General features: G+C 47.1%; 6 protein-coding genes, 2 long non-coding RNA genes and 2 pseudogenes across 9 annotated transcripts; 4 read left to right on the top strand and 6 right to left on the bottom strand.

Moving 5' to 3' along the window:
- The first annotated feature begins 39,072 nt into the window (after positions 1-39,072).
- LOC120675790 (protein NRT1/ PTR FAMILY 6.2-like) lies at positions 39,073-41,476 on the top strand. Its single transcript, XM_039957001.1, is given in 4 exon segments — positions 39,073-39,195; positions 39,401-39,766; positions 39,874-41,157; positions 41,160-41,476. Coding segments are annotated over 4 exon segments (1,788 nt in total). The 5' UTR covers positions 39,073-39,192; the 3' UTR covers positions 41,295-41,476.
- Positions 41,477-41,558: 82 nt separating this feature from the next.
- Positions 41,559-47,376, bottom strand: LOC120675789. Of its 2 annotated transcripts, none has more exons than XM_039956999.1 (10): positions 46,571-47,376; positions 45,367-45,798; positions 44,668-45,148; positions 43,831-44,387; positions 43,723-43,756; positions 43,501-43,610; positions 43,244-43,324; positions 42,910-43,050; positions 42,639-42,714; positions 41,559-42,562 (listed from the first exon to the last, which is right to left on the bottom strand). In XM_039956999.1, the coding sequence occupies exons 1-10, from the start codon at positions 47,066-47,068 to the stop codon at positions 41,784-41,786; spliced, it is 3,189 nt and encodes a 1,062-aa protein (XP_039812933.1). In that variant the 5' UTR covers positions 47,069-47,376; the 3' UTR covers positions 41,559-41,783. The 2 variants fall into 2 exon arrangements, with proteins under 2 accessions (XP_039812933.1, XP_039812934.1); XM_039957000.1 differs by having other exon boundaries at positions 42,648-42,714.
- Positions 47,377-55,408: 8,032 nt separating this feature from the next.
- LOC120672139 lies at positions 55,409-56,869 on the bottom strand (annotated as a pseudogene).
- Positions 56,870-73,115: 16,246 nt separating this feature from the next.
- Positions 73,116-80,351, bottom strand: LOC120672604 (vacuolar cation/proton exchanger 1a-like). Its single transcript, XM_039953099.1, has 11 exons — positions 79,520-80,351; positions 76,374-76,441; positions 76,206-76,234; positions 75,888-76,084; positions 75,459-75,803; positions 75,230-75,346; positions 75,053-75,106; positions 74,827-74,943; positions 74,537-74,627; positions 74,346-74,416; positions 73,116-73,522 (listed from the first exon to the last, which is right to left on the bottom strand). The coding sequence occupies exons 1-10, from the start codon at positions 79,808-79,810 to the stop codon at positions 74,349-74,351; spliced, it is 1,377 nt and encodes a 458-aa protein (XP_039809033.1). The 5' UTR covers positions 79,811-80,351; the 3' UTR covers positions 73,116-73,522; positions 74,346-74,348.
- On the bottom strand, positions 76,448-79,513 carry LOC120672605. Its single transcript, XM_039953100.1, has one exon. It carries the CDS (start codon positions 78,231-78,233, stop codon positions 77,850-77,852), a length of 384 nt encoding a protein of 127 aa, XP_039809034.1. The 5' UTR covers positions 78,234-79,513; the 3' UTR covers positions 76,448-77,849.
- A 7,937-nt stretch (positions 80,352-88,288) lies between the features above and the next one.
- LOC120674407 lies at positions 88,289-89,164 on the top strand. Its single transcript, XR_005675103.1, has 2 exons — positions 88,289-88,323; positions 88,428-89,164. It is a non-coding gene; the product is annotated as an uncharacterized LOC120674407 (long non-coding RNA).
- A 3,007-nt stretch (positions 89,165-92,171) lies between these two features.
- On the bottom strand, positions 92,172-102,307 carry LOC120675886 (annotated as a pseudogene).
- A 7,916-nt stretch (positions 102,308-110,223) lies between these two features.
- Positions 110,224-111,162, top strand: LOC120675550. The gene is made up of 2 exons (XR_005675389.1): positions 110,224-110,666; positions 110,808-111,162. It is a non-coding gene; the product is annotated as an uncharacterized LOC120675550 (long non-coding RNA).
- A 4,797-nt stretch (positions 111,163-115,959) lies between these two features.
- LOC120672216 (probable glutathione S-transferase GSTU6) lies at positions 115,960-117,068 on the bottom strand. Its single transcript, XM_039952538.1, has 2 exons — positions 116,609-117,068; positions 115,960-116,523 (listed from the first exon to the last, which is right to left on the bottom strand). The coding sequence occupies exons 1-2, from the start codon at positions 116,936-116,938 to the stop codon at positions 116,125-116,127; spliced, it is 729 nt and encodes a 242-aa protein (XP_039808472.1). The 5' UTR covers positions 116,939-117,068; the 3' UTR covers positions 115,960-116,124.
- Positions 117,069-138,118: 21,050 nt separating this feature from the next.
- Positions 138,119-140,907, top strand: LOC120676364 (WRKY transcription factor 22-like). The gene is made up of 3 exons (XM_039957623.1): positions 138,119-138,878; positions 139,769-139,882; positions 139,979-140,907. The coding sequence occupies exons 1-3, from the start codon at positions 138,406-138,408 to the stop codon at positions 140,529-140,531; spliced, it is 1,140 nt and encodes a 379-aa protein (XP_039813557.1). The 5' UTR covers positions 138,119-138,405; the 3' UTR covers positions 140,532-140,907.
- The last annotated feature ends 2,551 nt before the right edge of the window (positions 140,908-143,458 follow it).

The raw sequence follows: 143,458 nt of genomic DNA, 5'->3' as shown, positions 1-143,458 counted from the left end.
TCAGCTTCTAGTTCGACTTTCTGTAATCGAATCCAAATTCTGAATAGTACTTAAGATCCTCTATTTTCGACTATCTAATAAATCTTTTAATGAAAGTAGATTATCTTGTTACTAAGTTTACAATTTTTATGATCTCTTCCCGAACCAAACATGAATCTTTCGATTCATTTGGCTCTCCCGCTCCTTTTTTCTCTCTTTTGCTATGTATTATGGCTATTTCCATATCTTTTTTATGCTATGAGCCTATCCTCTATCCTCTCTTTTCTATTTGTATTTCTATATACCCAAACTTATACAAGATTAGATGAATATTAAGAGGACTCTTCCAACTAGATAAAATTCTAGCATGGTCAGCAAAGTTGTTTCTTTATTTGTGTTGGCTCTGTTAGTTAATAATTTCAATTTCATTAAGAAAAACAAACTAAATAAATTGAAAATCAAAATTGATGCAATTCCATTTATTTTTTCTTCAAATAAAAAAAATCTCTTTTTTTATACATATGTCGACGATTCGGCTTTGGAAAAGGGTTGCAAGTACATAAATCTCTAAACACTTCTTTTTAGAAAAGGGTTAAAATCTCTTGTTATTTTCTTTCTGGTTCTTTTCTTTTTCTTTCTGGTTATTTTCTTTCTAGTTCTTTTCTTTTTCTTTCTTGTTCTTTTCTTTATGGTATAGAAAGAGGGGGGATTAGGTGCCCTTTTCTTTATTTTTGCATTTCTTATTAATTTTTTGCTATTTCAAAGAATTTATTTATTCTTGCTTATCCTACTTTCCCGGTTGTTCTAAGTAATCTGCGCGGTACAAAGTTTGTGGTAGGAACTTCTTTGAGTCATTGTATTTTTATGTTCATACGAAGGAAACGACTATGTGATTTTCCAAATTGGAAAATCGAAATGAAGCCCTTTTTGTTCAGTCTATCTGGATCTTTTTGTATAATATAATAGGAATTAATTAGAATATAATAAGTATTTCGTTTTGTCTAGGAACAGAACGTAAAAAAATTCTTTGACTTGAATAAAATTTGGAGTTGTGTTGTATAAGTGAACATGAAGCCAAGCCGTCAAAAGGAAAGGTGAGCAGCCCTTATTGCAATAACAAACGGCCTACTTATAGCCCTATTATCATCACAATCCGAAATAACTAATCAAATAGTAACTTGGAACGATGTCTATATAAATCCATCTCTGATTCCATGGAAAGTAAAAAGTAATCTCTGTTTTCAATTTATTAAGATAAAAAGAATAAGGGATTCTTTAGGGGTGGTGTGTTTAAAATAAATATCAATATAGATGAATTTCTTCATTCATTTAGGAGATAGTATTAAATCTTTGATAGATAAATCATACAATTCTATTTTAGTGCAAGTTTTAACTCTTACATATGATAGAAATTTCAGAAAATTAGTCTACGGTGTGTTTAATATCCTTGTTTTTATGGGAGTACACGCAGGCGAGCTACGCATCAATGTATTAAGAAGAGAAGGGGAAAAGATAGCTAAAATGTTACAGATATAAAGGGTCTGCAACCCACCCTAAAACAAATTTAGGAGAGACTTACAAAAAAGGCATTCATATTGAAAATTGACTTTAAGAAAGCTTATGATAAATTGTGTTAGAAATGTGTTGAATATTTTTGTACTAAATGGGTTGCATGGACTTGATGTTGTATTAGTGGTAGAGGGTTGAGTTAGTGGTAAACTTATACCCGGCCTCTCTTTAAATAGAGAGGGCCACTATCTAATCAAATGAGTGCTGAGTAGAGGCACCCTAACCATCACAAGGGAAGCCACCGAGTGATAAGCTCGCTGGGGGCGCTGGCCGAGTTGGGCCGGTGCCCGGAGTAGCCGGTGTTGCTGTGGTTGCCGGAGATGTTGGCCACGGCCGAACTCATTATCAAATTTCTCGTGTCTCTGGTGTGGCGTGTGACCTCTAGTGAGCATCACTTAGGTAGACCTCAAATCAAATCTCTTCCACTGTGTGACGGTATCTCAACAAATTTTCATATGGACATTCTTAATGCAAACTCTACAATGAAAGGCCTTTTACCCCAGTGAATCTCTTCGGTTGGATCTTTCATTCTGCGCCGGGGTGGGGGGGGGGTTGAGGATGATGGGTCTATCACCCTTACTCTTTAATATTGTGGCTGATATGTTAGCCATTCTAATAAACGAAGTCAAACAGGATTGTTGAATTAGTGGAGTGGTACCACACCTAGTGTATGACGAAATATCTATACTGCAGTATACCGTGGTACAATCCTATTTATGGAACACAACCTTGAGAAAACATGTAACATGAAGCTACTACTTTGTGCAATCAAGCAACTATCAAGTTTTAAAATTAATTTTCATAAAAGTGGAATATTCTTCTTTGCAAGGCACAAGAATCAATTGATCAGTACACTGAATTATTTGATTGTAACCTACATAAGTTTCCCCTGAAGTATTTGGGTATTCCGATACATTATAGGAAACTATCAAGTAGGAATGCTTTGAGAAAAGACTCTGGAAAGGTAAGCATCTTTCCATAGGGGGATGACATCTAACACCAATTAATTGCCCATCAGTTTGCTTTTGTATGTGATGTCTTTCTTCGCGATCCCTATAGGGGTACTTAAGAAATTGGACTATTTTTGCTCAAGATTCTTTTGGCAAAATGATGACGACAAACAGAAGTATCGCATGGCCAAATCCCAACCTTGCAAGAACAATATCCCTATTTGTACAACATAGCCCGCCACAAACATGATAAGGTTGCAAATATCTTCAGAACCTCGCCTCTAAACATATCTTGGCCAAGGGATCTAATTGGACACAACTTAACTGCTTGAAACGATTTGTATCCACATATTGCTAACATTGTGATAAGTTAGGAACTAGAGAGATTTCATGGGAACCTACACCCAAGCGGTCAGTTCTCACTGAAATCTCATTACATGTCAATGATCCATAGTGATGTCCCCAACTTTAATATGCGCTTTTGGAAGTTAAAAGACTCTTTTAAAAATAAATATGTTTATGTGGTACCTACAGAGGGGAGTAATTTTAATGAAAGATAACTTAGCAAACACCTTTTATTTGAATGTTGCTTTGCTCGCTTTGTGTGGTCCACTATTTACGCCGCATCATGCCTTTCTTAACCTCGCAGTGTGCCAAATATGTTTGGAAGCTGGCTAAGGGGTATTGAGAAGGAGCTAAAACTGGTAGTTCTATTAGGTGCGGCGGCTACATATTGGTCCTTATGGTTGTACCGAAATGATGTAATCTTTGGGAAAACAAAATGATTCTCCAGTGCATGTTAATTTTTCAATTATACATTAGCTCCATACGTGCACTATCTTACAAAAGCTGGTTTCACATGGCTTGGTTGCTGCGGCATCACAACGATTGGCGCAGGTGGCCAAGAAGTTTTTTACATAGGTACATTGGTGGCGGTATAGTCTACGGATTGATCGTTATTAGTATGTTGGGATTTTTTTTTCTATATTTAGGTTGTGTGCATCCCGCTATGCAGATATCGGGAGTGTTTATTCAAAACTTTGTATAAACTCTATGTAATGCTCTTGAAATTTTATAAAGCTTCCTTATAAAAAAATGTAAATTAGAAAATTAGTTTTCAAATAATTTGCATTTTTGAGGGAGATTCACTGGTATGGAGTTCTTATGTGTACAAAGACGTAATAAGTAATGACTTTGTCTCAATGGCTGAAATTCTTTACACAAAAAAAGAATGAAAGAATCTAGGAAACATAGCATGCTCCACCAGATCAGCCCTCTCTCAATAACGACCACTAATATAATACCACATAATCATATTATCTGGAAACTAAAATTGCCTCTTAAGATTAAGATCTTTATGTGGTACTTGATTAAAGGGGTTACTCTTACTAAGGATAATTTAGCTAGATGGCGATGGAAAGGGAGTTTAAAATGTTGTTACTGTAATCTTAACGTAACAATACAATACTTTTTTTATTGCCACAACGCTAAATTCTTATAGACTGATAAGTGTTGTTTTAAATTTGCCTATACCGTCAAATGTGAACCATATGTTTACTCACTGGTTAAATGGGCTGAGGAGACAACTAGTGGGAGCATGTGCAATCTTATGGGCGATCTGGCTAACTCGAAATGATGTTGCTTTTAATTGTGCACGAGTTTCTTCGTCTCTGCTACATGTGCTGTTCAGAAGAACATATTGGATCCGGTTTTGGGCGCTGCTGCAAAAAGAAGAGGAAATGCCGCTGGTGTTAGAGGGGTGTCGCGCACTTGAGTGTTCTGCCATGGAAATCTTCGTGTCGAATGGATGGCCTTTCATTAATCGGATTGCTTATGTCTAAGCACATTTTAGTCTCTTTTATTTCTGCTACTCTATTTCGTTTCGCTCGGACGCTTGTTGTAGTGTGGATTGTGTTTTTGAATTGCTATATGTATCAATCCATACAAATGCTAGAATATGTTTAATATATTCCCTATTCTAAAAAAAAGATCAGCCCTCTCTTCTCTAGAAAGAAAAAGGTGTCGCAAAGAATTTTAGTATAATAATGTTTACAAAGGAAACAGTATATACAGAGAACACAAATTTGCAACCATGTACAAGAGGTGTGTCAACAGTTACATTATTCCTCTCCAATGCTCTCTCTTCTCCCCCCATGCTTTAGGAACGACATGTTCTTTCTCTCCCGGTCTCTCCCTTTCTTAGCTATAGGTTAGGTCGAAATGCAATAGCTGACCATAACCCTTTTCATAGAAATTGGAAGGTAAGCAAATACTGGTCGATGGAGCTGTAAGCTGTTCGTGGGTCTCTCTGCACCTGCAGACCATCCACGCGGAACTACCAGCAACTGTCCTTATAAGCACCAATAATGTAATACAAGTGGCACCTGGTGGCCTGCTTCTGCTTTGTGCTTGTTCATGTACGACTGATGATATCGGCATTTAGCCTGGCAAATACAAATGTGAAATGTGGGACGAACAAGTCGCTGATTACTTGTCCCAATCTATCAGTAAGCTATATATGACTGTTATATTCATGGAGAGATATATTTACTTACATTGATTATAAAAAAGTTAAAAATGCACAAGGTCGGACGAACAAGTCGCTGATTACTTGTCACAATCTATCAGTAAGCTATGATTATTAGCTAGCATAAAATATATGGTGGTGCACAACAGTCACAGCCATGTAGAAAGATATCAAACTTCCAATAAATATTTTCTCTTACCTAGTACCCGTGCACACGTGGCGTCGCTTGTGCACCATCCTAAATACAGGGTGCCCGGACTTACATTGTTTATAAAATAGTTAAAAATGCACAAGAACGAGACTATATTTTGACCGAAGTCACAGTAGGGGAAGCCCCAACCTATTTTTTTAATTTTCTTTATTCCAAATCCGTTTAATTTGCTTCTACGAGAATCCGAACCCAGGCCTGTTGGATGTGCTACCGAGGTACTATAACCCCCTTTTGCCATATTGACCATATACTAAATATGGTTAACCATACTAAACTTTACATACACATATTCTTGTCATTCTATTCTACTGGATTCTCCGATACTTGCCTGTAATGCATGAAACTAATACGTTTGAAATTTTAATTGCAATGTATTTATTTTTCCAATAACACATATAAAAACGTATTTTATTAGTCACTTGTATAAAATATTTATCAAAATTCCATTACATTCTATTTTTTTAATCTTTTTTACCGAGGTATACTCACACAACGTAGTGCTCAAGGCCTGTATTGCAACCAGTAACCAAAACAGAATCTATGGCGTGATGTCAACGTTACACGCCTAATATTTGGAATCTATACCGCTACTTTTGACACTATACACTTGTAGGGGGTTAGAGTCTAGATCGGAAGGTTTGCATTTGACAAGTTGTCAGCATCGATCAGCAGGCCGGATGTAGATACCCTTCTTTTTCTGAATTTGGACAGAGAGATGCAGCTCCCATCCATCCTTTTCCTGCGTGAGGTCGGAACAGAAAGATAGGAACAGCACTGCCCAGGTGTGAGGAGGAAAATAGGAGAATGTGCAAAAAGTGGGCGGTGCATGGATGGAACATGAGGAGATGCAACGGGAGGCTGCTTTTTTCTGTAGCTCGAGCAAAAAGATGTGGATGACTGGCAGGCAGATGAAGAAGATCGATCAAGCATTGGTCCAGGACCAGGAGCATCACATGTCATGAATTGATGTGTCCACAGCCCAACCAAAACAAACACGTACATTGTGTATTCAAATGTGTGTCGTGCACAAACTGATCGATCAAGAATATCGATGCACGACACACATGTACTGTGATGCAATGCGTGGTGCATATGAGTGGATAGTCAAATGCTTTCAAAAGATAAAAAGCTTTCCCCTGCAAGTTTTTTAGTCCCAACTCACCTTGTATTTGTCCGGAAACAAATTTGCAACTACATCAATGAAAGAAAATCCAACCAAGAGTAGCGTGTTGAGATGTGAAGTGACACTACTACAGAAAGCATTTGTATGGACGGATAAAAACCAATTTTTAGAGTCGGGTAGCCCACCCGCTCCTGCTTTTCACAGTTAAAAAGCTGTTTGCAGGGCGGGTAACGTGCTTGCCCCTAAAAATCCATTTACAAGGGCGGGTCACCCCCTCAACCCCCCCGAAATCGATTTATAGGGGGCGGGTCTGTGACACCCTAGGTGTCTGCACATTAGTGTTGCATACCTTTTATACATCATGTGCTTGTTTTGCTTGAAAAAGGATCTTTTTGTAATTATAAAAGGTTATATGTGTAATATTGATTTTATGCAAGGATCTTTCTTTAGTTTAATTTGAATTGAATGTGTAATTATAGCTTTTGTGGAGGGTGTTTTTGCAAAATTCAGTGAATTTATTGCATGGCAGCAAAATTTGCTTTTAAGTCTATGTTTAAAGTGAAATTGCATTGAATTTGACAAAATTCCTGGAATTCAAATTCCCTTCTTTGTTTTCAAAATTAGCTCTCTATCCTTTGATCAAATAAATTTTTGGACAACATCAAAGTTGTAGATCTTGAAAAGTTGAACAACTTTCATGTTGGGCACTTTTCCATCTGAGCACTATATTAAAAGTTATCTTTGATTTACATCTAGGTACCTGAAATTTTCTGAATTTGCGAACCAGTCCTTTTCTTCTTCCTCCTGTCTGCTCCTCCGTTTCCCGCTGCCAGTGCCGTGCGCCGCCCGCCCGCCGTGGAGAGCCGCCTCCCCGCGCCACCTCCTGCTTGCCTGGTAGCTTCCACGCGTCGCGCTGCACCTCCACCGCCCTCCTTTGCCTTGCCCTGGAGCCATCCCGCTCTGCCACGCCGCCCAGAACCGCCCCCGCGGCTGCCACCGCAATGCCGCCGTGGAGGGCTCTCAGCAGTGCCTTGGGCTCCCATCTTGCGCGCGTCTCAGCACCCCTGGAGACCCAGCATCGCAATCCACTCGCCCTCTCTCTCGCTCTCTACCCCGAACCCGCAGAACATCGCCGCCGCCCCGCGTGAACTCCGACGAGCTCACCCCCACCGCGGAGCCGCCATTCCAGAGCAGCTCCACCCCTACAGCCCCCACCAATAGCTTTGCCTCGTCCTAGCGCCGCTCCTCGACCGCTTCTCCTCGCCCAAACCCCACGGGAACCACCCCGCCGCCGTGCTACGAGCCCCGCAAGCCGCCGCTCACCGTCGACACCCCATCTCCGACCACCCTAGCCTCGATTCCAAGCACCAAGAGGTGCGCATCGACTTCTACTCCATTTCCCCCAACCCAGCCCTCGCCGCCGGTGAGCCTAGGCGCCGGTAAAGGCCGGTCAAACCCCGTGCTCCTCTCTGACCATATCCAAGGACCCCGTGTTTGAATTTGAAAAACCCCAGGGGGCTATCTGCGTTGTCAGTGACTCAGTTGAATAGTGCTCTAAGGACTTCTTTGTAATTTCTAGCAGTGAACTTTGAAATTCAATAGAAATTCGTAGGAAATTCGTAAAATAGCAAATCTTGATATTCTGGGATCCTTGAGTGTAGCTCTATGCAATAGAATCATAATATTCTAGGTGTTAGTTGAAACTTTTTGCTGGAAAATTAGATTTAGGTTACTAGGTGCATAAATACTAGATGTTTTATCTTTTTCTTAACTGATGATTGAAGCCATGTTTTGCAGTGAAATTTTTGTGGTGATTTAATCATGTGGCACTGGTGTTGCTATAAAATTTCATGATCAGTTCTCATGTGTAGCTATTTTTTTTGATTTAATCCTTGTTTAGTAAACTTTAAATATGATAAATAGTTTATGCTAATGATAAATCATGAAAATATTTTTGAGTGATCTTTTTGGATATTTTTGCTTGTACATGAAGTTCGAACCCTAGTTCATGACTAGAACAGGAGCTAAAAAATGAATCTTGCTAATATGATGTCTGTTTTGTTTATTTTCTCATAATTAATTCTGTGCAGATAAAATCATGAAAAATTCACAGTAGCTAACTCATCCCTGTATAGGTCTTTTGTTAAATTTTGAGCTTCTGTTTTTCTTTATTTTAACCTGTGTAATTTAATCTTGTTCTAGGTGTGGTCTGAATGATTGATTTGTTATGAATATTTGGCTACATGTTTTGGCATGAATTTTACAGGGTAGCCTACTCTGTTCATGTTCTATTTAGGGTAATTTTTGCTAAATTTATTACTATTCTTTCTCTGAGTTTTTTATTTATTAGTAAATCTTGATTTAATTGCCATTGGAAACAACCACCACTCACTTGATGAAGTTAGTGTAGCTTTCTTGTGCTGTTGATCATGATGCCTTGTGTAGTTAGAATTGTTATTTAACTACTCTATAAATGATTGCCCATGTGTGTTTATAATTCTGTTCTTGCATCACATATAGATACGGCTGCCTTATCGGACGGGACGTACGAGCTGATCTCGGAGTCTGACGGAGGTGATCCAGAAGTCCAGGTGAACGCCGCTGAACTAACTGAAGCCCCGAACCAAAGTTCGGAAGAGCTTAGAGCTGAAATAGTTAGCGACTACCGAGAAGGCAAGCCCCGGACATAACCTATATTTCAAATTATTATCATTATTTACCTGTGCATTTACAGTTCTTAGGATTTGAATTGAAACCCTAGATGCATGATCCTAGGAACCTATGTATTGAACACTAGACCTGAGTTCGACTACTTGCTAAGCTTATAGGACCGGTAAAGTCGAGTGATTGCCTGTCACTCGCGAGCTTTATAGGAATTGTTTGTTTACTTTCTGTTATCAATATAAGGACGACGGACGGGGTCGTGTTCGATATCATGACCTTTGGTGAGACCCCGTCTGTGTTGATGAACTTGCTAAGATCGCGGTGTGTGGTAGTGCTGGTTAAGTTTTTGAACATACTAACCACATGCCGTAAATATGGTACGCGGTAAGCCTAGTAACCGATTGGACCGGGGAGTGGATATACCTTTCACTCTCTCTTAGGGATAGGTTTTATTTTATGTTGCGCAACACCACGACTATGAGGGACGAGGTATACAGTGCCCTATGGGACGAGAGAAGTTCCCTGTGGGACGAGTTGGTGCCCTATAGTCGGGGAGAGTGACCCTATCTACAAGCCGGAAAGAAAGGCAAACAGTTGTTTGGAAACAACCCGACGGTGTTCCAGACGTGTGTGTTAGGTTTGCCTGGCCAGGTTAAGAAATTCGATTCGAATCGTCTGCTTACCACAGTTTGGGACTGCTTGATCTCTTTGCCACACAGAGTAATAAGAGCAACACTATGATATTCAATTTTGATGTTTGCTTAAAGATCTACCATGGTTGATTAGTAGTTGCTTACATAGAATGGTTAATCTACTAGAATCTTGAAAGCTAAAATTTGAAAGTAAGGATCTACTCTTTATTGCTTTTCAGCAAAAGGAAACCAGAGCCTCACAAACCCTGCATAGTCTAGCTAAAGTGGGTTTAGTATACCCGTTGACGGTTAAGTCTTGTTGAGTATTATAATACTCAGCCTTGCTGTTGAAACCCTTTTTCAGGTATGAGTTTTGAGGAGCAAATTGCCAGCTTGACCTACCCATGCTCTTTGCCTCCTGGCTGGTCCATAGAGTGGGATACGTCTTCGGCTGGCAATGACCATGACAAGTGATACCATGCTTGGGCTAGCCTGGTATATCTTTGTGACGTGTTGTAGCCGTCGTGTTTTATCTTCCGCTGTTTAAACTCTGAACTTATAGTTATGGTTTGTATAACTGCTTTACTAAGTTTGGTTTTGTAATAATGGTTTGAACTGGTTTATAATCTCTACTTTGCCTATGTTTTAAACTTGTGGTTGTAATATCTCTGGACTCGCCATTGTGCGGGGTATGCTTGTTCGATCCGAGAACCGGTGGTTGTATCGGGACATTACCCGACAGACCAAGAATTATTCCGTTTGAAGTGCGTTTGAGCTGGTGTTGCCTTTACGGTGATGGCCTGCGCACTTGAGCCGGGATAATTCATGTGGTTCTGCCACAGCTGGTATCAGAGCTACAAGCGTACACCAGAGGTGTTGGAACCTTAAAAATCACTTTCCGTATAAAATTGGACCAACAAAGAATTTCGGAAAACTACGTTGGAATCGTTAAGGGTTGTGCATAGAACGTAAAGTCCTAGGGAATTTATGGGAATTACTAGGTGGTTATTTATGTATGGTTTATGTTATCTGACTTTCAGCACTTTACATTTTGTTAAACCATACTCACAAGCAACTCTTAATTCTTGTAACGACGCACCTACGTTGAGGTAAGAAGGTAAGGATCCTCAGTCAGCTGAGGGAGTCTGACCTTCCCGTCGGTGATGCGAGCCGAACGCTGCCCTCAAGCAGTGGCTTAGTTGAGGTGCTTCCAATATACCGACTATTAGTTGACTATATTGGAAGTAAAGTGTGCTCAGTCAGCTGAGGGAGTCTGACCTTCCCGTCGGCGATGCGAACCGAACGCTGCGCTCAAGCAGTGGCCTACTTGAGCTGCTGCCAATATATTGATCTCGGTTGACTATATTGGGAGTAAAGGAACTTGTGAATACGCCCCCAAGTAGCATATGTTAACGTTGGCCATACGGCGGAAATTGTATGGCTGCCGCTTCTATAGTGAGCGGTAATGTTTGGGGACGCTTTCATGTGTGCTGGCATGAAAGGTTCAATGGATATATATGTGTTCTGTCAATCTTCTGCAGGTACACTAACCCCGATTCGATAGGTTAAGAACGGTTAGAATGTATCGACTAGCTATATAGGGAGAGCCGTATTTATGTATGCCACCGTGCTGACCATGTAAGCCCAACGATAGTTGGCAATTGTTTATCTTGTGAGGACAGTTAGGACGTGCATGCATATTTGATTGATGTTTGAATTGCTTCCTAGCATTTGAAATTAGTACATGAGCTTTTTAAGGAATTTCTAGTATGAATCCTCATAGATAAGTGTTAGTGTGCTTAAATCATGCGTGAGTTAAATTTTGGTTCTAGGAGCATGCTTGTTCAAATGCTTAGACTTTCTTGGATGAAAAAGATGGTTTTGAGTCGTGCCTTCATCCTAAGCCCCATCTTGTTGTTATAAGGATCTTTTCATTCCTTAGAATCTCAAATGATGAACCAGTACCAATTGTGGTTTATTATTTTCTGAGTTTGGAACCATATCATCTTTGGAATCAGAATCATATTTTTCCACTTTCTTCTTAAAAAGCTTTATTTGAGAAGGTCTTTTGTAGTTAGTGGCTTTGGATCTTATATGAACCTTACCATTGATCTTAGCTTGTTAATCAATCCAACCCTTGATCAATGCCTTGAATCTATTCCTATCAAAATCATTATCATGGTTTCGAGAATTTGCACTTGGAGTTGAAAGATTTTGTCATTACCCCTTGATGGCATTGGCATACATAAGCATATTTTGCCACTAGCATCTTGCAACTCAGTCCGATAATAAAATCCTGAGCAAGGATATTCCAAAAATCTTCTCCTAAACCATTCTTTGTGTATCCTCACTTGTTCTCACAAATCTTGTGCTGAATCTCACCGACATCCGTTTTCTTCATGTGGTGATCTCAGCATTGTGAGAACTGGCCACCTTGCATTATTGTCATTCCTCATTCCTTCTGACGTTCTCTTTTTGGATCTGAAAATCTTACATGGCTTATCTATCCGATCGCGTTGAAAAGCCGTGCAAGAATTAAGTTCGGGCGTTTGCTTAAATGCATCATCGTCATCGGGAGGCGTCCCTAGCTGCATACAAAGAGGAAGTTCCTTTCACATTAGTAGGAAATTCTGGTTTTGGACTGCATGTGTAACCTTGAGTTCCCTAAACCACCTTGCTTATTTTGGGCTAGAAACTCTTGTATGCAATGCTGTTTACAGCTATTTGTGTGTATGAGGTTTATGTGGGTCCTCCTGAAATAGAAGTTGTCATACTGCTAAAGATGTCTCCACTTTATTCTGTTTCTTAGGTGAATAATGGAGTATGCAGTGGGGAGTAGTAGGAAGGACCCTGGTCAGGGGCACATCAACCTTCTACCCTCCGACGTCGTGATAACTGAAGCACCAATGAAGCAATTTGAGCCTTGCCACTGTTGTAAGACGTACGACTGCCCTTGTCTACGAAGCAGCTCCAGCAAAAAGAACAGTGATCACAGCAAAGTATCCAAAGGATATGCTAACCCCAGACCGGAAATAAATGGGAAGAAAGAGAAGGCACCGACTGGACCCTCCGGTGTGCAGCCACCGAGATATCGTTTGATGCCAAACGCAGCTCCTAAGGCCCCACCGAGAAATGCTCCATCAGGCAAATGAATTCTTAGGCCACCCCAGCAGCAAGGAGCAACTAGATTCTCAACACCACAGCAATAGCAACATTCTGGTCCAAGGACAAATGATCGACCGTTCAGTCGCAGGAATAGTTACAACTGTTGTTTCAATTGCGGGAGTACCTTCCACTTTGCTAAAAATTGTCCAGAACCCAAGAAATCTTATTCGAGTCAGAACTTCAACCAGAACACTAACCAGAACAATCAAGGCAAGGGCAAGAAGCAAGACATGCAAGGAAAGATCAACTTTATTACTCTTGCTAAACTTTCGGAGCAACAAAATTCTCCCGACTTCCTGAATCCAGGTACTTAGCATCCCGGTCCTTTCCTATTCTCGAATCTCGGGGCGAGATTCCTTTTTAGGGGGGAAGGCTGTGACACCCTAGGTGTCTGCACATTAGTGTTGCATACCTTTTATACATCATGTGCTTGTTTTGCTTGAAAAAATATCTTTTTGTAATTATAAAAGGTTATATGTGTAATATTGATTTTATGCAAGGGTCTTTCTTTAGTTTAATTTGAATTGAATGTGTAATTATAGCTTTTGTGGAGGGTGTTTTTTGCAAAATTCAGTGAATTTATTGCATGGCAGCAAAATTTGCTTTAAAGTCCATGTTTAAAGTAAAATTGCATTGAATTTGACAAAATTCCTGGAATTCAAATTCCCTTCTTTGTTTTCAAAATTAGCTCTCTATCCTTCAATCAAATAAATTTTTGCACAACATCAAAGTTGTAGATCTTGAAAAGTTGAACAACTTTCATGTTGGGCACTTTTCCATCTGAGCACTATATTAAAAGTTATCTTTGATTTACATCTGGGTACCTGAAATTTTCTGAATTTGCAAACCAGTCCTTTTCTTCTTCCTCCTGTCTGCTCCTCTGTTTCCCGCCACCAGTGCCGTGCGCCGCCCGCCCGCCGTGGAGAGCCGCCTCCCCGCGCCACCTCCTGCTTGCCTGGTAGCTTCCACGCGTCGCGCTGCACCTCCACCGCCCTCCTTTGCCTTGCGCTGGAGCCACCCCGCTCTACCACGCCGCCCAGAAACGCACCCGCGGCTGCCACTGCAACGCCGCCGTGGAGGGCTCTCAGCAGTGCCTTGGGCTCCCATCTTGCGCGCGTCTCAGCACCCCTGGAGACCCAGCATCGCAATCCACTCGCCCTCTCTCTCGCTCTCTACCCCGAACCCGCAGAACATCGCCGCTGCCCCGCGTGAACTCCGACGAGCTCACCCCCACCGCGGAGCCGCCATTCCAGAGCAGCTCCACCCCTACAGCCCCCACCAATAGCTTTGCCTCGTCCTAGCGCCGCTCGTCGACCGCTTCTCCTCACCCAAACCCCATGGGAACCACCCCGCCGCCGTGCTCCGAGCCCCGCAAGCCGCTGCTCACCGTCGACACCCCATCTCCGACCACCCTAGCCTCGATTCCAAGCACCAAGAGGTGCGCATCGACTTCTACTCCATTTCCCCCAACCCAGCCCTCGCCGCCGGTGAGCCTAGGCGCCGGTAAAGGTCGGTCAAACCCCGCGCTCCTCTCTGACCATATCCAAGGACCCCGTGTTTGAATTTGAAAAACCCCAGGGGGCTATCTGCGTTGTCAAAATAGCAAATCTTGATATTTTGGGATCCTTGAGTGTAGCTCTATGCAATAGAATCATAATATTCTGGGTGTTAGTTGAAACTTTTTGCTGGAAAATTAGATTTAGGTTACTAGGCGCAAAAATACTAGATGTTTTATCTTTTTCTTAACTGATGATTGAAGCCATGTCTTGCAGTGAAATTTTTGTGGTGATTTAATCATGTGGCACTGGTGTTGCTATAAAATTTCATGATCAGTTCTCATGTGTAGCTATTTCTTTGATTTAATCCTTGTTTAGTAGACTTTAATTATGATAAATAGTTTATGCTAATGATAAATCATGAAAATATTTCTGAGTGATCTTTTTGGATATTTTAGCTCGTACATGAAGTTTGAACCCTAGTTCATGACTAGAACAGGAGCTAAAAAATGAATCTTGCTAATATGATGTCTGTTTTGTTTATTTTCTCATAATTAATTCTTTGTAGATAAAATCATGAAAAATTCACAGTAGCTAATTCATCCCTGTGTAGGTCTGTTGTTAAATTTTAAGCTTCTGTTTTTCTTTATTTTAACCTGTGTAATTCAATCTTATTCTAGGTGTGGTCTGAATGATTGATTTGTTATGAATATTTGGCTACAAGTTTTGGCATGAATTTTACAGGGTATCCTACTCTGTTCATGTTCTGTTTAGGGTAATTTTTGCTAAATTTATTACTATTCTTTCTTGGAGTTGTTTATTTATTAGTAAACCTTGATTTAATTGCCATTGGAAACAACCACCACTCACTTGATGAAGTTAGTGTAGCTTTCTTGTGCTGTTGATCATGATGCCTTGTGTAGTTAGAATTGTTATTTAACTACTCTATAAACGATTGCCATGTGTGTTTATAATTCTGTTCTTGCATCACATATAGATACGACTACTTATCGGACGGGACGTACGAGCTGATCCCGGAGTCTGACGGAGGTGATCCAGAAGTCCAGGTGAATGCCGCTGAACTAACTGAAGCCCCGAACCAAAGTTCGGAAGAGCTTAGAGCTGAAATAGTTAGCGACTACCGAGAAGGCAAGCCCCGGACATAACCTATATTTCAAATTATTATCATTATTTACCTGTGCATTTACAGTTCTTAGGATTTGAATTGAAACCCTAGATGCATGATCCTAGGAACCTATGTACTGAACACTAGACCTGAGTTCGACTACTTGCTAAGCTTATAGGACCGGTAAAAGTTGAGTGATTGCCTGTCACTCGCGAGCTTTATAGGAATTGTTTGTTTACTTTCTGTTATCAATATAAGGACGACGGACGGGGTCGTGTTCGATATCATGACCTTTGGTGAGACCCGTCTGTGTTGATGAACTTGCTAAGGTCGCGGTGTGTGGTAGTGCTGGTTAAGTTTTTGAACGTACTAGCCACATGCCGTAAATATGGTACGCGGTAAGCCTAGTAACCGATTGGACCGGGGAGTGGATATACCTTTCACTCTCTCTTAGGGATAGGTTTTATTTTATGTTGCGCAACACCACGACTATGAGGGACGAGGTATAGAGTGCCCTATGGGACGAGAGAAGTGTCCTGTGGGACGAGTTGGTGCCCTATAGTTGGGGAGAGTGACCCTATCCACAAGCCGGAAAGAAAGGCAAACAGTTGTTTGGAAACGACCCAACGGTGTTCCAGACGTGTGTGTTAGGTTTGCCTGGCCAGGTTAAGAAATTCGATTCAAATCGTCTGCTTCCCATAGTTTGGGACTGCTTGATCTCTTTGCCACAGAGAGTAATAAGAGCAACATTATGATATTCAATTTTGATGTTTGCTTAAAGATCTATCATTGTTGATTAGTAGTTGCTTACATAGAATGGTTAATCTACTAGAATCTTGAAATCTAAAATTTGAAAGTAAGGATCTACTCTTTATTGCTTTTCAGCAAAAGGAAACCAGAGCCTCACAAACCCTGCATAGTCTAGCTAAAGTGGGTCTAGTATACCCGTTGACGGTTAAGTCTTGCTGAGTATTAGAATACTCAGCCTTACTGTTGAAACCCTTTTTCAGGTATGAGTTTTGAGAAGCAGATTGCTAGCTTGACCTACCCATGCTCTTTGCCTCCTGGCTGGTCCGTAGAGTGGGATACGTCTTCGGCCGGCAATGACCATGACAAGTGATACCATGCTTGGGCTAGCCTGGTATACCTTTGCGACGTGTTGTGGCCGTCGTGTTTTATCTTCCGCTGTTTAAACTCTGAACTTATAGTTATGGTTTGTATAACTGCTTTACTAAGTTTGGTTTTGTAATAATGATTTGAACTGGTTTATAATCTCTACTTTGCCTATGTTGTAAACTTGTGGTTGTAATATCTCTGGACTCGCCATCGTGCGTGGTATGCTTGTTCGATCCGAGAACCGGTGGTTGTATCGGGACATTACCCGACAGACCAAGAATTGTTCCGTTTGAAGTGCGTTTGAGCCGGTGTTGCCTTTACGGTGATGGCATGCGCGCTTGAGCCGGGATAATTCAGGTGGTTCTGCCACAGGGTCATGCCCACACCCGCCCCTACAAATTGATTTGCATGGGTGGGTTGGGGGTGACCCGCCCCTGGAAATTGATTCCCGCGAAAAATTTGTACCATTTTCACGCCAAGATTTTAAAATAGGGTTCTCAATTAACCCATTCAGATCCAACACTCAAATGACAATATATATTCAATTAAATTATATAACTACTCTTGTACATCAACACTCTAGGTCTTAAGTTTATACATCGATCAATACTTCAGTTCGTACAAGATGTTCAAATCCATAAGAAAAGGGTAGGTACATCCATGTATATTACAAATTTTATACTACTCCTGCCCGCTTCTGTAGATATGGAAGATAGTTAAGGTCTCCAATTATCCAGTCTAGAACTTCACCAAAATAAGATAGAGCACGGACAAGTGCACTCTCCTCCGCTTCCCAATGATACTCACATTCAGAACTATAAATATTGAACAATGGACTGTTAAGTTGATTTACCCTGTAGAAGGTGAGTTTTGCTTGGAACTTGAAACTTCTGGTGAAGAATGGCCCATGTTGGTTAAATACAATTTTTCCAAGACTTGATCCAAAATATTTTAAAAGCTCACTGCCGCAATGCTAGTAATACCATACATGAGATCATCCTTAAAGGTGATAATAACATTATGAAAATTGAAAGATGTAACATAATTAGATGATAACAAAGATAAAAAGAATATCTCATACTCTATTTTGTTGATTAAGCCGATAAAGCCTCTCAACAATCAGAATAATATTGCCTTTCTCCGGCCTTGAACTGCTTAATTCGAAAACATGAAAAGTTAGGCACAAAATACCTATGATCCTGAAGCTGCTATAGGCAGGCCTCGACGGCTAGCCTCTCACAAACAAGTTACCCAAATTGGTGCTACTCCACCCATTGCAGCATTGAAACCATTAGGGTGACCTCTTCTAGTGCCATCGAGGCGAAATCTATGTGTCGAACAGGTACTTGAAAATAATTATGTACTTTTTTGAAATCAAGTTCACGAACAACCACAGTTTGCGCCACAGGAGTAATACCACCCAAAACTTTGATAAACATTTTTTAGCCATCTAATAAGGTTGATATACCACATTGTATGTGAGTAAATTTAGAAAGTATTCATATTTAGTAAAAAAAAATATTAAAGGAATGAATGAATATTACAGTGTTAGGAATTGATTCACGTGTTCGATCGCCCAACTGCAAGGCAATGGTTTCATAGAAGTGTAATCCTAGACGCTCAGGCAACACGTCCTCGAACATGCACCACGACGGCCGCCACCACTATGGGTGGGCAAAATATCCGAAACACGAAGACCGAACCCGAAATGCCCGAGCCCGAAAAACCCGAACCATAATTCGGGTTCTAACCCACGGTACCCGAAATTATTATAGGTAATTCGGGTATCAGGCCACGGTACCCGAACTACCCGAATAACCCGAAAAACAGCCCAGCCCAACTAATTTAGAGTCGGCCCAGCCCACCAAACGCCAGCATTTCCTTCCCACTAACCCTAGCCCCCACGCGCTACCATGCCCCCACCCCCACCCCCGAGTCCCCGAGCGAGACCCAACGGGCCAACCGCCGCCCGCCGCCTCCCCCACCGTCGCAGGTCTCCCCTTCGGTACGTCGCCTCCTCGCCCCCGCCCCCGCCACCACCTAGGCACCTACCGCCGCGCCACCGCCCGCCACCCCAAGCTCCTCCGCACGAGCAGCGGCTCCCCGCCGCCGTCCATCGCGCCGACGAGGCGAGGCGCGGCCGGCAGCCCGGCTCCGAGGCTCGCAGTGGGGTCACGGGAGGCCGGGAGGGCGAGCATGGAGGCGGAGGATGGGGAGGGGAGGAGGCGAGATCTGGGTGGGGACCGGGGAGAGGAGGAGGCCACTGCCCACCGCCCCCTCGCCATGGAGCTCGACACCGGCGACGCCCTCTACGCGCTCCTCTCCACGCGCCTCGCCCTCCTCCCATGCCTCGCCTTCCTCAGCGCGCTCCCGCCTGCATCCCGCCTCTTCCTCTTCTCTGCGATTCAGGTTGGTCGGGTAAACCCGAACCCGAATTTTCGGGTTTTGATTATTTTTAGCAAATTTTGGGTTGCAGTTTTGAGAACCCGAAATTTTGAAAACCCGAAAAGCCCGACCCGAAATTTTCGAATAACCCGAACGCCCAGCCATAGCCACCACGACGGCCGCCACCATGGAGCATCTACTTGTCAAACATAATTACGGAATGAAAGGTTATAATTCATGAAATGCTCAAAATAAAAGATTGTCGAAAATCTTTATGCAATAACTGATATTTTCACTAATTCACCAATTTTTTACATTCAAATGATAAAAAGAACTACTTCATCCGTCCCAAAATAAATGCAATTCTAAAACTAGACACGTAAACTAATGGATAGTGTGAAATTACTAAAATACCCCTTGTCTTTTATGAGAAGGATCTAGATAATGTCTTGTCTCTTTTGTAAGAAGTCTCCGGATACTCTTGTCTTTTGTAGTAGTTGGGTCAAAGTATCACTTTTTTGTGGGACAATTTTTAAACTCTAGACGTGCAATTATTTTGGGACGGAGGGAGTTGAAGTATTCAAATTTCACATGGAATTACATTTACTTGCTAATTCACTAACTAATTTATTGACTAATTGACTAACTAATTCTAATGAAACAAAATAAAATTAAGAAGCAAACATGTGGGAGGAAGGGGAGGAGGGGCCATGCGGAGAGGGAGGATGCGGTCGCATGAGGTCGCCCAGCGACCCCGATAGGGAGGAGGGCCAGCGGCTCGGGGAGCTCCCCTGGTCCCTGGGGTTGTAGCTTCGGGGCGGGCAGGAGCAGTGGTAGCCCGGAGGGGAGGGCTCGGCGAGGGGATGCACCGTGGGGAGGTGAGGTGGCGCAAATCTGGCAAAGGGGAGGAAGGGACGACTGGATCAGCATGGATGAGCAACGACGAAGGAGTAGGCACATAGGAGGGCGGGTGGGGGAGGAGAAGGAGTAGGAGTAGGATGGCCCACACGTGGTGCAGATCCGGCGGGCCAGCGGGGAGCGGGGCGGGCGCGAGTGGCACCAGCGCCGGTGGGGAGTGGAGCGGCGGCGCGGGGGAGGTTAGGGGTTTGGGGCGGGCAAAAATTTGGGCATCCTAAGACTGAGTCCAACAAGGTAGTGCAAAATGGGGAGGCAAAGTACCCTTTGCCTCGCGTGAACAGTAAAGGTTCGAGAGGCAAAAATAGGTTTACTCCAACAACGAAAGCATTCGCCGCGAGGCAAAAACTGCGGGGAGGGGCGCCGGCCAGCCCATCCGCTGGCGGAGTTCGATTCGGTGGTGGCGGAGCTCGAATCGGCTGCTCCACCCCTGCTCCTCCACCTCCTCCACTGACGCCAAGCTCCTCGTCGCCCTCGTCCCCAAACCCAAATCCCACGCCGCTTCCCCCTCCGCGCTCCCGGCCTCCACCGACGCTCGGCCACGGAGCTCGGTGGAGAGGAGCTCGGTGCAGAGGAGCTCGGCCACGGGGCTCGGTGCAGAGGAGGGAGAGGCGGTGGAGCTCGGTGCAGAGGAGCTCGGCCGCGGGGCTCGGTGCAGAGGAGGGAGAGGAGGGTTAGCCGTGACGCCGCCCCCGTCGAGCGCCGCGCTGCCGCCGCCATGGAGCGCCGTGACGCCGCCACCGTGGAGTGCCGTGGAGATCCTCTCTGCTCCCCGTCGAGCGCCGTGACGCCGCCGCCATGGAGGGGCCCCTGTCGAGTGCCGCGACGCCATCCCCGTCGAGAGCCGCAACGCCGCCGCCGTGGAGGAGCTCTGTAACACCCCGGGTGTTTACGCAGTATTTTAATTAGGTGCCTGCACAGTAATGGTGTAGGTTTGCTATGCATCTTGTGCTTGATTTACTTAAAAAGGATCTTTTTGTAATTATGAAAGGTTATATGTGTAATTATGATTTTATGCAAGGTCCTTTATATAGTTATTTCTGAATATAGCTTTTGTGGAGGGTGTTTGTGCAAAATTTCAGTGCATTTATTGCATGGCATCAATTTTTGCTTGAAGGTCTACATTTGAAATGAAATTGCTTTGAAAAAGACAAATTTCCTGGAATTCAAAATCCCTTCAACAGTTTTAATTTTAGCTCTTGAAGCTTTGGCCAAATAAATTTTTGCACAACATCAAAGTTGTAGATCTTGAAATTTTGAACAACTTTCATGTTGGGCACTTTTCCATTTGAGCTTTGATTTTAAAAGTTATTGCTTGTTTACAGAAAGGTCCCTGGAACTTTTGGAAATTTCAAAATCGCCCTTATGACCATCTCCCTCTCTCTGCTCTGCTTCTCGCCGCCGGCCACCGACAGCGCCGCCCGCCGACGATTTCCCGGCCTTCCCGGCCATCAATTCACCGTGCGCTGGCGCCCACGCGTCGCGGACGAGCTCCTCCCCCGCCTGTTGCCTCGCGCTGGCGCCTCCACCCCTCGCCACGCCGCCCCGCCGCGCCCAGAACCTCCCCGGCGGCCGCCACCGCGACGCCGCCGTGGAGAGCCCAAACCCGAGGCCCAGCTCTCGATCTTTCGCGCGCCTGAGCACTACAAGAAGCCCCGCGCTCTATTCCCCTCCTCTTTTCGCCAGTTCCCTAACCCCACGCCCCAGAACGCCGCCGCCGCTCACCCCGAACGCCGGCGAGCTTCACCCCGCCGCGGAGCCGCCACCCCAGACCCGCTCCACCCCTACAGCCCCCACCTTTAGCACCGCCTCGACCTCGCGCAGCTCCCAGGCCACTTCCCCTCGCCTGAACCTCACCGGAGCACCCTCGCCGTCGCTTGCCTCCGCCGCCGACCCGCCCTGCTCCGCCGAGCCGCCGATTCCGAGCCCCTCCGCGCAACCCTAGGCCACCCAGAGGTGCGCCTTGCACCCGTGAAGCTCACGCACCCCTCCCCTCTCGCCGCCGGTGAGCCCCTCGCCGGGAAACGACCGGTCAACCGCCGCCTCCCCTCTCTGACCCGGCCCAGGGACCTTGGGTTGAAAGGAAAGAAAACCCAGGGGGTTATTTGCATAGGCCTAGACTCAGATGAATAGTGCCAGTAGGGGCTGCTTTGTAATATTTTCAGTGAACTTTGAAATTCTAGATCAATTCGTAGAAAATTCGTAAATTAGAAAATCTTGATGTTTTGGAATCCTCTTGAAGAGCTCTATGCAGTAGAACCATAATATGTTAGGCTTTAGTTGCAAGTTTTTGCCGTATAAATGGTTTTGTGTCACTAGGTAAATAAATACTAGATGTTTAGTCTTTTTCTTATCTAATGCTTGAAAGCTGGTCTTGATCTGAAATTTTTGTGGTAGTTTACTCATGTTACACTAGCTTTGCTATAAAAATTTCATGATCAGTTCTCTTGTGTAGCTATTTATTTGATTTAATCCTTGCTTAGTATACTTTATTTATGATAAATAGTTTCTGTTCTTGTTAAATCCTGAAAATATTCCTGAGTGTTCTTCTGGAGTATATTAGCTTGTCCAGGAAGTTTGAGCCTTAGTTCATGGCTAGATTAGGGGCTAAAAATAAATCTTGCTAATCTGTTGTTTGTTTTAGTTATTTTCTCAGAGTTAATTCTGTGTAGATAAAATCATGAAAAATTCACTGTAGCTAGATCTTACCTTTGTAAATCTCCTGTTAAATTTTTAGCTTCTACTTTGCAATATTTTAGTCTGTATAATTCAAGCTTGTACTAGGTGTTGCCTGCATAAATGTTTTATTGTGATTAAATGATTACATGTCTTGATATGATTTTTGAAGGGTAGATTACTTTGTTCATGTTCTGTTTAGTGTAATTTTGGTATAATTTATTACTTTTTGTACTCTGATTTGATGATTTATTTACAAACCATGACTTAGTGGTATGATAAATCACCACCACTCATTTTATGAAGTTAGTTAACTTCTTTTGTGCTGTTAATCATGATGCCTTGTGTAGTTAAATTTGTCATTTAACTACTCTATAAACGATTGCCCATGTTTGTTTATAATGTTGTTCTTGCATTACATATAGATACGACTACTTTGTCAGACGGGACGTACGAGTTGATTCCGGAGTCTGACGGAGGTGATCTCGAAGCTCAAGTGAACACTGCGGAACTAACTGAAGCCCCGAACCAAAGTTCGGAAGAGCCTAGCGCTGAAATAGTTAGCAATTACCGAGAAGGCAAGCCCCGGACATAACCTATACTTCAAAATTAATTTCATTTACTGTATTATTTTACTTGTGCATTTACAGTTCATAGGAGTTGAATTGAAACTCTAGATGCATGATCCTAGGAACCTATGTACTGAACACTAGACTTGAGTTCGAATAATTGCTAAGCTTATAGGACCGGTAAAAGTCGAGTGATTGCCTGTCACTCGCGAGCTTTATAGGAATTGCTTGTTTACTTTCTGTTATCAATATAAGGACGACGGACGGGGTTGTGTTCGATATTATGTCCTATGTGAGACCCCGTCTGTGTTGATGAACTTGCTAAGGTCGCGGTGTGTGGTAGTGCTGGTTAAGTTTTTGAAAGTACTAGTCACATGCCGTAAATATGGTACGCGGCAAGCCTAGTAGCCGATTGGACCGGGGAGTGGATATACCTCCCACTCTCTCAGTAGGGATAGGTTTTATTTTATGTTGCGCAACACTACGACTTCTAGGGACAAGGTTCGGCCTTGGAGCCCTGTAGTCGGGGAGAGTGGCACTATCCACAAGCCGGAAAGAAAGGTTAACGGTTGTTTGGGAATGACCCGACGGTATTCCAGACGTGTGTGCTAGGTTACCCTTGCAAGGTTGAATTTTGATTCAGAATCGTCCGCCTCTCACGATGAAATGAGACTGCTTGATCTCTTTGCCACACAGAGTAATAAGAGCAACAATATTCTTATTAATCTTGATGCTTGCTTAGAAGTTCCACCATGTTTGGTTAGTAGATGCTTACATAGAATGGTTAATCAACTAGAATCTTGAAGCTAAAACTTGAAAGTAAGGACCTACTCTTTATTGCTTTTCAGCAAAGGAAAACCAGAGCCTTACAAATGCCTTGCATAGTCTAGCTAAGGTGGGCTACTTATACCCGTTGTCGGTTAAGTCTTGCTGAGTATTAGAATACTCAGCCTTGCTGTTGAAATCCTTTTTCAGGTATGAGTTTTGAGGATCAGATCGCTAGCTTGACCTATCCTTGCGCTTTGCCTCCTGGCTGGTCCGTAGAATGGGATACGTCTTCGGCCGGCAATGACTATGACGAGTGATACCCGGCTTGGGCTAGCTTGGTATACTTTTGGCGACGTGTTGTAGAAATCGTGTTTCATCTTCCGCTGTTTAGACTCTGAACTTATAATTATGTTTTGTAGAACTGTTTTACTTAAGTTGGTTTTGTAATAATGGTTTGAACTATTTTGTAATCACTACTGAACTTGCCTGTGTTGTAAAATTTGTGGTTGTAATATCTCTGGACTCGCCTTCGTGCGAGGTATGCTTGTTCGATCCGAGAATCGGTGGTTGTATCGGGACGTTACCCGACAGACCAAAAATTGTTCCGTTTGAAGTGCGTTTAAGCTAATGTTGCCTTTATGGTGATGGTTTACGCACTTGAGCCGGGATAATTTAGGCGGTTCTGCCACAGCTGGCATCAGAGCTACAAGCATATACCAGAGGTGTTGGAACCTTAAAAATCGATTTCCATATAAAATTGGAACCATAAAGAATTTCGGAAAACTACGTTGGATTCGTTAAGAGTTGTGCTTAGAACGTAAAGTCCTAGGGAATTTATGGGAATTACTAGGTGGTTATTTTTGTATGGTTTATGTTATCTGACTTCCAGCACTTTGCATTTTGTCAAACCATACTCACAAGCAACTCTTATTATTGTAACGACGCACCTACGTGAGGTAAGATGGTAAGGATCCTCAGTCAGCTGAGAGAGTCTGACCTTCCCGTCGGTGATGCGAGCCGAACGCTGCCCTCAAGCAGTGGCTTACTTGAGGTGCTCCCAATATACCAACGATTAGTTGACTATATTGGAAGTAAAGTGTGCTCAGTCAGCTGAGGGAGTCTGACCTTCCCGTCGGTGATGCGAACCGAACGCTGCGCTCAAGCAGTGACCTACTTGAGCTGCTGCCAATATACCGACCTCGGTCGACTATATTGGGAGTAAAGAAATTTGTGAATACGCCTCTGAGTAGCGTATGCTAACGTTGGCCATACGGCGGAAATTGTATGGCTGCCGCTTCTATAGTGAGCGGTAATGTTTGGGAACGCTTTCATGATTGCTGGCATGAAAGGTTCATTGGATATATATATATGTTCTGTCAATCTTATGCAGGTACACTAACCGCGATTCGATAAGCTAAGAACGGTTAGAATGTATCGACTAGCTATATAGGGAGAGCCGTATTTATGTATGCCACCATGCTAACCACGTAAGCCCAACGATAGTTGGCAATTGTTTATCTTGTGAGGAACGAACAGGACGTGCATGCATATCTAGTTGATGTTTGATTTGTTCCTAGTACTTGAAGTTGCTACAGGAGCTTGTTAAGGAATTTCTAGTATGAATCCTTATAAGATAAGTGTTAGTGTGCTTAAAACATGAGTAAGTGAAACTCTGATGTTAGTAGCATATTAGTAAAATGCTTAGGTTTCCTTAGATGAAAAATATGGTTTCGAGTCATGCCTTCCTCCTAAGCCCCATCTTGTTGTTATAAGGATCTTTTCATTCCTTAGAATCTCAAATGATGAACCAGTACCAATTGTGGTTTATTATTCTTTGAGTTGGAATCATATCATCTTGTGAATTAGAATCACATTTGTTTTACCGCAGTCTTCTTAAAGCTTTATTTGAGAAGTCTTGAGATAATTGCATTACTCACATTTGAATCCTTTTTGATTCAGATGGCGACTTGTTCCCAGATCTTTTGGGATGAGGAGGGAAATGCTCATACCGATTGTCTGTACTGGGAGGGTTTTCCGAGGATTCTTTGGGATTCACTTCGTACCTTCCACTACCCAGATCCACCCCAGTACACGGGACGCCAGTTTTCGGAGGATGGAATTAAGAAGAACAGAGTTAAGATGATCATTCCTCAGCACCCCACCTTGGAGTGGCCACCGATTGAGATTGAGGTGATTGGGTATCGTCTTGTGGATGCGTTTGAGAAAGCAGCTCTCAACGCTATCACCACTTTTTGTGAGCACCACCCCGAGGAGGTAGCAGCATATCCTATTGGTTTGTTTCCAGCAGTCCGTACTGGCGATGCAGAGTGGCTGTTCAGGGTCACACACTTTGGGCACTTGATTGGAGATGTAGCGGATGAGACTATCGAGGCAGTAGTCAGATATATGAATGCCCAGTCTCACTACCAGATACTTCAGCAGCGACACATGGACCAGGTGATAGACTTGGCCCAGAGTTTTCAGCGAGGTCTTCGTCTGAAGGATATTCAGATTGGGGGACTTCAGGATGCCGTTGCTGGGAGGGACACTGCTATTGCACAGTTTGAGCATCAGGCTATGGAGTATGGTGCTGAGATAGAGCAGCGCAACACAGTTATCGGATTTCTTCAGGCACAGGTGAATGAGCTGCAAGCAGATTGGGCTGATGCTTTAGCACATGTTGGTATGCTCCAGGAGCAACTAGATGCCCCAGCTGAGCCGGCAGCAGCAGAGGAGGACCCAGAGGAGATCGAGGGAGTATCTGACTTAGATTCAGAGCACGCACTTGCTGAGCCTAACCCTCAGCCGGACGACTCTTCTTCCGGCAGCGCCTCTTCTGTGGGCAACCTCGACGACTTCTAGGCGACTTAGACTTGTCCTAGCTAGTTGTGTTCTCTTGTTGTAACATATGTATATAGGGAAGTAAAATAGCCTTAGGGAGGAGTACCACTTGTTGTATTATATGTGGTAAGGTTAAGCGATGTTAGGTTGTAAGAACAAGGCTGCTTTGGATGTAATATAAGTAGCGACTACCAGTTTGGAAATAATAATCTTCTACTTAGCAAATCTCTTTATTTGTGCATTTTCACGCCGTTTGATGAATACAAGAGGTTGCAAATTTTTGTGGCATATGTGCTCATCAAATGTTAGCATGTTGAATCTGTGAGACTAAATTTTAGTCCAACCCCTTCTATGATCTCTGTTGTTTAGCAACATAGCACATGGCGCTGAAGAGTAAATTGCTAGATTATTTCCTTTACCCTTTGCTCTCAGCATTGAGTCTTTATACGATGGAGCCTGAAGCTATCTAGCAGCTGACCAGTTTTGATTTTTGTGGGTTGCACATTTATGTGTTGTGCATATTGTGCTACACCGCATCTAGTTACATTTTTGCTGATTTTGTTTTATCCAAATGTATGATCATTGCATGTACCATTGATTTTGGAAGCGAGAAATATGTATCTAATGGATGTCTTCCATGATTACAGATGGTTGGTCATACACGCGGAACGCCTGATGGCTTTGGTTGTGAAACTGGCAGTGGATCTCAGCAACCACCGCCACCCCCGTCAAATCTGGCCGAGTTAATGGCCATGCAAACAGAACTGCTTCGCCAGCTAGTCCATGGGCAACAAAATCAGCCACGCCAACAGTATGGAGGAAGGGAGGCGCAACCAGCGGGTTACCAGGAATTCTTTGGTACCCAACCTCCACTTTTCAGCAAAGCTGATGACCCATTGGATGCCGATGCTTGGCTTCGTACAATCAATTCCAAGTTTGCTTTGTTAGCGGTACCATGTATTGATGCAAACAAGGCCCCCTTTGCCGCCCAACAGCTTCGCGGTCCTGCCCGTATATGGTGGGATAATTATTGTGAAATGCAGCCTGCTGAACATATCATATCTTGGGAGGAATTCAGAACTGCATTCAGATCACATCATATTCCGGATGGACTGATGGAGAGAAAGTTGAATGAATTCTTGGCTCTAGATCAGGGAACCCGCACTGTTCTTCAATATGCACAGACCTTCAATCATCTGTGCCAATATGCGGGCCATCATGCTGATACTGATGCCAAGAAACGTGATCGTTTCCGTCGTGGCCTCAATACTAAGCTCAAGGAACGTTTAAACTTGGTTCAGCCCCATACCTATAATGAGCTGGTGAATATGGCCATTACACAGGAAGATTGTATTGCTGCACATCGTGCTGAGAAAAAGCGGAAGGCACCAACGGGACCCTCGAGTGCTCAGCCACCGAGGTATCGCCTGGTGCAAAATACTCCACCTAGGCCTCCACAAAGAAATGCCCCAGTGGGTAGGTTTGTCTTTAGGCCGCCCCAGCAACAGGGAGGATTCAGACCTCCAGTGCCTCAGCAACAGCAACAACAGCAGTTTAGCCCAAGGCCGAATGCCCCACAGTTCAATAGTGGGAATAGTAATAATCGATGTTTCAACTGTGGCAGTGCTTCTCATTTTGCCAAGAATTGTCCACAACCCAGAAGAAACAATCCAGGGCAAAACTCTAATCAGAACAACAACAACAACAACAACAACAACAACAACAACAACAACAACAAGGGCAAGGGCAAGAGGTAAATAGTGCAAGTCCGGCAAGGGCGAGTTAATTTCACTACTCTTGCAGACCTTCCAGCAGGAGCACCAGTAATGACGGGTACTTTCTCTATCCACAATAAACCCGCAGTCATATTATTTGATTCTGGTGCAACGCATAGTTTTATAAGTGCCAAATTTGGAGCAAGATTAGGATTGGATTTTTGTCATACTAAGGGATCGTTTATGATAACAACCCCTGGTGGGAAGATAGCTTCCAATCAAATCACTAGATGTGTGCCAATTAAGCTGGGTAGCAAATTGATAAAGACAGACTTGATCTTGCTGAATTTAGAAGGCATGGATGTTATTCTAGGCGTGAATTGGATGACTACACATAAAGTGCTATTAGATATCTCTTCCCGGGCTGTCGAGATAGATTCACCACATCAAGGAGCCACCATACTCTATCTACCCCAACGAGAGTATATTAACTCTTGTGCTTATGCCGCAAAAGGAATTAAACTTGAAGATATCCCTATTGTGTGGGAGTATGCGGATGTATTTCCAGATGATTTACCTGGAATGCCTCCTGATAGAGACATCGAGTTTGTTATCGAACTTCAACCCGGTACCGCCCCTATTTCTAAGAGATCGTACCGAATGCCTCCAAATGAATTAGCAGAATTGAAAGTCCAACTCCAAGACCTTCTTGACAAAGGTTTTATACGTCCCAGTTCTTCACCCTGGGGATGTCCAGCCCTGTTTGTGAAGAAGAAAGACAATAGTTTGAGGCTATGTGTTGATTATCGACCACTCAATGCGGTCACTATTAAAAACAAGTATCCTCTTCCCCGCATTGATATTCTGTTTGATCAGTTAGCTGGAGCTAAGGTTTTCTCTAAGATTGATCTTCGTTCTGGCTACCATCAATAAAGATCAAGCCTTGTGATATTCCAAAGACTGCTTTCTCTACCAGATATGGACTATATGAATATTTGGTTATGTCTTTTGGTCTTACCAACGCCCCAGCATATTTTATGTACTTGATGAATTCAGTCTTCATGCCGGAGCTGGATAAATTCATCGTGGTTTTCATTGACGATATCTTGATCTACTCCAAGAATGAAGAAGATCATGCTGAACATTTGCGTATCGTTCTCCAACGATTACGAGATCATCATCTTTATGCCAAATTCTCCAAGTGTGAATTTTGGTTGGACAGTGTGAAATTCTTAGGTCACACTATCTCCAGTGACGGTATATCTGTTGATCCAACTAAAGTACAAGAAGTGATGGATTGGGAATCTCCTATTTCAGTTCATCAAATTCGCAGTTTTCTTGGTTTAGCTGGATATTATCGTCGATTCATTACTGATTTCTCCAGAATAGCCAAGCCTATGACGGAGTTATTGAAGAAGGGAGTGAAGTTTGTTTGGAATGATAAGTGTGAAGAAGCTTTCCAAACTCTCAAAGCAAGATTAACTACCGCTCCAGTATTGTCTACACCGGACAGTACTAAACCTTTTGATGTCTATTGTGATGCGTCGGGTACGGGACTTGGTTGTGTGCTTATGCAGGACAACCGGGTTATCTCTTATGCATCAAGAGCTCTCCGAGATCATGAGAAGAATTATCCAACCCATGATCTGGAGTTAGCAGCTGTCATTCACGCTCTTAAGATGTGGAGACATCATCTTATGGGAACTCACTGTAATATTTACACTGACCATAAGAGTCTCAAATATATCTTCACTCAAGCGGATCTCAACATGAGACAGAGACGCTGGCTGGAGTTGATAAAGGATTATGATCTAGAAGTGCATTATCATCCAGGAAAGGCTAATGTGGTTGCGGATGCACTCAGCCGCAAGTCACAATGCCATTGTCTATCTGTAGAACCATTCAATGAAACTCTATGCCAGGAAATGATGAAGTTAAACCTAGAAATGGTACCTCAAGGAAGTTTGAACCATATATCCCTTGAGCCTACACTTCATGATAGCATCATCATGGGACAATTACATGATGAGGGTATCAAGGTTATCAAGGAAAAGTTATCACAGGGAGAAGCAAAGTATAAATGTTTCAGAGTGGATCATAGGGGAGTTCTATGGTTCGAATCCCGACTGGTGGTACCTAAGGATCATCAGCTTAGAAAGCAAATCCTTGATGAAGCACATCTATCAAAGTTTTCGATTCATCCCGGTGGTACCAAGATGTACCATGATCTCAAACAAAATTTCTGGTGGACTCGAATGAAAAGAGAGATCGCCAGATATGTTTCTGAGTGTGATGTCTGTCAAAGAGTTAAAGCTAGTCATTTGAAAGTAGCTGGTACTCTCCAACCTTTATCTATTCCATCCTGGAAATGGGAGGACATCAGTATGGATTTTATCGTTGGTTTACCCACTACTCCTCATAAGCATGATTCTGTTTGGGTAATAGTTGATAGACTCACCAAGACCGCTCATTTTATTCCAGTACACACCACTTATTCTGCCAAGAAGTACGCAGAGATTTATCTCGATCAGATTGTTCGTTTACATGGTATTCCAAAGACGATTATTTCTGATCGTGGGCCTCAGTTTATAGCACGTTTCTGGGAGCAAATGCAGGAATCCCTTGGAACAAAATTGATTCGTAGTTCGGCTTATCATCCACAAACAGATGGGCAAACTGAACGAATCAATCAAATCCTTGAAGACATGTTGAGGGCATGTGTTATTCAATATGGCAAGAATTGGGTTAAGTGCTTAGCACTGGCAGAGTTTTCATACAATAACAGTTATCAATCTAGCTTGCAAATGGCCCCATTTGAAGCATTATACGGTCGAAGGTGTCGAACTCCTTTGAATTGGTCACAAGCTGGGGAACGCAAAATTTTTGGGCCAGATTTAGTTTCGGAGGCAGAGGAGCAAGTCAGAATTATCCAGGTTAATCTTAAAGCAGCTCAATCAAGACAGAAAAGTTATGCAGACAAAAGGAGAGATCCTTTACAATTCGAGGTAGGAGACTTTGTATATTTGCGAGTATCTCCTACTAAAGGTGTTCAACGCTTTGGCTTAAAAGGGAAATTAGCACCCCGATACATCGGACCATTTGAAATTATCGAAACTTGTGGACCCGTTGCCTACCGACTTCGTCTTTCATCTCAGTTGGCCGCCGTTCATGATGTCTTCCATGTATCACAACTTCGGAAGTGCACCAGGGTACCTACTGAGATCCTTGAACCACAGGATATTGAGATCGAATCCGATCTATCTTATAAGGAGTATCCGATCAAGATTCTTGACACCAAAGAAAGAAGTACTAGAAGGGAGAAAGTTAAAATGTACAAGATCCAGTGGAATCAGCATACTGTAGAAGAAGCTACTTGGGAGACTGAAAATTTTCTCCAAAGAAACTTTCCCGACTTTCTTAGAACCAATCCAGGTACCAAATCGTTGCACCCTTTTCTTTCTGTAATCTCGGGACGAGATTCCTTTTAGGGGGGAAGGCTGTAACACCCCGGGTGTTTACGCAGTATTTTAATTAGGTGCCTGCACAGTAATGGTGTAGGTTTGCTATGCATCTTGTGCTTGATTTACTTAAAAAGGATCTTTTTGTAATTATGAAAGGTTATATGTGTAATTATGATTTTATGCAAGGTCCTTTATATAGTTATTTCTGAATATAGCTTTTGTGGAGGGTGTTTGTGCAAAATTTCAGTGCATTTATTGCATGGCATCAATTTTTGCTTGAAGGTCTACATTTGAAATGAAATTGCTTTGAAAAAGACAAATTTCCTGGAATTCAAAATCCCTTCAACAGTTTTAATTTTAGCTCTTGAAGCTTTGGCCAAATAAATTTTTGCACAACATCAAAGTTGTAGATCTTGAAATTTTGAACAACTTTCATGTTGGGCACTTTTCCATTTGAGCTTTGATTTTAAAAGTTATTGCTTGTTTACAGAAAGGTCCCTGGAACTTTTGGAAATTTCAAAATCGCCCTTATGACCATCTCCCCCTCTCTGCTCTGCTTCTCGCCGCCGGCCACCGACAGCGCCGCCCGCCGACGATTTCCCGGCCTTCCCGGCCATCAATTCACCGTGCGCTGGCGCCCACGCGTCGCGGACGAGCTCCTCCCCCGCCTGTTGCCTCGCGCTGGCGCCTCCACCCCTCGCCACGCCGCCCCGCCGCGCCCAGAACCTCCCCGGCGGCCGCCACCGCGACGCCGCCGTGGAGAGCCCAAACCCGAGGCCCAGCTCTCGATCTTTCGCGCGCCTGAGCACTACAAGAAGCCCCGCGCTCTATTCCCCTCCTCTTTTCGCCAGTTCCCTAACCCCACGCCCCAGAACGCCGCCGCCGCTCACCCCGAACGCCGGCGAGCTTCACCCCGCCGCGGAGCCGCCACCCCAGACCCGCTCCACCCCTACAGCCCCCACCTTTAGCACCGCCTCGACCTCGCGCAGCTCCCAGGCCACTTCCCCTCGCCTGAACCTCACCGGAGCACCCTCGCCGTCGCTTGCCTCCGCCGCCGACCCGCCCTGCTCCGCCGAGCCGCCGATTCCGAGCCCCTCCGCGCAACCCTAGGCCACCCAGAGGTGCGCCTTGCACCCGTGAAGCTCACGCACCCCTCCCCTCTCGCCGCCGGTGAGCCCCTCGCCGGGAAACGACCGGTCAACCGCCGCCTCCCCTCTCTGACCCGGCCCAGGGACCTCGGGTTGAAAGGAAAGAAAACCCAGGGGGTTATTTGCATAGGCCTAGACTCAGATGAATAGTGCCAGTAGGGGCTGCTTTGTAATATTTTCAGTGAACTTTGAAATTCTAGATCAATTCGTAGAAAATTCGTAAATTAGAAAATCTTGATGTTTTGGAATCCTCTTGAAGAGCTCTATGCAGTAGAACCATAATATGTTAGGCTTTAGTTGCAAGTTTTTGCCGTATAAATGGTTTTGTGTCACTAGGTAAATAAATACTAGATGTTTAGTCTTTTTCTTATCTAATGCTTGAAAGCTGGTCTTGATCTGAAATTTTTGTGGTAGTTTACTCATGTTACACTAGCTTTGCTATAAAAATTTCATGATCAGTTCTCTTGTGTAGCTATTTATTTGATTTAATCCTTGCTTAGTATACTTTATTTATGATAAATAGTTTCTGTTCTTGTTAAATCCTGAAAATATTCCTGAGTGTTCTTCTGGAGTATATTAGCTTGTCCAGGAAGTTTGAGCCTTAGTTCATGGCTAGATTAGGGGCTAAAAATAAATCTTGCTAATCTGTTGTTTGTTTTAGTTATTTTCTCAGAGTTAATTCTGTGTAGATAAAATCATGAAAAATTCACTGTAGCTAGATCTTACCTTTGTAAATCTCCTGTTAAATTTTGAGCTTCTACTTTGCAATATTTTAGTCTGTATAATTCAAGCTTGTACTAGGTGTTGCCTGCATAAATGTTTTATTGTGATTAAATGATTACATGTCTTGATATGATTTTTGAAGGGTAGATTACTTTGTTCATGTTCTGTTTAGTGTAATTTTGGTATAATTTATTACTTTTTGTACTCTGATTTGATGATTTATTTACAAACCATGACTTAGTGGTATGATAAATCACCACCACTCATTTTATGAAGTTAGTTAACTTCTTTTGTGCTGTTAATCATGATGCCTTGTGTAGTTAAATTTGTCATTTAACTACTCTATAAACGATTGCCCATGTTTGTTTATAATGTTGTTCTTGCATTACATATAGATACGACTACTTTGTCAGACGGGACGTACGAGTTGATTCCGGAGTCTGACGGAGGTGATCTCGAAGCTCAAGTGAACACTGCGGAACTAACTGAAGCCCCGAACCAAAGTTCGGAAGAGCCTAGCGCTGAAATAGTTAGCAATTACCGAGAAGGCAAGCCCCGGACATAACCTATACTTCAAAATTAATTTCATTTACTGTATTATTTTACTTGTGCATTTACAGTTCATAGGAGTTGAATTGAAACTCTAGATGCATGATCCTAGGAACCTATGTACTGAACACTAGACTTGAGTTCGAATAATTGCTAAGCTTATAGGACCGGTAAAAGTCGAGTGATTGCCTGTCACTCGCGAGCTTTATAGGAATTGCTTGTTTACTTTCTGTTATCAATATAAGGACGACGGACGGGGTTGTGTTCGATATTATGTCCTATGTGAGACCCCGTCTGTGTTGATGAACTTGCTAAGGTCGCGGTGTGTGGTAGTGCTGGTTAAGTTTTTGAAAGTACTAGTCACATGCCGTAAATATGGTACGCGGCAAGCCTAGTAGCCGATTGGACCGGGGAGTGGATATACCTCCCACTCTCTCAGTAGGGATAGGTTTTATTTTATGTTGCGCAACACTACGACTTCTAGGGACAAGGTTCGGCCTTGGAGCCCTGTAGTCGGGGAGAGTGGCACTATCCACAAGCCGGAAAGAAAGGTTAACGGTTGTTTGGGAATGACCCGACGGTATTCCAGACGTGTGTGCTAGGTTACCCTTGCAAGGTTGAATTTCGATTCAGAATCGTCCGCCTCTCACGATGAAATGAGACTGCTTGATCTCTTTGCCACACAGAGTAATAAGAGCAACAATATTCTTATTAATCTTGATGCTTGCTTAGAAGTTCCACCATGTTTGGTTAGTAGATGCTTACATAGAATGGTTAATCAACTAGAATCTTGAAGCTAAAACTTGAAAGTAAGGACCTACTCTTTATTGCTTTTCAGCAAAGGAAAACCAGAGCCTTACAAATGCCTTGCATAGTCTAGCTAAGGTGGGCTACTTATACCCGTTGTCGGTTAAGTCTTGCTGAGTATTAGAATACTCAGCCTTGCTGTTGAAATCCTTTTTCAGGTATGAGTTTTGAGGATCAGATCGCTAGCTTGACCTATCCTTGCGCTTTGCCTCCTGGCTGGTCCGTAGAATGGGATACGTCTTCGGCCGGCAATGACTATGACGAGTGATACCCGGCTTGGGCTAGCTTGGTATACTTTTGGCGACGTGTTGTAGAAATCGTGTTTCATCTTCCGCTGTTTAGACTCTGAACTTATAATTATGTTTTGTAGAACTGTTTTACTTAAGTTGGTTTTGTAATAATGGTTTGAACTATTTTGTAATCACTACTGAACTTGCCTGTGTTGTAAAATTTGTGGTTGTAATATCTCTGGACTCGCCTTCGTGCGAGGTATGCTTGTTCGATCCGAGAATCGGTGGTTGTATCGGGACGTTACCCGACAGACCAAAAATTGTTCCGTTTGAAGTGCGTTTAAGCTAATGTTGCCTTTATGGTGATGGTTTACGCACTTGAGCCGGGATAATTTAGGCGGTTCTGCCACAAGCTCGAATCGGAGAAGGAGGAGGGCGTCGCGACGCCGCCGCCGTGGAGGGGCCCCCGTCCAGCGCCGCGACGCCGCCGCCGTGGAGGAGCTCGAATCGGAGGAGGAGGAGGAGGGCGCCGCGGCCGGTGGAGTAGCGCGAGCTCCAACGCCGGGACTGCTCGATCCGGGGCCGGAGATGGAGGAAGCCGGTGGAGGGCGTAGGGGGGGGGCGCCGACGGACCCGCCTGGCCCCGCTGGCCGCTCCGCGATTTGCCGCGAGCTGGAGGAGAGGGAGGAGGAGGCCTCGCGGCGCGAGGTGAGGGAGGAGGAGGTGCTCCCTCGGACGGCGGCGGAGGCGATGCCTCAGAGGAGAGAGGGAGAGCATTTTTAGCTCGCCTCTCTCCTCCGATGCAAAATGTATCCGGTGGATGCCTGCTCTGTTGGAGACCTGTATCATGATGCACAGTGTTACCGAAGAGGAATAAATGGCAATGCCTCCTCTTGTTGAAGTTAGCCTAATGGTGCCCAAATATGGCGTAGAAACATAGCTAAGTCCCACCTCCTCCATGTCATATATGGGCGTCGATTTGTAAGGGCAAGTGAAAGCGTCACCCTCCCGTACAAATAGCATTTTAGGGACGGTTGGCGCCGCCACCTGACCCTACACATAATTTTTTATATTTATTCAAATTCATTGAATTTAAAAAAAATAGCAAACTACATCCAGAAAATATGAAACTTTTACCCTAAGCATATTGTGACATGTACAACTTAAAGAAAAAAAATCAAAATCACATTTTTGTGTATATGATGGACAAAAGTATCAGAACCACAATATGTACTTAAACCACACTACAATCTCATACCACTAAAGGCTCTCCTTGTGTTTTCAACGCTCTTAAACATTAGATGTATTGAAATATGTTTGTCGTATTTTTTCCTAGTTCTACAGATCACAACATGCTTATGGTAAAATTTTCACTTTTCTTTGATGTGTTTTGCTATTTTACTTGAATTAAATGAATTTCAGAATGAATTTGAAAATGATTTCTAGGGTTGGGTGATGGGGTGACCCGCCCATACGAGTGGCATTTTTAAGGGTCGAATAGCCCCCACCCACCCCTATAAATAATTTTCAATTTATTCAAAAAATTTATTTAATTCAAGAAAATAGCAAACCACATCAAAGAAAAGCGAAATTACCATAAACTTGTTGTGACATGTACAATTAAAAAAATATCAAAACCATATTTCTGTGTATATAATGGATAAAGTGTCAAAACCACAATATGTACCTAAACCACACTACAATCTCATAGCACTCAAGGCTCTCTTTGTGTTTTTCAAACACTCTTAAACATTAGATGTATTGAAATATGTTTATTGTATTTTTTTCCTAGTTCTCATGTCACAATATGCTTATGGTAAAATTTTCAGTTTTCTTTGATTTGTTTTGCTATTATTCTTCAATTAAATAAATTTTCAAAATGAATTTAAAAATGATTTGTAGAGGCATTACAAATAATTTTCAAATTATTCAAAAAATTCATTTAATTTTAAAGAAAAGCAAACCACATCCCAAAAATGTGAAACTTGCACCCTAAGCCTATTGTGACATGTACAACTTAAAAAATATAGAAAGCACATTTCTGTGTATATAATGGATAAAAGTGTCGAAACCATAATATGTACCTGAACCATAGTACAATCTCATACCACTCAAGGCTCTCTTTGTGTTTTTCAACACTATTAAACATTAGATGTTTTGAAATATGTTTGTCGTATTTTTCCATACTTGTCACAACATGCTTATGGTAAAAAGTTCACTTTTCTTTGATTCGTTTTGCTATTTTTCTTCAATTAAATGAATTTTCAGAATGAAGTTGAAAATCATTTGTAGGTCTGGTCATACCTCCCCTCCCCACCTGCCCCTATCCATTTGCAGGGGCGGATGAGGGGTGACCCGCCCCCTAAAGAACTATTTTTAGGGGTGGGTGCATTTGGTCCGCTTCCAGAAAAAAAGGAGGTGTTGCTATGAATGTTTTTGTAGTAGTGTGATGTACATATACAAGCCCCGAAATCTTGTGTCAATCTGCAATAGAAATTGAAAACACGGGATATCAAACAAGCAGTAAACACGATTGGTTATGCGCAAGGTGTGAGAGAAAAATAAAATAGGTACAACAGAAGCAGCTATACATAATCTTCTCATTCGTCAAATAATGGAGTATCCATTCTTATTTGCAACAACATCAATTTTTTTACGAACGTAGAATTATTGATGGTACGTAATAAATGGGCAAACACGTCATTATACAAAACTTTCTCCATTCCTTGTATCTCGCAATTCACAGAACGCACAAGCATGTCATACATTTCACCACTATTCTGCAACCAAATAATATTCCTATCTTGCTGCTTCTAATTGTAGACCCTGTAATTGCAATAATATTTTCATTCAGGTATTTTAAATCAAGAACTCGATGAACAATGTAAGCGTCAACGTGTGTCGGTCTTTCATTAGATAACTCAATGCACCATCATTTGAAAAATAATGGCCCTTTTATAAAGAAGAGAAATGCTATTATTGAATCTGCTACAAATAGTGCATGTGAAAAAACTTGCATTGATAAACAAATCGAAGGTGCACGGATCACTAAGATCAGCCCCGTGATCCTTCGCCTCCCCCCCCCCCCCCCCCCCCCTCCGCTTCACACACACACACATGCATGCATGTTATTAGTATCGCAGTAGTTAGCTTTGTAAAGCTTATCATCTCCCCTTCCTCCTCCACTGGTAGCTAGCCTCAGCTGCATTATTGTGATCACTAGTGGGCTTGAAGGGCCCCATGCAGAGAGGCATCAGATGGCAGCAGATCAGATGCTGTTTGAAGCTCCCAGAACATTCCCATGGGCCAAGGGCAGGGAACAACACCCCTGATGCTGCTGAACTCCCCACTTGGTGGTGGCCTGGCCTCAGCTAGCCAGCTCCACGATCTGCTCACTTTTCTTAGTTTCCACGTCTCAGGAGCAGCACATCTTCTGACCTCCTTCATCCAATCAGATCAGCTGCTGGAAACTTTGTTGAACCTTATCAAATATATAGTATATATAATAACATTATTGTACTACAGGATGCCCGGCCCCCACCGTATGTGAGAGACGAAAGATCCAGGCACACTGCCACCTGGTGCAGGTCCCTTTCCCTCCATGATCATATCGGCCGGCCGATCAGTCGGTGGTCGACGACCTCGAGTGCGTGTCTCCTGGTGATCTCCGATCCGTGCCTATAAAAGGAGGCATCAATTTGCAGCTCGTCCAGCAAGCAAGCGCAGCGTTCGATCGCTCGAGCTACTAGCTAGCTGAGCCACACGCCTTGTGGTGTCTCTTGTGTTCTTCTGCTCGGCAGTTAGCTGCAAACTGTTGCTGTCCAAAAATAATCAGCCCAACAAGCTCATGGTTCTGAGGATTGTTGATTTCTAACCACGGTTGACGGTTGCCTCGCGGTAACAAGCTCATGGTTCGTATCTAGTTAGTTTTGCATCTTAATAAGAAGAACTAAGTGATAAATTTAGTAGTAAACATTGTGCATGCAATGCTGAAATTGTTGCTGATTTCACTGACACGCCATGTCGTTGCTGTATGTGTGGTCGCGTTTGGACAGGACGGGAAGAAGGTGCAGGAGCGGGCGGCGTGGGGCGCCGGCGACGGCGGCGGCAACCTGGTGCAGGACGCGGTGGACTACAGGGGCTGCCGGGCGGACAAGTCCAGCACGGGAGGCTGGGTGGCGGCTGCGCTGGCCCTCGGGATCGAGCTCTGCGAGCGCCTCTCCACCATGGGCATCGCCGTGAACCTCGTCACCTACCTCACGGGCACGGGCACCATGCACCTGCCCAGCGCCGCGGCCGCCAACGTCGTCACCGACTTCATGGGCACCTCCTTCCTCCTCTGCCTCCTCGGCGGCTTCCTCGCTGACTCCTTCCTCGGCCGGTACCTCACCATCGCCATCTTCGCCCTCGTGAAAGCTATCGTAAGTGTCTGTCCATGCATGACAACAGGATTGCTGCTGTAGACATGGCAAGGCAAGCATGCCATGACCTCATCATATGATCAATGCTTCCACTCGCACGCACACAGGGAACGGGGCTCCTGGCCGTGTCGACGGAGGTGCGGCAGCTGCGGCCGCCGCCGTGCGGACCCGGCGCGGCTGGGCCGTGCGAGCAGGCCACGGGGCTCCAGATGGGCGTGCTCTACGTGTGCCTCTACCTCATCGCGCTCGGCACCGGCGGTCTCAAGTCCAGCGTCTCGGGCTTCGGCACCGACCAGTTCGACGAGCGCGACCCCCGCGAGCGCGCCGCCATGGGCCTCTTCTTCAACCGCTTCTTCTTCTTCATCAGCGTCGGCACGCTCCTCGCCGTCACCGTCCTCGTCTACGTCCAGGACCACGTCGGCCGGAGCTGGGCGTACGGCATCTGCGCCGGAGCCATGCTCGTCGCCATCGGCGTCTTCCTCTCCGGCACCAGGCGCTACCGCTACAAGCGCAGCTCCGGGAGCCCCATCGTGCACATCCTCCAGGTCCTCGTTGCCGCCGCACGGAAGCGGAACATCAAGCAGCCGCTCACCGTCTCCGCGCTCTACGAGGACCGCCCCGACCACGCGCGCATCCCCCACACCGCCCAGTTCGCGTGCCTGGACAGGGCGGCCGTGATGGCCGGCGACGACGACAACGAGGTGGGAAGCGACGGCCGGCCGATGCCGAACCCGTGGAAGCTGTGCTCCGTGTCCCGCGTCGAGGAGATGAAGATGGTGGCGCGGCTGATGCCGGTGTGGGCGACGACGATCCTGTTCTGGACCATCTACGCGCAGATGATCACCTTCTCCGTGGAGCAGGCGACCACCATGGACCGGCGCATGGGCGGGTTCGAGATCCCGGCCGCCTCGCTCACCGTCTTCTTCGTCGGCGCCATCATGCTCACCCTCGCCGTCTACGACCGCGTGTTCGTCCCGCTCTGCCGGAGCCTCACGACGGGCCGGCAGGGGCTCACCAACCTGGAGAAGATCGGCATCGGCCTGGTCCTCTCCATCGCCGGCATGGCCGCCGCCGCCCTCTGCGAGAAGAAGCGCCTCGCCGTCGCAGCCTCGCGCGCGGTGGCGGGGCAGCACGAGTCGCTGCCCATCAGCGTGTTCATGCTGACGCCGCAGTTCCTGCTGGTGGGCGCCGGCGAGGCGTTCATCTACACGGGGCAGCTGGACTTCTTCATCACGCGGTCGCCCAAGGGCATGAAGACCATGAGCACCGGCCTCTTCCTCACCACGCTCTCGCTCGGCTTCTTCCTCAGCAGCGCGCTCGTCTCGCTCGTCAAGGGCTGCACGCGGTGGCTTGGGGACACCATCAACCACAGCCGCCTCGACTACTTCTACAGTTCTACTGGCTGCTCGCCGTGCTCAGCGTCGTCAACCTCGTCGCCTACCTCGTCTGCGCCATGTGGGCCACGCCGCCAGCCAGCAGCCAGACGGAGCAGCCACAGATCACGATGACAGCCGACGAGAAATGCTAGCAAGGTCTCTGCTACAGACCTCTACTGGACCAATCCCTATTAGTTATCAACATCAACGTCACACATTTACTAAGAGGGTTCTATAGATTTGAGTGTGGATGCAGTTTCGATGTGATTCATATGCTAATTAAAACCAAATTCACCTCTGTTTACTGAAAAATAAGAGAAAGGCTTTAGATTGATACAGGGCTTTCTGATTGCTGAAAATATTAGGACACAGGAAGGGTGCTTTCAACAGCCAGATAACTAGCTGACCCTGGGTGCTGGACCTCGCAAACCGCAACATTGCCATTGAGATACTCCTTTCAACCCAAAAGGGCAACAAGCTTTTAGACTCAAATGCACATGACTGAAGGTCATTTTAGGTGGGGCACACTGACAGACAGAGCATGTCTCTCAGATTCATGCAGAAAGCATGTATATACATAATCAGTTAAAGTGTGGGGAGCAGGGTTTACCTCCCCTGATAGCTGAACAAGGTTCCAGTATTCAAGATCCAACATCTGATTGCCACGGTGCAGCAGCAATGCTGCAGAAATCAGCTTCAACAGACGCAAGTGATTCCTCAACTTGGTGCAGTTCGAGTTGGAGCTTTGAAATGGATGAGCATGTGGCTTCTTTCTGCATGGAAACAGAAGCTTTCATCTCTTTGTATTTATGCTCCTCCATCCCCAAGATACACATGTCAAGGAATTTGACTTGTTGCTCTAATCCACAATTGACTGCTTCCATCTCAAGGATCTCTTTCTCCAAATTTGCTTTCCTGTTCTTGAGGTTAATCTGGCGATTCCTCGAACAAAGCAGGTTATGGAGACGGACCTTGAGGGGGCCAACTTCAAACCCATCCTCTTCCAGAGCTAAGAGGCTGTTCATCTTCTCTTGATAAAGCCGTGCTTCGTCCTGAATTCGCATGTTCTTTATGCTTTCAGCCATATTTGCAAATGCGATCATAAGTCCTAGAGCTTTTCCTTCGCGAAATTCTGGAGGACATTTCTGCACCTCACAGAAATGCGGTATTTGTGGCAGCCTCTCGAAAATCTCCAATTTGTGAACCGGCATCAGTAGCAAGGAACTTGTAGAGAATACAGTACCAATACTTCTGCTGCTAGACACTGGCAGTGGCATGAATTTGGATAGATCCATCATCATACAAGGATGCACTGACGATGGTCCGGCTGATTTCTCAGAAATAGAAACTTGAAGTTCATTGAAAGAATTCTGTGATAATGCATTACATTGAGGGTGTGATTCATCCGCAATCATCACGGCTGGTGTAAACGAATACTGTCAGTCAGGGTATTAGTGCACCACAAAAATTTGCCTTTGTGATTTTGCAAAACTTACAGTTCGTACAAGTTTCCAGGTGAAAACCTTCTGCTGCCTCAAGAGACATGCCTGTTCTTTCGTTTTTTATCTCCATCTGCACATAGAATCAGCAATTGATTCTCAGAAAGATTGAAATTTGACAAGTAATCTAAAGAAAATCAAAATGCGTTACAAGAAAATGGCCTCACAGCTGCAGGCTCCTTTTAATCCATCTACCACACTTCCATTTGGTTTGGTGGGTGAAATTGCATTAAGGTGTGTGAACTGTGAACAAAGAAAGAATGTTTACTTTGTTATCTTTAGGGGCTTGAATGCACAAGTGATCAGCCTTGACACCATGCTGTCCAGTCAAAGATGACTCTAGTACCCCAGTTGGTAAGGCTGCATCCTTCTTTGGATAAATGTCTGTTCTTTTATTGTTTATCTCCATCTGGACAAAAAAAAACATCAATAGATGATCAGAAAGGATGAAAAATCACATGTGTTCAATATAATAGAATATCATCAAAAGGCGCTACAAGAAGCTTTGCTGCTGCAGGTACTATTTCAAGCCTCTCTGGCCCAACTATTTGCTTTGGTGAAAGATGCAACAGCGAACTAGTGGGAAAAGAAATAGTATTTACTTTATTATCATTAGGGGCTTCAATGCACAAGAGATTGACTTCCTTGGAAGGCATGAATGACTGTTCGGTTCTTATCTCCATCTGTGCACATAGACATCAATAGATGATCAGAAAGATCAAACGAATGACATGGTGTTTAATAAACTATCAAAACACGCTACAAAGAAGGTGCATTTTCATGCATGTCTGTCACAGCTATTTGGTTTGGAAGAAGAAATTTCAGATAGGTGGGTTGTGACAAAAGAAAGAGTATTTACTTTGGGGTCGTTAGGGGCTTCTTTGACTTCCTGTTGTACAGATGAACATGGTTCTAGTTTCCCAATTGGGAAGGCTCCACCACATGATTGATTATCAGTCTTCTGATTGGCTGATGAAATTTTAATCTGATTAGATAGGATTATCTAGTGTAACTCAAGTCTATGCAGGTAACAACTAACAAGCACTTAAAATTCTAGAGTTAATCAAACTAATATCTGCACCTTCTTCGGAAGCCCCAGCCATCCAGCTCTTCACCTGTAGGCACTGAGATGAGTTAGCAATAATATAGCATCAAGATAATATCTGCAAAATATGCTAGAAGCTGCTACCGCTGCAACTTTATGGCATGTCTCATGGGATTCACCATCAGAAGTAGCATCACCAATTGACATCATCGCAGTTTCTAAATGAAGATTGTCTAAGCCATCCAGCTCTGGTTCTTTTGTTTCGTTTATTCTGAGAAGCCCTTGGACCAGGCAGCCTGACAAGGGAATTAGTTGCCTACCATCTTCGTGGGAAGGATCTTGTGACGATTCCTGTGGGAACAAAGAGTCTGACAATATACAGCTACGTGCTTGTTCCTCAGAATATCGTGTCACTTCTAGGGACAAATCATGGTGATGATTCTGCACTTGCATTAAGTTTGACGCAGAATGTGATGCTTGATACTGATGTACCGGATGATTGGAATGGAGTTCTTTATATGGGAGATTTATTCGCCTTTTCTTTCTATTTGGATTTGAACTTGAAGTGTCGCTGATTTCAACAGAATTTCCATAGCCAGAGTCATCGCTAATCATGATAACGTCAACACAGTTGGACTTGCTTCCAGTTTTAACAATATCATCAAATGGAGAGGCAGAATGAAGTTCCTTTCTTTTAGTATGTAGTTATGTACCTAGAAATATATGACCAAATGACAACACAGTCGAGGACAAAATATCAATCAGTGGTGTCAGGGAGGAAAAAAACCTGACAGAAAAAGTGCATGATAATAGTTGAGAGGTAATCAGAAGAAAAAAAATGAGTGGTGCTCATAAAAAAGGTGCCTGAGAAATGCACTAAATTTTGCTAAAATAAGCGCCCACACTTTTTAATACTGATAAACTGAGCAAATCTATCAAGTTACAGTGATAGGAAAATAAGAATTCAAAACAAGGCAGGATGTACCTTTGGCAAGAAGCACCTTCCTTTTTCATCGCATTGTGTATACATTAACTTCTTCATTACACTTGTTGCCAATTTTTTATCCTCCCCCTTTGCAACACGAAACCCAAAACCGATGCTTTCGCTCTCTAGTTGCTTCACCCGAGTAGCCTCCTTTTCAGGAATTGTTTCCATATGCATAGTATCCATTGATGATGATTTGGATGTATGTTGCCTGAGATTTAAAGAGTGTGTCAAGGGCAGTTCTTCCTTGACCACATTTTCTTTCCGCACCCTTTTGTTAGGGACATAACTATACTGATCAATATCCCAGTCAGATGTGAAGAACTCCGGCGAATAGTCAGAACTACACTGATCACTAAATTCAGAACACGTGGAGAATTCTGGTGAATAGTCAGAATTATACCGATCACTATCCCCGCCAGATTCTGAGAACTCTGAATAGTCAGCAACTGAGTCATTTCTTTTCCTAGCATGTTTCTAGTAAACAAATAGTGCTATTAGTTCCGAGAAATGGAATAAATATAACCAACATTTCAACCAACACAACTCATTGCGAGCGAGGAATCTAAACAAAAATAGTAGCATATGTTAAACTTACATTCATCTAAAATCATAGTGGAAAAAGGAGCAACTTATAAGTAGACAGAAGAAGTGCTTAGGATCATGTGTGACAAATTGGCTAGTTGGTAAAATACCTTGGATGAGCAAAGCCTCCATTCCAGACTGTCCCATTTGGAGTAGGGTCTCAAGGACATACTTGACACAAGAAAGTAGTCATCTTCATCTTTGTTGCCATGATGTTTTACCCTTACTTTGTATCTTCTAGGTTCATAGCTGCAGATATCTTCAATGACACCTACTGACCAGATACCATCCTGATATACTTCCACCTCTGCTGAGGTCACCAATTCATACTCAAACTTTGTTTTGTCAAACACGGGTTGTGGCCGAATGAAGCATGAATTGAGGACTTCCATGGAGTCTTCCTTATTCCCATAGCTAACAGCATAGCTGATACCACCAACTATCTTGATGATAGTAGCTGGCATCCAAGCTCTGCCCTTCTTTTCTTCATCACACATAACTTCTACACTGCTTCCCTCTGCGTACAGTGGTATCCCTCGCAGCTGCACTCGAATTAGTAGCACAAAAGCATTTGATCAATAATCACAAACTAATACTGTGTTGTTTCAAACTAGTTAAAAGAATTGCAACATGAACTAGTTGGTAGACTAACTACATCATGGAGCTAGTAGAGCTTCATTAGGATTTAGGAATGCTCTCTTAGCTCTTGACTTGGATGGCTTATCTGGTGAGTCTAAACTAGGCTACATGGCTATTGTGTAGGGTGTGGTTCTAAGCATGATCACCTAGCTATACATGACATGATTTAGTGAACAAAGCTTCAAGAGACTCAGAACAAAGAATATATGTATGGATGTAAAAATAATATCAACTGATTCTCAACTCAATTAGCATTCGATGAACAAACTTATGATGAATCTAGCCGTTAGTTTTCAAAAAAAAAAGAATCTAGCCGTTCATTTACAGATACATTTTAGATTGCACTGGAGGGTCCTGATCCTCACAAAAACTAGTGTGGCAGAACTTATTTGCAACGTCAACGTTTGGGACCAAATTGTACAGTTTTTGCGGATTAGCGTTTTCCGTACTGATTAAAATTAATCATAAAAACTTAAAAGTTATGTTTCTTAATATAGCCCATATTAATGGAACTCAAAGTTCTATTTCCCTGTTCGGGATGCAGCAATTTCCCCGAAATTACGTTGGGAATCAAACCGTGCGAAATCCATGCAAAATTTGTGTAACTGGAGAGCCAAATCAAAAGAGGAATATATAAGACGGTGCAAACTGGAAAGGATTCCCGAATTTGCTCGCCTCATCTTGCGCGTCCACCCAGTTTCCGCACACGAACTCCCGCCGCGGACGGACGTAAGACGCCCGGAGCTTGAGCACCTCGCGGAACAGCGGCAACGACACGGCGTACCGCGCCTCCCCCCTCCATTTCCGAAGGAGGCCGGAGACGACGCCGGGCCACCACCCGTCATCGTGGTACGCCTCGACGAGGTCGAACAGCTTGAACTCGCGCTCGGGCGGCGGCGGCGGCCTGGGCCGCACGTCGGCGGCTGCCATGACCTCCCGGAGCAGGGGCCCGCGGTGGTGGGCGACGAGGGTGGAGAAGACGACCTCGTAGCCGCCGGATCCGGGACGGCGCGCGTCGACGGTGGCCTCGAATCGGGCGCCGCGGAAGTCTTCTTCGTTGAGGAGGACCTCCACCTTCTCCCCCACGGCGTGGCGGGGTCTGCCGCGGCAGCCCGCGCCGGCCTCCTCTCGGTCCTCCTCCTCCGCCGCCGGCGGCGCAGGCGACCGAGCCATGTGTGCAGCTTCCGCCCGGCACCGCTGGTGACGGTGATCTCCCGCGAGCAGCGCGAGCGTGAGCGAGGGTTTGGGGAAGAACCTGTTGAGTTTGAAATTTGAAGTTTGAACCGCGCTCGGGGGAAGGGGAGGAGGCAGTAGGCACCGTCGATGGAAAGAGGGGAGCCTAGGCAACGGTTATTCGGTCGCGCCGAAGCTCCACCCCGGACGGATGCAGATGTCAGGGGCAGGTCTGCTGCGAGCGGTGGAGGCAATACGTGACCAAGAGATAAGGATGAGAGAGGAGGAAAGAGTAGGAAAAAAGTAAAGATTTATTAAGTAGGAAGAGAAGAAATATGTAGGGACCCATTACGTTGATCTACAAAACATTCAAGTGTTTGTCTATCTTTTAATAAAGATTTAACTTTAATGTATATTTGATATTATTTGTAATATAATTATCTAGTTAAGATACATAAAAAAATATAAGAATTATTAACTTCTACTCGTATAAAGTGAAAAATGAGATGTCATTAGTCACAAGAGCACTTCAGACATTTTACAGCTTATTCCAGAGAATCGAGTCAAAATAATTAGAATTGCCAAACATCCTGCTTATCTAGGCAGTCGAATCTCCAGACAGCTAGCTTATCTTAGAATCTTGCTTCTCAGAAAAGCGAGATCCAGATAAGCGGAAACAAACAGGACCTTAACCGTGCCTATTTAAGTCAAGTTTTTTTTCTCGAATACGCAAGAGAACTACGCATCATTGTATTAAGAAGAGAATAAAAATTTGTTTACAATCCGCAGAACTCACGAAACATATTAGGCACTAATTTAGCGCTAAGAGGCAGACAATACTCTATAGGGCCAACCCTAGATAGACTACTCGCACTTAAAACAACCCAAGCGACACGCGCTCAATGGGCAGCAGCACGGGCGCATCACTCAGCAGTGAAGCCCATGACCGAGGAGCTGTGAAGCGCTGATAGGAGGTCTCTTATAGCCTCGAAATGGCCGGCGTCGAGCTTCTCCTTGTACAACTGTGTGTAGGCCTTCTTGGAGTCTGAGTTCGGCGCGGCCACCTCTGGGATGACACTAAAGCGGCGCATCAGCATCACCTCCGCATGCTTGGAGGAAGCGACGCTGGCCAAAGGATGGTTTGCCAAGCACTTGCTGCGCTTTGGCAGCCCGAGTTGGCCTTGGTGAGGAGGGATGGGAGCCCTCTTGGTCTTGACCAGTCGCGGTACCAAAGGTGAGGGGATAGGACGACTGAGCTCCTCGACGAATGTCTTGAGCCGACGCTCATGGCTCGCAGCATCCTCCGCCACGATGTAGCTAGACGCAATGGGCGTTCGCGGTTCCTCGGAACATGAAGTGATCTCCGTCTGAAGATCAGCACACGGTTGGGCAGTATCCTCCAGTGTTGGATTCACTGCCACTGTAGTTTCGGCCTCCAAGTCGTAGACAGGGCGAGGCTCCAGCGTTGGCGGCCCAACTGGCCGCCTCAGCGGGAGGCACAGACATAGGCCCGTGTCAGGTTGGGGAACGGCCCAGGAGAAACTTGGCGGAGACAAGCTGGCTTCCAGCAGCATCGGATCCTGCAGCCTGGTGGCCCGCTCCTTCCTGCACCACAACAACTCGAAGCAGATAGCCTTGGCCGTGGAGGCAGCACCCACCAACACACATCTGCTTGAAGCCACTCTGGGAGAGTGCTTTTGCAGTGCATGATCGTTGGCGGGACGCGAAGAATTCCCGTGACATCAAAGCTTCACTCCGACAGTAGTACAGTACTACTATGGAACCATGGGGCATTGATGCCTGACACGGAGAGGTCCACGCGGTGTTTGGCAACGCGGTACCAGCACTAGCTGCCGTGGCCATGCTAGCCAGAGCTTGGATCAGGCGGGGCTTATTTTCTTCTTCTTTCTTCTCTCTTTTCCTTCTTCTTCCTCTCTTCTTTTTCTTTCTCTTCTTTACTATGCCAAAATTTCTTAGGGGGTTTATGAGGGCTCCAATGGACAACATGAGGGTAGGGGGCCAAAGCCCCCCCCCCCCCCCCCCCCCCGCGCTGGGTACGCCTTGCACCAGGATGATGCGCGGCGCCCCCTTGGCTAATAATATGGTTTCTCTTAATGGCCTTTTGCGGCCCTCTATACTTACTTGATTTGATTACATGTAGAGCCTATGAATTTCAGTATGTTGTAGTCAGAACGGACTGTTCATGCAGTGGATCGTATAGATCATTTTGACCTTGCCTTAGGTGTCAAGGTGAGAGTGATAGCATCGAGTGTTTTCCGAGTGCTCAAAGTTTTGATGGGATGTAATCTTTTAAAAAAATATTTGATGGGATGTAGAGATAATTTTGCAATTTCAATTGGTATCTAATCCCAGCTGAGCATACAACATGCTTCTAAAGAAGCAGTGCTACTGCTACAGTTGCAGGTTAATGCAGAGTATGCTCTGTTTTCATCATATTTCAGCTTCTGCAACAATGTGGTTCTTTTATTCTTCTCTGGTCACTCTTCATTCCATTACAATTCTAGAGATGTGAACCAAATTAGCAGTTAAGGGACAATGTAGAGATGACATTTCATTATCTTTCTATTAGAAATGAATCAGCAGGAGGGTTGTCGTTGTTGGATGAACACCGACGACCCCACGCCGCCGGCGATCACCGGACGCACACACGCGAACTGGACTCACGCAAATTCTCTGGAACACAGCAAGAATGCACGGAGTTGGTGCCGCTAATGCGCAGCGTTTTCTGGACTCTATTTGATGATATATACACAAGTTTTACAGACTCTGGCCATGCGGCCACGACGCACGCACCGCACACCACGATCCTACCGCGAATGGCGCCATCCCACCACTCCAGATCGTGCCACGAGACTCGAGCACCGGCGTTCCCGCGTGAACACGCACGTGTCGAACGGACTCCTACAGACGCGCCCGGCTAGTTGGGCTCAGCTACAAAACCGGGAATGCTAACGAACAAAAATGCTAACTTGACGAACAAAAAGAACTAACTTGACGAACAAGAGCTTGAACACGCCTGAGTTCTTCAACAATCTCCCCCTGAAGTCTGGCGTTGTTCACTTCAGCTTGGTGACTCCGATCTTCTCGCGGAACTCCTGGAACTTGGATTTCCCGAGCGACTTCGTCATGATGTCCGCTAGCTGCTTTTGGGTGCTTGCGAACTCCAAGCTCACTGCCCCGCTGTCCACGCACTCACGAATATAATGGAACTTGGTGTCTATATGCTTGCTTCGGTCGTGCAGCACGGGATTCTTAGTCTTACTGAGGGCTATGGCAGACATATTGTCCATCTTGATCAATGGTGGCGGCGTCGACCTCCCGAGCACATCTTCCAGCAGACGCCTCAGCCACACTCCTTGGCACGCGGCTGCTGCTCCCGCAATGTATTCAGCTTTGCACGACGACAATGCCATGACCCGCTGTTTCTGTGACTGCCAGGCCACTATGGTGTCGCCGAGGAAGAAGACAACCCCCGTCGTGCTCTTGCGATCGTCGACGTCGCCCGCCATGTTGCTGTTGCTGTACCCAATGAGCTTGAGCTCGACGCAGTCACCTGTATACGCCAGGCCATGGTTGATGGTTCCAGCAACATACCGAAGCAGGTGCTTTACAGCCGCCATGTGCACTTGCCTCGGATCCTCCATGAACCGGCTCAAGTACCCCACAGCGAACGCGAGGTCTAGCCTGGTGTTGAGCAGATACCGCAGACTTCCGATCAGACTGCGGTACATGGTGGTGTCGACTGCCGGTGAGGTACCCTGCTTGCTCAGCTTTAGCCGCACCTCCATCGGCGTGGCGCACGGGTTGCACCCACCCATGCCTTCCTTGTCGAGTATCTTGCGCGCGTAGGCCGCCTGAGACAGCTCGATGCAGCGCCGCCCTTGTCGCACCTCGATGCCCAGATAGTAGGAGAGGGTCCCCAGATCACTCATCCGGAACAAGGACTTCATCTCAGACTTGAATGTGATGATGTCGTCCTTCGCCTTCCCCGTGATGATGAGATCATCAACATAGATGTCCACCACCAGGTGTCCTCCCTCGGAGCTGCGCGTGTACAGCCCGTGTTCGCACTCGCTTTTGGCGAAGCCGAGGTTGTTCAAGCTGGCGTCGAGCTTGGTGTTCCACGCGCGCGGGGCCTGTTGCAGTCCGTAGAGAGCCTTGTGCAGCTTCAGAACCTTGCCCTCATGGCCGGCGGCGACGAAACCTGGAGGTTGTGCGACGTAAACCTCCTCGGCCAGCTCCCCGTTCAGGAACGCGGACTTGACATCCATATGATGGACTGTCCAGCCCTAGTGAGCAGCCACCGCCAGGAGGACGCGCACCGATTCCAACCTTGCAACCGGTGCGAACACCTCCTCAAAGTCGATTCCCTGGCGCTGGACATACCCCTTCGCAACCAGACGGGCCTTGTGCTTGGTGATGTCACCCTTCCCATCACGCTTGAGCTTGTACACCCATTTCAACCCGATGGCTCGGTGTCCAGCAGGCAGGTCCACCAAGGACCAGGTTTTGTTGTGCTCGATGGGGTCCATCTCCTCAAGCATGGCAGCTCTCCACTCCTTCACTGCCTTGGCCTCGTCGACGTTGGTCGGCTCGTCCCCCACGGCGACCATGAGCTCCTCAGCGAGCTCCCTGTCGACTACGCCAGGTATTGGTGCACCCCGAGTAAGTTCTCCACCTTGCGAAAACGCAGAGGCGCCTCCATGTCGTGGTTCACGTCGAGGTCGGGCGTCCTCGTGGGCGGCGTGGCGAACTCCAGCTCGGGTGGCGTTCCCACCCCCGGTGTGCGTGGCTCAGACCCACACGTGGGCGTTGCCGCGCTCGACACTGCAGGCTGCAGTGGAGGCGTTCCCCTTGGTGGTGAGTGCATGTCCACGTCGGCCTCCGTGGTCACCGTGGTGATGTACTCGACGTGGAACGGCTCGGTGTCGTCACTGGGGCCAGCACCCTTCTCCTCCTGCCAGTCCTAGCTCCGGCCTTCCTCAAACACGGCATCTCTGGAGATGTGAACACGGCGAGTGGCAGGGTTATAGAAACGATATCCCTTGGTGCCCGGCTCGTAGCCAACGAACACCATGGGAGTACTCCAGTCTTCGAGCTTGGTGAGATGCTTCCCCGTGTTCTTCACATGTGCGACGCACCCGAACGTGCGGAGGAAGTGCACCGGCGGCTTGACCCCATGCCACGCCTCGTACGGGGTCATGCCGATGACACTCCGGGTGGGCGCCCTGTTTAGTATGAAGACAACGGTGTTCACCGCCTCCCCCCAAAACCATCCCGGCAAGGACTTGGCTTTCATCATTCTCCTAGCCATGCCCATCACGGTTTGGTTGCGCCTCTCAACCACACCGTTTTGCTGCGGCGTGTAGGGCACGGTGCGGTGTCGCTGCACACCCTGTTGGGCGCAATGCTTGGCGAAGGCTTGGGCGGTGAACTCCCCACCGCGATCCGTGCGCAGGGTGTTCAGCTTCCGGCCGCTCTCTGTCTCCGCACGGGCCTGGAAGTTGATGATGGCCTGCGCCGCCTGATCCTTCGTGCGCAGGACTAGGAGCCACATGTACCGGCTGAAGTCGTCGACCAGAAGGAGGAACATCTTGTTCCCACTTGGTGTCGCCGGTGACACCGGCCCACATAGGTCCCCATGGACCAGCTCCAGCTTGTTGCGTGCGCGGTACTTGGCCTCCTTGGGAAATGGCTGTCGACGCTGCTTTCCCGCCAAACAACTCTCGCAGACTCGATCAATGTGATCAATCCTTGGGAGCCCACGCACCATATATATCCTCCTGCGCAATCTTCTCCAGAGTACGAAAATTGAGATGCCCGTACCTAGAGTGCCAGAGCCACGCCTTGCTCTCCCCCTGCGCTGTGAGGCACACCGGCCACCCGATGTCGAGGGAGAGGGTGTACAAGTTGTTGTTCGTCCGCCGTACCCTCACCAGCAGGCGCCGGGCAAGGTCCCAGACCCTGAGAACGCCATCTTCGATCAGGATCTTGAACCCCTCTGCGTCGAGCTGTCCCAAGCTCATGATATTCGCGGTGAGGCGCGGGATGTGATACACCCCGGTGAGCGCCTGGTGCTCACCGTTCTTGCACTTGAACAGCACAGTCCCGCGCCCTTGGATGTTGACGACGGAGTCGTCGCCGAACTTCACAGTGCCCTGGACACCGGTGGTCCAGCTCCGAGAAGGCTGAACGTGACCCCGTCATGTGGTTGGTGGCGCCCGTGTCGAGGATCCACCTCGTGGATCCACGTTCGCTGTTGTCCCCGAGTTGCACGAATAGCCTGCTCTCCTCCAGGTGGACCGGGGTCGTGTATGCCGCTGGTATCGACGCGCTCGCCGCCGATGGCGCCGTGCACTGCGACGGACCCAAGCTCACCTCCACTGTGGCAAGAATCAGGAGAGGATCCTCCGTCTCCTCGGCTTGCGCCAGGTGCGCGGCTTCGTTGCGTTTCTTCTTACGGCACTCGCGGCCCAATGGCCTTTGTGCCCGCAGTAGCGGCACTCGTCTCCTGCGATGTAGCCGTTGCGTTCGCGCCCGGCGTCACCACCAGTCTTCTTGGCGCCGCCGCCTCGCCCAGAGCCGCGGCCTCCTCCACGACCGCGCCCACGGCTTCCACCCCGGCCTCCCTCGGAGCCGCTCGAGCCAGGGTTGCCAGAGTTCGACGAGCCACCGGAGAGCTGGAGTTTCTTGGAGACGCGCGCGACCAGCTCCTCCTCCGTGAGGTTGAGCCGCACGATGTTGTTCCCGCCGCCACTGAGGTCATGCCGTTCCTCCGCCGCCTTCAAGCGCCCAACCAGCTCCTCCACGGAAAGGGTCTCCAGATCGAGCAGTGTCTCGATTGACAAAGCGATCTGGTGGAAGCGTGGGGGAAGGGCCTGTAGGAACTTACGCACGACTGTCGGTTCGGAGTTGTCGTCGCCGAGCGTCCTCAGCTGTTGGACGAGGGTGCTGATGCGCACGGCGAACTCGTCCACGCTCTCGCCGTCCTTGAAAACGAGGGTGTCGAACTCCCTCCTGAGGGTCTGCACCTTGGCCTTGCGGACGCGCTCAACGCCGAGATTCGCCGTCTTGATGTCGTCCCAGGCTGCCTTGGCGCTCTCCTTGTTCGCCATCACCACCACCATGTCGGCCGGGACCGACTTGCAGATGGCCTCCGTGGCCATCATGTCTTCGTGTTCAGAGACGTTGTCGTAGTTCACGGCCTCCCACAGGTCGTGAGGGCAGAGCATCATCTTCATCATCGCTGACCACTCATCATAGTTGGTCTTCATGAGCATCGGCCACCCCGCATTGCCGATCTCCTTGACGACCTGCCGTTCGACGAGGACTCGCTCGCGGCGCCTAGCACGGCACGGCGGCGGCGAGGGCGACACACGGCGCCCGCTTCCCGACGGCGTCCGCGATGCCATGGCAACTCCTAGAACGCGATAACCGCTCTGATGTCAATTGTTGGATGAACACCGGCGACCCCACGCCGCTGGCGATCACTGGACGCACACACGCGAACTGGACTCACGCAAATTCTCTGGAACACAGCAAGAATGCACGGAGTTGGTGCCGCTAATGCGCAGCGTTTTCTGGACTCTATTTGACGATATATACACAAGTTTTACAGACTCTGGCCATGCGGCCACGACGCACGCACCGCACACCACGATCCTACCGCGAATGGCGCCATCCCACCACTCCAGATCGTGCCGCGAAACTCGAGCACCGGCGTTCCCGCGTGAACACGCACGCGTCGAACAGACTCCTACAGACGCGCCCGGCTAGTTGGGCTCAGCTACAAAACCGGGAATGCTAACGAACAAAAATGCTAACTTGACGAACAAAAAGAACTAACTTGACGAACAAGAGCTTGAACACGCCTGAGCAATGGCGGATCCAGGTCACAGTCATAGGGGGGGGCTGAAGCCTTCTTATTTCTCCTCTTTTTCTTCTCCCTTCACTTTTTCCTCCTCTAGCTCCCCTTGTTCCAATGGAGGTTGCAGCCCGTAAGGCGGGCTGGAGCCCCCCTGTGGATCCGCCACTGCGCCTGAGTTCTTCAACAATCGTCGGGTTATATGCTAGATTTGCTACCTTTTGATACTATATATGCTAAGTTGCTGATTTACATAGCTCTCTAATGCTACTGGTGTACTACGCGTACCTACCAGTTCACTTTGCATAATTGGTTATTTATTTTTTTGAACATAATTGGTTATTTATTTCAACAGTAACAATCTGTTAATTTTTGTAGCACTAGTTTGCTCTGACGAATCTTGCATTTCTCTAGTCTCTTTTACTTCTTCAAGTAGAGTCTTAATGAAGTCTATGTAACGCTTCATTGAATTATTGCCGCACCAGTGAGATGGTTGCTCACTTGCTCTAGTTAATTTATATTGTTAGTATGAATACAGCCACATCATAGAGATTGTCTGAAGAATCACTGGTTCTGGTTTGTGGCTTCGTAGTTATGCTGTGTGATCTTCAAGTACAAGTTTGTGGCAAACAGCATCAAGAGAAAGCCTTTGGTTCTATACTCTAACTGTCACACCAAACAGGAGTTATTTTCCCTTATCCATTATGTTTTGGTGTAATCATGAAGTTTGGTTGCCTATCTTGACTGCAATAAATTGAAATTTTGAGATGGCGTTAATGTTTTTCTCTTGTCCTCAAGTATCAGACTTGACTTGCCACTGTGAAGCACTGCCAAGCAATCAGCAATGTGGTCGGACGCACCGGCGGACCCAGGGCCCGGCGACCCTGGGCACCGGCCCGGGCTCCCGTCGCCATACCTTAGTAGCTGCAAGAGTCGCATGTGTTAGTTCCATGCATATATCTGTCCGTAGTAAGAGAATTGCTGTGAGTTGACCACCGCTAGAGTAAGGCAAGGCAAATACTCTGTCCATGAGTGTATACTTGGCCCAGGCTCCGCTCAATTTCTGAGTCCGCCACTGGTCGGACGACAACGACGGGCATCACCGCATCAGGCGTACGTGCTGGCGACGTCGGCAATGTGCCCCGCGAGCTCCGCCGGTGCGGAGAACATGGCCATGTGGTCGGCGCCCGCGATCTCCCTCACCTCCGCCACCGGGCAGGCGGTGACCATCGCCCGCTGGTAGGGCTCCACCAAGGCCTGGTCCTGCTCGCAGACCACGTACACCTTGCGCGCCGCGCCGTAGCGCGCCTCGCTGAACGGCGGCTGGCCCCGCAGGTCGGCCACGTAGTAGGAGCTCACCCGGGCCAGGCTCTGCGACAGCGTGTAGTCCTCCGGCGGGCTGAGCTGGTAGAGCTTGCGCCGCAGGAACTCAGGCCCCAGGAACACCGACGCTGGGAGGGGACGTGCTCCGCATCCGTGACGCTGTCCATCCAGTCCGTCAGGGTAAGCTGTGGTGCAGCCAAGAACAGAACAGGGAAAAATCACGTCAGGCTGCAGCAGGTAGTCGACGGATTATTATTAGTACCTTCTCGATGACGTGGGAGCGCGGGTTGGCGCAGTCCGGCAGGGGGGCGGTGACGAACACGGCGGCCGCGACGTTGTCCGGGAAGGTAGCCGTCGGTGAGCCCGCGGAGCGCGTCCAGAAGCGGGCGCGTGTAGTCCTCGAAGGTGGGCGCGTCGCGGAGGCGGCGCGCGTCGGCGCCCGAGGCCGCGAGGTCCGGCGCGTCCACGCGGTGGCCCGCCGCGCGGAGCAGCGTGGCCACGCGGTACCAGCACCAGCCGCCGTGCCCCGGGCCGTGCACCAGGATGATGCGCGTCGCGCCCTCGGCCGCCGTGGCAACCGCCGGCGCGGACATGGTGCCTCAGCTGCTGGCTGGCTTGTGGTTTTTCTCTTGTGGCCTTTATTTTGCAGCGAGAACATCGACGACCCTTGGGGGATGTGATGAGATCGTCACGGCTGAGGTCAGCATGCCCGGCCCGTCAAAGTCAAGCATGGATCGTTGACACCTCCTCTGTCGTGAAGTGGGCAAAGCCCATGCCTCGTCGTTCTTCCATGTGCTGAGCCAAAACTGAACGAAACAGCTGAACGAAAAAGCCCTACAGCAGTAGTATAACTGAACAATGATACGCATAAATGGTACTTTCGATTTTTTTTAGATTGAGAAATTTCGATATGCTCATTGTTTGCACATTGGTCTACTCGGGGGTGTGACATGGCCCCACCATTTTTTTATTAAGAGGAAGCCTAACCGGCTTAACCGGGTAGAAAAATCCTCCGAATCCTGGCCCTTGTCCATGAGGGTCAAGCCTTGCGACGAGCACAGCGAGGGGTTTTTTTCTCTTAGCAGTCTGAAATTCGTTTCTGATGAGATTCGAACTCAGGACTGCTGAGAGCGCAACGCTACCGGGTCTGGATTAGCCAACCGGCCGACCGACCTTTCGCATTGTTTGCACATTGAACGCTACGATCGATGGCTTCATCAGAATCCCACGTTGTTTGCTGTCCTGCAAGTTCATTTGTTCACGCATAATTCTTAATCTAGGAATTCATAGTCGATACAATAAATTACAAAGTACGGCATTTGAATGCTTACAGCAAATTATTAGAATACAAAATATAGGAACATCTCGTTTACTTACTCCTGAAATCTAAACCTACTATATATAATCGATAGAGTAAACCTACTTACATTTAACAAAGGTAAAAAAAGCTGCTGATGATAGAAAAATATATATTGTGTGGTAAACATTTCACTTCGAAAATACAAAAGGTCGCTCAATCTGAAAAATAAGATGACAAATAAATTGAGATTTATTCGAGTAACGTCTTGTTTAGATCCCAAAATTTTATACGCAAAAATATTACATCCAATGTTTGGACACATGCATAAAGTACTAAATAAAATTTGTTTGCAAAATTTTTTGTACGGATGAGTTGTAAATCGCGAGATGAATCTAATGAGCCTACTTAATCCATGATTTTGCAACAATGATGCTACAGTAACCATCCGCTAATTATGAGTTAATCATGAATTAATTAGGCTCATTAGATTCGTCTCGCGATTTACAACTCATCCATGCAAAAATTTTTATAAATAGACTTTATTTAGTGCTCCGGAATAGTAAGATTCTCTTTCAAAAATTTACGTCAAAAAAATCTAAACACACTCTAAGTTTTATGTGGTTACTGCATCGCAGGGGCAAATTATACATTAGAAATACACATACTTAATCAATGAATACGACATGTTTGCTACTCAAGAATTGGTCAAACACACAAAGATGTTTGAAGGTCACGTCAAACAAGAATAAAATTCACCGAAAGACCGAGAGTTCTTTAACTTATCCCAAATTCTCATCCAGTCTCAGTACTCTTAAAATATACATAATAATTCTAAAACTTATCATGCGCTCTCATCCAAGTTCTTAAATTTATCCCGTGTTCTTATCCCCATCCTAATACTCTCAGTCAAAATACATGTAACGGTCCATAAACTTATCCCATCTCCTATGATATCATAGGAGTTCAGTTGGAATGGGCTGGACTGGGCAGGTACCAAGTGGAATAAGATGGATTAATTAATTAACCATGCTTTGAAATTCGTGCATGTTTTGTTCAAGGGTCTCCTGGAGCAATTCTCATAAGATAACGCCAAAACGATACTCCTTCCGTCGCAATTCGTTTTGACTTTTTAAATACAAATATATAAAGCTTGCTATGTATATGGACACAATTTGCATCTCGGTGCATAGCGAAATATATGTATCTATAAAAGGCAAAATAAATTGTAATTTGGAACGGAGGTAGTATAAACGAATGTATAAATAAGACATGAGTTTCTTTCATATATTGTTCCATCTATTGAAATAAAAACAGAGAAGACAATATATTGAGGAATGTTGAGTACTCTATCCTGCTTGTGATGAGTGAATTGTCAACCGTGCGGTGTGATCGTGCGCTTGGTCTTTGGATTGCAGGTACACGGGCGTCGAGTGTCGACGGAGAGTTGCCGTGGAGGAGCTCAGGCCGGGCGGCAGCTGTGGCGTCCACTCCTGGATCGAGGGCGCAAGCGGCGATGGAAGGCGGGTTTCTTGGTTTGCGCCACAAAACCAAGCAGGCGGACGGCGGTTAAAGACGCCAAGTCGTGGAGGCACGGGCGTCGGTCTCGGGACTGACAGAGGCAACGGGCGTCGACGGCGTCTAGGGCCTCGCTGCGGGCGAGGAGGTGACGGGCGTCGGGCGGCGTCTAGGGCCGTCAGAAGGCCGAGGCGGGAACGGCGTCTAGGGCCACGGCGTGGAGGCGGGAATCTTCCCGCGCGTGAGGTTTTGGCGGTTTTCTCAAAACCGGCCACCTACCCGGGTTTCGCGGACCCTCCAAAACCGCGGACTGGATCTTCATCAAGACGGCAGCATCGCGGAGAAGACTTCGTTTCGAAGAAAGAACCTCGGCCGTCGGATGAGATTGTTGTACAGGGGGTGCTGCAGGCCAACCGGTCTGACCGGTCCCTGGCACCGGTCTGACCGGTCTAACACACCGGTCTGACCGGTCCAGCGTACCAGTCTGACCGGTCCCGCGGGTATAAATACCCCTTCACTTGTGTTAGGTTAATAGCGGCTTTTGTAATCTGTTCGTGGACACCTCTGTTCTCCAGGCCGCCGCCCCTGTGTTTTCCTCCCCCTGTTTCTCTCTTTAGAGTAGTTTTGTCCATGGATTTGTGAAAGTTTGTATTGGATTTGATTGGGAAAGGAGGCCCTATCCTCCTTGTGCCCTCTGGGCTTTTGAATCAATCCAATCCCGTCCCTCTTGTGCTTTTTGTGATGGATTTTCATTTTGGTTTTGATGCACTTGATTGCGACGGTTTGTAGGGCTCTTTGGAGTGATTCATGTGCTACTAGCTGCATGCCAAATCCTCTGGAATCACGAGCTCATCAGAATTGAAGTTCTTGAGTAGTTGAGAAAACTCCAATCCCTTTTGATCTCTCCCTTAATTCTCTAGATTCGTTGATTTTTAGGCCGAGATCTCTTGGGGATATGTTCACGGGGTAGGGGCGAAGCAATCCCCCAAGTTTCATCGACTTTCGTTGTCGTTTGATCAAGATTCACCGTTTGAATCCTTTTTCTTGGGGGTTTTCTGGGTGCTACCGGTCAGACCGGTATGCACGACCGGTCAGACCGGTCCAGCGCACCGGTCAGACCGGTATAGCGCACCGGTCAGACCGGTCCTGGCAGATCAGTGCTGAAGATTTTCCAATTCGCTTCCGTGTTGCTTCGTTGTTTCGCTCGCTCGTTCGAGGGCCTTTGTGTTGGGTTAGCTTTTCGATAGCTACTCCAAACTTTGGTCAGAACGCTTGAGGGCTTGGGCGATTTTGGGATATAGGCCGACGATTCGAATTTCGAAGAAATTTTGATCGGCTCCCATTCACCCCCCCTCTGGTCGCCGGCTTCGGTCCCACAATTGGTATCAGAGCTTGGTTGAGGTTTTCAGTACCTTAACCGGTTCGAAAACCACTCGGCGAGCATGGCGAGTCTTGGTAAGATCCCGGTATTTTCTGGCGAGGATTATGCCTACTGGAAGGTTCGCATGAGAGCCTTCCTGCAGAGCATGGGAGCCGAGGTCTGGGAGATTACCAAGAACCAGCTTTACGAGGTGCTGGCTGTTCGGACCACGCCTCTTCAGGTGACCTAGCACGAGGCTAACGCCAAGGCCGTCAATGCCTTGTTCGCTGGCGTTTCTCGTGCGGAGTTCTCACGCGTCCAGGGTTTTCATGAAGCCCACAAAATTTGGACATGCCTTGAGAACTACCACGAGGGTACACCTCAGGTGAAGGCCAGACTGTTCGAGACTCACCGGCGTGAGTACGAGAACTTCACACAGGAGCCGGGTGATAGCATTGACCTGATGTTCAGTCGTTTTCAGTCGATTGTGAACAAGGTCAATGCGAACAGATCTGCTGGTGCCCTTGAGTACACAGAGCACGAGAAGGCCCTCAAGTTGCTTTACGCACTTGATCGCTCTGTGTGGGATCTCAAGGTAAACACCATCATTGAGTCTGCTGGCTATGAGACTCTGACGGTGAACGAGCTTTTAGCAAGCTCAAGGCCACGGAGGTGGATAACCAGACACGAGCCAAGCTCAATGGTGCCCCTCTTTCCAAGAGCGTCGCTCTTGTGACTGGCCCAGGTGGATCGAGCTCTAACGCTAACTCTGCTCTTGGCTTTTCTCTTGCCTCTTTGCCTTCTGTTTCAGATGAGCAGCTGGAGACGCTGGGCGACGATGACTTGTGCCTCCTCATCAGCAAGTTCCAGCGCGTCTACCACAACAGGCAGAGGAAGAAGAACCCCGGGTGCTACAACTGCGGCGATCTGAACCACTTCATCGCCGATTGCCCCAAGAAGTCCGGCGGTGGCCAGAACAACTCCTTCGACTACTACCGCCACCGCGACCGCGACGAGGGAGGCTCCAACAAGGAGCGTCGGCGCCACAAGCACCGCAGTCGTGACCGGGGAGGACGCTTCGACAAGGAGTCACTCAAGAAGCGCTTCCAGTACAAGGCCAAGAAGCGGGAGAAGGCCTTCCTGGCGCAGCTCAGTGACCTCGACAAGAGCTCCGACACCGACCGCTCTTCTTCACCGACCTCCGACGATGATGACAAGAAGAAGAAGAAGCGGGACAAGGAAGCCACCGGCTTCATCGGCCTTTGCTTGGCGGCCGGTCGGCGCAAGAGCTTCTGCACCATGGCGGGCGAAGCCGATGGTGCTCGTGCGTCTTCGGGTGGACATGCTACACCGACGCACTCCGGCTCTTCTCCTGGATCCGAGAGCGATTCAGAGGTAAACTCCACGATCGACCTGCTTGATACAGAGGTTAGGGAGTTGTACGCCGCTCTCGACAACCAGAAGAGGCTGCTCAAGGAAGCAGCTAGAGAGCGTAGAAAGCTTAGGGCTGAGCTGGCTTGTGCTAGGGAGAAGTCTAGTGAGGATGAGTGCGCTGGCTGCATATCTCACATGAACGATCTTGTTGCTCTCTGTGCCAAGCATGATGAGAACGTCACGGACTTAGATGTTGCTAAGATTTCGCTTTCTGACGTGTCTCACGAGCTAGCCAAGGCCAAGCATGAGCTTGAACTTGTCAAGGACGCTCCCGTTGTTCGTGATGTGCTTGAATGCGATGAGTGTCCTATTTTCAAGTCTGATCTAGCTTCTTTGCAGTCCAAGTTTGCTACTATTGTTTGTGAATTAGAGGAGCTTAGATCTAGGCCTGTTTTGCTTGGCGCTTGTAAGCTTTGTCCCACGCTTAGGTTGGAGCTAGAGGAGAAGAACGCTTTGATCAAGTCTTTTGGAAAGACTAAGGTCGTAGAGTCTAGCCCACCTATTGACTGCTCTGTTTGCCCTGGTTTGATTGCTGATTTAGATAGTCTTGCGGTAGAGAAAGCCAACTTAGAGAATGAGAATACCTATCTTAGGGCGATTCTGAGTTGGGTCTCTAGCAGTGAGCCGCAGTTGGGCATGCTGATTAAGCAGTTCAAGCGTGGTGATGGCTTTGGGGTCGGTTACACGTACACGAAGTCAGACTTTGACAAGTTGTACGGTAAGATTGGCAAGGCTGCTGGAAACACTGCTAGCACGAGCACGCAGCCTTCACTTGTTGACCCTGCGGATGGTGTGCTTAAAGAACCACCGAAAGCACCTCCGCAGAAGCAGGTTTGGGTTCCAAAGCCCAATGAGCTGAGGAACTCCCTCGACACGCTCCCTGCTGCCACAGCCCAGGTTGCCCAAAAGAAGAGGGCTGCTCCTCCCCGTCCGCAGGCTAGGCCTCCACCTCCCAAGCGTGAGGTGAGGTACCACTGCGAGTTCTGTGACAGGGAAGGTCACCTGGAGGAGTTTTGCTTCAGGAGGAAGCGGGCTGTGAGGCAAGAGCAGGAGAGACAGAACGCGGACATGTACTCTGCTCGGGTGCATGGTCCTTCTCGGCGTGGTGGTAGGCAAGATGCTAGGGCGCGCCGTGTAGGTGGAGGTCAGGGAGACGGTGGTGGATACCGTGCTCCAGCAGGTGGTTGCTTTGCCGGCCGTGCTCCTGGTCGTTTTCAGTACGGCTATGGACCACGAGACCGAGGCTTTGGAGGAAGTTTTGAGGCTCCACGCTTTCCTCGCGGTGGTGTTCGTCAGTCACGCGGTAGACGGGACGAGGGATACGCTTTGTCTAGTTTTGCTAACCCTTCTGTAGAGCAAATGGCTCGACACTGGTTTGCTTCTCACTTTGCTAACCCCAGTGTTGAGATATTTGCTCACCCTTTGTCTCACTACTGATGTGCAGGTCGGAGGCTTGGAGAACAGGTGGATCATGGACTCCGGTTGTTCGTGCCACATGACCGGAAATGACAAATGGTTCTCCAGCCTCACTCCGATGCGCTCAAAGGAGTACATTGTGTTCGGGGATAATGGAAGAGGAAAGGTACGTGGACTTGGCGCTGTTCGGGTTTCTGATCGCTTTACCCTAAGAGAAGTTGCTTTGGTTTCGAATCTTGGTTTTAATTTGCTCTCTGTTTCGCAACTTCTTGATGAGGGGTTTGAGGTTCGCTTCAAGGAGGGCTGTTCACGTGTTTTGGATTCCAGGGGAGATTTGGTTTGCCGGATTACACCTCGCGATCGAGTTTTCTTGGTTGACTTCTCTGGAACTCCTTTTGGCCCATCTCATTGCTTGATGGCTGGTCCTTCTTCTGATTTGTGGAAGTGGCATAGGAGACTAGGACATTTGAGCTTCGATTTGTTGTCGAGATTGAGCTCACTTGGCCTGATCCGAGGATTGCCCAAACTGAAGTTTGAGAAGAACCTTGTTTGCCATCCGTGTCGCCACGGGAAAATGATTGCCGCTTCTCATCCGCCTGTTAATCAGGTGATGACTTCTCACCCTGGAGAGTTGCTACACATGGACACTGTCGGTCCTTCCAGGGTGATGTCTGTTGGTGGGAAGTGGTACGTGCTTGTGATTGTGGACGACTTTTCTCGCTATTCTTGGGTCTTTTTCATGAGAACCAAGGATGAGGCTTTCGAGTTTGTTCGAGACTTGATCTTGAGATTGAAAAACGAGCTACCCTAGGCCACGCGAGCGATCCGCTCTGACAATGGCACAGAATTCAAAAACGCTCGTTTTGATGTCTTTTGCAGTGATCAAGGTCTTGAACACCAGTATTCTTCTCCCTACACTCCACAGCAGAATGGAGTTGTAGAGCGGAAGAATCGGACGCTGGTTGAGATGGCGAGGACGATGCTCGATGAGCATAGGACTCCTCGCAAATACTGGGCTGAGGCGGTTAACACCGCTTGTTACGTGTCCAACCACATTTTCTTGCGTGCTTTCATTCACAGGACTTATTATGAGTTGCGGTTTGGACGCCAGCCCCGTGTTGACCATCTCAGAGTTTTCGGTTGCCGGTGCTTTGTGCTGAAAGATGGAAATCTTGATAAGTTTGAGTCTCGCTCGTCTGACGGTGTTTTTCTCGGTTATGCATCTCACTCTAGAGCGTACCGTGTGCTGATTATTGATACTAACATCGTCAGAGAGACTTGTGAAGTCACTTTCGACGAGACTGCACCGTGCAATTCTTCTGTCTTTGAAGTTGCAGGAGATGATGAGCTCGGCACCTCCATCTTTGAAGATGAGGAGGAAGAAGCTGCAGATGGCGAGGCTGAGGCTACCACGCGTGCTGTGGACCCAGCTATCTCTGCTACGAGCTCGGACGATGATGACGGCCCCGATCCGACTACGTCTACTTCACGGGGGTTGTTCGAGGAGGTGACTCAGGCTACACCAGCTGATCTTGAGGAGACACCAGCTTTGGTTGAGGAGGAGGCGACTTCGACACGGGAAGCACCACGACACATTCAGCGCCGCCATCCACCTCAACAGATGCTAGGTGATCTCAACGAGCGAGTCACCCGGTCCAAGGTAACAAGTATCGCTGGCTTTGCTCATTCAGCGTTTGTTGCCTCTTTTGAGCCCAAAGATATTGGACACGCTCTTTCTGATTCTAATTGAGTCAATGCCATGCATGAGGAACTTGAAAATTTTGAAAGAAACCAAGTTTGGGTTTTGGTCGAGCCTCCACCTGCTTGTAATCCCATCGGAACGAAGTGGGTTTTCAAAAACAAGAAGGGTGAGGATGGTTTGGTTGTTCGAAACAAGGCTCGTCTTGTTGCCCAGGGGTTTTGCCAAAAAGAGGGTATTGATTTTGAGGAAACCTTTGCTCCTGTTGCTCGTTTGGAGGCTATTCGAATCTTTCTTGCATTTGCTGCTTCCAAGGGTTTTAAGGTTTTCCAAATGGATGTTAAATCTGCCTTCTTAAATGGTTTTATCGAAGAAGAGGTTTATGTGAAGCAACCCCCTGGTTTCGAAAATCCCAAGTTTCCGAACCGTGTTTATAAACTTCAGAAAGCTCTTTACGGTTTGAAACAGGCACCTAGAGCTTGGTATGATAGATTGAAAATCTTTTTGCTGGCTCAGGGCTTTAAAATGGGATGTGTTGATAAAACTTTGTTCCTCATGCGATCTGGCACTGATTTTCTTTTAGTTCAGATATACGTGGATGATATTATCTTTGGTGGCTCTTCTCACGCTCTTGTGTCCAAGTTTTCTGAGCAGATGTCCAGGGAGTTCGAGATGAGCATGATGGGTGAGCTGCAGTTCTTCCTCGGGCTGCAGATCAAGCAGACTCCTCAGGGCACTTTTGTCCATCAAGCCAAGTACACTAGAGACTTGCTGCGGAAGTTCGACATGAGCGACTTGTCTCCTCAGCCGACTCCGATCAGTACATCTACGGCGCTTGATGAGGACGTGGACGGCGAGGCAGTGGACCAGAAGGAGTACAGGAGCATGATCGGCTCGCTCCTGTACCTGACGGCGACGCGACCGGACATTCAGTTCGGCGTTTGCCTTTGTGCGCGCTACCAGGCTTCTCCGCGCACCTCCCACAGGCAGGTGGTGAAACGCATCTTCAGGTATTTGAAATTCACCCCTGAATTTGGTCTTTGGTATTCTGCGGATTCTTCTCTGGTTTTGGTGGGCTTTTCTGATGCCGATTTCGGTGGGTGTCGGTTGGATCGCAAGTCGACATCCGGCACTTGTCAATTTCTCGGTACATCGTTGGTGTCTTGGTCCTCTCGCAAGCAGGCTAGCGTAGCGCTTTCTTCCACAGAAGCTGAGTATGTTGCCGCTGCTAGCTGCTGCTCCCAGATACTTTGGATGAAACAAACCTTGCAGGATTATGGCTTGAATTTTGGTAGGGTTCCCATCTTTGTAGACAACATGTCAGCCATTAGCATTGCAAAGAACCCTGTCCTACACTCCAGAACCAAACACATAGATATCCGGTTCCACTTCCTGCGAGATAACCATGAGAGAGGACACATAGACCTGATCCATGTCCCTTCAGAGAGGCAAACCGCAGATATACTAACCAAACCGCTAGAGCAGGACACCTTTGCTCGCTTGCGAGGGGAGCTTGGGGTTTGTTACCCCTTTTGATCGCTGACTTTTGTTTTGGTTAGCTTGGTAGGTCTTTGTTTTGCTTCTCTTTGTTTTCTAGGTTTGGTAGTTGCATTGTGCATATGCATTGTACATGTTTGCATTTTGCATTTTCTCACTTGCACTAGCATTCTTGTATACATTGCTATGATCTTCTAGTGCCTGCTAGTGTGAGTTGATAAACTTGATCATGTATAGCTTGCTCCATTATGTATATGACATCATCTGAGTTAAGCTATTTTTGATTTGAAAATCTGAAAACATGATCACCCTGTTTTGGCTACTAGCATGTTAGGGCGTGTTGATGTGCTTTGCTATCTTATTCATGCTAGTGTGCCTTTTCGTTCAGCAATTCATACTTGAAATGATTTAATCTGATAAAATTGCTTGAACTGTTCTGGAAATGGATGGAAAAGATCCAGGTGGGATTGCTTGTCGCACTGATCGAGCTTTCGGGACGGCTCACTTTGCACTTGTGAGAACCCGGGCAAGGCTGTGCATGACTGAAGCGAGTGCTTTAAGCTTCTGATTGTCTTTTGGCATAGGCTTGGCCTCGTTGCTAAGTAAAGCATGACAAGCTTTCAACCCCTGGCATTAAGAATTGATTGCTATAAAATTGATTGAAAAATGAATGTTAACAACTTGTTCTTGGCTGAGTTTGGATCACCTGTATGAGTTTGAGTAGCACTGCTTTCCATTCCCTACTTGTTAGTGCTAGATCATGGGTGATGCTTTTATTTCTCTTAAACTGAACTTGCCTAGCTCTAGACTGATTTGATATACCCTGTTGAGCTAGATGCAGGTCTTGTTTATGGATGCACACATGCTTGAGACTAGATGTTGCTCATATCCTTGTATCCCTGAATGCTTTCACTTACACCTCCTGCATTGCATTCATTGCATAGCATATGTTCAGGGGGAGTTTCAGCTTCAGGGGGAGCTTTAGGTCCTTTTAGACTTGATGTGTGCATGTGCCAACAAGGGGGAGAATTTTGAGAGAAGTGATCGAACAAGGGGGAGACTTGTTTGATTTTTGAAAAACTTGTTGAGCACAGGGCTTTGTGAGTGCATCATTTTGGGAGAGTTGCACTTGTGAGAGGGAAAAACTTTGTTTGAGGAGTTTCTGCTTTGGTTTGGCTCCTGGTTTCCCAGTTTTCCCTCTGCTTCTTGCATGACTGCGTCGAGCGTTACCTCTGTCTTTGAGGAGTCATGTTTTGGCTTTTGATCGATTGCGTCGAGTCGTTGCCCTTGTCTTAGGGGATCGATCTCTGCTTGAGTAAGTGACTATTTCTGCCTTTCTGAGCTTTTTGTCACTTGCTTGAGTTCTTCACTTCTGCTTCTTTTTATCACTTCTCTTGGTTCGTTTGTGGTGTGTTGACAATGCACTCATCAAGGGGGAGATTGAGGAATGTTGAGTACTCTATCCTGCTTGTGATGAGTGAATTGTCAACCGTGCGGTGTGATCGTGCGCTTGGTCTTTGGATTGCAGGTACACGGGCGTCGAGTGTCGACGGAGAGTTGCCGTGGAGGAGCTCAGGCCCGGCGGCAGCTGTGGCGTCCACTCCTGGATCGAGGGCGCAAGCGGCGATGGAAGGCGGGTTTCTTGGTTTGCGCCACAAAACCAAGCAGGCGGACGGCGGTTGAAGACGCCAAGTCGTGGAGGCACGGGCGTCGGTCTCGGGACTGACGGAGGCAACGGGCGTCGACGGCGTCTAGGGCCTCGCTGCGGGCGAGGAGGTGACGGGCGTCGGGCGGCGTCTAGGGCCGTCAGAAGGCCGAGGCGGGAACGGCGTCTAGGGCCACGGCGTGGAGGCGGGAATCTTCCCGCGCGTGAGGTTTTGGCGGTTTTCTCAAAACCGGCCACCTACCCGGGTTTCGCGGACCCTCCAAAACCGCGGACTGGATCTTCATCAAGACGGCGGCATCGCGGAGAAGACTTCGTTTCGAAGAAAGAACCTCGGCCGTCGGATGAGATTGTTATACAGGGGGTGCTGCAGGCCAACCGGTCTGACCGGTCCCTGGCACCGGTCTGACCGGTCTAACACACCGGTCTGACCGGTCCAGCGTACCGGTCTGACCGGTCCCGCGGGTATAAATACCCCTTCACTTGTGTTAGGTTAATAGCGGCTTTTGTAATCTGTTCGTGGACACCTCTGTTCTCCAGGCCGCCACCCCTGTATTTTCCTCCCCCTGTTTCTCTCTTTAGAGTAGTTTTGTCCATGGATTTGTGAAAGTTTGTGTTGGATTTGATTGGGAAAGGAGGCCCTATCCTCCTTGTGCCATCTGGGCTTTTGAATCAATCCAATCCCGTCCCTCTTGTGCTTTTTGTGATGGATTTTCATTTTGGTTTTGATGCACTTGATTGCGACGGTTTGTAGGGCTCTTTGGAGTGATTCCTGTGCTACTAGCTGCATGCCAAATCCTCTGGAATCACGAGCTCATCAGAATTGAAGTTCTTGAGTAGTTGAGAAAACCCCAATCCCTTTTGATCTCTCCCTTAATTCTCTAGATTCCTTGATCTTTAGGCCGAGATCTCTTGGGGATATGTTCACGGGGTAGGGCGAAGCAATCCCCCAAGTTTCATCGACTTTCGTTGTCGTTTGATCAAGATTCACCGTTTGAATCCTTTTTCTCGGGGGTTTTCTGGGTGCTACCGGTCAGACCGGTAGGCACGACCGGTCAGACCGGTCCAGCGCACCGGTCAGACCGGTCCTGGCAGATCAGTGCTGAAGATTTTCCAATTCGCTTCCGTGTTGCTTCGTTGTTTCGCTCGCTCGTTCGAGGGCCTTTGTGTTGGGTTAGCTTTTCGATAGCTACTCCAAACTTTGGTCAGAACGCTTGAGGGCTTGGGCGATTTTGGGATATAGGCCGACGATTCGAATTTCGAAGAAATTTTGATCGGCTCCCATTCACCCCCCCTCTGGTCGCCGGCTTCGGTCCCACATATATAGGCCCTTAGAGTTACGGTGCAAATTGGTGACCCTTACGTGCATCTTCTTAGTTCAATTATTTATACTACTTTTTTAAAATGAGATCCTATTTTGGAGAAATAGTAGTACACCTAAAGGTTGGAGTGGCACCTAAATGTCATCCATTTGCACCGTTACTTAGAGTAAATAGAGTACGGAAGACTAAGAGCAAGTATGGATCCACACATATTGTGAAATCCAACATCTACAATCCATCTTGTAATTGAAACACTAATCACCTTTGGATTATGGTCCAGCTTCTACAATCCAACGGACGAGACTTCAGAATCCTATAGGTTGCTTAAGCAATGAATACGACATGGATGGGTGTCACCTACTAGTGAATAACACGCGCTATCACGCGCGGACCTTGAAAAGTTGTATCAGGTTTTTTAACGGCACATGTGTAAAGTTTTTTAGTTTGAACGTAATATATTACAATTCTGATATGGTACAACATACGGATAATTGGAACAGAGTTTGTAGGAGTAACAGGTAGTAGATCGGATGTTTCATTTATGGTATTAGATACTGCATCATAGGTTCGATAATGGAGTATTTTGGCAATAAATATGAAGAGGGGTGAGGGGGTCTATTGTCTGCGTCCAATGTAGCAGTGAACACTGACGAGAATTCTTTAGCAAAACAATGGCAATAGCTGATGCGAAAAGGTTTTAGGAACATTAAAACTATGCATTAGACGTAGTATAGGTAGGGATTTGGCACACAAAAATGCAGTAGGTAAAGGCAGTACAACACGTTAATTATAGAACGACCATCATGCAAGTTTAACAGCTAAGGTAAGGTTAAACTTTGCAGGATATCATATCATCTAAGCTGCTATTCTTGAGACGCGCAATTGATTCCAATCCAAGCGTAGTAGGTCTGCATTGAATTAGAATTTACAAGGAAGTGAGGTACATAAATGGTTTTCTAACCAGATAATCTATAAAAAGTAATATTTGGTGTCCTAGGAAATACTCTTGAAAGAAACAGTGTGTGCATATGCAGGGGCATCAAGAAATGTGTCAATGATGGTGCCAAAAAATGCATTATGTTCTTATTCAGGAAGAATAAACAATTGATAACTTTCACAACAATGTGATTTAACGAATATCAGTTATAGGAATGATGTAGAAAAAAATGAACTAAAGATATTCGTCATAATAGAAGCGTTGTAAAGAAAACTTGCACATCCTATTTTTCTAGGCACATGCATCTTACTCCCTTCCAAATAACCCCTTCCAAACCCAACAACAAAAGGGAAATAAATTCATATCTTAAGAAAAAAAACACATGGAAAGGGTAAGAAAATTATATGAGGATAAATCAACACTAACCATTGGCATTGACAATGAGTCAACAAAATGCTTGTGAGTACAAAGTTCAGGAACAAAGCTCCCAAGGGGGGAAAAATACATATTATTGATGTGCCCAGGAATATTTATATATGTGACGAACTATCGGTACGTAAAAGTGATCTCACAGTTGTACTGGTAAGGGTAATTACACAATCCATTCCAAAGTTTAAATCATGACACGTGGAAATCTTCTGCACGAAGAAATGTACCTTGTCCTAGGTTGAACTCGTAGGTATCTCCACAATCACAGATTGATTCGAACTTTGTTTCATCAAGGAGTGTACCCATGTAATGTACTGACACATAAACAATAGCACAAGCATACCAATTATATTTCTTCAACAGACTGAAGAAAAGTAACTCATGGTACCTACCAATGTCTTAAGCAGCATAAAGACACTATCTCTCAAAGCCCTATTGGAGGACCCAAAAAAAAAGAATAACATACACACATAACACAGTACGAATGGTGAGTACTGTCTTATTATTAGAGCCATCTGCAGGAATTTGATAAGGAATTATTACGTGTAATTACTTGTCTAAGGCAAAATGGTATATTTCACCCCTTTCAAGAATTGGGAACCAATGTGTCTCTGTGCCTAATCTCTATTTGTATGTCATATGCAATTAGTCTTTTGTTAAAATGTTGCTTTAGAACTAAGTATTCGACTACTTATATATCATGGTTCGGAGGCAAACAGGTTATCCAGAAACATACTTTCATTTAGTGTGACGGCAAACAGGTAGCAATTGAGCTTAGTTATCTTGGCCGCATCTTTGTATTGCAGAGTAAGGAAACAATTTTAAAATTGAACATGTAATAATTGAGTCCTTAGAGCTCAAATAAAATGCAATAACATCAGATCTTGTGTGATCCCCACAGTGATTTGCATGGATGTATCATTGGTAGCGTGACTCAAATAAATAAAGAGATGCCGTCAAGGTCATTTCAGTGTTGTAATATTAAGTGCTATCCTTACTTCTAGATGAATGCTCCCTGCTGCCAAAATAGAATAGAATAAGATGGACGCATTGCGAAACGAACTAAAATGCCCACAAACTAATAATAAATCAAAAAACGAATTTAACATAACTAAAATACAGTAGATCATCAGCCTCGCACAAAAAAGGCAACTCATCATAAAAAGAATACACTGTAGTGGATTAAGGGGGAAACCACTATGATGTCTACAATTAGAATATCTGTACTGAGAACTGGATATTGAGACCAAGAGTCAGAAGGTTGCCGAGCCTCGTCGTGCTGGGGCGGTAAACCTCTCGGGGAACGCGCTCGCGGGGTGCCTCCCCGCCGCCGAATGCAGGTTGCCGCGCCTCGCCGTGCTGGGGCTCGCTGGCAACTGCCTCGCCGCGTGGAGCTCCCCATCGGCGGGCTCGGCGCGCTGGAGCTCGTTGACCTGAGCGGCAACGACCTCAACTACTCGCTCCCGTCGGACTTTTTTTTTGGGGGGTGGGGAGCCGGCTCCGGCTGGTGAATGTGTCGTCGAACAAGCTCGCCGGCGCGGTGCCGACCGAGATGGCCACCGTCGTAGACTAACGAGATGCCGAGCACAACTCCAGGACAGCCGAGAAGAACGGGATGCTGGTGACCAAGCTTTGCTCAGTGGAGAGGGTTGAACTTTTCGGACGGAAAATCCGGAAAACCGGACTTTTTTCTGTTTCCGGACCGGTACGAAAACAGTTTTTCGGTCCGGAATTTGATATATTTCGATTCTAAATTCAAAATTATAAAAGTCAAATTATGGTCAAAGAACGAAATTTTGGAACAGTAAAACGGAATTGTAATCCCACCGGAGAGGCAGAGAACGCTGGCTCGCAGCAATAATGGCACCACTCAGGCCAGTAGTTCACAGGAGGCACGACAATGGAAAAGCAAAGACCAGGAGACCGGTGTGAACAAAAGCAGCAATCGAGCGTAGACGGCGGCCGCGCTGAAAAGCAAAAGATGGCGGCGCCCAACGCGGAGAGAAGATGGCAGTTCGGCCGGCCGCGCCGGAATCCAGAAGAGCCTGCGCCGCACAAATGCCATCGAACAGTGCCCAACATTAGAGACAACGTGGATGCCCTGAGAGGCCGTCTAGCTCTTCTGCCCTGAGAAATTTGCTTCTTTCCTGAATTCATGGAGGAGGTTTAATGGGCCAAGTCGTAGGCCCAGGGCTGCAGCCCTTGCCTAGATCCGGCCCTGACAACAAAAGAGATACAGCAGCATACAGCAGTCTGCACTCGAGCACTAACCAAACTGGAGGATTCGACGCTAATATGTGCTATATAAAACTTACAATACACCTCTGCATATTTATCCTATTAAGCTTCATATACGAAGCAGCGCACGATGAATCATATACACAGGATTGGATGCATACATATTTGGTACCCTTATTGCGGCTAGCAGCCGCAGCCTACTAACTAAACCAATAGTAATACAAGCACAAACCCTTCCCATCATGCTGCTTCTCACACGATGAATACATTTGCTCTCGGTAGCACTCGGACCGGCCGGCTTCCACATTTCTCTGGAAAAGTAGGATCATCACTCATTGCGAAACCTAGGCCCGACAGATTCATGCAGTTTCAGTCTCTGATTTAGGTCATTGCTCTGCTGTCTTGCATGCTGGCTTGTCCAGGCAGGACTCCTAACCTGCATGTTCATCAACAGCCATATGATGTCAGTACAGTTTTCAGATCTAGATTTCTGAATGCTTACAGATAAAAAAGATATAATTTTGCGTCTTCTGAACATAACTGATTGGCACATGTAACACAGGCTGGACCAGCCTGAAAAGTCGCTGTTTGTATAGTAAAACAGGTCTTATTTTCTAAAGATCAAATAAGATAAGCATTAGAGTTGATCGCATGCCATCGGTGCATCTCGCAAGGCATGTGTATTCTTTCTTAATTTGCTAAAGAGTGTGTTAAGACGACAGCCCATCCTTAACATATTAGCATGTCCCATTTATTTAATTCGCTACTCGTCAACTGTTGCAAGGCGCAGAGATAAGAGTGCATATGTTTTTTCCTGTCACCTTCCAACAAGGTCAGACTTGAAAGGGATCAGTAATTTTAAACTACAGAGTACAGACTAGCTGTTGGATCATCTAACAATAGGGTGGTGCAAGCTGACCAGTTATGCCACTTGATGGCAAGCAAATGATTAAGCACATTTATTCATTTAACACAGGCAGCAGCAGAAGCTGCTGACTGAGAAACAATGCAACACATTTTTGTGCTCTCTGTGTCCAAAAGGGCTAAAACTAAATCGAGACACATCAAAGCAAGTTGCATTCATCAGCTATTAAAAGATCATGACTGAACTATGGCGTGCAACAGGGATGCACAAATAAGGTATAAGTTGCATTCGTGCCATCAGCTATCTGTTGGTCAAGCCAAACACCTGTCCTTTCAGACGAAATAAGATATCATTTGCTGGATTGATAAACAAAAACAAGATAGTGCAGGCCCACCTGTTATGCCCCCTGTGCGTTCCATGTACCGGTTGGTACAGCCAGCCCAACACCATTGCCGTTTGCATGACCTTTCATAAAAAGGTGGGCACAGGAAAAATCAGAACCACCAAATTATGATCAAGTACAAATCATCATTGTAGTAGTCGTAGCAGTAGCAGAAGTTGCTGCTGTGAAAGAAACCAACATACCTGCAGGTTGCCTCGTGACGAAAAAGCATGCGCCGATGACAATGTAACACAGGAGGAGAAGGATCCCCTTCAAATAGTGTGACGTTCCATCCTGCAAAACACACAAAGCAATAAGATTTAACATCTTTTTTATCAATGCCAATAAAACAAACTCAACCGCATTTTAAAAAATAAACTCGACTCTCTGCTAGTTGACTTGAACAGGATTTTTCACGAATTGAAATTCTGAAGTTTCTGGAACCAATTGAGCCTTTTTACATGTTCAGTGATAGGAAAGAAGAGTATTGTACCTGGAGGGTGAAGGCTGTTACTATTACTGAGACAAACAGACAGCCAGTCTCTAGCAGCTTGAAGTCGAGGTCCATTTGAATACCCGCGATCCAAGCTACAATGACACTCAGCGGCACCTGTCACATTTGGAAGATAACGGTACAATCATGCCACCAATGTTAGGCAGTAATTTAATTAAGCGAATATTGACCGAAGATCCGTTTGCACGTCACTAGCAATACCCACCACGAACATGGAGATTTGGGTTGCCGACCCCAGAGCGACTCCGAGGGTGATGTCCTGCATTATATCAAGAGTGTAATTAATTAACAACACTGAATGATTGGGCTAACTATGGTCGTCTCTCCGTGTCCGTGCAAGGGCATGTCAGACACACCAGACAATAGGGTGTTGAGTGTTTACCAGCTTGTTCTTGAGAGCAAAAAGGATGGCGCCAGCGTGCTCCGCCGCGTTACCGACGATTGGGAGCAGGATGATGCTGATGAAGCTCACTGACAAGCCCCAGGATTTTGAGGTTGGCTTGCGACATAAATAACGTAGCCCATATTAGTACCTCTCTTGTCGTTAAGAGTACTACCTGAGGACACTGGACACGGCATAACCCAAACTGAGCGAGTGATGTAGATTATACCTCAATCGTGCCAACGACGTACTCGGACAGGATGGCGATGAGAACAGTCTTGAACGCGAGCCAGAAGAGCCCGCTGGCGAACCCGATGACGGCCTCTTCCTGATCCTCGCCGTCTTCGTCGACCTCCTGCGGCTCGAAGAGCTGGGCGTGCGTCTTGAGCTGGAAGAAGAGGTAGGCGACGTAGGCGAGCAGCATGACGATGCTGCAGGCGCGCGAGAGGTCGAGCCCCGTGGTTGCCGCGGCGACGGAGTGCTCGCCGGCGCCCACCGCGTAGCGCAGCATGAGCGGCAGGGACTGGCACAGCACGCCGAGGATGAGGAGGCCCGTGCTGACGTCCGCTTGGCTCTGCGCGTGCGTGTATGAATGCATGACCGAAGGAAGCCGAGCAAGGTGTGTGAAGTGCGTGCGAAAGATTGCCGCCGTACGTACCCTGTCGTATGGCTGGTCGGCGCCGAGGTTGACGACGCCGCCGCAGAAGAGGGAGGTGCCGAGCACGAGCAGCAGGTTGGAGAGGACGGAGCCGAGGAGGGAGCACTTGACGACCTCGATCTTGCCCTGCATCAGCGCGAACAGCGCGATGATGAGCTCCGTGGCGTTGCCGCACGTCGCGTTCAGGAGGCCGCCCACTGCAGCAGCGCCATGCAGAGCAGCAGGAGCAAAATACCATGAGACCGCCGTTGACTTTAGAAATTCGAAGAAGAAAAAGTCACAACAGGAACGGTTCGAGGGCGGGCCGGTGTGGCTTACCGGTGGGGCCGGTGTAAATTGCGATCTGCCTGCACGAATCACGACAGGAAAAAAAAAACAGGAGGTCTCATTCATCAGCATGCTGTTAGCGTAAGCTTGTGGCACATGCAGCAAAAATTACTGTAAAATGGTAACAGATACATTGACCAGGAAGCGACAGCAACTTACTCGGTGAGGAAGCTGACGCGCTCGGCGAGAGGGATGAGGCCGAGTAAGCTGAGCGCAAACACCCACACCTGCCATGGCCCATGGCCACACTTCCAGTTCAAATTCCAACCAAATTATTTAACACACAGTTATTGATAATTTTTTTAATACGCATGAGGTTGAGGACTTGAGGTGAGCAATAACCAAGCAGTACCAAAGTTACCTACTATATTTGTCTCGCGTCAATGTCTAATGTAGAAGTGGCAGGTCGGCAGGTATACAGCAAAGCTATTTCAAGCGCGACCTCTCACTCTCCCACGCCACCAAATACCCTTGCTACAAGCCTACAACCGTACACAACCGTACACAACCGAAACCACCTGTAGCGAACACAACAACAGGGGGTCCCAACTCCCGGGAAGCCAAGACCAAGACCGAGACCAACAGAGAGCAGAGTCCACACGACCAAACCCCCCTGGTCAGACAACGAACCCCGCCGTGCTCTGACGCCGGACTCCGCCATGGCCAATGCATAGCCCGCCGCCGCGTCACAGGGTAGTTACCCGGCCAGCCATCCGCTCTCGCCGGAGGCCGGACCGCCGCCGCAACCAGACAAAGCGTGCTGCACCGAGCGCGGATCACCGCTCGATCGGCCGGTGACCACAGCAACCGGAGCCGGCGGGGATAAAGGGGATACCGGGTCGCGCTCGCGCCCACCACGTATCTAAAGCGGCCGCATCCGCCACGGCCCAGGGGTGGTGGCTGACCGGCGTGGCAAGACCGGGGGCGGGAAGCATCTCGTCGGAGGGCGAGGTGGCCGTCGCCTCGCCTGCCCGCGTGACCGGTGACCCCAACGTGGCTGCATCGGCGGCGTTTCAGGCTGCGAGAGGCACAGCCGAGCGGTGGTGGTCCCGGTCATCACTCATCAGTGGCGAATACGAATAAAGGTTCCGCGGACCACAGCTCTCTGACAGGATATGCTGCTACTGCATAATTCAATACAGACTACACTAGGATCCCCATGCATCACTCATTCCTGGTTACCTGTCGCTTATTCGTCCCTTGGTTGTAATATATTATTATTCATTTGTAGGAGTAGGCATTAAAAATTATTAACAGATTAAAAAAATGTATGTTGGTGAAGTAAAGAGGGTAAGAACTGGAGAAAATTCCCTAAGGCCCTAGAGAAAAAAGAGCTTTCTTGTGTGGCCCTGGAAAAATAAAACTTCCTTGTATGACCTTTACTTTATTTTCTATCCTTTGTATGGCATCCCGTCACCTCCCGTTAGGAAATTCTGTCAAACATCAGACGGAGTCCTGCCGGCCGTCCGCTCCATCCTCTGCTTCGCTGCCAGTGCCACCAAGCCCCCGAGAATGCTCCATATCCCCGTGGACCACAGAGACGCGGTGTTCCGGTGCCACGCCGGGCAGCCGCCTCCGCCGATGCTGCCCTCTACACCGCGCCGCTGCCCGCTACGCCGACGACGACGCCGCCCGCTACGCCGCGCGGCTAACGCAGGCGGTGTTCGCGGAAGGCGCGCTGCGGCGGTTCCTGTGTAGCGCGTCCGCGGCGCATCTACGCGCACGTGGCGGGGGAGGCGGTCGCGGCCACGGTGACGAGCATGGCGAGGAGCGGGGCATCCATGGCGCGTGTGGCTGGGCAGGCGGGCTGGAGAACCCGTCGACGGCGGCGGCGACGAACCGCAGCGCGGCCGCGTCCTCCTCGACGGAGACGTCCGCGTCGGCCGCGAACGGGAGCTCCAGCACCTTGGCGAAGATGTGCGGCAGGCGGCGCAGCTTCTTCCCGCCGAGCACGCCCGCGGCGGCCGCGCAGCGCTGCACGGCGATGGTGCGCTTCTGCGGGGCCAGGCGGACCCTCATGGCGTGGCGGAGCCGCTTGCGTCGTTGCCTTCACCGGCGGCGGTGGCGACGCCTCCAGCGGCTGGTCAACGGGGCGCGGGGCGGCGGACGACGTGGGGGCCTGCAGCGCAGGGGATCCATGGACGGCTCCGACGGCCGCCGCATGAGGCTGGCGCGCCTGCCTTCGCTCGGGTGGAGTCCAACGCGTGGAGGAGGGAGGTGGTCACCGGGAGGCAGCGCGTGGAGCAGGGGATGGCCAAGAGTGGTCCCGCCATGGTGCAGCGCGTGGAGCAGAGGATGGCCGGTGCGGTGCCTCCTCCCCCACTGTTTCCTCCACTGTCGAGGTCTCCCCCCACAGGTGCCAAATCGGGACGGCAACCTCCCACGGTGGCGATGTGTGACGGGCCGGCGTCCGCGAGCGCGAGGCGTCGAGCTCCCCTGATTTGGGCGCGGGCGCGAGCTCCCCTGATTACGGTGGATTTGGGGGCGAAACGACGTGCAAAACGGAGGCGCAGGGCTGCAAAACGGACTTGTGCAGGTGGCCGGCTTAGGAGCGTCTGATTCATTTTCAGCGGCCTGGAATCGCCGCATGTGGAGCCATGCCGCATGTGGAGCGGACGGCCGGCGGGCTCTGTTATATTGACGGAATTTTCTAATGGGGAGTGATGGGAAGGCCATAGAAGGGATAGAAAATAAAGTGAAAGCCATACAAAGAAGTTTTATTTTTCTAGGGCCACACAAGGAAGTGCTCCTTTCTTCTGGGCCTTACAAGAAATTTTCTCCAAGAACTGAGTGCCAGGTCAGATCAGAACAAGGGGGTAGAACATGATCGAGGCATGACTGGCATAAATAAACCACAACCGCCCGTGATGCAGCAGTCTGTTACTACTAGTCTACTACAGCGGTTCAACGGGTTACGACTTTTGGCATTTAAAGAGCCGCCGTACAGCGCCGGACAGCCGAATGATTGACTACTGGAAACACGAGCATGTTGAAACATTTTTTTATAAGAAAAAAGAAAAAAAAATAGGACCAAGAGTGTGACGCAGGATCACTCGGGAGAGAGCCAAGGAAGCGAGGGGGTCAATTCAGAATGAACGGAGGTGGCGAGGAAAGGGCATGTCGTCACGTTCCCATCCCGTCTTGTCGGTTCGCCCCCGATCTCTCACCATCATCACCCACCCAGCACGGCGTCGTCCATCTTCTTCCTCCCAAACAAATTAAAGAGCGAAGCAGACTGACGGACGGGATCGATCGATCGAATTCCATCCTAACAATCTGCTCCGGATGATGGAGCGGGAACGCACCTGGCCGAAGTTGGCGCACTGCGCGGCGACGGCGAGCGGCACGGCGGGGAAGAGCACGGCGAGCTTGGTGCCGAGGAAGACCTCCTGGAGGTTGGCGAGGACGGGGCGGAGCGGCGCGAAGGGCACCTTGCGCACCAGCGAGGCGTCCGACTTCTTGCGCAGCGCCGCCGCGGACATGCTGTGCGCGGTGCGGGCGCTGGCTGAGTGCCCGTGCGGGCCGTGCCGCGCCGCGCGGAGGCCGCCAGCGTCCGAAGGGTACTTGCGCACCAGCCCGGCCTCCATGCCGGACATCCTGCCTGCCTGGGGAATGGGGGGTCGCCTGGTTGCTGCTGCGCGGTGAGAGCTTGGTGGGCGAGCTTGTAGCCTGGAGAGCAGAGCCGCCGATATATATGGAGTCTGGGACTGCTCTGGAAGCGATGGCAAGGCTAGGCAGGGAGACAGACGACGACGACGAATTATTATTGATCCCTGAGTGGTAACCGGACGCTTAATTATCCTAATAACAAAGCAAAATCAGGGACAAATATTGATCCTGCATCTGCTGCTACTCCGTATTGAAAGGCGGGGTTTGTTTGATTGCCCGGGGATGGATACTAAGAAGATCGATGACGGATGCCAGAACAACCGGACGAATGGTTAGGGGAGGATAACGATGCATGCAGCAGGGCGGAGAGCGAGATAAGAGGCGAGGCGTTGCTCGCGCGCGTGTGGGGGGAGTGAATGCGACGAGGATCGCCTCGCTGGTCCGACGAAGCTTCCGGGAAGCTTCGCCCCGCCCCGCCACACCGGCCGTTGCGGCTGCAGCAGGCCAGCAGCCGTGCCGCCGCACGGAACGCCTCCTTCCGTTGCCGCCTGGCCGCTAGTATAGTACGTGTACTGCTGCGCTCTGGCCCTGTCCGCTTGCGGCGCGGCCTGGAATCTATCTCTGGCGCCGCGCTGCCGCCCAAGGGCCAAGAAGGCTCTTGCCATCCGGGAAAGCCCAGGCCTGCTGGGTGCTCGCGATCCGGGGCCGGTTTCACTTTCACGTTCACCTCGCGCGTGACTCACTTCTGACTGCCTGCTGGCTGGAGTGACTGCGCGCGGCCAGGGCGGCGGCGCCCGGGGGCGGGTGCCGGGCCGAATCATGCGGCTGCTCCTCGTTCGTAGGGGCCCAGCGCGTCCAAGTGGCCCGTGGTCTCTCCTCTCCTCCTCACTGGCGGCGGCGTGGAATCGTACTGCACGGTCAAGAGGGATGTGGGCATGTGGCTCTTGTTCGTTTTCCCTTTCCAGCCTCTCGCGCTATAGAATTTGATGATGATAGGGCGTACCGTACGGACCGGTGAAGTTGCGATGGAGACGTGCGCATGTAGGTCGCCGCTCCGTAGCCCGAAACGCCGCGCATTGGACGCGGACTAGGGTCGACCTGCGTGGGGATGATTGCTGCCACGCGTCATATCTTTTTAAATATATGTCTCGACAAGAAGGCATATATGTGGCAGATCGATCAAGGGTATCAATCAGATCCATTAAAAACCGCATACACATTTACCTTTCTTTTTTTTAAAAAATAATAGTAGGAGCATTGATCTGTTATATAAGAAGAAGAAACATTCGTACATAACGCGCCGAAGCGTACACCACACAAACAAAACGCACACAACACAACACTACACCACCACCTGGGAGAGAAGCTGAAAGCAAGCCACCAAGATTGCACCGTCGTCACAAACGCTGGGCCACGCCATAAGCCGCAGCCCGCGGCTAGCCCGAGCAGCCACCTGAACCCCTCCAACACAGGACTATCACCCTCAAGCCGCACACCCACGATCATCGAACCCCTGCTCCAGTGTTGCGACAGTAGAAAACTCCCATCACGGCACCAATGAAAACCACTAATCCTGGCCACTCTGCGTGGGGGTCTCGCCTCACCCACCGCCTCACACTCCTCTGCCAAGGACTCAGATATCTGAAAACCGCTTTGAGAGCACAACTTCCGCCCAACCGTCACCGAGGTCACCACTGTCATGCGTGCCGATTCAAGACCTCCAGCATCTCTGGGCCCTCTGCACCTTGCCGCCAACACAAAGACCTTGCGCACCTCCCTAGCCTCTACACACGGGCCAGCCAAACCACCACCAACGCTGCCACAAGCCGTGACGGGTCTCCATAAGCGGCGCCTCCAGGAAGGACGCGGCGCTGTTGGCGCCGCCATCGCTCATCCAAAACTGGACCGGGTTTTCACCTTAAGACCCCAAGCTTCAAGACACGACGCCCCGTAGTGGTGCCCCCACCGGAAGAACGACGCCCCAAGGGCGCCGCCACCACTACCACTAGCAAGAGTGCCGATGAAGACTTTTGCCCGGATCGTCACCGTGCCTGTCGCACATTCACGGACAAGCAGCAGCAACATGCTCACCGACGCCTCCGCAACGCCATTGCCGGAGAGATGACCCAGGCACATCTCATAATGCCACCACGGCACCACGAGAGCACACCGCAAGCCACCCGGCCCCACCACCGAAGCAGCGCCAAATCCGTAAAGATGTCGAGGAGAAGAACCAGGGAACACCAGCCATCTCATCTCCGTGCCCATAGCCCGCGCGCAGATGTCTGCCGGCACCTCCTCCAGGCCACTATGGCCCAAAGCAGCCAGCCACGCCAGCGTCCCCACGCAGAGCCTCCCGCGGCAACAAGCCGCCGCGCCCTGCACCTCGCAGGCCGCCGCCGCCGCCCCGTCTCTGCACGGGGATGCGCCTGTGCGCCTCCGGCCTTGCGCTGACCGCCGTCATTGTCCCATGCTGGCCGCAGGCAGCGCCGGAGCCGCAACGACGGCCGCCGCCACCACCAGCGCCATCCGCGCCGGCCGAAGCCGCCGCCGCCGCCGGACGCCCACACCGCGTCCCACCACACAAACGCGCTCCCCCGCTCCCCGCTGCGCGGCCACCAGATCCGGCCAGAACGATGCCGGATCCGCGGCCACCAAGCTCCGCCGCCGCCGGCGAGCACCCACAGAGGGCCAGCCGGCCGTGCCCGCCCCGACGCCCTCCGAGCTAGGGGAAATGGCCGTGCCGCCGCCATCCTCGATGCCTCACGAGCTTCCGGAGGCCCCTCGTGCGGCCCTTCATGGCCGGGAGGGACGTTGTATAACGATCACACATTTCTGTCTAATTTCATTCCTCGACAAATAAAAAATATTCCAGGTTTGGGAGGACAAGGATAGCGATTTCTTTATGTTACAGAGGCTAATATGATATGTTTCGACTACATATTCTCCCTGATAGGCATGTATGTACGTCCAGATAGCAACGACCACGTAACTTGAAAAAAAAAGTATAGAAGAAACAAAACATTATCATAGACTACACTGCTCATGTTTTTCTGTATATATGTGCAAGCTATTTTAAATAATTAGATGTGTATCATATATATCGACTTAAAATACTAGCATACTACTCCGTATACGTTCTAGAAGATGCTCTCTGTAAGCTAGAATGTCCTTGGTGTACGTTGTGGTGTTCTTATCAATGTTTATGGATCTCTGCTAAAAAAAAAAATCAATGTTTATGGATATTTTAGTGGGGTTGTTGGATTGGATATCAAATCTTTTGTAAAACCAGATCTGAGTAAAGACAATTCAGGGTGCACAAACCGAAAATCTTGGTTATCCCTTCTGCTAAAACTCATTATGGGTTAAGAATGAAAACCAAGAGGATATAATAATCAATGTCTCATCATAATCTCATCTCGGGCACTATACTCGCTACAAAATATGTTATAATTCTAGACATCCAAGTTTCGATAGGAAAAGAATTCAGGGCGTAAAATCAATAAGACGACCTAACTTCTGAAACCTATTTCTGACAGTAGATCGAAGGGACCATAATAAGACGACCATAATAATTAAAAAGCTACTAACATAGTGTCCACTATAATTTCCATGCATTAGACTGATTTCAACAATGCAAAGCAAAATGGGACATGTATTCCGGTGTTTGCATCCTCTACAGTAGATGCGTTGCTAATGCATTTTTGGTCATCTCCAACAACTGCCGCGGGCGCTGGGTGCTTGGGACGCGGTGAGGCGGCGCCCTTAGCGGCGGGCGACGTTGGCGGCGAGGTTGGGGTGGAGGTTCTCCTGGTCCGCGGTGCCCTTGGCGGCGGGCGACGCTAGCGGCAAGGCGGCGAGGTTGGAGCGGAGGCGACGGGAGGGGAGGAGACGAGAAGGGGAGCGAGCTCCATGGACGCCGAAGCTCAGGCTCGCCGTCCTCCACCGCCGTCCCGCCGCGCGCCGCCCACGAGTCCAGCACCAGCCCGTGCCGCCCAGGAGGAGATGGAGGCCCGCCGCCGTCGCAGGAGGAGGGGATGGAGGCCCGCCGCCGGAGGAGATGGAGGCCCACCGCCGGAGGAGATGTAGCGGCCGGCGGGGCCAGGCGGAGCGGACCCTACCGCCGCCGCCGCCACCCTCCGTCCCTCCATATCTCCGCGGCGAGGAGGGAGCCGGAGGTGAGCAGGGGGCCGCGCACGCCGGAGGTGAAGCAGGGGGCCGCCGGTCGTGCCCGCGGCCCGCGTCCGCCCCTGAGCTCGCCCGCCGCCGCAGCCAGTGCTCGTCGGCCCGCGCTCAAGCCCGTGCCGCTCGCCCACCGCCGCGCCCGCGCTCGCCCGTGGCCGCGCCGCTCGCCCACCGCCACGGAGAAATGCATAGCTGGAGAGGGGCGATTCATTTTTAGCTCTCCTCTCTCCTCCTCGTGAAGCAAAATTCCTCACTCGCTGCCTGTGCTGTTGGAGCTCCGCTCGTCGATGCACAGAGGCGAGCGCGAGGCAAAAAATGCTTTTGCCTCACGCTGTTGGAGTCAGTCTTAGTTGCTGCGAGCCGAAAACCTCGATTCATCCGTGCGTCCGGCCACGGGAGATCGAAGGGACACGAACGGCATTCGAGAATTCACTTAGCTTACTATAAAATGACTTCAATTTTATAACCCACGGAGTATATTTTTCCCCGGTAAGTTGGTATGTGTATATCCAGCTACTCATGCAATTCAACAGCTTTGCACCTTCAGCAGCTACTGCGGGTGCAAAAAGCAACACGGATATGCCATCTTGTCCGGGTCCCCAATCCCCTTTAGTCCCGGTTGTAACAACCCGGACTACAACCGGGACTACGAATTTGGGACCAAAAATCTCAAGCTTTACCCAAGATCTCTTGCCTTGCGCACAGTTTCCTTGTCACTCCACCTATACAACACATTTGACTCTACAAGAGATGCCTTCCTTTTGAACTAACTAGTGGAGCACCTTTTAGTCCTAGTTAGTACCACCAACCCGAACTAAAGAGATTGACTCTTCAGTCCCGATAGGAGGACTAAAGATATACTTTTAGTCCGAGTTGGTGGCTTCAAAACCAGGACTAAAGAAACCTTTTGTCCCCTAGCCATTGGACCCGGGACTAATGTCTAAATTAGTCCCGGGTCCAACTATGGGCGGGACAAATGATAAGGATCAAATGCCTATTATGTAGTAGCGATAGCACTACATGTAACTAGAAAAGCAAGAAAACAAAAGTACTTCTGAAGAAAAAAAATCATAGACTAGTCTGCTAATGCTTTTGCCGCGCTAGCATTTTCTAAGCAATTGAAGAGATATACGTATGGAAATAATAAAATACTACTCAGTTTTGTGAGAGGTTCATATAGAAAAATCATATCCTCTACTTAAGCGAGAACTACTGCATTCGGTGCACATTGTTGTAGTGTTCTTAATTATAACTTTATTAGATATTAGGTATTATATTTAGGGTTGTTGGATATCGAATCTTATAATATATATCAAAACACACACACACACACATAGCACTAATTAAACACGATTCAGGGTGTAGAAACTTAATATATATCTTTGTGCATACTGATAAAAGTCAGGTTATTACGGGATATGAAAGAAAAAGCACGAGCTGTTTTCTTGAAATCGATCAGTGTCTCATCTGATATATATTATTCTCATCTCCTGAACTAATCACCCAAAGATAGGTTGAAATAAGCACATCGCAAAGAATAAGAAATCAGTAAGACAGCTTCGGAAAATCTATTATTTCAGATCGATCGATATCCGTACTACGTGATTGAACACAACCACTTGATTGAATTTTCGGTTTCATGTGCATGGATGCATTCATCATTTCCATTTACAGTACACATGCTGTTCCGTGTTCATGCATTTTCGGTTTCATGTGTCCATTTACAGTACGCATTCATCATTTTCTAGATTGAAAATATCTAGGAAAACACCACGTCACTTGAATAATTCAGAGGATGCCACTGCAGCAATGCACATGCCATGCTTGTGCCCCATCTTCATCATAACAAGCTACCACCTTTTCATCATAACAAGCTACCACCTTATTAGTCTCCACTGTAATTTTCCAGCACCACATTTTTCAGAATCCGGAGAGCCCTCATCATGGTACGTAAGACGGGAAATCTCCCTGTACGTGGTCATGCTCGAATGTTTGATTCATTCATTATTCCCTTGCCATTGCTTCTGATGAGTGACACAAAAGGAATGACCTCTGTGCTATGTTACTGAAGGTTGTACACCCTTGTGCGTACAAAAAGAAGCAGCGCTAACTAGCTAATAATAACGTGTCGCATCAGGTTGCCGGCGCCATTTGTAGTTGCACAAGGATAATGTTAACGCCTCATGATAACTGACAGTCTGCTGCTGGAAACGAACGAGGCAGAAGCGCTAGCACACCGTCAGGCTGTGTAGAGCACGGCCGAATCGGCGAAAGCGACCAAACCATCCTTTCCAATCATCCACACGAAGGCATCCAAGAAGCAAGATGTGTGCGATGCAAGCGGATCAAAACTCCCATGCCAACGATTCCGTCTGCCTGCCCGACATTCTGGAGTGTCCCGTGTGTCGCTCCTACTTTTCAGAGTGAGCCACATATGCACAGCCAATAATCCAATAGCAGCCAGAGAGATAGGTTCGAACAACGGCAACAGGAACATTATTTGCCTTGCTGTGGAAACATGCTCCATGTCTCCTGTCTTTCTTTCTTTTTGATGGGGTCTCCTGTATTTCTTAAAGTGTCCATGAACCAGTGGCAGCCCCCCATGACAGGATGCTGGTCGTCGCACATCAAGGTTATTATACTTTGGAATATTACAATGCGTATTCTGTTTTGTTAGGACTTAGGACAAGTATGTGACTAGTAATTATCTTAGCATCAATATATAACTTTGCTTCTGCAGATTTGATGTTGTTATGTTTATATTAATAACATTTTCTAAATACTATATTTTGTGGCATATAAGTAAAAATATTAATCGAGTAATTATTGGTTAAAAACTTGTCCCAATGGAACCAAATACACAGTTGAAATAAAATGGGAGAGAGCATTTCACTAGTGTTGCAGAAGTTTAGATCTAGATCAACAGCACATGAAAAATCAACATGATATTTCCTCCTCTCTCTCTGTTTCTGTTTCTAAAAAAAGGAGAGAAAAACATCTTCTACTTAGCTCCATCCTAGTGGAGCTATACTTTGATGCCACATGGGCTCACGACAAAGGCTGCATTCTTCGTCAGCATGAAATGGCCCATGTTATGCTAGGGTCCGGTGGGTCCGTCCACGACGGGAGGTTCGGCCTCACAAGAATAGGCCCAGATGCTTTAGCTCAGATCGTGATCCTTATTTAATAGGGGTTTTGACGTTCTTGCCCCTATTTCGAAGTGAAATGGTGATTTTACCTCTATTTTTTTGAATTTTGTGATTTTACCCCTGCTTTTTAAAAACAAAGATAGAGTTTGGCCCTATTCCGTGAAAGGCAGTTAACATGTTAAAATTGCTTTGAAAAGATCAATTTGCCCTTGCGGATTTACTCCTACTATTATCTGAATTTGGTTATTTCACTCATATTTTGAATAGAACAACATCTGAAATGAACTTTCTCTAGCAAATTCAAATGAGATTTTTTGTTCAATTTGTTCAACATAGGTATGTTTGCACTGAGACACTTCCAATTTGTTCAACATCCAAAATAAGTTTTTGGTCATTGAGCAACAATGAATGCCATGCTTTTTCTTTGATCAGTTACCTGGCTATCGATGCGACATCTTATTGATTAGCAGGGGCGGGCCCCATTGAATTCAATGGTATTAAATTGAATACCAATTATTTTTGACAAAAAAATTTGTATATATAGTGTATGTTAAGTATATGATAAAAAAATGAAAATAACACAACAAATCTGACTACCAAAGTCTCAAATTCCTCTTTTAGCCCAAAGCAACCTCAACAGCCAAATTCCCTCCACCCCCGCCGGCCCAGGTACACCCCATGGCCCAAAATTTCTCATTACCCCAGCCCAATCCCTCTCCTATCTTGTCCCGACGCCCCCTCCCGCGATTCCCCACCCGACGCCGCCCTAGACCGCCGCCGCCCGCCAGGCGCCGCCCGCCACACGCCGGCCGCTGCCGTCTGGCCGCCCGGGCTCGTTGCCCCAGAGCCAGAGGCTCGGGTCCCACGCTCGCAAGCCACAGGGCGGGGCGGCGACCGCGGCCTAGGCGGGCAGGCGGCAGCATCGCAGCAGCAGGCCAGCAGCGTCAGCGTGGACGCCAGGCGCTAGGCACGGTCGGCGCCCAGGTTCCCAGCGGCCAGGACGCCGGGCGGCCAGGGGACAGGCCGACAGGGGCTCAGGGGCCAGGGGGCGCAGCCACGTAGGCTCGGCGCCCAGTTCCCAGGGCGTTGGGGGCAGGCCGCAGGTCGGCAGGGACGGGCGGCCGGGCGCAAAAGAAGACAGCCAGAGCTAGATCCAGTGAACCAAGGTGAATTAGTTATGATTGTTGATTTGTAAAAAAATCAGCAGCAATCTATACTTGTAGACATGTAGTATGAATTTTTCTGAATCTTGAATACTTGTAATTTATAGGTTTGAACTATGAAAAGGAAGAGGGGTGGCAGTGCCGCTACTGATTTGAGATCGTTCTTGTAAAGAGCTGCTGCAAAGAAGAAACCTCCTGAGGCAGAGGTTGTTAGTCCACCTACTAATGAAAATCAAATGCAGATAGTGGTATTTCAAGGACAGAGTACCAGTGGGAGTGGGAGAAACACCATACCTCTTGAAGCAGAGAGAGATGAGCAGCAACAGCAGCAACCACCAGCTAATCCCTCAGTAATTGAAGATGATGAATCCATGCCTATAGATGAATCTGACTCCGGCGATGAAGATGATAGTAATTATAATATAGAGCATGATCCGGGATTGAGGCCTCCTATCTCAAGCTATCCTGTCAATGACAAAGATTCGGTTAGAAGGTCATACATTGCATTGGGACCATGTCAACCAAGAATGAAGAGAGAATTATTTCCCCAACATGAATGTGGAGGTATGCGCCGATTCCAACCTAAATGGTTTGATGAATTCAAGTGGCTAGAGTATAGTATGCATACAGGTGCTGCATATTGCTTTGTTTGCTACTTGTTCAAGGATAGTAGCAAATATCCTGGTGGAGATGCTTTTGCTAATGAAGGTTTTCGAAATTGGAATATGAAGTGCAGAATTCGTAGGCATGTTGGTGCTATCAATAGTGCTCACAATGAAGCTGAGGAGAAATATAATTTGTTCATGAAACCTAGGACTTCAATTCGTGAGTCTATAGGCTCAAATAGTTCAGATTTCAAGGCTAAGTATCTAGCTCATTTGACATGGTCACTAAAGTGCGTAAGGTATCTTTTGCGTCAAGGGTTAGCTTTTCGTGGTCATAATGAGGGAAAGGATTCAAACAATCAAGGGAACTTCAGGGAACTTTTGGCTTGGCTGGCAGGGAATTTTGAAGAAGTTAATATAGTGGTTCTTGAAAATGCTCCACACAATTGCCAGATGATTGACCACAAGATTCAGAAACAACTTATTGCTGCTTGTGCTCATGAAACAACCAAATTTATTATAGAGGAACTTGGAGATGAATGCTTTGCAATTCTTGCTGATGAGTCTAGTGATGCCTACCAACAGGAACAATTGGCCCTTTACTTGCGTTATGTCAATAAAAATGGAGAACCTGTTGAGCGGTTTCTTGGTCTTGTGCATGTTGAAGATACTACATCATTGACTCTTAAACAAGCAATTCAGTCGTTACTTATCAAATATCAGTTGCCTTTATCCAAGATACGTGGTCAAGGGTATGATGGAGCTAGTAATATGAAAGATCATGTCAATGGTTTGAAGAAATTAATTATGGAAGAGTCCCCTTCTGCATATTATGTTCATTGCTTCGCCCATCAACTTCAGCTAACCCTTGTAGCTGTAGCTAAAGAGAATATTGATTGTCAATGGTTTTTTGGACAACTTGCATATTTGTTGAATGTTCTAGACATGTCTTGCAAGAAAATCCGCATGCTTCGCGTACCTCATTTGAGTTTGTTTTTCTGCTCCACATGATGAATGAAATATTTGGATACACAAATGATTTATGCAATGCTTTGCAAAAGAGGGAGCAAGATATTGTAAATGCAATGGATCTTCTTGAGCTCACAAAGGTGGAATTGGATGTTTTGAGAAGAGATGCTGGATGGGAAGAATTTCTTAAGAATGTCACTTCTTTCTGTGAGAAGCACAAAGTTAAAGTTGTTGATATGGATGGAAAGTATATTCCTATTCAAAGATCAACTAAGTTCTATAGAGGTGCCACAAATTACCACAGGTTTCATGCTGATATGTTTTTGGGTGTCATTGATAGGCAACTTCAGGAGCTGAATATCAGGTTTGATGAGGTAAACACAGAGCTACTTAGATGTATGGCAGCATTCAATCCAGCTAATTCTTTTTCTGCCTTTGATAATGAGAAGTTGGTTAAGCTTGCTGGGTTCTATCCTCATGACTTTGATTTTCAAGAGAGGAACCAACTTCGTTTTCAACTACACAACTATATTAATGATGTGAGGAATGATGGGAACTTCAAAAATTTGAGAAGTCTAGCAGACTTGTCTATGATGCTAGTTAAAAGAGATATGGTTTCTCGGTATGACATTGTGTACAAACTTCTCAAATTGGTTCTAGTTCTTCCTGTTGCAACTGCTGGTGTTGAGAGGATTTTTTCTCCAATGAACACTATCAAAAACAAGTTAAGAAGCAAGATGGGACATGATTTTTTGAATAATTGTTTGACCACATTCATTGAAAGGGAATTCTTCTTACAAGCGAAGGATGAGGACATCATCAATTATTTTCAAGCTATGAAGGACCGAAAAGTTAACTTGTAATTTGTAAGCATCCTTATCAATGCCATTTATTGTTTTAGTACCTCTATTTTCTATATGTTGAACAATTTCAGAATTCAGATTATGAACAATTTATGTTGTTAGTACTAAATCATGTGCTACTAATATGTATGTCGGGCTGTTAAAATTTTTTTCCACTACTTACAATTTTGAATACCAAAGTCCCAAATCCTGGGCCCGCCCCCTGTTGATTAGTACTCCTTAGCACACCATCGATGTCAATGGCGCAACTAACGCCCTGCCTACTACCACCCTGCTCTTGCTTTTCCGCCTGCCACTGCCTGCTGCCTACCGCCGCTCAACCCTGCTGCCGCCTGTTGCCTGCCATGCGCGCCCGTCAGCCCTGTTGCCGCCGCTCCACCCTGCCGCGCGCGCCCGCCGGCCTGTGCCGCCCTTGTCGCGCGCCAGCATGGCTCCGCCGCTGCTCGAGAAATTGACTATTATAGGACTCCAAAGATTTGGTTTCTCTATAATAGGACTCCAAATGTTGGTTTCTTCCAAATAAGACTCCAAACATTTTCTCTAAGCTATAATAGAATTTTCTTCTCTTTTATCATGTTTTAAGCCATAAATACACCTAAATACATACTCAAATACACGCAGCTCGAGCTCCCCCTCCAGCTCCTGCTTCTCCCGCTCCCGCTTGGTGACCAGCTCGTTCAGCAGCTGTAGCGCCTCCTGGTCGTACTCGGACTGCTCCTCCATCATCCATTGATACTGCAGCGCCTCCATCTGCATCGCCGCCTTCTCCTCCTGCAGCCTGTTGATTATCGCCATCATCTGGTTCGCCGTGATGGCCGCGGCGCTCTGCTCTTCCTCCAGCTCCACGTACAGCGCGCCCAGCGCCTTCCGCTCGGCCTGCAGCGCCGATCTCAGCTGTTGTGGCACCGCTGATGAAGCTGCTGTGCCAGACGGTCATCGGCCTGCTCCTCGCCAACCCGCAGGTCCAGGTCGTGCCCAGGGCCACCTTCAAGCTCCTGAGCAAGCTCGCCTTCGCGCTCTTACTCCCCTTCCTGATCTTCGTCCACCTCGGCAAGTCGGTCATCATTGACAACGTCCTGCACTGGTGGTTCATCCCGGTCAACATGCTCATCAGCACTGCGATCGGGTGCATTCTTGGGTACATAGTGATAAAAAATCACAGCCATGGCATGATAAAAAAAACACAGCATGGCGTACATGGCGTGCTGGCAATATTTAGCACAAATTAACATAGTGATTCATACGTAATTACAAGTAATATATAACAGCAAATATTTAGCACAATTTAGTTCATCTCATAAAACCACGTTGGTAGCATAAACCATGTTTGTACCAGAATGATGTTCCAAAATAGATCAAAGTCATATGAAATAAATAATGAGTTTACATCTCATCACAACTAAAATAAATACGATCATCCAATGTTCAGCTTTCTCCTCTTTGGAGTCATCTTTTTTGGTGGCACCGGGGTAGGCATCCTCACGGGGCTAGTGTTAGATAAGTAGGCAAATTCATGTTTAATTTATTCCATAAAAATAATGCAAGAAAGATTAACATGATATCATATATGTGCTTGTCCAAATAATACATCATCAACATCATCATGAAAAATATTCCAGTGCCAAACAGCAAGACATGACATGTGATATTTCTCAATAAAAACACGTTAAACATGCTGTAGACACTAGACACAAAATTACTGATTTTCAGAATTAAATCGGCATACCCAACGGCAGAGCCGGAAGCACCCGAAAGCGATATGGTGCTTTGTCGATGTAGTCGTCCCGCTTGGTGCAGTGCAAAAAAGTTTCTATGAAGATCCCGCTCGTTCGCCTAGCGCCGGGAGGAAGTCGTGCCGCGCAGTCGCCCGAACAGGAAGAAGTTGACGTCGCCGCCGGGAACAGGGAACAGAAACGAGTAGTCGTGCCGCCGCTGACACTCCCCAAAAATGTGATTGCCGTCCTCACCCGAGCAGGTGAACCCAGCGGACGGAGACATTTCAGAGGCCTACTCTTCCATCTCGTGTGCGCGCAGGAGACAGAACGGGAAAAACTCAGAGTACTGCTGGATTGTGATTGTCGCAAGTTTTTTTTTAACTGAAGGTGGTCTACTTGACTTATAGCAAAGGAAGACAGAAGGTCAGAAGCCGCCCGCAGCTACCAGAGGAGACGATAAGTCTCTCACGCATGTAGCAGCGCTTGCACAAGAGCATGCATGCAGCAATGCATGCAGCACTAATTTGGTTAGTAACTCCCGTAATTAGTGACCACAAGCACCAGAGCATGCAGCAATACATGCATCACTAATTTTGGTTGATAACTCCCATAATTAGTGACAAGAATTAGGCCATGCCCGTCCGTTTGTTTGTCATACATGTCCACGCTCACAATTAAACCACTTAATGTGCAATATTGGACCATAGAGTTTTATTAGATTTATTAAATATTAATGGCCCAAATGCACATTATATCTAACAATCCCCACCAAACTCTAAGGTACAATGCGAAAATATCTCAGAACCACAATTCTTTTATATACTAGTGTTTCGATGGAGATTGTTAAGTTGAACATCCATTTAGAATAATAGCTACATTCAGCCACAACTGATCAATGGACAAAGCCTTGAATTGACAGTTTTGTGTGAGATGAATTTCACTAGAATCCTTAACTGATACTAGGCTACAAAGAGCATTCCCTCTGTTTGAAGCTTATAAGTCACACTTCCTAGCCTTTTCATGAGTATTTAGAGATTACCCACATCTCATAGATTGTGACTAGCATATAGGTGTGTTCCTTTTAGGATGTCCTGTAGGTCAACATCCCTACTATACAAAGCCACTCAGAACGCATTAAGAAATTAATCAACCTCCCTTACAGTATTGGAGAGATGGTGCATCTCAAATGAGCTAGACTTTATTCTAAGGAGTCTCTCCCTCGGCCATCCACTAGCTTGTTTCGCCATCCTAATTCACGGGATCTCCGATCACAAAGGACATGTTACCACTATGGAATGACTTCAAGTGGGTCTCAAGCTCAACTCCCTCGATGCACCTTCTATCACATTGCGTGATAGACCCTTAGTAAACTGATCTGCCAGATTATTAGATGTATGGACATAATCCAATGATATTACTCTAGAGTTTCTCAATTTTCTGACAGTCTTCAGGCGCCTTTTCACATGCCTTGTAGATTTCATATTATCCTTAGAACTGTTCACCTTTGTTATCACAGTTTGGTTGTCACATTTCATGGATATAGCCGGTATAGGTTTCTCAACAATCGGCAAATCCATAAGGAGCTCACGTAGCCATTCGGCTTCAGCACCAGCAGTGTCCAATGCTGTCAGTTCTGCTTCCATTGTAGACTTTGTTAAGATAGTCTGCTTGCAAGACTTCCAGGAAACAACGCCACCTCCAAACAGGAACACATATCCGCTTGTGGCATACAGGTCATCAGCATCAGAAATCCAATTAGCATCACAATAACCTTCTAGTACCCTTGGATACCCGGTAAAGTGAATGCCATTACTCATTGTGCCTTTTAGATAGCGTAGTACTCTCTCAAGAGCACCCCAGTGAATATCTCCCGGATTTGACACAAACCGGCTTAGCTTGCTCACAGCAAATGAGATATCAGGCCTAGTCGCACTAGCCAAATACATGAGAGAACCAATTATTTGTGAATATCTCAGTTGGTCTCTTGCAATTTTCCGATTTTTTCTCAAAATCACGCTTGGGTCATAGGGAGTTGGAGCTGGTGAACAGTCATCGTACTTAAAATGATTTAACACCTTTTCCACATAGTGGGACTGCACAAGAATAACCCCACCATTTCCTTCTTCTCTCAAAAGCTTAATGTTGAGAATAATATCAGCCTCACCCAAGTCTTTCATCTCAAAATTGTTAGACAAAAAATTCTTCACTTCTTTGATCACATCGATATTATTCCCGAATATCAAAATGTCATCCACATATAAGCACAAAATGACACAATTGCCTCAACTGAACCGATAGTATACACATTTATTAACTTCATTCACCACAAAGCCGGCTGATGTTAAAGGTTTATCAAATTTCTCATGCCATTGCTTTGGTGCTTGCTTTAGGCCGTATAAGGATTTTAGCAGCTTACACACCTTACCCTTTTGACCTTTTGCCACAAATCCATCAGGCTGATCCATATAGATCTCTTCCTCAAGCTCTCCGTTCAAAAAAGCTGTCTTAACATCCATCTGATGAATGAGAAGACCGTGTGAGGCAGCCAAGGATATTAGCACACGTATGGTGGTCAGTCGGGCAACTGGTGAATAAGTGTCAAAATAGTCCTCTTCTTCCTTTTGTGTTTAGCCTTTAGCAACTAGCCTTGCCTTGTACTTCTCAACAGTACCATCAGGCCTCATTTTCTTTTTGAACACCCATTTACACCTCACAGGTTTACATCCATAAGGACGATCAACCACTTCCTAGGTCCCATTAGACATAATAAAATCCATCTCACTTTGCACTGCATCCTTCCATAAGTCAGCATCAATGGATGAATATGCCTCGGCAATGGTTGTGGGAGTGTTTTCCGCGAGGTATATAATAAAGTCCTCACCAAAGGATTTTGCAATCCTTTGTCTCTTGCTTTTTCGAGTGACTGTATTATTGTCCTCCTCAGGAGTTTCCACATGAGTTTCAAAATCATCATTATTTATCAGTTCATGGACATCCTCAGAAGAAATAGAATTATGACTAGAAATGCTAGGTGTATTTTTCATGGGAAATTCATCTTCCAAAAATGTTGCATCTCTCGATTCCGTGATAGTACCCTCATATATATCCGGTATTTTGGAATTTATTATCAAAAATCTATAACCCACGCTGTGTATAGCATAACCAAGAAAAACACAGTCAACGGTTTTGGGTCCAAGCTTTCGCTTCTTGTTAATGGGCACATGCACCTTTGCCAAACAACCCCATGTTCGCAGATAGGAGAGATTTAATCTCTTTTTCTCCCATTCCTCGAATGGTGTAATTTCTTTGTTCTTTGTGAGCACCCTATTCAGGACATGACACGCTGTCAAAATCGCCTCACCCCACCATTTCTTAGATAGTCCCGCAGTTTCTAACATGGCGTTAACCAAATCAGTTAGAGTACGGTTCTTCCTCTCAGCAATCCCAATGGATTGAGGTGAGTATGGTGGTGTCCTCTCATGAATAATTCCATGCTCCGCGCAAAACTCAGAAAACTCATTTGAGAAATATTCTCCACCGCGATCAGAACGTACCCGTTTAATTTTCTTTTCAAGCTGGTTTTCTACCTCAGCCTTATAGATTTTAAAATAATGCAACGCTTCATCCTTTGTTTTTAACAGATACACATAGCAAAATCTAGTGCAATCATCTATAAGCGTCATGAAATATTTCTTGCCACCTTTGGTCAATATTCCATTCATCTCACAAATATCTGAATGAATTAATTCAAGCGGTGCCAACTCTCTCGCCGCAGCAGCCTTGTGAGGCTTGCGAGGTTGTTTTGCTTCAACACACACATGGCACTTTGAATTTTTGACCACATCAAATTTAGGAATTAAATTCAAACTAGCTAAGCGAGACATGCAACCAACATTAACATGACATAACCTCGAATGCCAAATATTAGTCTCAACATTACTAACCACATTGTTCACAGATTTAAAGCAAGTATCAACCAAAGACAAGCGGAACAAGCCTCCGCTCTCATAGCCTTTTCCAACAAAAGTTCCATATTTAGAAACAACACATTTATTGGATTCAAATACTAGCTTATAACCTTCACGACAGAGTAAGGAGCCACTAATCAAGTTCTTCTTTATTGAGAGGACATGATGCACGTTCTTGAGCTGCACGGTCTTTCCCGAAGTAAGTTTTAGATCGACCGTACCAACACCATGAACAGCTGCACGCGCTCCATTCCCCATCAGCAAGGAGGCAGCCCGCTCGGTCTGGTAAAAAGAAAACAAGGAAAAATCAGCACACACATGAATATTTGCACCGGGATCAACCCACCAATTAGGTGAATAACAAACTAAAAATGCAAAAGGTAAAAATTTACCATACCCAGAAGTTGCAGCTTCAGTCTCAACGGTGTTGACTGATTTCTGTGCAGGAGGCTTCCATTTAGCCTCATGACACTCTCTTGCAAAGTGCCCAGTCTTGCCACAGGTGAAACAGTTCATCTTTTCCTTAGTCATATTTTTCCCTTCTTGAAAGAAGTGGAGGGCTTCTGCTTAAGCTCTTGCTGAAATTTCTTTTTATGTGGTTTGGGACGATTCTTTTGCACCACATGTGCGCTAGAACTCCCCTCAACAATCTTCTTGCCTTTGACATCTTTTGCTCTAGCCTTGTCCTCAACATCAAGAGTCCCAACAAGCTCAGCAGTGCTAAATTCTTACCTCTTATGTTTCAGAGAAGTTGCAAAGTCAGTCCAAGATTGTGGCAGCTTTGCAATCATGCAACCTGCCACAAACTTGTCGGGAAGCGCACACCCAAACAGCTCAAGTTCCTTCACCAGTGCCTGTATTTCATGAACCTGTTCGACTACCAGATGGTTCTCAACCATCCGATAGTAATGGAACTGCTCCATGACGTACAGCTCAGAACCGGCGTCAGAAATGCCGTAACGGGCCTCAAGAGCATCCCAAATAGCCTTACCAGTCGGAAGCTGAATATATGCATCAATGAGAGAATCTCCAATGACGCTCAGCAAGCCACCCCTACAATTGGTGTCATCATGATCGAACTGACGTTGCTCATCAACGGTTCGAACAGTGGCAGGTATCTCAGTCACCACATAAAAGCAACACATAGAGGACAACCACATAATAGTTTTCTAGCGCCATCTCTTATACTGAGTGCCCTCAAATGGCGGTGGTTTCAACATACTCGCAAAGCCAACAGAGGAAAATTGCCTATAATCACGTTTTTGGATTGTTAGATAAGTAGGCAAATTCATGTTTAATTTATTCCATAAAAATGATGCAAGAAAGATTAACATGATATCATATATGTGCTTGTCCAAATAATACATCATCAACATCATCATGAAAAATATTCCAGTGCCAAACAGCAAGACATGACATGTGATATTTCTCAATAAAAACATGTTAAACATGATGTAGACACTAGACACAAAATTACTGATTTTCAGAATTAAATCGGCATACCCAGCGGCAGAGCCGGAAGCACCCGAAAGCGACATGGTGCTTTGTCGATGTAGTCGTCCCGCTTGGTGCAGTGCAGAAAAGTTTCTGTGAAGATCCTGCTCGTTCACCTAGCGCCGGGAAGAAGTCGTGCCGCGCCGTCGCCCGAACAGGAAGAAGTTGACGTCGCCGCCGGGAACAGGGAACAGAAACGAGTAGTCGTGCCGCCGCTGACACTCCCCAAAAACGTGATTGCCGTCCTCACCCGAGCAGGTGAACCCAGCGGACGGAGACGTTTCGGAGGCCTACTCTTCCATCTCGTGTGCGCGCAGGAGACGGAACGGGAAAAACTCAGAGTACTGCTTTATTGTGATTGTCGCAAGTTTTTTTTTTAACTGAAGGTGGTCTACTTGACTTATAGCAAAGGAAGACAGAAGGCCAGAAGCCGCCCGCAGCTACCAGAGGAGACGATAAGTCTCTCACACATGTAGCAGCACTTGCACAAGAGCATGCATGCAGCACTAATTTGGTTAGTAACTCCCGTAATTAGTGACCACATGCACCAGAGCATGCAGCAATACATGCATCACTAATTTTGGTTGATAACTCCCATAATTAGTGACAAGAATTAGGCCATGCCCGTCCGTTTGTTTGCCATGCATGTCCACGCTCACAATTAAACCACTTAATGTGCAATATTGGACCATAGAGTTTTATTAGATTTATTAAATATTAATGGCCCAAATGCACATTATATCTAACAGCTAGCGTTGTCAGGTTGTGAAGATGTGCCATCTCCTAATAACATTGCTACCATGCTGCAAATAAATACAATCAATAATTAGATGTATCGAAAAACAATTGTATAGTGAATGTGTTAATATTGCTAACTGTGACGGAACCGCCAAATTAAAACTCGCAATTAAGCGTAATGACCGTCATTTGAACACATCGGGCACATTAGTTTAATGGTTTAATTTGACAGTCCTTTCTCAGCCCACGTCCTGATCGAAACAACACCGATAGTCTCACGCGAAGTTGAGCGCAGATAGTACCAGCATGGCACATATTTGAAAATACAACAATATACACAAGATTCTGCCATAAGTTTTTCAAACCAAGTTTGAATACATGCATAATTTACAAATTTTACGTTACCGGATCTAAAGTTCGAACCAATGTAAAAAGGCCTACAACTACCACAAGTGTACATCGAGGAGTCCCCTAACTAGGCGTCGGGCTCCACAACCTCTCATCCCTCTGCATCCCGACGGATGAACTTAACGCAACAGGGACAGAAGTCAACGTCCGGGTGTCCTGCAATAATTGTGGCAACAAACCCTGAGTATACTAATACTCAGCAAGCCTTACCCGACCATGGGTATACATAGCCCCTATCTAGACATGCACGGCTTTTTGGCTAGTGGGTTGTTTTACAGAAAAGCATCTATAGTTGGATCCTTACTTTCAATATTTTAGCCACATGTTTTATATAGAAAGACTCTCATCTAATGTTCGCATTTCTAAAGCAATCATGTTGGAGCATTACAATAATGATTCAAAATAGTTCCATCATTTATCACTATTATTTCCAATTCATTTCTACGAGGCGACAAAGAGATCAAGGCCCTCATATCCGCGAGACACGGCGAATCGATCTGATTTAACCTTGCAAGGTAGACCTAACCAACACGGCACGTCTTAACCCCATCGGACCACACGCACCAACCTTTCCCCTCCCCGCCTCGAACTACAGGACCGCCCCACCATCATATGGTCAGCCGAGCTCAACGTGAGACCACCAAAAGTAAACACGTGCATCCCTGTTTCTCCGCGACTACTCGACCACCCCAGGAGGTGAGTTGAAGTCCTATACTTTCGAAGCAAGGCAGCACCCGGCTTACCGGTTTCGACTACCTCCTACTCCCGGCATGCGGCTAGTATAATTCAATCCCCGATCAGCACTGCCGACAACGGACGGTCCTTAATCGACACAGACGGGGCTAGGGCACCCAGGAACCCTGTCCTGCTGCCATACCTTTACATGGTCATCATTTCCCCATTTGGTCTCACATTTTCCATTTATCCATATCATACTCAAATACTCATGTACTGGAATAGCAATCTATCATATATCTCGCGAGTAACCGAAAATTACTCGACTTCTAACCATCCTATATCTCGCGAGTGACAAGAGAGCACTCGTCTTCCCATTAAGCATAGCACTTCTATCGTCCTATACATACTAGTATAATTCAAGGAAACCTAGGGATCATGCAACTAGGGTTTCAAACAATTCCTAAACCTAATGCACAAATAATAAAGACATATATAGGTGTCATAATTTGAAATAATAGGATGTGCACCGGGGCTTGCCTTCGGGCTATTGCTCAGAGCTAGGGTCAGACGGGCCTTGGGCCGAGTTCTCACGCCTCTCCTCCTGGGCTTGCTCCGGCTGCTCCTGCGGTGCCGCAATCACCTCATACACAGTGTCCTCAACTGCGGATGCTACACGAATGCATATGAAATGATTGAGTACAACTCAAACTATACAATCACTATATTTTAAAATGAAATGTCTTGCGGACTGTCCGCGCCCAAATGGCGGACCGTCCGCAGTACAATTCCGCAGACCCACCAGAACCAACTACGTCTCTGGACAAATTTCAAAATTATAGGGCGGACTGTCCGCTCCAACATAGCAGACCGCCCGCGGTTCAATTCCGCAAAATCACCAGAGGCAATGATGCCTCTGGACAAATTTTAAACTCTACAGCGAACTGTCCGACCCTCCTTGGCGGACCGTCCGCAGTTCACTCTGCCAATCCACCAAAGACGACAACGTCTCTGGACAAAATTCTAGACTCTACGGCGGACTGTCTGCTCTCCAATAGCGGACCGTCCGCAGTTCAACCCTGCGAAACCCACCAGAGACAACATCGTCTCTGGACAAATTTCGAACTCTACAGCGGACTGTCCGCTCTCCAATAGCGGACTGTCCGCAGTTCAATTCAGCGAAACCATCAGAGACTGTCCGGCCCCTGGACAACTTCTAACCTGACCAGCGGACTGTCCGGCCCTCCTAGGCGGACCGTCCGCGATTCCTATCTTTTGACACCGCGCGCGGCCACCAGTGAGGCCGGCGCGGCGCCGCGGCGCGCAGTTCGTGCCGATCGTGGCCCGACCGATGGCGAGGCTAGCACTACACCATCTACTGGACGAGACGCACACGGGCATGGGTGATGCACACGAAGAATTCAAGCCTAACCTAATCGGCGACGTGCGGCCCGTGGCGGTCAAAAACGACTTTGTGGAGAATGTGCGTGGAAACCACTAGAACGTGGAGGAACGAGGGGAGCACGAGCATGAGTGTCTCACTTACTGTCGATTTGAGCCCTTGGACGAAAGAAACGGTGCCTGTACAATGGAGTTCCACGGTGAGGTCGAGTTTGGGCGAAACTCGAACTGACGGCTGGGGAATCCGAGATTCCCGGCGAGGTGGGGGTTGTGGCGGTGGTTGGAGGGGTTGAGGAGGGAGCTAGGGAGGTGGTCAAGCTTTAGGTGCGGTGGATTTGAATCCATGGAGGGGAGCTCGCTGATTCGTCCGGCGAATAGGTGGCGCTCAAGCGCCGTCCATGGCGTCGGGAGGGAGGGGGAGAGTGAAGCAAGAGAGAGAACGAGAGATGAGCTCGGGGTGGTGAAGGGGAGGTACGCATCTTCAATGCGTCATACTGGGATAGCCGGGGAACGAGCTCGACGGTCGGCACGTGGCGGCGACCGACGAACCTCGGTCTCGGAGTGGTTGAAACAGAGCCGTCGCGGACCGTCCGCCACCTAAAGCGGACTGTCCGGGAGGCAGGGTGTTACACTAACCTTCTTGTGACCCTTCCTGGACTATCCCGTAGGATTTGTTCCCTAGTTGGCCTCTATGGGGTGCTAGGTCCTTGCTGCATTTGTTTTGTGACATTCTTTCTAGGTTTCCTACGCTTCCTACAAGTGATGACTGATGAAATAAATTAATACTGACATTTTCATTAAAGTTTTTTGATAAATGAAATAATCAGTTACCCCTTTTTTGCGGTCACATTCAATGGGCACTTGGAACTAGCTTGTCTATGACCTTTTTGTCCGCATCTTCTGCAAGTCATAGGTCCTCTTCTCATCTTTTGTCCTTTTGCGTTTGTTGGAACAGTATCGTTATCACCTTTGCCCTCATGCCATCCCTTCTCACCTTCACCCTCATTGGTAGATTTACCTTTCTTCTTATGTCCACCTTCATCCCATCCCTTGATTCTTAGTTTCCTCATTCTTCCAACAGATAATTTTTCCAAAGGTGCACCAACGCCAAATGGTAGGTCGACATGTGGCCACTGCATTTTATCTGTCATTGGCTCAATCTCTTGACCATAAGCAGCCCTGAATCTATTCACAGAGTAGTAGTCATGCACAAATTGTTCTAGGTCCACTCCCCTTTGGCGGGTTGCATAGGCCAGCACATGTTGGCATGGCTTACCGGTGTGCTGCCATTCAAGACAAGTACATGTTTGTTGGCCTAGCTTGACAATATGCCTCATAGAAACCGCTCCGCTATGGTCCCACACCTCTGCACTCCAGTTAGAACATGGTACAATCTTCAAGTGTCCCAAACCTCTAGTTTTTGCTCTTCGCTGAACCATAATAGCTGGGAGTATCCTGCCTTCAGGTAGCCTATTTGCAATAATTCTTCTCTTGTTCCACAGTACCATGATCATTTCTTTGATCTTATCAGCATGGTCAGCAACCGGTAAGTCCTTATGGTCTCTAATCCAGTTATTAAATGACTCAGCAATGTTGCTAGTTATGTAGTCACATTTAATTTCTGGGTTGAAAGCACACCTATACCATAATAGCTTATGATTGGCCTGTAAACATTGCACTGGAGCTGGTGATCCACTTACCATTTTTGCTATATTGTCATAGAAAATATCCTCTCTATAAGCCCGTGCAGCAGGATATATCTGGCCAAACCCTCTAAATCTCTTCTTGAAGTTTCTGACCATATGATAAAAGCATTCCCTTTGCTCCGCATTGGGGAATACATTCTTCACTACATTCTCCAAGCCCTTGCAAGCATCAGAACAAACAACAAGGAGTGGAAGGTCACCTATAGCTTTCTTCAATTGTTCCATGAACCAAGTCCAGTTATCTATTGTTTCCTGAGCTAGGAAGCCATAAGCGACTGGATACATCCAATTGTGGCCATCAACTGCTACTGCTGCAGCCAAATGACCATTCCACCTCCTGTTAAGTGCTGCAGCATCTACACTCGAATGAGGCCTACAACCTTCCAGGAATCCATTAATGCATGGTTTCAAGGCACAGAAAAAACGGTGGAAATATATCTCACCATCTACCTCAAGAACATCAATCTCAACGACACTCTCAGGACTCCGCTTCATCATCTCGGCCTTCCACTTAAATAATAGCTCAAAGCTATTTGACCATTTCCCATAAATCTCTTCAAGTGCTCTTTTTTTTACCCTGCTGTACAGTGTCATATCCAATTGTACACTTATGACTTGGATTTGTCTCCAACCTCGTTTTCAGTTCCTTAGTACCAATGTTTGGTTCAATTCTAAGGATATCCACAGCCCTGCTAGCAACCCACTTGCAACTTGGAGTTGTAACCTGCATCCTCTCGCTAGACACACAATCATGTTTATCAACTAGCACGGTTACCTACAAAAATAGAAAAAAATGATATTAAATTACATAACTAGATGAATGGTTGAATTAAATGATACAAAAAAAATACCTCTACAGTAGCGCTGCCATCCAATTTCGATCCATTTATCCTCCAAGTACAAGGGCCTGTCGCTTCATCACCAGACTTGCAAAAAGCTCTGTATTTCTTTGTAGTTGACTTCTCTACTCCTAAATGGAACTCCTTCTTGATGGCATAAGTCCGCACTGCCAGTTTGAACTCTTCCATTGTTGGGTACTGTGTCCCAACCTCCATCATTAGTAGGAATGGCAGCACCATCAACATCTTGACCAAGCTCTAAATCATTTCCTTGTTCATCCATTCGACGATGGTGTCCTTATGTAGGTATATTTGGTGTGCCCTCATCTGCCAAACCTAAAAGCTCGCACATTTGACTCTCGCTCATAAGTTCAATTCGTCCCTCATCATTTGTCAACTATCTGTATGGTAGACCAATCAACTCGTTCTGTATTTTTGACATCATTTACTTGGGACCTAAAAAAGCAAAATCTAGTTTAGTGTACTAGTAACATTGATACTAATAAATAGAGAGAGAAATCGTTAATGATCTGCATGTTCTAGTACTGAACTTGCTCGACGGATATACTGAATGTTCAATCAGATAGGCTGCATGCATGGTCTAGTACTATATCACTTACTACTGTCTAGCGTACTATACTATTTCCATGTCTTGAGCAAACTGAATAGTACATATAAATTGATCGTAAATGGCAAAAGAGAGAAATCGGTAGTGCCAATACCTCTGCACATCAAGCACCGAAAGATTGTACTCTATTCTTGGATGATGAACAGTGGACAGCAGAGCTCTTGCTAAACCTACAGCATCGTCGCTAGGGTTCGGCTGTGGAAGGTCACCGGCCGCCGTGGCCTGCCCTCCAGGAGCACCAGCTGCCGTCACCTCCCCTCCAGGAGCACTAGCTATCGTTGCCTCCCCACTAGAAGCACCAGTAGGCCCCGACGCGCCTAGGGTTGTTGCCCCGGCCGCGGGAACAGCATGGATTATTAGGGCAAGGACACCACTTGGACGGGCGGCGTGGGGAGTTGTGGAGGGCGGCATGACACGGAGAGCGGCGGCGGTGCTAGTCGAGCGGGGGAGGCGGACGTACGTGAGAAATCACGATCCGGAGAAAAGAGGGCAATATTGTTATTAGAATCATATACATGTATTTGAGTATGTAGTTAGGTGTATTTATGGCTTAAAACATGATAAAAGGGAAGAAAATCCTATTATAGCTTAGAGAAAATGTTTGGAGTTCTATTTGGGAGAAACCAACGTTTGGAGTTCTATTATAGAGAAACCAAATCTTTGGAGTCATATAATAGTCAATTTCTCCCGTTGCTCGCGCTCGCCCAGATTCGGTGCCTCCGTCTGCTAGGGTTAGGCTGACTTCAACGAGGTAAGGCAAAAGCAAAAATGCATCGGTACAGTGTTTTTGGGAAGGAATTCTCCAACAGACACGCAAACAAGACATGCATTTTGCCTTGGATGCCAACGGCGACGTGTAAGGATCGATGGACCAAGAGGGGGGTGAATTGGGCCTTTTTCAAATTTCTAAAACAGAATAAAGCAACCTTAACCTATGCAATGCTAGTAAGGCTCAATTCACCAACCGGCTAACTAAGCAAACTACACAAGCTATAAAGAGAACAACAAGATATGAAACTAAGCAAGGTAGAGCTAAGTTATGATCTCTAAGGTCAAGCACATGAATAATTGTATGAAAGTAAGTGCTTGAAAGTAAAGAGTGGGCAAGAGACAACTGGATTTTTTCCATGGTGTCGATGTGTTGGCACACACCCCTAATCCATGTTGTGACACTCACTAAGAGTCTTGTCACCTCCCATGTCACCGAGACGAGGGCGCTCACTAAGAGTCTCCGTTCACCTTCCCGGCGTGGTGGAGCTCAAGCCACGTACAAACTTCTTCGGGCTCCCACAATCCTTGGCAAGCTCCGGAACAAACACCTTCAATTACCAAGATCGCCTAGGTGCTGCCAATCACCAAGAGTAACAAGCTAGGGCCTTCACTAGAGCAAGAACCGATCACCAAGAACGGATGCACACAAGCTTCTCTCTACTCAAGTCCTTAGTCTTGCTTCTTGAATGATTGAATGAACAAAGGTATGGAAGATCTCTCAACAATAGTATGAGTGTATGAATGTTGCCTGGTGTCAAGAGACCTCAAAATGACCCATTGGAGGGGTATATATAGGCAGCTCACACGAATGAAGCCGTTGGAGAAAAGCTGTCAGAAAAGTACTTAATGCCGGTTAATCCGACGAACCTCCAATAGCCAGCGTCGGTTTAACCGATGAATGTAAACTACCCATTTGGAAAACTAGCCGTTACAACTTGGGCAGATTAACCGACGTATCATCGGTTTAACCGGTGAGTGTAGTTGTCCACTGATCAACTGAAAAACCAACTCTCTGGACAACTGCACCGACGTTAACTCAAATCCGACGTCGGTTTAACCGGTGAGTATAACTTCTGAAATCCCTGGAAAAACCAACTCACTGATCAATTGCACCGACGTTCAATTTCAAACATCATCGGTTTAACCGGTGTATAGACTTGAAATTCCCTCGAAAAACCAACTCTCTGGACTAATGCACCGACGTTAATTTCAAAATCGTCGATTTAACTGGTGTATAGATCCTGTCCAGACTCTGATAACTGCGTTTAACCGACGTATAGAAAAGTTGAGTCGTCGGTTAAACCGGTGTATAGACTTTTTCTGATTTTGCCTTTTCTGATTTGAGTCTTGAATGAAATCCAAATATTCTTGAGATATAAGTTGAAAACCACTTATTTGAACTTCTAGGAACCTGAGTGACCATAGTGTGCATCCATTTTTGATTGACCATGTCCATGCTCAAGTTACTTAGCCTTAACCCCTCTTAATAGTGCGACCTCTACAAAACTATAAAATCTATACTAATCTAAGTGTCCTTCTCAACCTTGCGACACTTAGGACTAGAAAGATCCTTAGTCTTGTTATATATTTGAGTTGAATACCGAGATCGCCTTTTAGAATAACGAAATTGAGGGGCCTCTTTGACATATGACCAAATGAGCGATAATGTTTCATTGAGATGCACAAACTCATTAGTCATAATAATGGTTGTCATTAATCACCGAAACATACATAGAGGGCCTAGATGCTTACAAGACGCAAAAATGCTTCTCGTCTATCCTCCGACGCAAATCACTGGTGGACCCGCGCGGACGGAGATGGCTCCAGCTATCGAGCTCCTCGATGGTCGAGCCCCGTCGGCCAGGAGCAGAGGAGAGTGGAGGAATCAAGCTCCTCCTCCAGCGCAGGACCAGCCTGCGGCGGCAGCACGCCACTTCTCGATACCCGCGGCCAGCGGATGCGCCGCGTCCATGGCCGGCGGGCGCGGGCGCAGAGCCAGCTGCGGCGCCCCTCCTGCTCTGCCTCCCTTCTCCCCCTCACTGCGCCGTCCATCGGTGCACGCGAGGAGATCCAACGGCGGCGAGATCCGGCCGCACCATTCCTCCTTGACGCCAGCGGTGCTGTGCTCCCCTCATCCTGCGACGGCGGCGGGTCTCCCTCTCCTCCGGCGGATGAGGCGAGGCGCACGCGCGGGTTGGTGCTCGACTCGTGGGCGGCGCGCGGCGGGACGGCGACTCCAATGAGCTTCAGCTTCGTCGCCGGTCCTCCCTCTCTCTCCTGGCGGTTCGGTGGAGGCCGTGGCGGAGGAGGACCGCGAGCCTGGGCTTCCATGGAGCTCCCTCCTCTCTCGGCATGGGCAGCAGCAGCGGCGGCGGTTGGCGCAGACACAAAGCAGAGGAAGAAGACCGCCGGCGGCCTTCTGCTGCCGGTGGTGGCAAAATCCTATTTGCCTCAGACCAAAAATGCATGGGCAACCCATCTACTGTGGAGGATGGAAACGAAGGAATGCATGTCCTGTTTTACCTTGCCTTGTTGAAGTCAGTCTTAGGAAGAGGATCGGCACCTCCGTCTGTAGAATGGAAAATAAAGATAGGGTTAAGGGTAAAGATTGGGTTAAGGGTATGAACGTTTTTTCTCAGTGGCCTTTGTTTTTCTCTGATTTATTTTAGTTGTTTTACCGGATATACACCTAACGGTGTGGAAAGGAGGGGTAAATGGAGTCTTCGTTTCAATAAAGTAGGGGTAAAATCGCACAAATAAAAAAATAAGGATAAAATCACCATTAGAGATTGAAACAGGGGCAAGAACGCCTAATTCCCTATTTAATAACACCGACCCCAAACTATGGATGATTTTCCCTACAAAATCGGAAAATGGTAGGGCTGTTCGCGATAGGATTCTGTCAATAGCGATCAAACCTTGGGCAACTGTAAATGGTTTCCGGCCCATTATTGTACAATCTTAAAATAATTATTATATTACAAGATCAATAATCAACTAAAACTACCGTGGCAACATCATAACATGCCAAAAATGTTCCACATACTCCCTCTGTCCCAAAAAACAAATCACTCTAGCATTCAAAATTTATTCCAAAAACAAATCATCTTACTCTATTTAGAAAGTGCATGTACATGCAAGAATTAATTAGTGCTAAATATAGGTAATAAATAGGAGCAAATATAATCATTTCATTTTATTGTTAATTTGTCCTAGAATTTCTAGGATGATATGTTTTTTGGAACGGAGGGAGTACCCTCCATCATTAGAGTTGGTGGGTCTTTCCGCCTGTGTTTTTAGATTAGTCGCGATTAATTGTGCTTATTGGTTTGCCAGCACCGGTCATGTCCACGAGGCGATTATCTCGACTAGAAATCTGGTTGTCCGACTATATAATTGTTGACTGACTGTAATTAGTCATCCGATTAGCATGGGGATAACTAGTTTATGGGCAACTTTACGCCATCGATGGTTTTGATTTGGTGCTCTATTATGTTTTAGGTATGAGTCTGTCTCATGTCATGATATAAGTGTTGGTTGTACTCAGTTCCTAGATGGTTCGATGTTTCATTCTTAGTGGTGCTGAATTAACTTGCTAGTTGCTCTAGAATATAAAACTACTGAGTCACCATCTAACCATCAACATTATCTTGACCTTTGCTTTAAACAATAGTATATCGGTTCTAGAATATACATGACCACTAGGCTACGATTAAGACCTAAAAGACTTGACTAATCGGACTGATCCACGACAAATCACAACTAATCATCTTATTAGTACCCTTACGACTAGACACGATTTTACGATTGAAAACATTGCATTCTGGTGTAAGAGTATCTCCAACAGCTTCCCAATAAACAGTTCCCAATAAGATATTATTGGGATGTCCCAATACCACTTTTATAGATAATTGGGAGAGATACTTTCTACTAATGTTCTCCCAATACAACTAGCATATTGAGAGAGAGAGAGAGCGCCAAAATTCTACGTTTATTTTAGGGGGTTGAAATATTGGGACAACCCAATAATTATTTGGTAAAGTGAGAGATTTTGACCTGCTGGAGTATATCTTCTTTCTAATATTATCAATTTATTAGGGAAAGGGAGACCACTGAAGATGCTCTCATCAGCCTATCTAAAGTAAGAAACTTATGAGTTGAAGTTTCTGTGGTAACTATTGTAGCAAAAAAGTGAGAAAGAATAGATGGAGTGAATAAATTGTTGTATTTTTTTATGGGGCACCACTGTTTATATACATGCCTAAGGCTAGTCTCAGTATTTGTGATACATCAGCAAAAATATTGATTTGACATGAAATTTAAGAGGAGAGAGAGAATAGCAGGATCATCTCCCTGACCCCTCCGTAGCTCGCTTGACAAAACCATGACCCCAAGGGGAATTTACATATTTACCATTATAACAAAGGTCACTCGCTGGATTAACACTTTTAAACGGGCTCCTACAGATTTAGCACAATTATAGTCGTAAATCTTACGTTTTTACCACTTTTGCCTACGTGGCAGGACACGGCGGCAGGCCACGTTGGCGCCCGGTCCGCAAGGCGAGGCGAAATGTCCTTTATGCCCTCTTTGTTGCCTCTTTGTTCATGTGCCCGTGACCCCGTCCAGCCCGTTGACCGCTCCCACTCTCCTCACCCCCTCTCGCTATCGCTATCCGGGGTTGAGCGAGCGAGCAGGGGCCAGAGGCTGCGGCGGGGCCGGAGGCCGCGGCGGCGCGCTAGTGATGGGCCGAAGGGAGCGGAATCCGCGGCTGCGCGCGAGGCCTCCGCGGATCGACGACATGCGGGCCGGCGGGAGAGGCGGCGCACGGGGCCAGCAGGCCAGCGGCGCAGCAAGCCCCAAGGGCGCACCTCTCCGGATCGACGGCGTGTAGGGGCAGCGAGAGCGGCGGCGCGCAAGGCCGGCGAGGGCAGCGAGAGCGGCGGGGCGCAAAGCCGGCGAGGGCGGCAGAGCGCGGGGCTTGGTCGCGTGGGGCCGGAGACGGCGGCGGCGCGTGGGTGCTGCGGAGCAGGGGAGGCAGCCGCATGGGCCGGCGGCGTCCCGCGCGAGAAGCAGGTAGGCGGCGTGTACCGCGCCACGTCGGAGGTGGCCGCATAGGCCAGGCTCGCGCGTGCGAGGTGCAGGCACGGGGCGGGGGTGCTGCTTCGCAGGGTTTGTGGCCGCACGGCGCGGGCGCGTGCTAGGAGCATGCCGGCGGCGGAGGCTACCTGCCAGGCTGCTGCTGCACGGGGGACGTGGCCGGCTGGCCGTACAAGGCCAGCGCGGCCGCCCATGCTGCTGCGACGAGGATCAAAATTACAAGAAAAAAAAAGATGTGTGCTACGAATCAAGCAGCTCTCCGCCGTTCACCTAATCTCTCTGATTTTGTTTTGATTATGAAGTAATTGATATTTTGCCTCAGTAATTCAGTTCTCTGATCTCCCACAGCTCTCTACCCCATCTAATTTTGTTCTAATTTTGGTCTCGTGGAGAATTGGTGATTGAAATTACTGAACCAGCAAATTGGTGATTGGAATTACTGAACCATCATTGAACTTCGAGATTAGTAATTGAGCTACTACTCAGTTCTAACTTTTCTCCGCTTGTTTTGCTTTGATGCAGTTCAGTCATTTTCGTTATTTCTAGTTTTAGTGTTAACCATCAAGATCTATATCTGTTACTAGATTGTTCATTATCTGTTACACAGAGCAGAGCAGAGCGACAAGGGGAGCAGAGAAGGCAGCGGGGCTCCCATGCTTTCTTCTCCGTGGAGCAGATTGGGAATTAAAAATTACTGAATCTTCGCTTGAATTCGACAAAGGGGCGGTCAAAGGCTGGACGGGGTGTCACGGGCACATGAACAAAGGCGGGGCACAAAGGACATTTCGCCTCGCCTTGCTGACCGGGCGTCAACGTGGCCTGTCGCCGTGTCCCGCCACGTAGGCAAAAGTGGTAAAAACATAAGATTTCCAGCTACAGTAGTGCTAAATCTGTAGAAGCCCGTTTAAGAGTGCTAATCCAGCGAGTGACCTTTCTTATAATGGTAAATATGTAAATATCCCTGACCCCAGAGTTCAAAAAAAAAAAAACATGACCCCAGGATGACCCGCGCACTGAGCCCGGTCGTCGGTTCATCCGCATCCCATGCTCCCCGCTCCGCCGCCGCCCGAAACCTCCCCCGCTCGCTCCGTTCCCGCGCCTGGCTCCCGCGGTTGCGCGCCAAAGGCCCGCTGCCGCTCGCGCGCTAAATCCTCCTTCGCTCCAGGGCTCGCCGCCCTGCTCCACCGTGACGGGCTCAAATCCCCGCCGCCGCTTGCAGTCCACCTCTCCACTGCGCCACCCAAATCCCCCTGCGCCGCCCAAATTTCCCTCCGCAGCCGCTTCAGTTCCGTCAGCCAAACCCTGCGCGCCCAAATCGATCTCCTGCGGCGCCCAAATTCCCTTCCGCTGCACCCTGCGCCGCCCCCACCCCAAATCCCCCTGCGCCGTACCTCTGCTCGACAAGGAAGGGCGCCGGCAATGCCTTTTCCTCTCTCCCTGTTTGCTATATATGGCGCAGAAGCTTTCCTCTCTCCGTGTGAATTCTGTTACTCGCTACATATCTAGAGTTTGAAATATGTTATATGTATCATTTCCATTTATGCAACTTTATTTTAATATTGTACGGATATTAAAGTTAAATGAACCATATATATTCTAGTATGTTGTTTTACAAATGGTTATATAGTTCACATGTTACATTTGATTACACCACCATTGAACAATTTAATACTGTAATATGTCTATAAACCTGTGCAATGACACTGTGCACTGAGAGGGGTAGTGTCAAGCTCACATGGCTCTTTTTTTTGTGTAAAGATATCTGTATTATACGGTAAGGAATACATCCATGAAGACGTACGAATACAGACAGGTCCCAAGACGACATGAAGGATACAGATGCTGCAACCAATCTACACAGAGGACCCTAGAAAAACAACAAAACACAAGTAGGTCCTTTGGATCCCCTGTGCTCACTAGAAGTGCCGCCGGCTTCACCAAACCGTCGAACAGTTGATCGCCGAAGCACGAAGGTGCAAGCACAGAACCTAAGCCGAAGAAGCATCCCTCGCGCAAAGGCTTCAAATGGAACCGATATCAGATACTCGTTGTGGCTCGCAGTCGGGGACGAACCCCGCACTTCTTCGGCGCCGGAGTCGGCCAGGCAGCTCCCGCCCGCCTATCTTCCTCCACCCCTGCATCCAATCCTCCCCATCCCCACGGTGGGGGTGTGCAGACCTGCGAAAGACATCCAACGCCCCCGAAACCGTCTCCGCCATCGAGGCATCGACGACCCGTGTCCGGCCGCGAACGGTAGACAAACCTCCACGCTAGAAAGCCAACGACACTGCCACCGCCGCCGCCCTAGATCCGGCATGGAGGTTAGGATTTGTTCCACCTCCAATCTTCACAAGCGACTCCAAAATTTGGTGACGCCACAAAATCCAGCCATCGGCTGCCAGCTTGTGATGGAGAGGAGAGGAAAACGGATCCACCGTCGCCCGCCAAACGGCCAACGACCGGAAGAAAAGGTCCACCCTCCCACTGTCGTCGTCCGATTTGCTGAAGAAGGATGTGCTGGCAACAGAGCCGAAGCCACCCACGGCGCATCCATCCATAGGAAGACCGGAAACGAAGAAGAGGAACAAAAGCTTCACCGAGGCAATGACGTAGCAGGTGCCGTCGCAGGGGAAGAAACCGAACTCACCAATAGTCACCGCAGAAGGCGCCATCGCCGTCGCCATAGCCGGCGCCATGTGAGTAGTTATTTAGAACCTAGCTTAGCTAAACTACCCTAGGCCTACAGCTGTACAACACCCTACCGTAGATCCGGCTTCCCCTCCCCCTCCGGTGCTAACGAGGCAACCAGATGGGAGGGGGAAGCGACGGGATCGGAGCAGAGGCCGAGATCGCCTTTCCGCCTTTGTGCAGTACTGTAGCACAGGGAGGGAAATGATATTGGTAACCGTGTGATGACACTGTGCATTGAGACTAGCCTAAGGCTAGTCCCCGTGCAAGTTTCATAGAGGTTTCATGCACATTAAATGAGATGCCACATAGGCAAAAATAATGACATGGCAAGAAATTTATGAAGAGAGAAAAAAATGAGTTTCATCTAGATGAAACTTGGGTTACACTGTTTCCAAGACTATGAAACTTGATAAAACTAGCATTGGGGGCTAGAGAATTTCATCTCATCTGATTTCAACCAATCATGTTCATAGTAATTGAATGCAATGGCTCGCCTATGAAATCGTAAAATGAAACTATGCATTGGGAGGTCCTATTTCATCCATAGTTTCAAAAGCCTTTTGATGATATATCACTCTTGGTAATTGTGTATTGAAACTTTGCACTGAGATTAGACTAAGGAGCCAAGAGGTTTGGCCCTTTGGTGATTAGTAAGCAACTTAATAACATCATTAACTAATTAACTAATTACATATTCTTCATAACTATAATCATTACGCTAATTCCAAAAATTCAGGAGGCAAGAAAAATTCAACAATATAGACCCATTTGCATCCTTAATGTTAGCTTTAAATTTTTTACTAAAGTGGCTACGAATAGGTTGAATAATGTTGCCCAAACAGTGGTGGGTCCTATGCAGACTGCCTTCTTACCAGGCAGGAATATCATGGAAGGAGTAGTCATTTTATATAAAACTATCCATGAGATGCATACCAAAAAACAAAATGGGTCCATTTTCAAAATTGACTTTGAAAAGGTCCATGACAAAGTAAAATGGTCTTTCCTTCAACAGACACTACACATGAAAGGTTTTTCTTCTAAGTGGTGTAGATGGATTGAAGGGATGATTTCTGGCGGAAGTGTTGGGATCAAAGTCAATGACGAAATTGGTCCATACTTCCAAACCAAGAGAGGGCTCCGTCAAGGAGATCCTATGTCACCCATTTTATTTAACATTGTCGCGGATATGCTGGCTCTCATCATTAAGAGGGCAAAGGATGATGGTCAAATAAGAGGTGTTATACGTAACCTTTTGGATGATGGTTTGTCTATCTTACGGTATGCCGATGACACCATCATCTTTATTGATCATGACTTGGAACAAGCTAAGAATCTTAAACTATTGCTTTGTGCTTTTGAACAGTTATCCGGGTTAAAGATCAACTTCCACAAGAGTGAAATTTTCTGCTACGGAGCAGGTAAAGAAATGCAGGACTTCTATACTGATCTCTTTGGTTGTAATGCCGAGGAATACCCTTTTAGATATTTAGGAATTCCTATGCATCATAGAAAGCTACTAAATTATGAGTGGCGAAAGGTTGAAGAAGGTTTTGAGAAAAAAACTCTCTTGTTGGAAAGCTAAGTACTTGTCTTATGGGGGCCGTTTGGTCTTGTTAAATTCGGTACTTAGTAGCCTTCCCATGTTTATGATGTTCTTTTTTGAAGTCCCAAAAGGTGTACTAAAAAATCTTGACCATTTTAGAACGAGATTCTTTTGGCAAGGTTCTTCCGATAAGCACAAGTATAGACTTGCCAAATGGGACATCTTATGTCGTCCTAAAGATCAAGGGGGACTTGGTATCTTAAATTTGCAGCTGCAGAATAAATGCTTGCTGGCAAAATGGTTAGTTAATTTGCTCAATACTAATGGTATTTGGCAAACCATACTAACGAACAAATATTTAGGATCCAAGTCCCTCATGCAGGTGCAGGCAAAGCCTTATGACTCTCATTTCTGGAGAGGTCTTTTGAAGATCAAAGATGAGGTTCCTGCCAAAGGCTCCTTCACGATTAAAGACAGGAGCAAAACTAGGTTCGGGACAACGTATGGGAAGGTCAAATGCCATTCAAAGATAAATACCCATCGCTTTACAAGATTGTGAGGCATCCTCATGCGACGGTGGCCAGTGTTTTGGCTACAAGGCCACTCAATTTATATTTTAGGAGGGCGTTGGTGGGTAACAAGCTAGTGGAATGGCAAAACCTTCTAGCTCAGATCGCGCATATTCAACTGGTGGGTGGGTCGGATACGTTTAAATGGAATTTGACTATTTCAGGATCCTTTACTGTTCGATCTTTATATCTACACTGTCTAGATACACAGTCGCCTTTTAGACATAAGCTAATCTGGAAATTGAAAATTCCTCTAAAGATTAAGATTTTCCTCTGGTTTCTTCGAAAGGGGATTTTATTAACTAAAGACAATCTTGCTAAGAAGAACTGGGCAGGAAGCCAAAAATGATGTGGATGTAATAGTAATGAGACTATAGAACATCTTTTCCTGCTTTGTCCTTATGCAAGAATGGTTCGGAGGATTATCTTTTATGCTACTGGTTTAACGCCACCTAGATCAATTCGTCATGTTTAATTCTTGGCTTTCTAATCAATCTAAAAAAATTAGGAATATCATCTTGGTGGGGGTTGCTACTGTTTGTTGGACGATTTGGAGATGTCGCAATGATATTATTTTTAACAAAAACAAAGTTATCTCGATTTTGCAGGTCATCTTCAGGGGAACATATTGGTTTCATTTCTAGGCTTAGCTACAGTATGAGGAACACGCCAAGGACGCTTTCTCCAGCTTGAGCAGACTTTTTGAGACAGTTGCTCTTGATTTAGTTAAAGGAGGGTGGAAGCATGTCTATCGCTTCCAATAATTCTGTGTCTTTCTAGAGACTGGTGTGCCCTTTTCAATTTTTTACAAACTTTATTTCTTTGGCTGTGTATACCTGGCATAGAGGCCGGATTGTTATCCTTTATCTAAAAAAACTGTAACATCATCGCTGGGTTGGGGCATCCGATTCTTTTTATTTTTTGGCCAGATGCCCGAACCCAAACATTACCCGAAATAGAAATCACGATCATCTTTATTCCCCACGGTGATGACTCCGTCCCAATTTATTTCACAACAAATCTGCGGCTAATATATACCGAATCCAGTACACGGTGCAGCAAGCTAAATCTCACATCTCAAATAATAAAATCATTGCTTTATTTCTCCATTCCCCTGACACTCAGTTGCTTTCCTCCGGCGCTGCCGCCGCCGCGTGTGGTTCAGCGAGCCTCTTCCTGCCCATTTCCACGAGGCGGTCGACCGTCGGCATGGCCGCCCTGGCCTCGTCGAGCGCGGCGAACCGCTCCACCCACGCCGCCAGCCGCGGAGTCCTGGCGGTGTCCACGATCCGCAGTCCCGTCGTCGGCTCCGACGCCTGTATCGCCGGCACGAGTCCGCCTAGCGCGAGGTCGACGAACCCGACGCCGTCGCCGCCGAACCACTCTTTGCCCCGGGTGCGCTGCTCCGCGTCCGCAAGCGCGCGTTCCAGCGTGTCCACCGCCGCGAGGGTCCGCGCCACCGCCTCCGCCTTCTCCTCCTCCGTCCCCGCCGCGTGGATCGCCACCCACGAGCTCAGCAGCTGCACGCGCGCGGGCGCGGCGACCATGACCATCAGGATTCAGGGCCAACCGGCCAAGAACAAAGTGGGCGCGCGGGCCTTTTACCTCTGCATCGACGTAGGCGGCCCAGAAGCGGGCGATGGCGCGGCCGTGGGGATCGGCGGGGAGGAACGCCGTGCCGGCGTCGGGGAAGGCGTCGTCGAGGTACTCGACGATGAGCATGGACTCGCACACCGGCTTGCCTGCGTGGAGGAGGACGGGGACCTTATTGTGGACGGGGTTGGAGGCGAGGAGCTGCTCGCTCTTGTCGGCGAGGTCCACCTCCACGTACTCGTAGTCCAGCCCCTTGAGGTGCAGCGCCACCCGCACCCGCAGCACGAAGGGGCTCGCCCACGCGCCCAGCACCTTCAGCTCGCTGCCTTCCGCAGCATCCATGGTTTCCCGGCCGGGCGGTCAGTCGGTCAACCAAGCCATATGCTTTCCTGGCTTCAGCTCCAGGGACGACTAGTGTTGCCGCTGGCAGGATCTGCTCTGATCAAAAACTGAGAGTTGATTAGTCTCGGGCTCTCGGCGCACGCGTCTCCTAGTCCATGACACATGACGCCGAGGAGCACCATGATCTCGCTGCTGCCGTTGATGACACAGCTCCAGCTCCGGCGAGGTCAACAGTTTCGTTCAAATCAAGCTTCCTTTGATTTAACTCTGGGATTATGTTGCAAGCTCTGGTCAAAATTAAGAGATGACATGATTACACTACTACGAAAACGGTTTTTAGAGATGGGTAAAAATGTAATTTTAGAGGCGGGTGGGCAATGTATCGCTCTTAATGCAAAAAATTACAAACATTCACATTTGGAATGGCAAAAGCACATAATCAAAGGGAAGCCAGTATCTTGATTGTCGTATTCATATATTACAAAGGCCGATCAAGAGATTGGGATTACATCAAGAATGGGCCTACTATAGCCTAGTCGTCGCCAAGGAAAACCTTATTGACAACCTCGACATTGACTTCATAAAGGTCGTCAACGAGCTCCTCGAAGTCCTGCTATGCCTTAATCTCGAGGATGACAGGATGCAGATCTCGGAGGTTGTGCCCAAGCTGGGTCTACACCATAGCCACACCACAGCTTCTTGACGGAATCTGCACTACAACACATATGGACTTCTGTGACGTTGCTTTTACGTCACAAAAGTGCTATTTTAGTTATGTTTCATATTCTGCGACACTTGCATGATGAAAATTCATCCGTCGCCTATACCCCGTAATAAAAGGTATTCAACGACAAAACCCTATTTTTTTTGTCATAAACTTTGTGACGGTTCTTCTATTGTCACTAATTTATGACGAAAATTTTTCATCAGTAAAGATCTATAAAACGTCACATAACCTTATAAGCGGATGATGTGGTGGTGGACTACGGTCTAACATGGTAGCACTTCCGTGACGATTTGGTTCTGACGTGGCACCACTTTCATGATAATTTTGTTCGTCACAGAATACTATGGTTTGCATCTCAGCCCACCCCAAATATAAACCACCAGTACATGTACAGAACGCATGTCAACACAACATATCAAACAAGAATTCATATTCATAATATGGTTTGCATCCATTGAAAATTCATATTGCATCCATCAAAACTTCAGTTCATCAGAAGTTCCACCTACTGAGTGTCAGATCTGCCTAAGTGTTCTTGTGCTGTGCAAGGCAACACAACATGTGGCACAGGTTCACCTCGACCTCGGGCTCATGAACTGCCAGATCCGTTGCGCCGTCACCTTGTAGTGGCAGCCGCACGTACTCGAGCCGTCGGCGCTACCACTGCCACCGCTCGATCCATGAATTTTTCTTTTATTTCAATCATTTTTAATCTAATATTTTAATAATAATATGTGTGAATATAAATTTCCAAGAATTAGCTCTTTTGGTCACGCCAGGAGGCGCGACCCCTAAACGGTCACGCCACATGCTATAGCGCGACCAACCTGTCACGCTGGAACTTCTGCGGTTCGGACCGCACTGCTGACGTGGCAAGGTTGAGTCGCGACACATGCTTTGGCATGACTGAGTCGCTCCATACTGCTTGGTGTGACTCGTTCATGAGTCGTGCCGAGCGACTTGGCGTGACTCATAAGGAGTCATCCCGGCATGACTCATGACCGCACTTTAGATTGTCGCACCAAGCATCATGGGGCGACTCATAAAGGAGTCGCGCCATGGGTCGACCACGAGCAGATTTTTCTTAGGCAAACTCTGCCTCAACTTGTCGGACTAAACCTTTTCACACCGATTAAGTTGCACCATGCAGAAAACAAAACACAGAGGTGTGCTAGCATATTGCTAGTCCAATGAAACTACATGACAAGTCCACAAAGTGTCCATGATAAGTCTAATAATATTACTACCATTACAAGTCCTTTTGAACTCCATGACAAGTCTATAAAGTGTCCATGAAAAGCCTAATAATACTACTACCATTACAAGTCCATTAGAACTCTATGACAAGTCCACAAAGAGTCCATAAAATGTCCCCGTCCTGCTAAGCAGTTTAGATTGAATGTCATTTTTCAGCATCCCCATCTAAACCTCTACATTACATTTGGCCATAAAATATAACAGCATGACAATAATCACGAAAATAAATAATAAGTTTACCTAAACCAAAACAATAGTAGTTCCAAACTATTGAACAAATAATGTATTTACCCATGAGCATGCCACTCCGGCCGACCAATAGAAATGCACTCTTATATCCACAACTGCAAAAGGTAAGCACAATAGTAAAAAAATGATTTACTGCGACCTTTTTTTAGCACCCCTGATACGTGCAGAAGAAAAAAAACCACCTCGATTAATGCACAGTATTAATCGAGACAGTATTTCTTATTAACCGAGACGGTTAGAGGTACCGCCTCGCAAATTACATTAACCGAGGTGGTCACCATTAAAACGTGACCGCCTCGGATAATATCCTTATTTTTGAAGGCGGTCACCTTATAAAGACCCTCATGTTGACGGCTCTTAAGTGCCAATTTTAGACCATCAAATCCTACATAAATGCACAAAAAATGAACATCAACATAGTGGTAGGGGTTTATTACTAATCACTTCCACAAGTGTTGGTAAATAATTGTATGCATGTGAAATAAGGTAGAAAACACACCTCGTGAGCAAGGAAACACACTCCTCAATCCAAAGCAAAAAGGTGTCGACCAATCAGGCGCAGGCACACGGATTGGAGGGTCCCAAAACACATGCAACCGACTTAGGACAATGGGGAGGCATGCATAACCAACCTAGGAACCTACCAAGCAACTTCCTGGACAAAATTGAGCCGGTTCGGGGCCAGAACCCGGTCGGCCGACCACCCCGATCGGCCAACCATGGGTCGGCACAACCGACCTCCCCTTCGACGTGCAGCTTCATGGAAGCTTCCTTAAGGCGGTTTCAAGTGCCTCCATTGCACTCCTCATCCGAAAAGCACCATGAACTCCCTCTATATATATGAGGGGAGGGGCTCCAAATGAGGGCCTCCTCTTTGGTTTAGAGTTGTCTTGCAAAGGTTAGGGGTAGAGGTACTCAGGAGGGGCATCGGTCTTTGGCGATTTTCTCTAAATTGTACCTCTATGAGAGTTAGAGAGTAGTTCGGGAGACGTGTCGGCTTGTCGGTATTCTTCTCCCAGCTTGTACCTCTATGAATGCTGCTACATTCTTCGGGTTTTAGTATGTATTCGTGGTTCCTATCTCTAGTATTTTATTTGGTATAGTAGATGCTAGTAGTGCTTGTAGTCAAGTGAGATCAGTTCTCTTACTCGTGGGTTCGTCGCTCTGTATTCTTACAGAGTGTTGTAGTTTGCTATGGGGGTCCATACGTAGTTAGACTGCAGTAGTAATCAATAGCGTAGACGTGGTATCTAGGCTAGGGTTTATCCTTCATTTGCCTTATATCCCACGGTTTGTTAGAGGTAGGTCGTAGGTGGTGACAACCCTATTGGTCCCTTTGTAGTCCTCCATGTTCGGATATAGTGTAGAGCTGTTGGCCGGAGTCGCCTGGCAGACCAAGCGTAAGCCGGTGCCTGAAACGAGTATTGTGCCTGAGAGATCCACCTTTAACTCAGCTATAGTGCTACCTTAGGAATCCTCTCTACCCTTTCCACCTATCTTGGTGTGTCCTTGGACCGACTAGAATATGAGTTAGTGCACACAGGTTCCCTGTGGATTTGATAATCCTTGGAATACTCTGAGGTGGGAGCTACATTGGTATCAGTGCGCTTGCAGATTTATTTGTGACGCTAAAATACCCAACAAGTTTTCTAGAGCTGTTGCCGAAGAACGGTTGTTGTATCTTTCTTCGTACCTAGTCATCCTCATGTCTTTTGCTTTTCTTTTCTTCTATCTTGACCCCCACTATCCATAGGGAAGCTATCCTTTAAAAACTTCTCTATACTATGTGATTTATTCCGTATCATTTTTAATTTTCATTTCTGCTACCTTTACCCCGCTACCCATGGAGAAGCTATCCTTTCACAGCCTCTCCACCCCTAGGGGGAGTTCCTAGAGCCACCATCCTCTACACGAATAATTCTCACATCCGGCTGTGAACTCTATCCCAATCTTATCACTCTGGTTCGGAAGCCTTCCTTTTCTGGGTTCGAAAGTGAAAACCCATACCACCATCTGTTGGATTTGAGCGGCTGTGTTCATTGTTTGACATTACAGGCATGACACAAGAAACCCTCATGTGGAAATTGTTCCCTTTCTCTCTTATAGGGAAGGCCGAACAATGGTACACACATACTGTAGGCAGTGTGAACGATAGCTGGGATGAGCTTAAAGACAAGTTTTGTCTTGAGTTCTTCCCGATGTCCCGAATCATTGCTCTACATAGGGATATCCGCTGTTTTCAGCAGAATGAGAAGGAATCCGTAAGCACGGCTTGGTACAGATTTTTGGGTTTGATAAAATTTGGACCTATGCTATCAATACCCGAATCTTTGTTGCTTCGCAACTTTTATGAGGGCCTCGACAAGTACTCTGCCACTTATCTCGACATTGCCATTGGATGGTCATTTAAGTCTCCGACTGAACTTTGGAAACTCCTAGATAATATCGATGAGTATACCATCTTCACCAACAGTCCCAAACCCCTTTGAGAACAGCGCAAGTCGAGACAAGAGATTTTCCTAGCGGCTGAATCCAATCCTTCATCTTCCATATCTTTAGATTTAGCTGTAGAATCCTCGACCGAACCAGGAACATCTGAGGGAGAAGAAATTCACCTTCCGATGTTCTCTTCCCAATTCGAGGATGAATCACCTGAAAACCATGAAAACACTTCGAACCTCATAGATGCCCAACATGGGGAGGAACTTTCTTCTATCCACATCACTCAACTAGAAAATCCCTTGACAGCACCTTCCCCTAGGCCTACGATACCTCCTTCTACTACCTATCCTTGCAATGATGTATCTCAAGAGGGACTAGATGAAAAGCTTAGGGAAACCGCTTCTGCCACTACCACATCCTGTTTAGAAAATTCCATGGCACGACATTTTCTCGAGCAAAACCCGCTTGAGGAGATGATGCATGGATCTCTGTTCATATTAACCGAGCCCATTCTCTTTGAGATGGCAAGATCTTCCACCTTTGAAGAGTACGACTCGGAAGAAATCCTTCACTTTTGTGAAGATGAACGATCATCATCCCTCTCGGCTGAGTTTGAGCCTCTTCCCGCTGGCCCCGACTATGTTGTTCTCGACCACGATCAAGACTCAACCATGATTTTTCACGATAAATCTCTTGATGGAGAATTCATGGTCCAAGGAATTTTGTGAGGCACCGACTTTGGAATCTGAAGGAAAGAATTCCACATATGAGCATGGGAACTTCAATCTGGAAATACCACAAAAACCATGCTCATCTAATGCCATTCCATAGTTAGGCACGCTTAGTGCCCCCATACACACACGAGGACTACAACCACCTTAAAGTCCTCTTCTGCAAAATTTTCAGATGGTTGATTGTAGATGTATATGTTTATCGTAAACATTGCAGATTCTGTGGGCGCATTGTGGCACTAACCTTGTACCTAGCTTCAACAATAGGTGGTGAAACAATGACACATCATCACTGATAGCTGCAAGAACTCTCATGGTCAAGCTAACGACCATAAACAAAGCACTACCGGGAGATAACCTGGATTACCATTTATTTATTTCCCTGTTAAATAAAAGCAAGAGTATGTTCTAGGATATAGCTTTCCTTCGGGTATTTTTGATTGCTAATCATTCCAGGTAGACATAAAAAAGAACAACTGACAGGTTACGCCCATGAGCATGGGAAGCTACAACAAATTCAACACCTTGGTATATCTTGGTGAGGAAACGACTACGAAAGGAAACTTGAACTCCACGCACTCGAAGTTTTGTTGCCCAGCAATGCAAACTCCAAGTGTGATAGTGATAATGTTTCAAACATTGACAGTGCGATTCAAGGAATTAGAGATCTTGTCGGCGGAAGGGGTGCGCTCGGCACCGACGGGAGACACACACTGGGTTTGCGGCAGCGCCGTTGCCGCGCATGGCGTGCATGGCGCAAGGGCCGCGGGAGGTGTGAATGGCGGCCGGAGGCGCGAGTGGTGGGGGTAGGCATGGGTGGCAGCAACCAGTACGAGGTAGGCCCGGGTGGCGACGGCTGTCGAGATCAAGCCCTTTGGAGGGGAAGGATAGAGTAGAATGGGAAGGTGGCATGAACAAAAGAGTCCTATTCTGTATTAGTTGAGTCGCGCTAAGCTGCTCGGCGTGGCTATGCCAAGCTATATGACATGACTCAGTCGCGCCAAAACATGTGGTGTGACTCAACCTTGCCACGTCAGCAGCTTGGCCTTAGGTGTGCTAGCATGGCAGGTTGGTCGCTCCGAAGTATATGGCGTGACCCTTCATGGACTCGCGCCACAGGTCATGTTGTGACCAAAAGAGCTAGTTTTTAAAAATTTAGATCCACGTAGATTATCATTAAAATATTAAATTTAAAAGTATTAAAATAAAACAAAAATTCTCGATCCAGCCTGCCCGATCCGCAGCTTGATGATGGCCCAACCACCTGAACTCATGCAGGACATCGTTCAACTACATTGTTATCAGTCAAGCTAACATATAAAAATTTCCTTGACAGTGATAACAGAACTATAATGATGAATTGACAAGTGCAATCTGCATTTCCACATACATGGCTGTTTAATCATTCATATTCAGTCATGTAATCTTCGCATTGTGATACCCTAAAATTCTGAAATAGTGAGCATACAAAGTCCAGCACAAGTGATCCTTCACTGTGAACTACTGCTATAAAAAAAATAGTGTAATTTACTGAAGCAATAGTTATGTACTCTTAACAATATAAAAGTTTGCAAATAAGCACTGCTTCTTAACAGCGCTTATGAAACATCTGTAGTACAATAAATCCATTCATGTATAGGAGACCACGACAAAAACAGAGACCATTCTTTTCTCTACAAAATATACTATTCATCTGGACTAATATTTTTTCCTATGGCATTGATCTTTTCCGTACAAAAGCAACAGAAGATGAGCTTTTCAAACTCAACGTTGGTCATGGTACTTACTATGAGAAGATATTTTCCGTACAAAAGCTAAGAGAAGATGAGCTTTTCAAACTCAACGTTGGTCATGGTACTTACTGTGAGAAGACATCAAGGACTGATCCCTTTTGGACTACTTTTTTTTTTCAAACCAATAAGTAAATAACCTAAGCAAGATTTAACAAATTTAGAAACAGGGCTAAATATGAGAAGACAGCGACCAAATAGCACATAGCAATAAATTGATTACTGTCTCTCCAATTAGATTATATTTTATCTAAAAACAGGGTTACATTGAGTTGATGATATATAGGATTTGTAACAAATTAATCTGCTACCTAGTACCTACAAGCATTTCTATAAGTCAAGTTATACATGGAGTATGACAAGCTGTTAACATTGCAGTATTACAGATGGCAATATACAAACTGAAACAAATTGCATATCTGAAGTCTCATGTGTAACCCCACCAAAATTCAGTTTCAGTTAACATTTCTATAAAATGGCAGATATAATCTAAAACCAAATTTCAGAATTGTGGACAAGATGCATTGAAGCAAAACAATCTAACATCAAATGCCACAAATGCTTTCATACAAGTAGGATGGACACTGATCCAAGACAAACATGCAGGCTCCCACGACATCAGGCGCAGGATTCCGTTTTCTACACATGGAAGTCACTGCTGAAATTGCAAAAAAGTGAATTAAAATCTGACAAAAGAATATAAGCTAAGCTCACCTGGAATTATGCACAACTTTCAATCCTAGTGGGCTCCTTCAAACAAGGCTAGGTCAATTGAAAGAAGATCATAGATGGAAATGGCAAAGGTAAGAGGGAACATGTTATTGTAACAAAGGCCAAGGGGCCAACACAGACTAAACTATTATTTAAGCAGGCCACTTGTTAATATTCATGCAACAACATTACAACTTTAACAGGCAGGAACTTGGGAAATTTGGGAGCGATATCTCACTCAATAGCAAACCCAACTTAAATAGAATTCCCTAATGTAGATCTCCTCTTATCACTACTGGATGCTCAGACATTAATTGTTGTACACATCACAAAAGTAGCCGTGGCAGAATCAATAGCACTGAGCAGAGGAGAGATAAAAGTGCATTTGCACTATGTAATCTAACAATAAGTGACCATATATGGTAGCAATGTTGCTTCCCAGTGATCTGGAGGAACCAAGGAAGCTATCTCAGGGTTCCAAACCTATGAGTACAGAATCATCAATTCACCAACACCTCGCCCAGTCACCCTCGGCCAGCATTTATTCAATCTTCTAAAATAGGAACAGAACATTAAATCCTAGGCATAATCCCATGAAAAACCAAACAAACTGACAGGCAATAGCATAAACACGAAGATGTAAAGGAAAAGGTAGAAGCAGATGGCACCTTCGTAGGGTCGTCCTGCGAGTTCGCGGCCATGACAGTGGCATTGCTGGATGCATCCCCAGAAGGTTGACGAGCCGGTGCTAGCACAGACAGTGCAAAGGTACGACGACGGAGGCAACAGTCCCGAGCCTCGACATGTCTCCAGCAGGCCGCCGGCGGATGAGGGAGGAATCAGACGCGGACGCTGTGGTGGAACAGCTCGCCGCTCGTAGGGGCTTGCGAATGTCACCCGCTGCCAGGTCACCGATCTGTGGTCGCTGCGCTCTGTTGGACATCGTGTTGCCATATCTGGCTCGCTGGTTGCTCCTCCGCGTGCCCTGTGCCCCCTGCGGCCAGTGCTGCACGGCAGCAGCGCCCTGGCAGCAGGCGGCCGCCGGCCGGAGCCTAACCTCTCCGCGAGTCGCAAGCGCGGAGCTGCGCGCATGGGCGCCGGACGGTCGAGCGCTGGGGCGCAAAAATAGCAATCTTCTTTTTCATTAAAAAAGTGGATTGAGTTCGTTGTTCCTTATTATTTCCTGTTGTGTGGTCACAGCAGAATGCTGATCAACACAGCTGCATATGCCCTATATATGCTCCCTCGCCCTCTGTCAGTGACGCCGGTCGTGCACTGACTCACCTTCTGTCTTCTCTGACAGCACACTCGCATCGATCGATCGGAGGACACCAGGAGCTCGCTACTGTCATCTTTAATTTGCTGGTGAGTCTCTCCTCCACATATCCTCGATCCGCTTTTCTGGCCACCGCCGGCCACCGCGTGCCGTTCAATTCACTGTTTGCAATGAATTATTGGAGTTTGCAATACCACTCGGCTGCATTTGTTTATACAGAAGTAATGGTGTTGTACACCTCTTTACATACTCTGGTCGTAACAACATGGCTGTATGAGCTAATAGAAAGTTTATGCACAAAGCAACAAGGTAACAAACAACCTACTCTGGCTTGTCTTGAGAATATATACGTCTTTTCCACAAAGAAAAATTAATAAAATAATAAATTTCGAGCATGCATGTTCTTTAATTGGAATTGTGTAACTTTTGATCCCTTTATCCATAATTAAAGAACATGGTGGCATCAACCAAAGATCTTTTCTACATCGCGGCGAGGCCTGCCTGTGCCTTTCTGGTCTTGGTTGGGCGATTGCATCACTTTTACTGTTGGAATTTGGTCTATTTATTGCCCATTAAGGAGAATTCCAAATCAACATGTGCCTAGTTGGTATAGTCCCATCGTGCTAGTACAAGCAAGTGGACACCAACTTAAATATTAGAGCACTTTCCATGTGTTGAATGGAGAAGCCAAAAGATGGAGTGTGTAAGGCTTTGCTAAACACACAGCAGAGCGCGCGCGTATCCGCGTCTCTTCGTTTGTGTAGTCACGTGACTCGTGACTTGCGACGTGCGGCTGTAATTCAGCACAAATTTTGCCACTTGTGTCTCTTACATTTTTAGTAATTGTGCATTAATTATGTGCTAATCGATGCCCGGTTAATGCCACAATTCCCATTAAATTGTCATGATCATCATGAATGAGTTTCAATGTTTTTTATTGGCGTAATCAAAGTCATAACGGCTCCTTGAGGGCAGTCGCGCCTATATAAGTGGACTGGAAATATTCAGGTAAAACTCTCTCAATTTTCCCTGTCATTTTCCACCTCTTGCTGTGTTGTGCCGTCGAGCTAGATCTCGCCAGCCCTTTCCTTGGCGTGCACTGAGGAGAAGGTTGAGCGGTATCTCCGAACTCTTGCCATCGTGAAGTCTACACGATAGACGACAATAAGATTTCTGGGCAATGTAATTGCGCGACCGCTCGTGGCTGATCGACTATGTTCTTCATTGCGATAATATGTGGAAACGGGCGATTGAACGTTGGGGCGACTACAGGATAGCAGCTAGGGCGTCGGAGGAAATCGAGAGAAGGGAGGGGGGGGGGGGGGGGGGGGGGGGGGGGGGGGGGGGGGGGGGGGGGGGGGGGGGTGCTGGTTCGGCGATTTTGGGCCATACGTGGGCCAGCGATGGGGAGATTGGGAGGTGGGCGGCTGATATTTCGAGGTTTTAGAGCATGTTTTCTTGTAATAAGTTATAGATATACGATATGTTACATATTTTTTTTTTGCTAAAAATAATAGACTGAATACCTTTGAATTTAAATGGGCCTAACCACGTAACGAGCCAACATCATGCATATCATGAAGTTCACAGCTGGTGCGAGATGCTTTTCTTATGAAGGAGCTGTGGAGGTCTATTTATTATCGCTCTGTTCGCATCAGCTATTCAGCAGTACTTTTTCACAACAAATCATCACCAGCCATCAACAATCATCCAGTCAGCAGTATTTTCTCCCTTAACAAATCATCACCAGCCACCAGCTACAGCCAGCCGAAGCCTATATGCACGTGCGGGTGCCCCAATATGACACGGCTCGGCTGGCTGTGGATGATAGCGGGTGTTGTAAGAGAAAAATACTGTTGGCTAATTAGTGGCTGGTGGCTGATGTTGATTTGATACGAGAGAAAAGCACTGCTAGATGGTCGATGTCAGTCAGCCTAGCGGACATGTCGGGCCCAGCTGTCATTGTGAGTGCGCTACACTCCGACGAGTGTGGAAGCGGTGGTCCTCCACGCACTCATGGGACGGCTGCCGGGTCGGCCGACGGACCGGTCAAACGGTGCGACTTTTGCACCGATCTCCGCCCCTCTCCTCCAGGTCATCGCCCTCCCGTCCCCAGGTCGCGTCCCTCTCGCTGAGACCTGGGCCCCATGGTACGGAGCCCACGTGTCCGCGCTACAGGCCCCGCCCCGCCGCGAGTTCGGAGCCCCGGGATTGTTTCCCCTCTGTGCTAGGGATGAAAACGGACGGAAACGGACAGGAAAACCTCTGAACTATTTTTGTTTCTGTTTTTTATTATGGAAAACGGGAGCGGGAGCGGAATAGCCGGGTACGGGAGCAAAAACGGGATATAACGGTTATGGAAACGGGCGGGAACCGGAAAATCTACCGGAATGCATTATTATTTAATCACCACTCATTTTGCATGAATATAACACTAGACACTCCTATACACAAGCTATTTTTCAAAAATATGATCAATATTTCTTGTTTCCTACGTGAAATATATGTATTGATGTTGAGGAACATGTATTGATGTTGACAAACATGAGAGGATATATGGTGTGTCTATTTATTTTTTCCGGATTTTATAGATACGGGATTATTCCGGCTAAAAACGGGATCCAGCAAATACGAGCGGGATACACCCCCCCCGCTTCCCGTCCCATTTCCATATTTTTCCGTAAATATGGAAACGGGCGGGATAAATATAGAAATACGGGCGGGACGGGACGGGATTTTTTCTGTCCGTTTTCATCTCTCTGCCTGTCGCCTCGTCCAGAGCCGAACCCCCATTTGACTTGAGAAATCATTTCTGTTGCTTGTTCATACAGGCAAGATAAGGAATTAGGGTGTGTTTAGTTGGTGAAAAAATTTGAGTTTTGGTACTGTAGCACATTTCGTTGTTACTTGATAAATAATGTCAAATTATGGACTAATTAGTCTTAAAATATTTAGCTCGTGGTAATCAGTTAGACTATATAATTAGTTATTTTTTCAACTACATTTAATACTTCATGCATATATCCGAAGATTCGACGTGACAAATAGTGTGAGAAACTTTTTGGGAACTAAACGGGGCCTTAGCTGCACCGTTGATGCAATGTGGTTTGACTTGCGCAGAAAAAAATAAAGGAAAAACTGCCGGGGCAAGCAGCCCATGTCACTGTTAATTTATTGAATTCTAGTATACCGCCGGCTCTATTTGGTTTGAGAGACTATTTTATAAGTTTTTGGGATTTAAGGGACTTTTAAACCAAATAGGGAGGATATTTTAGAAACTTTTTGGGGCTAGAGATTTTTGCTAGAGAAGACCCTCTTGAGGAGTTTTTTGGGACTTTTAGCCTACATGAGGCCTACAATTTCACTCCTACCTCTGGTTCCTACCTCTTGGATGCATGCATATTAGGGATAACATAGTACTTTGTGCACTCATTTAATGACATCTAGTCTCTTTTAGTTCTTGGAACCAAACAGATAGGGACTAACATTTTTAGTTCAAGGACTAAAATTAGTCTAGGGAGTTTTAGAAATCAAACACCACCTTAGCACTGTGGTCATGAAAATAGTACACAATTATTGAAGCAAGTGTGGTGTGTTTCGTAGAAAACTCGGTGTGATTTTGGATGCGGAAATATTGGAGCGAGATAGTCAAGGTCAAGTGTGCATCGACGACTTTCTATTAATTTTGTTTTCGGACACCAGTGGCGAGAAAGAGAGGCTTTGAAACGAGAAGGAAAGTCAAACCGTGAATCGGAGACGACGGATTCAAAATTCCGGACAGCCGACATCCGTTCCAGAAGCGAAAAAGGTTTCTGGCATCCGCAGGCCGCCCGCTGGACGGGAAGCGTGCTGCGGACGCGTAGGCACTTCGCCGACGAGGGTTCTGTTTGGAGGGCTTCGGCTCTTGTAGAAAGGTGGAGTCGGAGCTGGAGCTGGTGGAGTTGGGTTTTGTGGCTTCATCGGCTCCACTCCTCGTAGGTAAAGCCGCAGTTTCATCATTTTACATGTTACAGTATGAAGCCGCTCTATTTTTTAAGTGTTTGGTAGGACTTCAATAGGAACCGCCGAAAAAACTGGAGCTATAGCCCTGCCAAAGAGGCCTGAGACGCTTCCCCGTGGAGCAGCAGGCCCCAAAGGTCAACACGGTTTGGGTTGGGGCGAGCCGGCCGGAGAGGGAGGCCATCAGGCCATGTGGTGTGGACGTGTGGTGCCGGCGCCGGGGCGGGCTCTCCTCGTGTTCCCGTGCGTGCCACCCGGGCCGTGGCAATTGCTGCCGGGTCGTGGTTTTTTCTTTTGGGTTGCGGACGGCTGGCCGGATGGGGCCGCGCACCGCGGCGGCGTCGCGCGCGGAGCTCCAGATGAGAAGGCACGCGCGTTGAGAAACTTGAGATTGCGATGAGATCTTAAAAAAAAAAACCCGGAAAGCACGGGGAGTGATGCAGGATGCTCGGCCGCAGGAGATCCCCCGGTCCCAGGCCCCAGCGACAGCGACGGCACCGGGAGGAGGCTCGAGCGGCCTGCCCTGCCCGACGCCCGCATTATTGCCGTGGCTGCGCCTGCCCGACCTCGGCTAATTAATAAGATTATCCCGTCTCTTCTTCCCCACCCGTGTGGCCGGCTTCCGTCGCGCTTTTTTGGTGCCTGATCAAGCTCAAGCACCACCTACGAGAACCGAACAGCTGGATACTATTACCAGCAGTGATGAATCAGTAGCTTTTTGTTTGGAGAGTGCCATATGGATGCCAACCGGGGGGGCTCAACTCGTTTTCGTTGTGGGTGGGTTAAGAGATGCCAAAAATACATCTTGTCCGTATTATCTTAATACACCTTTAAGTAAGATGGCTACCATGTTTCTCTTTTTTTTTCTTCTTAAAAGATGGCTATCATATTTTATTATTACATCAATCAACGCATCACAACACCACAAAGGATATAAAGTACCACATATAATACCTAACAGGCAAAACTAAGTTCCTCATAAAAATTATCTAATTTTTGAGACTACTCAACAGCTAGGTGACCTGAGCCTAATTCCGTCCCTCAACTGAAATGAAGGCATGAGCTTGACATTTTATATAACTAAATTCTACGTGATGGGACCGCGTACAACTTATAATCCTGGCACTAAAAAAATTGGATATAATATATATAAGATGAGGCTAGGATTGTTTTAGCTTGATAATATAAGATGTTAGTATTGCGACCTGTGAGATTTTATATATGATCTGGATCGGGACAGTACCACATGTAGTGCAGTGTACAGTAACCGTAAGATTGTTTCTGTCCACATGATTTCAAGCGTGTCCCCTGAAGGAATGTACCGAAACCGTAGATTCTTTCCGGTTCGTGCGTACCAGCGGGACACTAGTCGTGCATGATCTGCGTGCCACCGCGACCGTGAGTAGGTGATGCCCGCATCGCAGCGCAGCAGCAGCAGCCACAGCAATAGCCATTGGATCTCTGCGCGCGGCAGTGCCGTCCAGCGCGCATTCGCGTGCGCCACGGGCAACGCTGCCTCCCGTGCCGCCGTGTGGACTCCCTGCCTCCCTCCCCAAAGCAACGTCCAGTGCCCCCCATGGAACAACGACAGCGTGATATGGTTGGTTTTGGTTGGCACTTGGCAGGCACACATGTTCAGTGAAACCAAACAATACTGTACAGATTATTTGACAGTCCAGCGGGCAGCCAAGGATTCCGATGCAAATATATTGACCCAGTGGATAGGTTCACATGCCTAAAACTCTGCGTTTTGAAGGGCAAGATAGTTGAGAAAACTAGTAACACCCAAGGCTAAAAACATATTTAGATCTTTGGTCTCACGCGTTTGTTCCGATTGCTCTTGGACCCGAGACTAATGAAAACTTTAACCCCGGATCCAACGGCTAGCTAAGTGGCCTAGGGAGTAGAAATATTAAGTCCGTCATGGGCTTACCCGGGACTAACAGGAGAACATTAGTCCCGGATGTAACCAAGTACAAAAATAAATGCCACATGTCTGTCTACTTATCTCTTTCCCTCATATCGATCGAGTATAGTCTCGTCCTCTCCTTTCTTATCCTCTTCCCTCTCCTAGTCATCTCCCTCTCTTTTCTCTCTTCCTTATCCTCTACCCTCTCCTAGTCCTCTCCCTTTCTTTTCTCTCTCCATCTGTCCCTTGTTTTGATGTCTGCGATAGCAGCGGTCGAGGCCAAGCATCCAAGCGGGGATCTCAGCGAGCGGCGATGGCACGGGCTCATGGCGCACAATGTTAGCTTGTTCCGCGATGCAGCCAAGCCCCGGTGGGGGCAGCAGCTCAGCCTGGCCCCGGCGCGCACGTGGCGGGATGCACTACGACAATAAACATTTTGAAAGGCGGTCAAAAAAATATAATTAAGACGGTCAACCCCAACCACCTCTGAGAAAACGTCACAACAAATGGAGTATTTTATGATGCAGTTGTCTACCCGCCTTAGTTAATCGAATAGAAAAAAGGGAAAAGCTCGCCAAGCCCATCATGATCCTGCCGAACCCAACGGGCGTCGCATCCCGCTTGTGCTGCCACGGGGCCGCCGCGTCCCGCTTGCGCCGCCGCTGTGGGGGCCCTCCTGGCCGGATCTGCCGTCGTGGGGTCCTCCTGACCGGATCCGCCGCCGCTCGTCTGCCGCGCGCGAGGCGCTGCCACTCGCTCGATGGCGTCGTGCTCCGTGGATCTGCCAGCCCCGAGCCCAGATCCGCGAGCCCCGAGGCTGGATCCAACCCCCCTCCCCCACAGGCGAGGTCACCCGCATCGCCCTCGCCGTGGAGCTGCCGCCATCCTCGTCGTTGCTGGGGTCGATGGCCACGAGCAGCATCTACCGGCCCGGCTCGGTCGGGACGAGCAAGCGTGGCCGCTCGCGCAGCCGCCGCCCTTGCAGTGCCGCCGCCAGCTGTCGGATCCGGCCCCGCGCAGGAGGGGAGGAATGGAGAGAGGGAGGGAGGGAGAGTTTGAAAGCGGCAGGCGCGCGGAGCGCTTAGGATTTATAGAGCCTCGGTCAAAAGATATATGGTGGATCGTCCGCCTTAGGGGTGAACTGTTCGCGTGATTGGACGTATGAACCTCTGCCGTGTAAGTTTGGACGTCCAATCTCGCGGACAGTCCACCCCAAGGTCGTATGAGTTTCTATTGGGCTCACCTTATTAACTGAGGCGGGCCTTTATAAGGAGTCTACCTCAAAAAATAGGGGTATTAACTGAGCCTGTCATTTTAATGATGACTGCCTCCGTTAATGAATTTTGTGAGCCAGTTTTTTAACCGTCTCTGTTAATAAGAGATGACCGCCCGGTTAATGCATGTCATAAACCGAGGTGGTTAGATTTTCTGCCCGCCTCGGAGGGGTTTTTAGAAGGCCTTTGTTAATAGTTTTTTTGTAGTAGTGATTGGCACAGCCAGGCTCGGTAGCGGTGGCTTGGCCAGGCCTCGTCGGGCAGTGTAGTGAGACCCGCTCAACCTGGCCCCGACGGGTGGCGGTAGCTGGTAGCGGCGCAGCACAAAGCTGAGATTGTTTTTTTCTTTCCAAATAGGTATACGTGGCGGGATTGATTTGTGAATGATTCTTTTGTGGTTGTGATTGATTTTGTCAATGCTTGATTTGTAATTGTAATTAATTTTAAGATTATAATTTTGTTCGAATGTTTTGATTTGGAGAAACTGGCGGGAACTGGCGAGCTAATTTTTTTATTGGTGAAAAATTACAGTGGTCCCAGTTGAATAGCTGTCAGAACAAAAATACTCTAACTCCTATCCGCCGTGGGAAGAAACCCCTGGGAGCGCTCCGTCTCCCCCAGAGCGATGCGTGTCACCCGGAGAGAGTAGCCCGACGCGAGCCGTCCGATCCGTCGCAGGGGGTCGATCCGCGCCGTTCTTTGGTCTTTTTGCAAATAGACCCTTCAAGTTCTTTTATTCCAACCTGCCGTCCATATATTTTTGCAAAAAAACCCGCCGCGCCACCCCCCCCCCCACTACAGCCTCCCACCCCCAGCGGCCAGCGACCCCTCCCCCGACCTCCCCCGCCCCCTCCCTTAACCCTAGCCCTAGCGCTCCCCGCCGCCGCCCCGCAGCCCTCCGCCTCCGCCCCCACCCCACAGCCCTCTGCCCCTCACCCTCCTCCACCCTCGCCCTCCTCCCCTGCCGCCGGTCGCCTCCCTTGGCCGCCGAACCCTCCTGGGTTCCCCACCCCTCGACCCCCGCCGCCACCGCTCCGACCCCGCCATCCAGTCCACCCCGCCACCGGTGGGGGATCCAACCGGCGTCGTGCCGATGGCGGATTTGGCCGGCTCTGCCCTCCGGTGCCGTCGTCTGTCGAGGTACCCACGCCCTCCCCACCCCCGCTCCATCCCGGTGGCCGCGGGCCTCCACCCTGGCGGATCTCGACGTGCTCCCCACGGCCTCACGGCCGGCGACGCCTCTCCCCCATCACCACGCCGCCCCTGGGCAGTCGCCGTCGCCCTGCGCGGCTCTCCCCTGGCGACAGCCGGCCCTCCCCCACCGACGAAGCCATCCCTGCGGGCCACCACGGACCGCACGCGGGGGTCCCCAAGGCGGGTGTCTTCCATGCGCGCATCTGCAGGGCCGGCGCCCTATAGAGCTGGCGCACTGGCTCTGGCCAGCGGTGCACTGCCTGGCGTCCTGCTTCTTCGGCTCCAGTGCCATCCCCTCTTGCGACTCCTCCATTCTGGTGTTCTCTGATGGATCCACTTGAGATCCCCCAATGGTAAGAATCAAACCCTAGGTCTCTCTCTCTCTCTGTGTGTGTGTGTGTTATTGCACATAGTTCCTCTATGGTTGATAGTAGATTAGTTATATTATTGAAATTGGATGCAAAATGCACTTGAAATCAGATTGTGGAGAGACATTGGTATGTATTGCATAGGGTCAGTAACGAATGATTCTATGGGAATTGTGACAAATATGACCTTATGTTGACATCTTGACAAATACTACGGGCATATAATGGCAACACAGGTCTGTTTCTGGACTTGGTAGTTTAATTTGATCTGAAATACTAATCAAGTGGTTACACATCCAATATCTACCTGAGTTAGTCTAACCTTCTTAATTGTTAAAACATTCATGCTGGGAAGGCAGAGCATTGCAATGGTAGGTAAACATGAATCCAGCTATACTCCGTTCAGTGCAAACAATACAGTTTTGATGTAAATAGTTTTGTTTGATTTTTGTTTATATGACATAAAACTAAACTCCTTAAGATAGCAAGCAAACCGGAGGGAAGGACTACTCAGGTTTAGGATGTACACTTGGTTAGTTAGTGCTAAAGTGTCGATATACCAAACTCGCAAATGTATAAGTCTTCAAGTGCTTATCGCTATCGACACAATAGGTACTTTTGAGTCTTTGAGTGCTTATCAGATTGAGGTGAAGACTAAATTCATGTACAAGTCTAGCAGTTTGGAGTTAGAGAGATCGGAGTAGTGGTTCATTCAGAATTTATAGTGTGCTCCTAGAAGCAATTTGTTTTACCTTGCATTGACTTTTACTGAATTATTTTTACAAAGGCAAGAAAAGGAGGAATTTGGTGTATAATGAACATTTAGATTGGGATTAACTGACTTCTTGAAAGCAGAGTAATATGTCAATGTATTTTTAAAGTTGTGGATCTCATGAAAGATGGTCCTGAGAGCGCTGTGCTAGGGACCTTGTGTAGAGATAGAATCTAACACCGCGAAACTGAGAGATGGTCGCATATAGTTCCATGATTTGCCCACTTTGATTATCCAGGAACTCAATGTCGCACTTTACGAAACTGATGCGAGTTTAATTTTTTCTTTGCTCACATATCATATGGCCACACATGCCTACACCAGGTAAACTTATGCAACAGAAGGTGTTTTCTCATAGTGTGGTATGGTATGAGCGCTGAGCTTGAAAATTACAAATAGCATGGAATAGTTTTGGAAAGGCAGGTTTTCTTTTGGCCATATAAGTGAATGACCTGGTGCTGCTTATACCAAAAATTGATCATGTAGGTTGGACTAAGCTATGATTTGCTTTCTGTGACAGGAGAAGCCAATTCATGAATCGCTGCTTGCTATACTTCAAACATATATATCATCTCTGCACAGTCAGCTTGAAGTTCAGCTATTTCAGAACTGTAGATATTCGAGTGAGCTTAAATTACCTCTATATTTCTTTCAGGACTTTGCAAGGTACAATTTCTCATTAAACAGAGTCCGACAACGCACCTCCACTACCTGTAGCGAGTTCGATAGAATGTCCAGCCTCCAGCAGCATGCTAAGTTGCACATAGAACTTTTTGATGCATACCATACGTTGTTATTTCCTTTGTCCCTTAATAAATAAGAGGCATGGAGGATAGATCCTGCTTCATAGATTGCAGTGAGTAGTGCTTTTTGTTTTGCAGGTACATAACCGTCGGATTGTTGTTATCATGAAATGATTTTTCCTCCCTGTACAAGCTCTGGAGATCTCTGCTGATGCCTAGAGGAAGGTCATTCTTTTCCATAATATGGAATCACAGCAGCAACTGTACAAAGAGCACGTGATTACGGAGACACAACAGCTGTCCTTTTCCAAGAACCTGATGTGGTCGATCCAAACAAAGAGAATAGTCTATTTTGTTGTGCTATTCTAAAGCTTCTTTCATGTAATTTCGATTCTCCAGATCCAACATTTGATTGTGACACGAACTGAAACTCTGAGCTTTTGTTCCTCAAAATTCAGTATGCCATGATCTGAAATACTGAACTTTAGTTTATGCAATTGAGCAATTCTATGCAATGAAAAGTTTCAACTCATCAACTATTTTGCTCCATATTTCTAACTGGGCGCGGCGTAGCGCGCGGTTTACCTAGTAATACCCACGTTTATCTTGGATAGGCAGTTCCAGTTGGGAAACCACGATTAAAACCAGTCTCCAGCCAGGACTAAATAATGATTCTTTACTAGTGATGGTAAAGCTAAGATATATATTAATATTGTCGCACTAGAGAGATACAACAAGCCATGTTTTTAACTTCAGCGAAAGAGTTTAGGAAAAGAATATAGATTATTTGACACAGAAGAGCGGGCAGCCAAGGATTTCGATGCAAAAATTGACCCAGCGGACAGGATCACATGCCTGGAACTCTGCATTTTGAAGGCAACACAGTTGACCCTACAAGTAACACCGAAGACTAGAACACATGTTAAAGAATCTCAAAAAAAAAAAGAACACATGTTAAAGCTACGAAATATATTGTCGCATTAGAGAGATACAACAAAATGTTATTAATTCCATTTCCTTGGTAAGAGCTGCAAAAGGGTTCATTTTGTCACCAACCAAATACTGAGTCGACCATGTATTTTACCAGCTAATTTCATCTAACAGTTGGAGGTAGTAGCAAAGATGTATCGAATTCACGCGCAAGACATGAACGTGCTACTAATGTACAAGCAAACAAAAAAACAATAATTGAATCGGCGCCAACATGAGATCACTTAACACACATAGATTTATAACAGATTTCACGTCATCCAACTAAAACCAAAGACTAGTATAATATGCAGGTAGCAGAGAGACGTTTGATCAGCATAGAAATGCGGCGTAATTAACCAGGTCAACAATCATCTCCCACAAGCACATGGAAACTATGAAATTTGTTAGTCCGTACTTCACCATCAGAATAATAACACAGTTCACACATACAAGTCAAAAAGTCAACAATCTGCATTAGAAAAAAAAGGAACACAAGTTGAAGAGTGCAGTGCAGCATTACCAGGTCAAATAAAAGAGCAACCAACGAGCACTTGAAAGTTTATAAAAAAGAAATCAACACTCCTTGAGAACGACAACGTAAACGTACCAATTAATCCCCTGAAAAAAAAGAGTAGTAGTACTTAAACAAATAATATCACCATGGTCCCGCATCTTGTATCTTCCATCAAGTGCACTGTAGCCCCTCCCGTGTGTCTCTCTCGTCCCCTTTTGAATCCCCTCACCCCGTTGACATGCCGCAAAGTCAAGTGAGGAGGCGCGCCCACCCTCGCAAAGCTCCAAGCCCCAAGAAAGAAAAGAAAACCGGAAAGAAAAAGAGCCCAACAGCATAGACCAGTAGCCCTCACTCCTTTTTAGGACGGGATCCAATGCCTTTGGGCTTTGCCCACCACTCTCTCTCCTTTTACTCTGCCCCAGAGTCTCCTCACTCTTCCAAAACAATCAATAAACTAGCAAAAGTCAGCGCCTCCCCCTTATCTCCTCCTCCTCCTTCCTCCGGAGCCGGCCAAGAACCCAACCACTCCGCCCCCGCAGATGGAAGAGGAGCGCTGCTTCAACAACTGGGACCTGGACGCCGTCGTGCGCCTGGGCTGCCGCCGCCGCCTCTCCCCGCCGCGGCAGGGGGGCACCAACCCCTTCGCCGCGCTTCTGCCACCGCAGCCGCGGAAGGAGGAGAAGGAGAAGGAGAAGGAGAAGGCTGCGGCGCCGGAGCCTGCCAAGGAGCCGGAGGCAGATACCGGGTGGCGCTTCCCGGACCTGTGTGCTGGCGGCGGGCAAGGCGGCGACGAGCTCCTCAGGGCGCTGCTGGCCGCCCACCCTCCCCTGCCTCAGCCTCTGCCAACGCCACCATCTCCGCCAACGCCAACGCCTCCGCCGCCCCAGCGACAGCTGCAGCCGGTGGACGTGCCGCCACCCCAGGTGCACGCAGCTCCAGCGGCTTCTCCTCCGGCAAGGGCGCAGCCGAGCGGGCGCCCGGTGCCCGGTGGCGTTCCAAGATCCAAGAGAAGGTACGCAAACACACACACCCTCCAACCGAGCTCTCATCTCTCACTCTCAGCCCCGCACCATGAGAAGGCCCTCATCCCCCGCGCTCGATAGAAGAACACGGGAGGGAAGGAGGGCGAGAGAGCAAGTCACACTGCCTCTGAATCCCCGGTTTCTGAATCCCCTGTTCTTGACCACATGCTCCCAAGAACGCAAAAACCAAGGAAAGAGAACAACCCCCCAGTTCCAGTTCCTTCTTGCACACAAAAGAAAGCACACCCAGGCCCACCCCTGTTCTTGAGTTTCATCAAGGAAGAAAAAGGTCAACCCTGTTCTTGGCGAAAATGAGCCGTGTAAGAAAGGGGAAAAAAAGCAAGCAACCAAAAGGAAGCAAAAGCTCTAGCGGCAGGGGAGCCGGTCAGCCGGCGAAGAAGCCGACCAAAACAGCGTCGTGATGCGGGAACCCATCTCCGAGGGAGTCGGCGGCCGCAACCGTCGGGCGCGCCGTCGCTTCGCCCTGTGTGATGCGGTGGATCCGCCTCGCCCGCCATCAATCCGCCTCGCCCGCCGCCGATCCGCCGTGTGCCTACGTGCGATGCGTGGAGAGAGCGGAGAGAGCAGCGAGAAGGTCTAGACTCCGGGTAGGCCGTAGCTGGCTGCGTGCTGCCGGTGGCGGCTGACTGGGGTAGACCGTAGACAGTGGGCGGGGGGGGGGGGGGGGGGGGGGGGTAGGTGGAGCAAGGGTTTGGAGCGGGATCGGACATTGTTGGCCGTTGGGCCGTGGCGTCGTCGTGGGCCATTAGTTGGGCTGGGCTAAAATTGATTTTCCTTTTCGATGCGATGCCTGCCGTTTTTGTCATCCGAGTTGCAGATTTCTGTCAGCTGCTAACGTTGTTTCCATGCTCCTCACCAGGAAGAACCAGGTCAAGAAGGTGGTCTGCCACGTTCCCGCCGACAGCTCGTCGTCGGACGTGTGGGCGTGGCGCAAGTACGGCCAGAAGCCCATCAAGGGCTCCCCCTACCCAAGGTCAGCTGAATTCCTCCTCCGTTTGTTCTTGCGGCGGCCGGCCGGTGGCGGCGTCGGAGCAAACTGATCTCACCGGCTGCTCTGTTTCTTGAACAGGGGATACTACCGGTGCAGCAGCTCCAAAGGGTGCGCGGCGCGGAAGCAGGTGGAGCGCAGCCGCTCGGACCCCAACATCTTCATCCTCACCTACACCGGCGAGCACAACCACGCGGCGCCCACCCACCGCAACTCGCTCGCCGGGACCACCCGCCACAAGTTCCCCCCCTCGGCGGCGCCTCAGCCGCCGCCGCCGTCCGTGGTGGTGTGCGGCGCTACCAGCCCCAGCGACGAGCCGCACCAGCCCCAGCAACCGAGCCCGAGCCGGAATTCCACGCCCACCGCAGGGCTTTCCCCTACGACGCCGCTGCGCACGCCGTCCATGGAGGAGGACGATGACGAGGAGGATGGGCTGCGGGTGGAGGACATTGAGATGGCCGGTGAGGACGAGCTGCTGTTCATGAACACTGACGACGACGACGTGGCGGCACCGCTGGAGTCGATGCCCTCGCTCTTCGACACCGTCGACGAGCCCTTCCTGAGCTCTTCCTGGGTGTCGGCCTCCACCACCGCCGGCGAGCCACCTACAGGAGCAGCCGGGCCCAAGAGCTGATATGTTGAAGAGACAATTGTGTGCCGTCGTTATTGTAGATGAAAGAAATCAAGGAAACACAGAGAGAAGAGAATAAAGCATATGATCCGCCATCCTAATCGATCCATCGATGGCAGCACCATGATAGTATGATACTAGTACTAGTTGTAGCATAAGTAGTCAGTCCAGACCTGTATCCAACCTTTATAGCCTTTCTTCACTGACTAGAACACATGGTTCGACTTACCGACGGTAAGACGGTTCCCGGCTTTTGGCGGTATTGGTAAACCGACTGGTAAGCTCCGGTAACCGCTAAATACCGGACGAAATTGAAATTTAAATTCAAAAAAGGTAACCGTTGCTTACCGACCGGAAACCGCTGTTTCCCGGTCAGTAATCTCTGATTTTTACCGGTAAACACCGTATGACGTCGGAAAATAAAAAAATTTTGGCAGCATTTCCCCGTAATTTTATAAATATCATTGCACATGGTATATATCAAACAATTTTATAACATTTACACATATATAGAATAGAAGTTCATATACATATAAATAGAAATTCACATCCACAATCCATATAGATCATCACAACAATAGTCCATACAAATCATCACAACCATAGTCCTTACAAACCATCATCGCTAAAGTTTATAATACATAGTTGTTCACACGATACATACCACATGAAGTTTATTCTTCATAATCATCCTGTTGATATGAGCCATAGCCATAGCCTCCATAGGCCCGACATATGCGCCATATGCACCATATGCTGCATATCCTTCATCCTGCATAATGAAGGTGATGAAATTTCGATGAAACAATCAAATTAATACAAACTAGTTGCTAAACCGCCATTTACCTGCACATTGGAAGCATCTTGCATGTTGGGTAATTTATAGCCAACATATGGAGGTGGCAAATAGGGTAATGTTGCATGTGGATCAGGTCAAATATTTTTTTGAACATTTGAACATGTTACACATTTTTTTAATGGGTCCACATTTTTTTTAACATGTTCCGCATTTTTTTTAACGGGCCTTAACGGGTTCTGCATTTTTTTTATTTTTTTCAGTGCCCAAACGCTCAAATATTTGAACATGTTCTATATCAGAATGATGTATGTCATCTCTACTTTCTTACCATATTTTTTCCTAATTTATTTCAATTTTTTTTGAAAATTCTAAATTTCGGCGAATTTTTTTAAAATTTACCGCCGGTACGTGTTGCCGCCTAGTAGCGGTATCAGTAAATTTTGATGGTAACTGGAGGTTACCGATTGGTACGTCGAACCCTGCTAGAACATCATCTTGGCATTTCATTCTATCTTTTTTTTCTTGCTTTTCTTTAGGAATAGTTGAAACTTCGTATATCTTTCTCTTAGGTGGTTTTGTTTTTTTTTTTTGCGAAACTGAGTGGTGGATGATAACCTACAAAAAGGGGGTGCGAAATGAAAGAAAAAGTGGATGGTGTGTTTGGGTGGCTTTTTTGTTCTTCCTCTTGCACGGAGTTAAGATCATATATTCTTTTAGTTTAATTAATAGCATTGTTTACTCTCTTCATACTCGAAAAGAATGTCGTTTTGGACAAGATTTGGGTCAAATATTAGGAACATAAATCATGAATAACTTTTAAGTTGTTGAGTTTCAAAATACAAAAATCATATGAATAGATTTGTCTTAAAAATACTTTCATAAAAGTATAAATATATCACTTTGCGATAAATATTTTTATAAAAATAAGAAGTCAAAGTTAAGCTTTGAAGACCGTGTCACTGTCCAAAACGATATTCTTTTCAAGTATGGAGGGAGTATGTGGCATGCAAGAGAATATTCCGATATGAGTAACGGCGCACTTTGCCAGGCTGGGCTGCGCCCGTAAAAATTGCATCGGTAATAATCAGATCTTTGCTTAACAATTGATGTATTATGCTTAGATTTTAAAACGGACAAACATAACACTTAACCTGGTAAATAGAGAGTAAATTTAATGTAGTAGATACAACGAATTCCATGACCAGAGCAGAGCAACAAACCTACATTCTGATGCTCTATATGCAATTTGCATTAGTTCAGCAAATTACAACAAAAATACATATATACATTTGACTACCCAGATTACATATATCAATAAAAAAGTCTCCTCGGGGACTTGTGATGAGTTGCTGATGATGGCGAAACGTAGAAGTACTGCCAGGAGAAAGGCTACAAAGTAATCAGGGCACTTCTAATCTAATTCGTAGTAAGTAGTTTATTTTTTATTTAATATTCTCTGACTATCATTAAATAAAGGATGGAGCAATTCTTTTTTCTAAAGATCTTAGAGAAAGCGAGACAAAGTGAAGTGAAAGAGTTTTCTTTGTATAAGAATTAGGTCTATATCATATCTAATATAGAAGAGAAATCCAAAAAAAAAAGGGAATGGGGATTCCATTGGATGAATCCTTAAGGAGAGACATGTTACAAAAGAAACAAAGGCTAAAGTAAGTCGCTTTTTGCCTTTGGTTTGAGCAAAATAGATTCTTGCTTCACCGAGGAAAAGAGAGAAGTTCCGGATATGTCAAGCGCCTGATCAATTTGATCGGGGCGTGTAGGAAAAAGGTTCAAATCGTTCATTCGTTAGGATGCCTCAGCTGCATACATCACTACACTTCCACTTGACACCTATTTAAACGGCTCGTCTCGCGGCTACCTTATTTTATTTCCATACTTCTATCGCTCCATCCCCGTATGGGTGGAGAACCCGTCACTGTATCGGCTGTGCTACCGGAGGCTCTAGGGAAGTTGGAGGAGAGAACACTCATCTTAGGGTGAGCTTATTACTTGTATGCATTCAGCAGTTATCCTCTCCACACTTGGCTACCCATCATTTACCGTAGGTACGATAACTGGTACACCAGAGGTGCGTCCTTCCCGATGCTCTCGTACTAGGGAAAGGTCCTCTCAA

Source organism: Panicum virgatum, chromosome 5N, assembly GCF_016808335.1.
Source record: "Panicum virgatum strain AP13 chromosome 5N, P.virgatum_v5, whole genome shotgun sequence".
Taxonomy (NCBI): Eukaryota; Viridiplantae; Streptophyta; class Magnoliopsida; order Poales; family Poaceae; genus Panicum; species Panicum virgatum.
This window is presented reverse-complemented; position numbering and strand designations above follow the sequence as displayed.

Excerpts from the sequence above, each read along its gene's own strand:
- LOC120672604 (XM_039953099.1), bottom strand. The coding sequence starts at position 79,810 with ATGTCCGGCATGGAGGCCGGGCTGGTGCGCAAGTACCCTTCGGACGCT. Across the intron at positions 76,085-76,205 it reads AATTTACACCGGCCCCACCG|TGGGCGGCCTCCTGAACGCG; the intron begins GTAAGCCACACC and ends GCGCTGCTGCAG. Across the intron at positions 74,944-75,052 it reads CCCAAATCTCCATGTTCGTG|GTGCCGCTGAGTGTCATTGT; the intron begins GTGGGTATTGCT and ends CAAATGTGACAG.
- LOC120672605 (XM_039953100.1), bottom strand. The coding sequence starts at position 78,233 with ATGAGGGTCCGCCTGGCCCCGCAGAAGCGCACCATCGCCGTGCAGCGC.
- LOC120676364 (XM_039957623.1), top strand. The coding sequence starts at position 138,406 with ATGGAAGAGGAGCGCTGCTTCAACAACTGGGACCTGGACGCCGTCGTG. Across the intron at positions 138,879-139,768 it reads GTTCCAAGATCCAAGAGAAG|GAAGAACCAGGTCAAGAAGG; the intron begins GTACGCAAACAC and ends GCTCCTCACCAG. Across the intron at positions 139,883-139,978 it reads AAGGGCTCCCCCTACCCAAG|GGGATACTACCGGTGCAGCA; the intron begins GTCAGCTGAATT and ends TTTCTTGAACAG.
- LOC120672216 (XM_039952538.1), bottom strand. The coding sequence starts at position 116,938 with ATGGATGCTGCGGAAGGCAGCGAGCTGAAGGTGCTGGGCGCGTGGGCG. Across the intron at positions 116,524-116,608 it reads CCGCCTACGTCGATGCAGAG|CTGCTGAGCTCGTGGGTGGC; the intron begins GTAAAAGGCCCG and ends GCGCGCGTGCAG.
- LOC120675789 (XM_039956999.1), bottom strand. The coding sequence starts at position 47,068 with ATGGCTCGGTCGCCTGCGCCGCCGGCGGCGGAGGAGGAGGACCGAGAG. Across the intron at positions 45,149-45,366 it reads GGAGGCTTTGCTCATCCAAG|AAACATGCTAGGAAAAGAAA; the intron begins GTATTTTACCAA and ends TTTGTTTACTAG. Across the intron at positions 43,325-43,500 it reads AAGCCCCTAACGACCCCAAA|ATGGAGATAAGAACCGAACA; the intron begins GTAAATACTCTT and ends CTATGTGCACAG.